Raw genomic sequence first — 128,109 nt, 5'->3', positions numbered from 1 at the left:
TCCCCCACACCCCCCCCCGCCGCTTCTTGCGATTTTAATTTTATATTTTTAACACCAGGGTGCGTGCAGCGGGGGGGGGGGGGGGGGGGGGGGGGGGTGTGGTCAGCTCCCCCAAAACGGGGTTTGAGCCCCAAGTCGATGTCAAGGCGGGGTGGGGGGGGGGCACCCAATGTCCTGCTACGGACCTGATTTTGGGTGAATTTGCCCCCAAAATGCTGGTTTGGGGGGGACACCCCCCCCCCCCAAGTGCCAGTCACTTTTAGGGTCAACAGACACCCAGCCCCCACCTTGGGATCCCCAATTCACCCCCCCCAGCTGGGAATCCCCCCCTCCTTTCCCAGCTGATCAGAGCTCCAAGCCCCAAAAAAGGCCTTTCCCCCCCATTTTTTTTTGGGGGGGGGGGTCTATCACACACAGCCCCCTTTGTCCACTGACGCCCCCGCCCCCACCTCCTCTCCGAGGGGCTCCTCTGCCCCCGGCCCCCGTGGAAAGGTGGGGAGGGGCCCTGGGGAGGGGACAAGGGGGGTGGGGGAGGACGCCGGCATTTTTGTGAGATGATGTCAAATCATTCGCCCCCGTTCGGGCCCCCCGAACCCGGCCTCTTCCTCCTCCTCCTCCTCCTCCTCCTCGCGGAGGCTGGGATGAAAAGGCGACTCTTTGGGGAGGCAGAGCCGCACAAAGAGCCCCTTTGAGCCGCCTCCGGGGGGGGTGAGGGCAATCGTGGCGATTTTGGTTGTTGGGTTTGTTGTTTTTTTTTTTGGGGGGGGGGGCACACCCTCGTGCCCCACATTTGGGAGAGGGCTGGGAGGGTGGGATTGGGGGTTAGCCTTAGGCTGGGGGTCGGGCATGTTCCATGTGGGGAACTCAAAACGAGGAGGTTTTGCCCAAAATGCAAGGGCTGGGGAGGAGCACCCCAAATCGCAACTGTTCAGCCCTCGCTTTTAGGAGCCGTCAGCCACCCCAAATATTTGGAGCAGCCCTCAAAAAAAAAAAAAAAAAAGGGTGACCACCTCCCGACCCCCACAGCACAACCTCATATGAGACATCAGAGAAGCCCCAGGGCTGGGAAGACCCCCAACGCTGGGGTACCAAGAGACCCCCCCCAAAAACCCTTCCTGGGCGGAGGCGAAGGGCTTCCCCCCCATTACCCCCCCCCCCAAAAAAAAAGTAAAAGTGGGCACAAAGCTGCGGACGCCAGTGCCAGGGCTCAGGCGGGGGCGGGGGGGCACTGGCAGGCGCGCGCCGCCGCTAATGAGAGGCGCGATTATCCCAAATTAATGAGGGTTGGAAAGAGGCCGGCGACATTTGCGAGGCGGGGGGGTGGGGGGGGGGAGGTTTCGAGGTGTCGCGGGGGGTCCGGATAAAACCATCCCGGCGCGGGAACGGCCGCTGCCCCTCGGTTTGGGGCAAATCCTGAGAGTTTGGGACAGGTGATGCAAAACTTGCTTTTTTGGGGGAGGGTCTAATGACGGGTGCGGCCCTGATGCTCCGTTATTGGGGTGCAAATAAAAAAGATGGGGGTTGTTTTTTTTGGGGAATGGCACCTGCAGCCCCGTCACCCCGTGCCGGGCCCCCCCCGGCCCCGTCCCTGTCCCCCGGCACTGGGGCCAAGCGCCCTCCAAAAGGCAGAATAAAGGCGAAATCCCACATTTTGGGGGTTCAGGGCCCCCGAAGGCAGAGGGGGGCCGTGGGGGGCAGGATGTGTCCCCGGAGGGGGGCAGCGGGCGTTTCGGGAGCTACAGGTACCCCCGCCCCCGCCCGCGCGAGGGTGAATAACCCGCCAGGAATAGAAACCCCCCCGGCCCCCGCCCCGGCATCTCCCGCGCCGCAGGATCCGGATCCGACCCCTCTCGGAGCGTGCCACCCCAACCGCCCCCGACCCCCACGGGTGGGGGCTCGGCGCTGTATCCCCATGGGGCTGGGTTTGGGGTGGGGGCTGGTTGAGATCTGGGGTCACCAGCTGCTGGCGGGGGGGGGGACCTGTCCCAATCTCCATCTCCTGGGGACCCCCCGGCTGCTCAGAGCCCCCCAAAGCCCACCCTTGCTGCAGCACCCCCCCTGCTTTATCCACCCCAAACCCAAAAAGTGAGCCCCCCCTCCTTTCCCAAAAAGCACCCCAAATCCAGGCAGGGCTGAGCTCCGGGATCGAGGACCCCCCAGGACCCCCGAAACCCCCCAGCTCCCAACCCTGAGGTGCAGGAGGAGGTTTCACCCCCTTTTTCTGCACTGGAGCCAGGGGGGGGGCGGGGGGGATAGTGAGGGATTCAGCATCCTTTGATGCTGGGCACCCCCCCACCCCCCAAAAAAAGCCACATATTTGGGGTGGCAGGGAGCCAGGGCCCCAAGCGGCGTCCTCCAGCCGGCACAAAGCCGCCCTCTGTGTCCCCGGGCCCGAGGATGCCGGAAAAAAAAAAAAAAAAAAAAAAGGAAAGAAAAAAAATTAAATAAATTAGGGAAAAAAAAATTAAAACCAACGTTTCTGACGGGGGCCGGCTCGAGGGTCCCGCGGCTTGAACGGAGACCAGGCTCGGGGTGGGATGGGGCTGCAGGGGGCAATTTGGGGGCTTTTGGGGGCTTTTGGGTTTTTTTTTTGGAAAGGGAGCGGAAAAAAAGCAGCAGGGCCGCGAGGCCTAATGAGGCGGCGGGGGCTGGAGGGATTAGCGGGGTGTGGGGGGGGGATTTGTGGGGGACCCTGGCTGGGCGGCGGGGGGCCGGGGCGCGTCGTTAGGAGAAATTACAATCAGGAGTGTCGTGGAGTGTGCAGCCCCCCCTCCCCGATGTGGCCGGTTTGGGGATCAAAAATTGCACTGCGGTGGCATTTGGGGGGGGACAGTGACCCCCTGCCCCCCAAAATTGTTGGCAGTTGGGAGGCAAGAGGGGAAACTGAGTCACGCCTCGCCCCATCCCGTGTCCCGCATCCCACCCGGCTCCGAGCTGCAGCTGAGGGGGAATTTGGCTGCTGGGGATGCAGGGGGGCTCCCAAATCTTTCCCCAAAGTGACTCCAGCGCCCCAGGAGATTAAAGATGAGGGACGTGAGAGGAACACCGGGATTAACTCCCCGCCGGGTCCCTAAATTCCAAGAATTGGACCCCAAGTCGAGCCCCCCCAGCCCCGAAGCCTTGAGCACCCCCACATCGTGAGGGGGGACCCCAGAGGCACCCAGAGCTCGGAGAGAAACTCCCCCCCAGCCACTTCTGGGGTGCGTGCTCCAGCGCACCCCCGGTCACCCGTTGCCGGTTTCGGGGTACGGGGGAGGTCGCAGCCCAGGGATGCCCACCGCCCGCCCCCAACCCCCCAAAGCCCGGCACAAGGGCGCCTGTGTCCGCGCCTGCCGTAAATCCGGGCGCTCGCCTCATTATTTCTGCGGAGCGTCGGCAGCGCGGCGGCCGGGCCGGACAAAGTTTACCCAACAATGCGGATGCCAATCGCAACACGCGGCCGCTCGCTGCGGCCCACAAAGGGCATTTTTGTCCCAAACGGTTTGGTTTTTTTTTCTCCCCCCCCCTTCCTTTTTTTTTTTTTTTCCCACCGCAGCCGTGACGGATTCAGCAGCAAGGGGGTGGGAGATGGACTGACCCTCGTCACCCTCTCCGCTTCCGCGCCCGGGTGGTGGCGGGGGGCCGCGCGTTGCCGGTGGGATTTGCGGCGATGGGTTGCGGTGGGACGGGAAGATCTCCGGGACGCACGGCACGCACCGTCCGCGCTTGGGCATCGAGATTCCCGGCAGCGCCTCCTCCCCGGTCCCTCAACCGGCGACGCGGTCACCGCGCCACCCCAGGCGTGGCTTTCGGACAGCCAGTGTCACCCAGCCGTCCCCGTGAGGGACCTCCTGGGGTCAGGACCTCCAGTTTGGGTCCTGCTCTTTGGCCAAGCGACTTGGGGTCAGCAGAGCCCCAAAAATGCCGAGGGCAGAGCTTAGGCTGTGGTTGGACGGTGAAAAGAGACCAGAAACAAGGTCAGCGCCTCTTGGGAGCCTCCATCACCAGTGGGTGGGTGGAAACCCACCGCTCGGGGACCCGTCCTCCGCACAGGGACGCTCCTCCACCCGGGAAGGCAAGGATCAGGCTGGGAAGCGCAGGGAGCAGTGGCCCGGGAAGGCAAGGATCAGGCTGGGAAGCGCAGGGAGCGGTGGCCCAAAGCACCAAGAGAAGGCCCTGGCCCACCCTCGCTCTCCACGGGGAGCCGGGGTTCATCTGTTTACCCAGGAAACCGAGCGGGGAGCCAGCCGTTCTCCACGGAGGCACCGTACCCAGGTGCGCCCGGCCGCCTTCTTGGCAAGGGGCTCGCTCCCCCCGTCCGGATCCACCTGGCCCGGGCCAACATCGGAGCGGCCCGGCGCCGGCCGGAGGCACCGCTGGAACCCGCTGCGGAAACCAGCGGGGTCCGGGGACGTCCCGCCAAGGCCGGCGGCAAGGGGGAGCCAGGAAAAAGGGGACAAGTGTGAATTTTCAGGAGATGCAACTCTTGTTTTCCTCCTGTTGGGAATCCGGGATGCCTGGGGTCGGGGGGAGGATGGGAAGGGGCCCGAGGGCAGGAGGGAGCACCTCGCCTGCGGGAGAACAGGCACAAACTCGGCTCCTTGCAGCAGTAACCGGCAAAGGCTTTCGGCCGTTTGCAGAGGCACAACCGCGCTCTCCTATGGGAGCGGATCAGGGAGCATCGCTCCGCAACTCCCCGGCACCGGGAGAAGCGCCGGCTCTCCGTCCCGCAGCCCCGCTCCTCGCACCCGGCAAGATTTTGCAAGAAGCCCCCAGCAAAGGCCCTCCCGGGGGGAAACGGAGGCGCGGGGCGACGCGAACGCCCCGTCGGGGCTCCTGGAGGCACCCCAGCTACAAAAGCTCGTTAGCGCAGGGAGCAGGGCAGGTAATTCCCGACTTCTAGGCACGGCTTTGGGGAGCCGATGAATGGAGCATTGAGCCCCGGGGCGGGAGACAGCGCGGCGGGTATTTACAGAGCCACGTGTGCGTTTGGGAGGAATGTCAGCGCCGCTAATGAGTGGCTCTTTGGAAACGCGGGCAAAAAATCTCGCTCATGTCTAGGAATAAGGGTAGGGGAAGGAGGAAAAAGTCAATATGACCTGAAAATCCCCAGACTGCGACGAGCAGGCGGGCTGGGCAAGGTGATTTATTCTATTAATAAGCCAGAAAGAAGGGCAGGAATAAATGCTGAATGCATTTTTGGTGGCCGCAGAGGGCCGGGAGCCCGCGGGCGGGGAGGGGGAGCAAGCCTTTCGGGGCACCCAGCGCGGGCCGGGCACAAGCCGCCTTTGACGGGGCCGTTTTCTCCCCGGCTTTTTCGGGAGCAGGGAGCCAAGGAAAACAAGGGACACGTTGATTTTGTCCGTGGGACATGGCAAGGGGCTCTTTCAGCCCAGAACTCCTGCTCAGAGCGGCGCGGCGGGGCTGGAAGCTCCCTCCCAGGGCCGGGAAGGGCCGAAGCCCTACAGCAGGTTACTGGGGCAGGAGCCCCATTCCCAACTCGCCACCTCCAGCACAATCAACGGCGCTAACACGCAGCGCGCGGCTACGAAGGGCTTTTAACTCCAGCTCCTCCACGAAACCGGGCTGAAAGAGCTCTGTAGGGCGAGCGCCCCAGGCTGCTGCGTGTTCTTCGTTCTCAGCGGAGGGCGACTGACACAAAACAGCTCCCCGAGCAAGGGCTGCCGGCTGACAGCGACGCCGCGGCCCCTGGGGTTCGGCTCACAGCGCGTTTTATTTAACTGTGAATCACCACACACGCACAGAAAGAGAAAAGACAGGCTATTTTTTTTTTTCTTCCTCAGATCTTTACTTGCAGTAAAAGATAGAAAAAGGTAGTAAATGAACCGGTATAAAACACACGGAGGGGAGGAGGGAGGGGTACAAACCAGCCTACAAAGAACACAACCCGCTGGGGAGCAAGGGGTGAAAGGGAGAAGTTTTGTACAAAACTACTGCTTACAGGTAGAGAAAAACGTATAAAATCCCTCTCCCTAGCTGGAGACGAAAGTACAAAAGTGGCCGTTCTCTCTTTTTACTTACACTTAAAAAGGTTCTGTACACCGGGGACCGGGAGCGGGCTCAGCGGCCCGGGACAGCTCCTCAAACGCTCGCCGCTTCCTCCCACAGCGCGCTCGAGAATGAATGAAACCAGCCGACAGCGCGAGCACGGCCCCACCCCAGCGCAGAGGAGCTCGGGGTAAAATGTTCAGAAGCAGCGGGGCATCCCCCTAAAAACATCCCGGCTGGGGAAGGGCTGAAGTGCTTCTGAATATTTCACTTGGTCCCCGCGCGGCTGACGGGGACGCAGCTCGTCCCCAAGGCTCCCGGGAGATCCCTTTGGAAGCACTTCTGGACTTGAGGGGGGCGCCGTGCCTCCACCCAACCTCTGACCTCGCGGCGGCCTCCGTCCCCGGGCCAAACATGTGCAAAACACCCGGAGAGAGGAGCGACTCGTTCCGCTCCGCTGGGCCCTCCCCGCGCAACGACAGAGGTGGCGAGAAGCTGCGGCCCCAGCTCCCGCGAGGAGGCAAAGCCAGGGCCAGGGGAAAAAAGAATAAAAAAGAAAAAAAAAAAAAAAAGAAAAAAACCCAACGCGCACGCAGACTTTGTTCTGTCTCACTCCCGAAAACGTTTGGAAATATATACAAAACAATTAAGGGGCGCACGGCCCTGCTCTGCAGCTTTGCACCCGAATTTCCGGAAGCAGCCGATGCTGAAGAACCGCGAGAGCCGTTCTTCGGGAGGAGAAGCGACTCTCAGAGCGGCACGTCACAAAAAAGGGCTTTTCAGAGATCACCCGGCTCCTGCCTGCCACCCTCGAGGGACGCCGGGCCCGCCTGCAGCCCCCGCCCCGCTCTCCGAAGCCAGGCTGTCCCGGGAGCCCAGGGTGCCAGGTCGTAACCTTAAGATCAGGGCTCAGGTTGGGATGGGTGCGAAAACGCCGGCGCCGAGGACAGAGGGGTAACACCGGCGGAGAGGACGCCTCAGAAACGTCCCTCTCCCAGCAAACCTCCCCACATCCACCCCAAACTGGTTTTTGCCCACCTGGTTTAAGAGTTCTCCCAGTGCGCAGCCGCCAGAGCCGTGTGAGCGCCTCCCCCGCCCCTGAAATCCAGCCCCTCCCCGCAGGTCAGGCCACCAGCTCAGCAAAGCAGCGAGCGCCGCAAAAAAGCGGAAAGAAAGAGTTCCTCGAACGGCCGAAGCTGCCCTCTCAAGTCTCAGCACCTAAAATTGCTGGTAAAAAGAGGTCTTGAAATACAAAAAAAAAGAAAAAAGAAAAAAAAAAAAGGCAAGTGTGCTTCTGAACATTTCTATTGCGCGTTGGTCCGTGAGCGGTGTTCTATCAAAAATATGGTACAGAGTTCGTCCGCCCGCGCCTGCCGCGGCTCGGGCCGCCCAGCAGGGCGAATCCGGGCGCTCCCGATACAATCCCGCCAGGAAGCGGCTTTCGGCACAGCGTCATCATAGCAGCTTGCGGTGAAGGATTTCCCAGGCCATTCGCTTTCGGAAGTAGGGCATGTGTTGCTTTGTGGGGGGAAGAGAGAGGAGAGAAAGAAAACGCGCATCAGCACCTCCTTCCGCTGCCGGAGCGCTTACGGAGCGGCTGCTCAGCTTTTTAAGCGGTGCCTTTCCTGGGGGAAATTTACTTTCCGATCACTGAAAATAGGATAGCGGCTGGAATCCAGGTAAAAACACAGCTCTTGATGATTTTCTCTAATAATTAGAAGTGGAATATTCACGCAGGGGATATTCCATGGAGGCTGAGACTTAAGTAACGCTGAAATCCCCCGGGATCCAGGCTACAACGCCCCGCTCTCGTCACCACGCTAACTGGGTCCCGGTATGGGTTTGTGAGCTTTCCCCAGCTCACTGGCGCGTCCCACGGATTTGAGCGCAACAGGAGGCCCGAGGACGGCTTGGGAGGAACGATTTCACACATTTTGCCGCTGCCCCTCGTGTCAGCTCCGCTCCAAGGAGCGGCAACGCAACTCCCAGGCGGGCGGGGGGCAGTTTAACCCCACAGAGGAGGCAGAGGGCATTTGGAAAAACCAGAATCTGCACAGACAAGCGCCGCGTGCTGTGTCTCCGTGAGCCCGAGGGGCACGCCGTGGGGGTTACCTGAGTGAAGTTGATGGGCTTGTCTTTGGTAATACAGTCGGCGTATTTGCAGGCAAACATCCCGCAGTCGCTGCCATTCATCTGCTGCGGGATCTCCTTTAACGAGAGGACACCAACCCACACGTCACTTCCTGAGGAGCCCGTTCCCACTTCCCAGCTTCTAAGGACGAAGAGCTCCAGGTGAAGGACCTCTCACAAACAAATCCTGACAGGGCAGGGCCGCACGGATGGCCAAACGCCAGCGCAAGGGGAGAGCAAGGAAAGCGGGTGGGCAGCGGGAATCGACGTGGCACTGGGGCAGCCCTGGCTCACAAAGCAGCCTGCCACTGAGGAGCTGGGATTCCTTCACCCCCTCGAGTCACCAGGAGAACGTATCCGTCGGGAAAACCAGCCAGGAAAGGTGCCTCAGGGCCAAGAACAAAAGCAAGGACCCAAAAGCCCCTTCTCTGACTGCCCAGACCTACCTGACTCTTCTTACTCAGCAAGGACCAGCCGTTCGTGTCGAACTCTTTCCTTTTCTTGTCCAGACTTTCCTGTTTCAAGTATTGCCTGCAGGAAGAAGAGAACAAGAAAGCTTACTGAGAGGCACGGGGGAAACCAGCCAGTACCCTGCACGTCCGTTTACCTAGGATGTCCTCTGCCGTGTTTGCAGAATTAACGCAGAATGGAAGGCCAATATTTTCGTCTCGATATTGGCCATTCGAAAAAAGGGCTCTACAGACCCGAGCTCTGAGGCAGCCAGAAGAAGGACCAAGCAGAGCCTAAAAACTCATCCAGAAAAGCACCTGCCAAGCAGAGTCAAAACCACAAACGAACCGGCGAGAACAAACCGAATTAATCAGAGTGACTCACGGCAGAGAACGGCTCAGCCGCCGCGGGGCTGCCTCAGCTCCCGCGAGCGGAGCGCAACGCTGGAGGGGAGGCTGGCGAGCTGGGCGCCATCCCTGACGGCGTCCCGTGAACCGTTTGTCGTTTGAGGATCTCACTTAGCACGAAAGGCAGACAGGAGCAAATTTCTCACAACCTTAACAGCATTCCAGCAGCTCGGGAACAATCGCCCTGTGTGTAAAGCGTCAAAAAAAACCCAACCCCACGCCACCAAGCTCCTTCTCCATGCTGGTGGTGGGTTCAGCTCGCTGGCAGATGTTCTCCTGGAGCTCTTCTCCCAGCCTTCCCTTCCATTTTTGATTTGATTTCTTCTTAGCACAGCAGAAGACAGATGGCAAGTGCTTTCAAGGAGAGGCAGACTAGAGAAGGTGACCCTGATTTTCTCAGATAAGGCTGAAGGGACAGAGGGGAGGCAGCCCCGGGCAGAGCCGCAGGACAGTCCCCTCCGAGACGCCTTTCCAGGGACCGAGTCAAGCAGGGAGCACAAGGGGGAGAAGGAGCCAGTCATGGCCGCGGTGGGACGTCAAATACCTTCCAGGAGCCTTCAGCAGAGGGAGAAGAGCCACAGAACCAGTCCCATTCCAGTCCCTAGAACTGGAGAACAAGGACAGCCCACGGGTACTGGCTCATCTGCTCTGCTCAAAGAGGCTTCCACCAGTTTGACCGAAATCATGCCACTGAAACAACAGAAAGGTGGGGTTTTTTTCCTGCCTCCTTGAAAAACTCCAGAAACTCCACCAAGATCACGCCCAAAGCACAGCCACGCAACTGCCACGCATTTTCCTCTGCGGATATGAACACCTTGAACCGTTCCCTTCACTGGGAAGTACGGAAAGGAGAGCTCAGGAAGGACACAGCCATAAAGGTGCCCAAGGAGACGAGGCAACGGGTCAGACATCGTTAACAGACATCGTTAACGGCCCTGATGAAGCCTCTGTCGGCTGCCGGCGTCATTAAGTGACGTTCAGCTTTGCAGACGCTCTCTGCTCCTCTTGGTGACCAAAGGACCGGGCAGATCTACAGAAACCAGCTCCTTCACTTCTGGCATCTTCTCAATGCAGCCCGAGGAGCCTTCTCGCTGTCGCGGCTGCGATCAGAAAAGTTTGGAAAGGAAAAGCGAGGGATTAGATGCTGCTGGCTCGAACGGAGAGGTCAAGAGAGCGCCTGGCGCGGAGAGGGAGGCGGGTTTGGCCGCCAACGCGGGGAGATGTGCCATCTTCGGGAAATCTGATCCACAAAGGCTTGGCTAAATCACATCTTGCTGTCAGTAAACGCCAGAACGTGATGGGAGAAGGGGGCGACGCGACCCGCAGACGAGCCCGAAAGACATAGGGTCAAACTTGCTGTCCTGGTGCCACTCAGGGAACGTTTCTCTCCCACAACTTTAAAGAACTATTCAAAGAAAACTCTCCTGAGCTGACGAGTCCCCGAAACACCCGGGGGCTGCTGAACCAAGTGCTGGACGTGGCAGCAGAACCACCCAGCAACCTCTGAACAAGATACAGCCCCATCCTCGCAATCGCGTCCCTAGAAAATCGCCAGAAGTAGGTTTTGCTGGATGGAAGAGCGTCGACGAGGGGAGTCTCCCTCCTGGCAGTCCCTCAAGACTCCATCAGGTCCAGACAAGCATTTTCTATCAACTCTCATTAACTGGACACACGCTTCCAGCCCAGTTCCCCAGCGCAGGGCCTGCTGGCTGCCAGTGGCTGCTGTAATTGCGCTCGGAAAGCGCTCTGCTTGGCTGCTCTGACTCGGCTGCCGTTTGGACAAGACAACATCAGCGGGGGGTAAATCTCAGGGGGGAAAAAAAAAAAAAAATCCTTTCACTGAGCATGAGAAGTCTCCATATCTCCGCTCCAAAAATAAAACCTAACGGACGGAGAAGCAGCCCCTCGCAACGAGTTCAAAACAAGGGCGAGCTGTGGCTGGAGGAAGGGGGCAGACTATCTGCACCACAACACAAACATTCATTAATTAAATGCCCTCATTTCAATTGCAACTAAAAAAATAATCCTGGCAATTACTGCCTACTTCAGAACCCACTCGAATCCTCAGCTAAAAAAAGAGCAGCGGCACACGGCCCGCTCTGCTCTGCACGTTGGAGACAGGGGGTGAAGCTGTGCGGATAAATAAAAGGACGCCTCGCGCGAGGAACGGCGACGAGCCTCCCAGCAACATCTCCGCGCGGGTCGGGTCTGCACATACGGAGCGGGGGCGGAGAGGAGCCGAGCGCGAGACTCGTCTGGCAGAGGGGGAAGAAAGCGGTGAAGTTTAAACGGTGCCGAAGCTTCGGCAGACAAAGCGAGCGGGTGGCTTCTGCACCTCCAGCTTCATCGCAAGCCGCAGCCGCAACGCTGACACACGCACAGCAGCCAGGAAATCTGGAGCTGGTTTTCAGAAGAGCGAGGAAATAACCCGCTGTGCACAGTTCTGCGACCGTCACACCTGTGTGGCTTCCTAAAAGCAGGCTCCAGCAACCTAGCCTGCACCAGAGATCAACGAGCATCAGCCACGTCGCGTACGAAATACAGCACCGGTGCTGCCTAGGAAACAGCCTGAGCCACCTGTTAGGAGGAGAGCGACAGAAAACACCTCGGGTTCATATCGCCAGGCAACGTCAGGAGGCAGAACTTCATTAATTAACTTTGTCAGGACCTCAAGGAGAAAAAGCCCGACAGAATTCTTACGCAAATCAAAATCCGTCACGCCTGAGATGGCCCATCAAATACTGTAGGCTTCTCATCTCACTCTCCTGAAGCTGAAAATGGATTTTTGCCCTCTACAGCGCTTACACACCCACACAAACCCGACCAGGTGCCTCGGGGAACTGCTGAAATCCGCTCCGCAGCGTACTGCTCAATGTCTGACAGCCCCAAGGAAAGGGCGTGTAAAGGTCAGCGTTTTAAGCGCTGCTGCTAGCAGGAGATAAGAAGATTTCGCAGGCGTGAGTCGCCCGGTGTGCTCTGTCCCCTCAGCTTTCCTCCAGCCTCCGCACACTAGAATCCAGTTTTTAACTCATTTTAACGGGTTGGTTCATGCCCGCGGCAAAACACAGACCGAGATACCAAGCCCCGCGTTTCCCAAGGAGAAGCCTCATCAAAACAGAGGCAGCTTTCTCACAACCCACTCCAGGTCTCACGCCCGAGTTGTGTGAAAGGCGAGATCTGAAACAAAGCACAGCAGCCACCAAACCACGAGCTCAGCCCTAGCCTGGCCGGCGGCCCCCGGGCTCCATCAGTTACCTTCCCTGGGCCTCAGCTTCCCTCCTCCGCAGAGCCTGGCTAACGGTACAACACTCACCACCTTTAGGAAGCTCTAAAGATTGAAAGCATGAAAGGGTCACTAACCATGAATAGGACCTCCGTCCCTTCTTCCCGGTGTGATCCTCCCACTGCATTCAACCAATAAAAGCCTCCTAAAAGGAAACAGAGGGAAAACAATTACGTCCAGGGCGACAGCGACCTGAAATCCCGGCTCTCTACCGCTCACCCTGTGCGGCCATAAACGACCTCGTTATCCTCTGGTTCTCTCTACCGCCAGTCTAGGGGCCTGCTCCCTCAGCCCAGACCTCTACGCCAACCACGGGCAGGACGCCTGGGTCCCCGCTCTCACCTCCCAGGCGTTTCACTTCACCAGATGTCCATGCCTTTTTCCTTGGAATCCAAGAAATTCAGGCTGAAGGGAAGCGATTTCACCCCGACCATCCCTGCCCCAAGGCCGGCCAGCTCCGCTCGTGTCTTGAACACAGAGGCAGGAGCCGCACAGCGAAACGGAGAGACGCCGCCCCGAGCCATTTCCAAAGATTTTATGCCTTTCCTTTCCCTTTCCTCCCTTCAGACCAACACCTCAGGACAGCGCGGAAAAGGGAAGCGGCTATTTTTACAGTTATTTAAACGAACCCGGCGCGCGCAGACTGCGAAGCACCTGAACTGGAAAACGAAGGTGCTAAACGGACTGGAAATGGCATTTGGCTGCTGTCTCTCTTTATCATCATTCACATTCCTCGACTGAATGAGTGACGCCTCCGCTGACAGGCTCAACCTCGCGCCAGAAGACACGGGATCGGATTCCCAAGCCAGCGTCAGAGCGAAGCCGAGACAAGAAACAGAACCGACGGCCGACCCAGGGTCAAGTCGGAGCGACAGAGGAGCTGGCAACCGCGCTTGGTAAATCACTTTGTGACCTGATTTGTATCGCGCCTGACGGCCCTACGTGCTGAGGGACCTTCAGAAGAGGGGGTTTTTCACCCTTGCCCAGAAAATAGCTCATTTTTATCACTTCCAAATATGGGAAAACACAGCACGGCCAGTTCTGGGTTTGACATGCGAGCACCTCTCTTCTACGAGAGCTCAGGAGCACAGGCAGCCAGCTCGGTTCCCTCCCGGAGCACCGCTCGGGATAGGAAAACCAAAGGCCTCCTCCGCGGTCGGAAGCCAGGAAGAACAACTCTCACCCAGCTCCGGTTTGGGGGCACGGCGTGGCGCGTATCGCCCTGCGGGAACTCCGCACAGAACAGACCCGTGCAAACCCTTCCGCGCGGCCTGACGCAGAGACGCTCCTGCGCCCTACACCCGCCACCGCGCTCTGCAGAACCTCCTGGAAACAAAGCTCAAGCTACCGAGCCGACCTCCGGCACGGGCAGGAAAGGCTCCCACCTGGAGGAAGGAGCCAGGAGGTGTCACTTCCTCAAGCAGCTGCAGGACAAGGGAAGGACCCCGGTCCCTCAGGCTCTGAGAAGCTGTTTTCCAAGAAGATGGAATGCCCAGGAAGACTGTAAGACTGGAAAAGCCTGATGTCCTTCACAGAACGGGTGTGAAACCTGCCTGTACCCACGGAGGTAACACCGCCCCACCGCCAGAGCTTTGGGAAGAGGCGAGGACGGGGCATCGGCACAGGGCTCTCCCGCAGAACAGCTCTGCAACCGGCGACCGCGTCAGCAACGCGTGGTGAAACATGAGGCGTGAAAACCAGGACGTTCCTCTGCCTCTTCCTTCCAGGGCCCAGAAAGGGACCGTCCCCACGGAAGGGACGGAGCTTCCAGAGCAAGATAAGAAGCCGTTTGATTTTTTAAACAGGCACAACTCAAAGAAGCGTTACTCACAACAGTATCCTGCAGGCTTCGCTGTTTATTCCACCCATGGAGTCGTAGTAGGTGATGGTTTTTTTCCTGAAGTCCACCACCTACACAAAGAGAGATTCATTAACAACGCACAAGACAAGGGGCTCAGCCCTTTGCTCTGCTGACAGAAAGAAGTCAGCTTAAACCATCTCAGAGCAAAGGATTTCAGGGGACTCCTAACACCCGGGTACAGCCCTCCCCAACCCCCCGCCGTGCTGCTGCGTTATTTAAGCACTGGAATCTCTAAATCAGGCTCTCCTCAGAGCACCCCGTGAAACACAAGAGCACTCTGTCACCCGCATTGTTAAAGCCGCGGACGGATAGGTTTACAGAGGCTTCGCTCCACCTGACGCGTGCATAACTAAATAGTTCAAGGCACAAGCCCCCCAGGTGGTTTTGCGGGACCCCGCGTCCCGTTTCCACACCACATCCCTCCGAGGAGCTCTGAGCTGAGGAGGCTGACGCAGGCTTAGAAGCCACGCGCGATCTGTTACCGCACAGGTGCCAAGAGACGGCACGGAACAAATCAGAGGGTACAGAGAAAGCCGTGCGGTATCTGTCATCTAAACCCGTCTAAAAGCATCCCGTGGCGATGTCTCTAAAGGCGAGCGTGTGGGAACGTGGAAACGAGATCTTTCTCCGGAGAATGAACTAGCCTAACGTGACCTTCACGGCTGTCTGTTTTCTCTTTCCAGACTAGAAACACACCAAAAAGTCGCACCTATCTTTTCTACTCCCTCTGGACTTTTGATTTTAGCCACAAACACAAATTTTCCCCCACACAAACACCGGACAACTGTGTAATTTGTGGGGTTTTAGCCTTAGCCAGCTGGGTTTATAGGACAACCCGCTCCAGCCACGCTCCGCTGGGAATAACTCAGTAACTACGGCGAGTGACTCACTGCCAGGCACCAGTGCACGCCCAGATGAATAGGCACCAAGAGGAGATCCACAGAGAAGATATCCACTTTTTTAGTCCACCGTTTCACAGCCTGGTACCCCGCCGTTTTTAATTTGGTAAAGAAGAAAGTATTGAACGCGTGAACTGCCGGCAAACCCTTCTCTTTGCTCCGCTCCATCAGCAAATTCATGTAGAAATTAATTATCTGGGAAAGAAAAAACATGCAGGACACGTTAGGGTGCTGACACTTCTGTGTAAGATGCTCTGCCCCTGCGCAAAATCAGGTAAGAAATTGGTTTTGCCTCCACCTGTCACTCTGACCAGTCTCCAGAAGGATTTACAACAGCTCAGCAGCCCTAAAACCCTCAAAAATCAGGAAAGATTTAGGAATGCAGCCTTATATATTCAATATTTCCTTTTTTCTTTTGGTCCTGATCATGCACATGGTCGGTGCCACCCCTCCCAACGTTATTATTCCTTCAAGCGCCCGGTCTACACAACGGTTTCTTCCCAGATGAACTGCTCCAGAGCGCGAGGCACAGCCCACGCTTACCATTCGCTCTCTGACTTCTGCCAGCACGGAGAAGGCAGGCAGGTTTGTTCCCTTCAACCTGCTTTAAATCACCAAAGAAAAACCATCTTGGTAGCCCGAGGCGGACTCCTCACCTCGTCGTTGAGCCAGTTCAGGTTATTGAGGGTCTGAATGTCTTTCCGAGTGATTGTTAACCGAAAAGCTTCGCTCAGGACCTCATCCTGGTTCCCACCTCGGAAGACGTTCTTTATTTCCTTCTCCATTTCCTACAGGGAGGACACAGACAGCACTGGAAGGGAGAGTTCCTGTCACGAAGGCTGGATTCAAACCCGGGTTTATTTGCTCCTCAAAGGATAAACTCGCTACGCGGCACAAGGGAACAGCTACCTGTCTCTATGCACAGATTTCAGGACATCAAGTTCGTGTTTGGCTGTTTTACGCACACAAGCGTCTGTTTGTCTACTCTAGATCCAAGCAGGCTCACCTCAGTGATTTCGGGGAACTCCTCTTCGCCATCAGCTGACTTGGCATCCTCTTTCTCTTCCGGGACCACCGTGACAGGGATTTCCTTCTCCAGCGGTACACGAAGATTTAAATCCACCAGATCCTGCACCGAATGTTCCTGTTCCTGCAGCCGCTGAAGGAGACACCTTCGGATCACGAGGTGTCCGAGGGAGTCACCTCGCTGGGGCTTGTGAGGGAGCAACGCGGGGCCAGGTGTTCCAGGAGATGCAAAAAGGGGGGCGGAGGGGGAGCGTTTATCCTGCCCACGACACCACCAAGAGCCCTGCCATGGGAAGGGGAAGCAACGCCAGACCCTGAAGGAACCAACTGTTGTCATTTTTGCCATTTCCAGCTCTGTGGTTTAACATTCGGACCTACAAAGACTGCTCTCTCGGTAACCCCTCTCCGTTACCTGGCTCTGCAGCTGTAAGGCCAGGGCTTTCTGCTCTTCGATTTGCCGCCATCTCTCCCGAGCTCGTGAATCGTAGACGCTGGTCCTGAAAAGCACAGTTTATGTGAAGAAATCAGTGTTTCACTTCCACAGGTGAACACTCACGGCAGGAAAAGAGAGCAGAGAACACGCACTTACAGTTCTTTGATCCACAGTTCCGCCTGGAAGAACGGGAGGCTAGAATGGGGGAGAAAGCAGAGGTGTAAGTGGTCTGCTTCAGGCGGAGAGTAAATAATCACGTGAAAAGCGATTGGTAAGTATTGTCTGAGGGCTGCCGTACTGCCAGAGCAATAATGAGAGCTACAGACAGATCTGCCAGCAACGTGCAGCCAAAAAAGAGGTTTGATGCACCACACAAGCTCCTGTAACTACAGCAAACTGCTGTTCCGTCAAGAGACATTCAGAAAGCCACGGTCACCTTCTACTCCGGGCTCTCCCCTCTCCACCGAATTACGAAAGCTATTGTAAGCCACCTCTCCCTCCAGCTACCACTTCACAGCCTCTTACCTTGGTGCTGGGGTTCTGGAATCCTTTACCTTCAGCAAAATGACGGAGTCTGACCCTAAAAAGAGTAAAGCTCATTGAATGTTGTCATCCTCCCAGTTACCACCCAATTCCACAGCCGCTGCAGGAGCCCAGACACAGAGGGGGAAGTGGGTTTGTCCCGTGTACTTAAGTCGATTGCCAGGTTTTGGGGTTTTGTTGGGTTTTTTTTTTTACCTTCAGACTGTGTATTAGATGCTGGTAGATCTTCTTGCTGCTGCTGGGCTGCGGAGTTACTGGAGTCGAAGACACTGGAGGGATAGCTGGGGGTGGAGTAGAGCGACGGTTTGTGTGGCGCCTGCTCCTGCGCTCCGAGGACGCTGGCCGCCGAACCGGCGGGCGCAAGGCTGTGAGCTTCAAACAGCTTTGAGTTCTTGCTGGGAGTTTCTTTCACTACGATTTTGCTGGAATTGGAACACCTGGAGCTAGGAAGAACAGAAAGTAAGTTCCCGGCGAAGACACGTGGCGCTGCCGGCTGGGGGAGAGCGTTGTACACACTCACAGGTGGAAGGGGAACAGCGAGGAGGGCTTGGAGGTGGAAAATTGCTTTCCTGTGACCATCTGAAGCAACTGCCTGTAGATCTCTCGCTCTTCCTCCCGAACAGTCTGCGGGGAAACAACCAGGTAAGTCCAGCCAACGCAATTTCAACAGAGACACCGTGAACCGCGAGCAGAAACGCACGGAAGCAGAGATGTTACGGGCGCAAGCACATCCATGGGCCTCGAAGAGTTCAACCGCCTCCTCAGAAAAAGCCACCCACTAACCGCCCTCCCAGCCTTTCCGCTACCTCTTCCGCCGTGCTGACGAACCGCCGGGGAGTCTTCTTGGGGCTGAGCAGGCTGCGGCGACACGGGCCGCTCCAGGAAGGACTCTGAGCGGGTTTGATGGGAAAAGCCGACGCATGGCAATGGTGGTTTGATTTTCCTACGAAACTGTTGGACGTCCCACTGCGAGGAGAGAGAAACACGCTTTTATGCGATCCCGCGCTTGTTTTAGTCTGTGACCTCATTCTCCCCCATCCCAAAGCCCAGCCAGGAACCAGGTCGCCCAACTGCGATCAGGGATTAGTGTTTTACTGGCCTTCTAGCTGGCTCTCTCCATCCCTGTGCGCCGAGGCGATGCCACCAGGTGGCACTGCGAGGCCGAGGAGCCGCAGCCTGGAAACCCCCGGTCAGAGCTTCCCGCCGGCTCCACCGGCTCCCGCTTCCACCCCCGCACCACAAAATGGCTGAACCCCCGCCCGCTCGGCGTTTTTGTTCATCGAGAGCGGGAGACGCGCTCCCTCCTGCGCTCACCTAGCAGCCCGTGAAAAAATACACTGGTTGATCTGGAGTTTCTCCCGTGGGAATTCATTTTCCCTGTTTGCAAAGGCGCGTTGGCTGCCGCGAGGATTTTCAGGAGCAATAAAAGCTGACCCGGTCCGGCCAGGTCTGCAGCAACAGGCGTTCGTATCAGCTGCAAAACCAGCTCCCGCACCCAGCACCACGCGCACTAACCAGTACGTTTCCATCACAAAACGACGACGTACCCCTTCTCCCCCAGTTTCCCAGTGGCGTAACGGCGTTCCCGTTCTCATCCCAGCACTCTTGGTACACCCAGGTCCGATCCGTGACGCCACCGGCTTCTGCGAGAGGCCGGTTACCCCACGCAGTGCCCTCTCAAAACCACCTCGCGCCCTTCGCGAGGGATCTTTGCCACAGGGAGGTTGAGAAACAGCAAAAGGCACCTACAGAGCGGGCCGAACTCGACCCGCGCGACTGTTTCCACCCTGAATTCACCAATTCAACACCACCGGTTTGCGCGGGTAAAACCCCCCGCGAAGCTCCCGTGCGGAGCGTTAAACACGGAGCGGAGCCGGACGCACCTGGGGTTCTTACGAGCTTCAAGGTAAGAGCCTCGGCTCACCCGCGGCTTCTGCGGCACGGAGCCCAGCGGGGAGAGCAAGCCCCTCCACTGCCCGTTGGCGCTGGAGCCAAAGGCTCGAGGCTCCCCCACCGCCCGGTAGCTCTCGGGGCAGCGGACTTCTGCAGGGGAGAAACGCGGCAGCGGTCAACAGAGAGCCACATCTTCCTCCCCAGGCTGCTCAGGGGAGGGGAGAGGCAAAGCCTGGCACTCCAGGGCAGAAAGCGATGTCCTACCTGGGCTGTAATTGAGAGCGCAGGACGCGTTTCCAGCGGGACAGGCGAAACCGCTGATCTTGTTGGGTAAAGACTGTGTGAAGAGACATCAGCGCTTTGTTAAAACAAAGCACAGCCCAATCCTGAACCCCGGGTGCGATGAAAGTGCCGCGGTACGCGAAGAGTGGCAGCTCCTCCCCAGCGACACCGCTACAAATCGGCGGTTACGGAAGCGGGCTGGTGTAATCGCACCGGCGCTGGGCTGACAGCGCAGCCGAAGCACACTCGCTCTCCTGTCCCCTCCCAACAATCCGCTCTGCCGGCTGCGACGGCAGTTTTAACGAGGGGAGACACGAACAAACGCCGTTTTCACCTTGTTACAGGGCAAAACATCAGCCTCGCAGCAGCGCTGGCAACTCGAGACAGGACCGCGGCGTCCAGATACGTGCACGCGCTTGCTGAGGCTGTAACGCGAGCACGCCTGCGCGCGGGTTTACCGTCCCCGGGCAGACTGCACAGGGGATTTCGCTTTTACACGCTCGGTGGTAACCCACAGTGCAAGCGGGGCCTTTCACTACTGACAGGGGACTGATAAGAAAAACGGAGACAGGCCTTTCAGCAGGGCCTGCTGGGACAGGGCGAGGGGTGATGGTTTCAAAATAGAGGGAGGCAGATTCAGATCAGATAGTAGGAAAAAATTTTTGCACTGAAGGTGGTGGAGCACTGTCCCAGGCTGCCCAGAGAGGCGGTGGATGCCCCATCCCTGGAAACATCCCAGGCCAGGTTGGACGGGGCTGTGAGCAACCGGATCCGGTTGGAGATGTCCCTGCTCCTGGCAGGGGGTTGGGCTGGGTGGGCTTTGGGTGGGTCCCTCCCCACCCAAACCGGTCTGTGATTCTATACGCACTGGGTGTTACCGAGATGGGGCTGTCAAAACCACCCAGGAGGTTCGGAACTCGAGGCTCAGGGGCTGCTGCGCAGAGACCCTGCCCACGGGCGCCTCCGAGCCCGGGGACCCCCACAGGAGGGGAAGAGGGAGCAGGGGAAGCCACCGGTCCCTCCCCAGGGCAGCGCGCAGGGGGCCGCGGGCGGGACGGGGCTGAGGCGGGCTGCGCACCTTGCCGCCCGGCTGGGAGAGCGGGTCCCGCAGGCCGGCCCGCGAGGGCAGGGGAAAGGCCTTGAACGCGGAGCCGTGGTTGGGCCGCGCCGCGTCCCGGGCCTCCATCCTCATGGGATCCGCGGCCGCATCTGAGGAAGAAGAGCCGCGGTCAGCCGGTCAGCCGCCGCCGGAGACGGCGGAGGAGAGGCGGCGGGGCAGTCTCGGTGCCGAGGGGGCGAACCGGCTCGGAGAGCGGCGGGCGGGCGCGGACGGCTCCGATTTTCCCTTCTGAAAACGAGAATAATGAGAAAAACGTCCGGGAAAGGCACGGCCCCGCCGGTCAGCGCCCGAGGCCGGGGCTGGACGGCGGCCCCGCGGGTCCCGCCGGGCAGAGCGAGCGGCTGGCCCTACCGGCCGAGGCCTCCCGGTGCTCGGCCCGGTACCGCCGTCCCGGAGCCGCCGGCCGGGGCAGGCCCAGGCTGAGGCCCCCCGCTCCAGGCCGGACCGGTCGCCTTACCGGAAGCGGAAGCGTCCCGAGGGAGCGCGCGCCTTTCCCGGGCTCGGTGGCGGCTGCCGGCAACGAGGCGGCCGGAAGCGGAACTCGACGCCGCGCGCGGCGCCGCCGGAAGTGACGTCGGAGAGAGGCGGCGAGGGACGGCGCCGTATGCGCATGCGCCTTGTGGAGAAGAGGGGGTGTGGAAGGGGAGGAGGGCGCCCCCTGGCGGCGCGGCGGTCCCGGGGGCGGCAGCCGGGGGGGGGCCCTGTGGGTGTCACCCTATGGGGGTGTCACCCTATGGGGAGGGATCGCTCTATGGGGGTGTCACCCACAGCGGGTCCCCTGTGGCCGGGGGACACTGTGGGGCACCCCCCGGGGTAGCATCACCCCACAGCGCGTCACCCTACGGGGGTATCGCCCTACGGGGGGCTCACGCCGTGGGGCCCTGTCACTCTGCGGGGTGTCCCCCCGGGGGCAGCCGGTCCCAGTCCCAGTACAGCCGGTCCCAGTACAGCCGGTCCCAGTACAGCTGATCCAAGTACAGCCGGTCCCAGTACAGCCAATCCCAGTACAGCTGATCCAAGTACAGCCGGTCCTAGTACAGCCAATCCCAGTACAGCCGGTCCCAGTACAGCCAGTCCCAGTACCAACGCTCTTTGCGAGCCTGACCCCGTCACAGGCGACCCCGTGACAGCTCGTCCCTCGGGCCTTCCCTGACAGCAGATCCCGTCCCGGGAGATCCCGTTCCAGCAGACACTCAGAGCTGATCCCTGCACCCGTCCCGTTACACCCGAACCTCTGACAGCCGGCGCCGCTACAGCCTGTCCCGCTACAGCCCGTCCCATTACGGCTGACCCCTACAGCCGATCCCGTTACAGCCGATCCCATTACGGCTGGTCCCATTATGACCGATCGCATTACTGTCAATCCCAATCCCGTCACGGCCGATCCTGTCACAGCCGATCCCGCTACAGCCTGTCCCGTTACAGCTGGTCCCTACAGCCGATCCCGTTACAGCCGATCCTGTTACAGCTGATCCCGTCACAGCCGATCCCATCACAGCCGATTCCATTACGGCCAATCCCGTCACGGCCAATCCCGTTACAGCCGATCCCGTCACGGCCGATCCCGTTACAGCCGATCCGTTACAGCCGATCCGTCACGGCCAATCCCGTTACAGCCGATCCGTTACAGCCAATCCCGTTACAGCCGATCCCGTTACAGCCGATCCGTCACAGCCGATCCGTTACAGCCGATCCCGTTACAGCCGATCCGTCACAGCCGATCCGTCACAGCCGATCCGTTACAGCCAATCCCGTTACAGCCGATCCCGTCACAGCCGATCCGTCACAGCCGATCCGTTACAGCCAATCCCGTTACAGCCGATCCGTTACAGCCGATCCCGTTACAGCCGATCCGTCACAGCCGATCCGTTACAGCCGATCCGTTACAGCCAATCCCGTTACAGCCGATCCGTCACAGCCGATCCGTCACAGCCGATCCCGTCGCAGCCCATCCCGCCACGGCCGATCCCGTCACGGCCGCTGGGGTGACAGCGGCTCCGGCGGCGGTGCCGCGCGGGCGATGGTGGCCGTCCCCGAGCTGTCCCCCGAGGCCTCCCGCCTCCTGCTCTCGGCCGCGCTCTCCCTCGCCGCCGTCCTCCTCTTCCTCACCTTCCTCCCCCCCGCCCCGAGGAGGGGGCACCGGCCAGGTCAGTGCCCGCCGGGACCAGCGGGGAGGGCGGACTGGGACCAGTAAGAGGACAGGCTGATACCAGTAAGGAGAGCAGGCCAGAGCACAGACTGGAACCAGCAGGGAATACGGGCTGGAACCAGTAAGGGCAGACTGGCACCAGTAAGGAGGGCAGACTGGCACCAGTATGAGCGTCCCCCCCATGCCCCCACCGTGCTGGGGAGGGGACACCCCCCGCCCCCCCCCCGCGGGGCCGTCCCTCCCTCCGGGGCCCATTTAGGGGCCGGCGGGGCGGCGGGTGCCAGTCTGCGGGTGCCAGCGGGACCGGGGGCACCTCACCGCCCTCCCCACTTTTTTTTTTTTTTAATTTTTCCCGATTTTCCTCTTTTTCCAGCCAAGAAGATGGAGCAGATGCCGACGGCGGACGGGCACGGCGAGAGCCTGGGTGCCGGCAAAGCCATCGCCGTCCTCACCTCCGGGGGGGACGCCCAGGGTAAGGGACACCCCGGTGACCCCCAAAGCTGGCAGCTGGGGGAGGGTCGAGCCCCATTTTGGGGAAAAACCAGGGGAAAACAGGACTTTGGCGGCCAGACCCTGCGGGCGGCTGAGCTGCTGGACTGGTTTGCTCCCAGTTGCGGTTGGAGGGTGACCTTGGGGGGCGGTGGGGTGAGGAAGCCGTGGGGTAGAGATAAGGGGAGTTTTGGGGTGCGGGGGGGTCTGGGTGCACGTGCCCCATGCCAAAATTTGGGGGGTTACAGGGACGGCGGCACAAAGCCAATGCCACAGAAGCACTGAGGTTGCCCAAAACCGCAGAGATTCAGCCCAAATCTCATCCCCGGTGGCCCCGGGGACGGGGGGCACCCCAGCTGGGAGGCGGGGGGAGGGGGTCTCATCCAGCCCGCGGGGGTCTCCTCTCGGCTTCCCCCCCCCAGCCCCCCCGGTGTCACGCGGCGGGACCGCGCCGCCGCTAAATGTCACCGGAGCAAAAATAACCCGGGCAGCTGCGGGGGGGGGGGGGGGGGGGGGGTTTGGGGGGGGCCAGCCCGGCGCTGCGGGGGAAACGGCGGCTTTGGGGGGTCCCGGGGGGGTCCCTGGGGTGACCCTCTCCTCCTCCCCCAGGCATGAACGCGGCCGTCCGCGCCGTGGTGCGCGTGGGCATCTACACCGGCGCCAAGGTCTACTTCGTGCACGAGGTCGGTGCCGGCACCCCCCAGCGTTCCCAGCCCCCCCCCGACCTTGCGAGGGGGTCGTTTCAACATCAGGTTGTGTCCCCCCCACCCCAATTCCAGGGCTACCAGGGGCTGGTGGACGGTGGGGACAACATCAAGGAGGCCACGTGGGAGAGCGTCTCCATGATGCTGCAGCTGGTGAGCGGCGGCTGAGCCCGGCCAGCTCGCCGCACCGACGGCGCGAGGGCGGACGCGGTGTAACCCTACGCCACGGCACCGGGGTCAAGCCCGAAAATAACCCGAAACTGGAGCTGGGATGGGGGGGGAGAGGGACAGACGGACAGGAGGGCGCTGGGGGTCCCGCAGGGGGGCACGGTCATCGGCAGCGCCCGCTGCCAGGACTTTCGGACGCGCGAGGGACGCCTGAAAGCCGCCCGCAACCTGGTGAAACGCGGCATCACCAATCTCTGCGTCATCGGCGGCGACGGCAGCCTCACCGGCGCTGACACCTTCCGGGCCGAGTGGAGCAGCCTCCTGGCCGAACTGGTCAAAGTGGGTACGTGCGTGTGCACCCCCCCGGCACCCCCCAGATGTCATCTGCGGCGTGAAAAGCAAAAATGGGGTTTGTACCAAAAGCAGGGGGTTTCGCACCAAAATCAGAGGGGGTCGTACAAAAAAAGGCGGGGTTTTTCCTCACGTCGGAGGTTCGTGCCGGTGTCCGGCCCCGAAGGGGACGTTTTGGGGGGGACGCAGAGGGCAAAGGGGGTGTCCCGCCCTGCGGCAGGGGGGATCACGGTGGAGGAGGCGAAGAAATCCAGCTACCTGAACATCGTGGGCATGGTGGGCTCCATCGACAACGACTTCTGCGGCACCGACATGACCATCGGCACCGACTCGGCGCTGCACCGCATCATGGAGATCGTGGACGCCATCACCACCACGGCCCAGAGGTGACGGGGCCGCCCCCCGCGTCGCCCGGCGCCGGGGGGAGCCCAGCTGTCCGCGCCCCGCTCCGCCCTGCCGTGGGGGTGAAACTCCTGTCTCCCGCAGCCACCAACGGACCTTCGTGCTGGAAGTGATGGGGCGCCACTGCGGGTGCGTTCCCCGCGCCGCCACCCGCCTCCGGCTCCCGGTACAGAAAGTGGGAAAAAAAACCCCAAAAACCCTAACCGGCCTCGGTTTTTTCCTCTTTTTTCCCCGCTTCCAGCTACCTGGCGCTCATCACCGCCCTGGCCTGCGGCGCCGACTGGGTCTTCATCCCCGAGTCCCCTCCCGAGGACGACTGGGAAGACCACCTGTGCCGGAGGCTGACGGAGGTAGGGCGGGCTCCGGCGGGCGCCTCGCGCCCCTCTCCGTCCCCGTCGTCACCCCCGACTCCCCGTCCAGACTCGCGTGGGCGGCTCGAGGCTGAACATCATCATCGTGGCCGAGGGCGCCATCGACAAGCACGGCAAGGCCATCACCTCCGACGACATCAAAACCGTGAGTGGGGAGGGGGATCCCCGGGTTTTGGGTTGTCCCCCCCCAGCCCTTTCCCGGCCCCCGCAGCGGGGCCGCATCCAGGTGCGTCCCTGTCTCGCAGCTGGTGGTGAAGCGCCTGGGCTACGACACGCGGGTCACCATCCTGGGCCACGTGCAGCGCGGCGGGACGCCCTCCGCCTTCGACCGCATCCTGGTAGGCGGCTCCCTCCCGCCCCGGCCCGGGGGGAGAGGGGGGTCCGGGGGGGTAACGTCCGCGTCCGTCCCCGCAGGGCAGCCGCATGGGCGTCGAAGCCGTCATGGCTCTGCTGGAGGGGACCCCCGACACCCCCGCCTGCGTCGTCAGCCTCTCGGGCAACCAGGCCGTGCGCCTGCCCCTGATGGAGTGCGTCCAGGTGGTGAGTGGGGGGGGGCAGGACGGGACCCCCAGGAGCTCCCCGGGGCTGCCCGCAGAGCGGCGCCACGCGAACGCGTCCGATGTAAAGCGAACCCGGCCGGCGCGGCGCCAAGCCGGCGAGCGCGACGCGGAGCCGCGCGGCGCGAGGCCAACCCGCCCCCCTTTGCTCCCCGCAGACCAAAGACGTGACGACGGCGATGAACGAGGGGCGCTTCGACGACGCCCTGAAGCTGAGGGGCCGGTGAGCGTCCGCGCCACGGCCCCGGCGGGGACGCGGGGCTGCAGCCGCCACGGGGGTCCCACACCCACCTTCTCCCCATTGCCAGGAGTTTCCAGAACAACTGGAACGTCTACAAGCTGCTGGCACACATCCGGCCCCCCTCCACCAAGGTACGGCAGCGAGGAGGGGGCGAGGGGACCCCCCGAGCCCCACAGCCCCCCAACACCGCCTCCTTGGTCCCCGCAGAGCGGCTACACGCTGGCCGTGCTCAACGTGGGCGCCCCGGCCGCCGGCATGAACGCGGCCGTCAGGTCAACGGTGCGGATCGGCCTCATCCACGGGCACCGCATGCTGGCGGTGCACGACGGTTTCGAAGGGCTGGCCTACGGGAAGGTGCGATCCCCGGGGGAAAACGGGGTGCACGGGGTGGGGCACGGCCCCCAAAAAGCAGCAGCCGTGGCCCCGTAAGGAACGGGGATCCCCCTTCCTCACCCTGGCCCCGCCGCGGCTCGTCTCGCCGTCATCCCCCGGCCCGGGGGGCGCTGGGTGACCCCAGTATTGCTCCAACACGGCCGCTGCACCCCAAAAACCCTTCTCCCGTCCCGCCCCCTAACTCCCTGCTTTCCCCCTCAGGTGGAAGAGATCAGCTGGGACAGGGTCGGCGGCTGGACTGGGTTGGGAGGGTCCAAACTGGGCACGAAGAGGTAACGCTACGGGGTAGAATCCCGCGGGGGGGTGCGCAGGTCGAGCCCCCCCAGCCCCGGGCGCGCTCAGCCGGGGGGGTCTCCCCGTCCCAGGACCTTGCCCAAGAAATACTTTGAGGAAATCAGCGCCACCATCAGCAACTTCGGCATCCACGGGCTGATCATCATCGGCGGCTTCGAGGTGAGCGGGCAAAGCGGCGGCGGCGGCAGGGAGCCGCGGGCACCGCGCCGGCACCGCGCCCGCGCCGACCCCGCGCCGCGCGCAGGCTTTCACAGGCAGCCTGGAGCTGATGGAGGGGAGGGCCCGGTTCGAGGAGCTCTGCATCCCGCTCTGCATCATCCCCGCCACCGTCTCCAACAACGTCCCCGGCTCCGACTTCAGCATCGGCGCCGACACCGCGCTCAACACCATCACCACGGTGCGGCCCCGCGCCCCTCGGCCCCCTCCCCGTTTCATCGCGGCAACGCCCGTTCGCCTAAATCCCCGTTTTGCACCCCAATTCTCCCGCCCCCGCAGACCTGCGACCGCATCAAGCAGTCGGCGGCCGGGACCAAGCGCCGCGTCTTCATCATCGAGACCATGGGCGGCTTCTGCGGCTACCTGGCCACCATGGCGGGGCTGGCGGCCGGCGCCGACGCCGCCTACATCTACGAGGAGCACTTCAACATCCGCGACCTGCAGGTTGGGGACCCCCTGCCCCGCACCCCGCGTCCCCCCGCATCGCCGCGGCCCCGGGGGCCGCCTTTATTCCCCGCTTCCGAGCCCCCCGGCGCCCGTTTTCGTGTCCCACGTAGATCAACGTGGAGCATTTAACTGAGAAGATGAAGACGACGGTGAAGAGGGGGCTGGTCCTCAGGCACGTCCCTGGGGTGGGGTGGGGTGGGGTGGGATGAGGGGGGCGGCTGAGCCCTGCTGCGCTCGTGTCACCTCCCACCTCCCTTCCCCCGGGGCAGGAACGAGCGGTGCAACGAGAACTACACCACCGACTTCATCTACAACCTCTACTCGGAGGAAGGGAAGGGCATCTTCGACTGCCGAAAAAACGTCCTGGGGCACATGCAGCAGGTGCGGACCCCTCCCCGGGCAACGGCAAGGCAGCCCCCACCCCGGGGTTGGGAGACCCTCGCCCGAGGCTTTACCCCCCGCCCCCGTTCACTCCGGTCGCAGGGCGGCACCCCGACTCCCTTCGACAGGAACTTCGGCACCAAAATGGGCGCCAAGGCGGTGGCCTGGATCACCGGGAAGATCAAGGAGTGCTCCCGGCACGGTGGGTGCCGCCCCGGGGGGTTTCTCGGCCTTCTTCCCACAGCCCCCCACCCTTCCCCGCAGCCGCAGGGCCAGGAGCGCCGAAAACAACCCCCAAATGCGCACACGTGCTCTGATACCTCAACGCAAAGGGCTCGCGGCTCCCCTGCAGATTTTGGGGGGGTGCTCTCCCCTCGGGGGGGGTCCAAACCCCTGAGCCCCCCCCCGCCTCCCCTCGCAGGTCGCATCTTCGCCAACACGGCCGACTCGGCTTGCCTGCTGGGCATGCGCAAGCGCAGCCTCGTCTTCCAGCCCATCACCGAGCTCAAGGAGCAGACGGACTTCGAGTAGGCGCCCCCCCCTTTTTTTTTTTGTTTAAACCACCCCCCCGGCCCCGAGACCGTGCCCCGGGAAGGATAAACACAGGCTGGGAAGGCTTCCCCGGGCGGCGCAGCGCTGCTTCCAGCCAGGATCATGGCGCCGCCTTCTTTCTCCCACCCAGGCACCGCATCCCGAAGGAGCAGTGGTGGCTGAAGCTTCGCCCCATCCTCAAAATCCTGGCCAAGTACAACATCGAGCTGGACACCTCGGAGAAAGCCCACCTGGAGCACATCACGCGCAAGAGGATCTCCTTCGAGTCCAACATCTAAGAGGCCACCGCCCGGCACGGCGTCCCCCCGCCCCGGAGCGCAGCCGGGGAACCTCCGAAAGCAGCGCTGCCCCCCGCTGTAGCTCGCACCCCCCGGGGGAGCCGGGCAGCGCTCCGCCCCCCGAGGGCACCTGCCGCCTCCACAAAAGAGTTCTCCCGAAGCGGAGGGTTTCCTCGGGGTAAATTTTGGGTTGGTTTAGGTGTTTTCCGGGCTTTTTAAAGAGAAAAGCGGTCCCCCACGCGTCGCGGCGGGACGTTGCGATGCTGAGAGCAAGCGGTGCGGGCAGAGTGCCTAGGGCACCGCTTTAGCGCTAAAAATTCAGAATTGAGACGCTTCAATAAACTCACCGCTCGCTCGTGGCGGCAGACGCATGGTACTCCGACCCTCCGGCGCCCACGCCTCGGGGACGGCAAACACGGCCCCCGCCGCGCGCGCCCCTGGCCGCGGCGGCTTCGTTCCCAGCCCAACGCGGAGGGGCACAACATCCATCGGCTCATTTCCCCCCCCAAGGTTCTCCCACAAAGCAATTGTCAAAGGTCACGCGCCTGACTTCGCCTTCCAGAGCACGGGGCAGCTCTCGCGGGACGAGGAGCGCGCGCGCAGAGCACGGCGCAGCTCGGTGCATCGCCGAGATCCCCAAAACAGCCCAGAGAAGGGCGGAGGCGCAGCAGCGGGCCGGCAGGAGCGAGGGGGAGCGGGGGGGCCGGGCTGCGGCCGGAGGCAGAACCCACGCGGAGCTCACCAGCGCGAGGGTCCGAGGAGGCGTCCCCGCGGGCGGGGTGACGTTACGGACCTCAGCGGCGCGACGCGGGCCGTACGCCGTGCCAAAACCAAGCACCGGACTGAAACCACCAGCGGCAGCACCCCCAAACCTCACCCTGACGCACCCTCCCCGTCCAGGGAAGACCCCGAAAGCGCGAGGCTGAGCCCCCGCGCCCCCTCACTGACCCCGGCCGCGAGCGAGCCGTTTACATCCGTGAACGCGTGACGGTGTGCGTGGGGACGCCGCTGCCGCTGGGAGCGAGCCGTGCCGAACACGGGACGGGCAACGCCCGCAGGGGTGCGCTGGGAGCGCGTCCCCCTCCCAAAATCTCTCTGCACACACAGACGAATAAAGCTCGCAACAAGCCAGCGAGCTGTAGGCGCAAAAGCAGAGCTAAGGGAGAGCTCGGGCGGGTTATGGCGCGGCAAAGGGGAGGGAAACCTCTGCACCTTAAAAACTCGGAGATAAGTAGGGAAAACACGCTTCCAGGCGTGGAAGGGACGCCCCCGTCTGCCCGAAGCACCGGGAGCCGCGGCCACCCAAGCCCTGCCCCGCGGCGGCGACACGACGTTTGGGCTCGCCGCGCGCGCTCGAGGCGGGCTTTTCCACCGGACGCCCCGCAGGACTCCTCCGGGGCCACCGCCACCCTCTTCTGACTTCCTGCCTCACGTCTCTCACAGAAGGAGGGCTCTCCCGCTCTCCCCGCACCCAGAAAGCCTTCCTTTCCCCAAGGTCTGCCCCAACACACAAAAAAAAAAACAAAGAAAGAAAAAGAGAAAAAAAACCAGGCTACTCCAACAGCTGGGATATAATCTGCCATTAAAGGGGACTGCTCATCTCACAAGGCCAAAGTCGAGGGGAGAGCGCGTGGGAGGAGCCGCCGAGAGGGCGCCGCGGGCCGAGAGACGACGGGAGGCTGACCGCGAGCGGCGCCGGTGGATCCCGCCGCCCTGCGCCGGCTCGGGCGGAAGAGCAGAGCAGGAGGAAACCCGAGACGGCGAGCGGGGAGCGGAATTCGGCACCCGCGAGTCCCAAACCAAGCGGTCAGCCCCATTCCCGGCGCTGCCACGAGGAAGCGGTGACGGAGGGAGCGCAACGTCGGCACGGAGGAGCTCCGGCGCCTCGTCTTTCGCTCAGCTGAGGAGCAGCACGTACTCCTTCAGGCAGGTGGGCAAGGGCAGCTGCTTCACCGCCTCCGGCAGGAACCGCACGCCCAGGCTGCGGCGAACGGCGTAACGCGACAGCGTCTGCAGGGTGCCGGGCGCCGAGCAGAGCAGGGTGAGCTTTTGGCAGAGCTGCTGATCCCTCGTCACCTCCCAGGGCATGCTGCCGTTTTTTCTCAGCTCAAAATGTCCGATGGCTCGGTGGAGAAGATCGAAGCAGGAATCCTCGCGCTCCGTCCCCAATCCCCGCACCAGCAGCGCCACCAACCGCGAGATGGGGGTCTGACCTTTCAAATTCACCACCCGAACCTCCGCCCCGAAGTCGAGCAGGACGCTGACGCTCTCCAGGTTCCCCTTCATGGCCGCCCAGCTGAGCGGCGTGTCGTTGTTGTAATCGCGCGCGTTCACCAGGGCGCCGTTCTCCAGCAGCGACCGCACGCACTCGGCGTTGTTCTTGAAGGCGGCCCAGTGCAGCGGGGTGTCCTTGTTGCCGTCCAGGGCGTTGGGGTTGGCCCCGTACTCCAGCAGGATTTCCACGCAGGTTTCGTCCTTTTCCGCCGCGTAGTGGAGGGCTGTTCGGTTGTAGCCATCCAGGGCGTTGACCTGGAGAAGGGGAGGGAAGGGACTTGGGGGTCACTGAGGCAGCCCAGCTCCCGTCGGCGTCAGGGGAAGCTCCGCCGGCACCGTGCGAAATCGTTTCCCCACCCCAAATTTCGCAGAGGGGAAAACGAGGCAGGGAGCGGGGGTACGACCTGCCGGCGGCCAGAAGGGAAGTGCCAAAAATCCGACAATTTAAAGGTTTCCGCTCTCCCTTCAGGCTTCCACTGCAAAACCCCCCTTCCTCCTTGGACGCCCAAAATCTCAGAAACAAACATTTTGCTCCCTACTGGGACAAGAAACCGGCACGGCTTAAGCCCACGGGCTCAACTCTCAGCTGTTTCTCCGCACGCGCCGCCACGACCCGCCCTCCTGGCCCCCTTTCGAAGGCACCGCGGCGTTTTGAAGGCGGCTTTGTTTTAGAAAAGCCTTTACCTCCGCTCCCTTCTGCAGCAGCAGCTCGACGCAGTCGGCGTCAGCCACCATACAGGCGCAGTGCAGCGGTTTCAGGGTGCCGTGCATGCAGTTCACGTCGGCGCCCTGCGAGAAGAACAGGAAACCGCCGCCGGGATTAGCGAACCCGCCCGTTCCCGGCCCTCTCCCACCCTCGAGCCCGCGGTGATGCGCCCTGATTTGCGTCGTTAGAAAAGGTTTGTTAACAGATCTCCGGCGTAACGCTGCTGCGCAAGCCCTGGGGTTTGTCTTCAGGCCGGGCGCTGCGGTTGCAGAGCTCCCCGCCGCGCAGAAGCTCTCGAAAGCCCGCGGCCCCGCTGCCAGCCTTGATTTTAATTAAGCCATCGTCACTACACGGCGCCTGAAGAAACCCGGGTGCCGCAGACGCCTGGCACAACCCGAGCAGAAGTTCGCCGCCTGCCTGCCGGCTCTCAGCTCCGGGACGCGGGGCTGGGGCTGGACCCGGGCGGGACGCGGCCCCGGGCTGGACCCGGGCGCTCCCCGGCTTTGAGAGGGCGGCTGCGGGGGGGTTCAGCGGAGCCCTCCCCGCCCGAAACTGCCCAGCAGCTGCCCGGATCCGCCGGGCCAGCCAGGGCTCTCCGCCGCCCCGCAAGAGTGCCCCGGGCGGAGGTGAAGCCCCCGGCCTCCCCCTGCGCGGGGCCACGGGCGGGCGCAGCCGCAGACCCCCACCCCCACGGGGGTCCCCGCGGCGGGGAGCGACGCCCGCAGCACGGCCCGCTGCCCCGCGGAGCCCCGCGTCCCTGGGGCCGGGCCGGGCCGGCCCTCACCCTGCCGATGAGATCCTCCACGTTGTCCCGCGGGAAGGAGCGGATGGCGGCGATGGTGCGGATGAGCCGCTCCGACAGCGAGTACTTGCTCTGGATGCTCTGCATGATGTACCACATCGTGCGGGCCGGCCGGCCCCCGCATGCCCCGCGCCGCCGGGCCGGGCCAGGCCCCGCCGGGCCCCCGGCGCGGCAAGGAGCGGTGGGGGCGGGAAGAGCTGCGCGGGCCGCACCGAGCGCCGCGGGGAGGAGCGGGGGGTCCCGAAGCGAGGGGGGGGGGGGGGAACGGTCCTGGGGTGCGGGGTCCGGTCCCAGCCCCGCCGCTCCAGGCCCGGCGGGAGGCGGAGACCGCCGCCACCCGGAAGTGATGGCAACGCGCAGCGGCGCATGCGCGGGGAAGACCACGGCCCCTTCCCCGCCCACCGCTCCGCCAATCCGGCTCCCCGCGTCCTCCGAGGCTCCGCCCTCCCGTCGGTTTTTCCGCCCCCGCCTTCATAGGTCCCGCCCTCTCTCTTCGCTCTCTTCCAATCGTCAGCCGCTCTCGCCCACAAGCCCCGCCCTTCCACGCGTCTCCACCAATCCGCCGTCTCCTTGCGCTTCCGCTGGCTTCCGGTGGCTCCAACCGGGGGAGGAGGGGGAGAAAACAAAAAACGCCAGACACAAACCCCCAAACCCGGCGTTGCCATGGCAACGGGCCCGGCGCACCCCCAGGAGCCGGCGCTGGTGCCCCCGGGGTGTCCTGGCGCTGGGTGCCCCCGGGGCGTCACCGCGGGGACGGGCCTGCGGCGTTCGCCCCGCTGCCGGGGCAGGGCCGGTGCCGGGTGTGATGAGTGCTCCGGCCTCAGCCGCCGCAGCGGGCTGTCCCCGGCGGCCGGCCGGCACCCCAGCCCTGTCCCCTGGGGACAAGCACCCCGCCCCGTGCCCCCCCCGAGGGCAGACTGCCGGCTCGCGCCGCCACCAGTTCAAACCAGTGACTCCCAGTCCGGCCGCTGGCTCCCCGCCGCCGCCAGCCGCCGGCCGCACCCTCGCTCGGCGCGGGAAGGGTTAAAACCACAGAGCTGAGCGGGGAGCGGGGGGGAGCTGGGGGTCCCTCCTGCCCGGGGGGGCACTGGGTGCCCCCATCTTCCTCCTGTCCCCCCCCCGTGGCTCCATCCAGCTGCCAACATCTGGTGGGAGGGTTTGGGGGGACGGGCGGACCCCGACTCTCAGCCCAGCGCCCCCCCCATGCAGATGCTGAATTGGGGTGCTGAGGGGGGCACTGACACCCCCGTTTTGTCCTGTCCCCCCCCTCCAGCTGTGAGCACCCTGTGGGGTGTTCTGGGTGTGTTCCCCCCCACGTTCCCCCCCAGCTGCCAACATCTGGTGCCAGCTAGGATGGGGGGGGGGAAAAGACCCCTCCGCCCCCCCAGCCACAAACCCCCAGCGCCAGCCAGACTCCCAGAAGGGCCCCGTCCCCCCGGACACACCGGCGCGGGGGGGACACCCCAAATCCCCCCAGACACAGCAGGGCAGGGGGGACACCCCAAAATCCCCCCCAGGCCCGTCCCGCTGCCAAGCCCAGGCCCGTGATGGCGGCTCCCCCCCCCCAAACCCCTTGGCCGTACCCCCCACGGGGGGGGGGTCTGCTCCCCACGGCGGGGTTGCGGGGGGAGCAAGCGGGGGGTGCGGGGCCGCAGCCCCGGCCCAGGGCTGCGCCAGGCGGCAGCGGCGGGCGGCGAGGGCGGCCGCGCAGCGAGGCCTCTTCCGCCCGCGGCCTCCCCGCTCCCCGCGCCCGCTGCCGCCCCTCGCTCCCCGCCGACGCCCCCCTGAGCCCCCCGGGACCCCCGGCCAGGCCGGCCGCAGCGGTGAGTCGGGGCCGGGACCCCCCCTTCAAAAATGACGGGGCACCCCCCGCCCCCCCCCCCCCCCCCTTTTCCCCTTCGCGGTGCCCCTCGAGATGGCGGCGATGCTGGGGGCTGAGCCGGGGGGAGCACAGCCCCCCTCCCCATCTTGGGGGGTTCCTCCATGGCGGGGGAACACGGGGGGGGGACGCTGTCGGGATGGGGAGGGGGATGCTTCAAGCCTCAACCCGCGGCCTTGGTGCCCCCCCCCCCAGCATCAGGAGGGGAAACTGAGGCAGGGAGGGGTTCGGGACCCGCCTTGGGGTGCAGCCGGGACCCCCCCGGGGTGCTCCCGTGTCACCCCCTCTCTGCCTGCTCCTTTCCCCCTCCCTGCGCAGGGTCCCCCCATCTGAGCGCGCTGGGACGGCGGCGATGGACACGGAGGGGGAAGCGTCCCCCCGGGACCCCCGGGACGGCGAGCTGCCGGAGGGGACCTCTGCAGGTGAGCCCCCCCAAAACGGCGCCCAGCCATGGTGAGGGGCTCGGCCGGGGTGTCCCCGTGCGGGGTGTCCCCATGTGGGGTGTCCCCCGTGTGGGGAGCGGGGTGGTGGGTCCTTTTCGGGGGTCCCCCACGGACCAGCCCCAACCCAGCAATGTGGGGATACCTCGACCCCGTGGCGTGGGGATCCCCAAATCCTGGGGGCTGTGGGGCCCGTGGTCCCCAAGGGTGTGGGTGTCCCATGCCCGTGGTGTGGGGGTGCCCCGATCCCGCAGCACGGGGGTACACCCCTCCTGGGGTGCAGGGGGTCCTATTGCTATGGCGCTGGGGTGCCCCGATCCCCAGGTACGGGGGTGCGCCCCTCCCTTGATCCCACAGGGAGGGGACGCTCCGGTCCCGGGGTGCAGGTGCCCTGGTCCTATGGCGTGGGGATACCGCGATCCCGGGGTGCGGGGGTGCTCCAGTCCCTCGCAGTGGGGACACCCCGGCACAGGGATACCCCGATCCCCGGGCATGGGGGTGTCCTGACCCCACGGCACGGGGGTGCTCCAGTCCCGGGGTGCGGGCATGTCCTGATTGCACGGTCTGGGGGTGCCCCAATTTGGGGGTTCAGAGGTGTCCCGTTCCTGTGGCACAGGTATGTTCCAGTCTCAGGGTGCAGGGGTACCCCATTCCTGTGGCATTGGAATACTCTGATTTGGGGGTGCAGGGATGTTCTGATCGGATGTCATGGGGATGCCCCAATCCTGGGGTGCAGGAATGTCCCAATTGCACGGTGCACGCGTGCCCCGATTTGGGGGTTCAGGGATGTCCCATTCCTGTGGCACAGGTATGTTCCAGTCCCAGGGTGCAGGGGTACCCCATTTCTGTGGCACTGGGATACCCTGATCTGGGGGTGCAGGGATGTCCTGATCCCACAACATGGGAGTGCCCTGATTTGGGGGTGCAAGGATGGCCCAATGCTGTGGCCTGGGGACACCTTAATCCTGGGGTGCAGGGATGCCCCAATCCTGGGGTGCAGGGGTGCTCTGATCCCAAAGCCTGGGGATGTCCCAGTCCCATGGATGGAGATGCTCTGATCTCGGGGTGCAGGGGTGCCCAGATCCCAAGGTGTGGGGATGCCCTGATCCTGGGGTACAAGAATGCCCCAATCTTGGGGTGCAGGGTGCCCTGATCCCACACCATGGGGATGCCCCAATCTGGGGTGCAGGGGTGCTCTGATCCCATGGCCTGGGGATGTCCCGATCCTGGGGTACAAGAATACCCCGAACTTGGGGTGCAGGGTGCCCTGATCCCACACCACGAGGTTTCCTCGTACCCCAAATCCAGCCCTGGTCTGCAGACAGAATTTGGGCTCTGGGGTCCCCTCGGTGGTGCCACCCACACGCTGTCCCTCCCCGGGGACACGCTGTCCCTGTCCCCTGCTGCGGGCCTGCCCCGTGCGTCGTGAACCCTGAACCCGGAGACTTGTCCCCGGGGTGGGACGGGGCGGATTTGGGGGGGACACAGCGGAGACTGAGCCGGGAGTTAAACCCGGGCTTGGGAGCAGGACAGGGGTGTCACTGCTGTCCCCAAAGTGGAGAGGGGAAGGGGCAGAGGGACAGAGGGATGGAGAAGGGGCAAAGGGGTGGGGAAGGGGAAGAGGGGCTGGAGAAGCTGGAAAAGGGATGGAGCGGGGGAAGAGGGGCTGGGGAAGGGGCAGAGGGGACAGGAAGGGCACAGAGGGGATGCAGCGCGGGGCCCACCCCCGTGCCCTGGGTGCCACCCGTCCCCATGCCGTCCCGCCGGTGCGCAGCTCTCCTCTGTCCCGCAGCCCGCCCCAGCCCGCCCGCCTCCGGCCACGACCCGCCCGGCCGCCCGGCGAGGCCGCCACGGAAAACGCCGGCACGTCGACCGGCCAAAACCTCGGCGAAGCCGGGGGGCCCGGGACCGTTGAAGGAGCTGCTGGGGTTGCGGGGGGGTCGCCTGCGCCCCACCATCTGCAGCGAGTGCGGGAAGGGTTTCAGCCGCAGCTCGGACCTGGCGCGGCACCAGATCACCCACACCGGCGAGAAGCCCTACACCTGCGGCGCCTGCGGCAAGGGCTTCAGCCAAAACTCCAACCTGGTCACCCACCAGCGCATCCACACCGGCGAGAAGCCCTACGCCTGCGGCGCCTGCGGCAAACGCTTCAGCGAGAGCTCGGCCCTCATCCAGCACCAGCGCACCCACACCGGCGAGAAACCCTACGGCTGCGGCGAGTGCGGGAAGCGCTTCAGCGTCAGCTCCAACCTCATCCGCCACCGCCGCACCCACAGCGACGAGAAGCCCTACATCTGCGGGGAGTGCGGGGACGGCTTTCGCCACAAGTCCCAGCTCCGTCGCCATCAGAAGCTTCACGCCGCGTGACGGGGATGGGGACGCTGGGATGGGGACGCCGGCATGGGGACTCCGGGATAGGGACCCCGGGATGGGGACACCGGGATGGGGATGGGGACGCTGGGATGGGGGACGCCGGCATGGGGGACAACAGGATGGGGACAGTTTTCGGGGTGCTTCCCCACCAAGGGGGACCGGCATCGCCCTGGCGAGGGCTGGGGAACCGCAGCGGCCGGGAACGGGAACGGGAACAGGGCCGGATGCTCCCGCGGCGGTGCCGAGGTTTGGCGCCTGCACCCCGAGCACCCCAAAAGCCGGGGAGGGTGGGGGCGCAGGGTGCGGGGTTGGGGCGCACGCGTCCGCCAAGGAGATCAATAAAAGGTCCCGGAGCAGCGGCGCTTGCTGAGCACCGTCCTGCCGTGCGGTTTTGGGGACACTGGCTGGCGTCACCCCCCAGGGGACAAGGTGGTGGCGATGGCGGCGGTGACACCGCGGTGGTGACGCCAGGGCCGCCATGGCAGGGGATTCATTTTCCCCGTTTTCCCGCTCGGAGCTGGAGCGAAGCCGGGTGCCACAGCGCCAGGTGCCCCGCGGGGACGAGCTCCCGCGCCGGCCGCCGCCACGCGCCCGCACGCGACGCCCGACCTCCCCGGGGCAGGGACAGGGACGGGGACCCCCCCGCGCTCCCCACCCCCGCGCCCCCAGACCCTCGCAGGGGCTACGGGCGCTCAGCGGGGAGGGGGCAGAGAAGCGGGTGCTGCGAGCACCCCAAAACCCAGCGCCCGCGGCCAGGGCCGAGCTGGGCGCCATCCCGCTGACGAAGGCGCCTCGTTGCATAATTTCCAACCATTTTTTTTTTTTTGCCGGGAGGGGGGGAAACGCGCGGGGTTGGAGCCGGAGCCGTTACACAAAGCCGGGGGGGTGGGGGGTAGGGAGGCTCTGGCTGCTTGTTTTCCCCACAATCCCCCCCCCAAAAATCCCCCAGCCTCACTAACCCCCCCCCCAAATCCTCCTCCCTGGGAACGTTGTTTTCCAAGCGGAGCGGGAAAAAAAAAAAAAACAAAACCAACCCCGCATCCACGATTTCCGTCAGCGGAGGGGCCGAGCCCCCCCCCCGTTCTCCCCACCGGGCCCCATCGCTGCGCTGTGCGCTTTGGGGGTGCGGTGGCTGGGGAGGGGGGATTCCCCCCCTTTTTCCCAAGGTTTTGCCCCCGTTTTCGCTCGGCGAGCGGAAAAACGCATCCGGCTCGCGGCGAGGCGGCAGCAGGGCCGGGGGAATGGGATGACGCTGGGACCTTCCTGTTCCCGGCCTCCCCCGAACGCCAGCCTCACGCTCGGGGGGCTCACGCCAACCTTCGAACCCCCCAAATCCTTCACCCCCACCCCGACCCCCCCCAAAAATCCCCCCCTTTCGCCATCCCCTTCCCAGACCCCATCGCGCCATCCCAGCCTTCGGCCTCGGAGGGAGGTGAGTGGAAGGCCGGCGGTGGCGGGGGGTGGGGTGACATCGAGGAGTCCTTGGGGTTGGCTTGGGGACCCCCCCCCAAAAAATGGGGCCCCCCTCCATCTTGGGTTGGGGCTGGGGGGAGCGGCTGGCGGGAGGCGGGGAGCGGTGGCGGGTGGGGGGCGGGGGGCGGTGGGGGAGGGGGGTCCCTGCTTTCCTTTGTGCCTCGCGGGCTCGGCGCTGCGGCTCCCCCACCCCGAAAAGAAATGGGGTGGGGAGGGGAAACTGAGGCACGGAGAGGGGATGGGGGGGTGTAAAGGTGGGGGGCTGGGGGCTGCATCCGCCTGTGCCCCCCCCCAAGGCGATGCTGCGGGACCCCTTTCCCCCGCAGACATGGGTGGGGGGCTCGCCTCGGCCCCCCCAGCCCCGTTTGCCCCCCCACACGGGGAGTGGCTCCGGCCCCTCTTTCTTATGCTCCCCCAATATTTTGGGGGGGGCAGTTTAAGTTCAAAGGACACACGGGGGGGCTGGGGGAGGGTCGCCGTGCCTCAGTTTCCCCCCGCCGCAGGGCACAGGGCTGGAAATTCGGCTTTTGCACCCCATTTCGACCCCAAAGAGGGGGTCCCCCCCGCCCCCTCCTCAAAAAAAAACCCTGAGCATCTGGGGTGGGGGGTGAAGGGGGGTCTCTGGGGGGCACTGGGCAGCTTTGGGGGGGTACTGGGAAACCTGGGGGCTGCACGGGGCATGCTGGGTGTGGTGGGGTGCAGGCATTTCTGGGGTGCCCCAGGCCACAGGTGCCCTCCAGGGCACCCCAAGGGGGGGCTGTGGGCACTTTCGGGGTGCACAGGGCACCCTGGGGGGGTGGGGGCAACTTTGGGGTACACTGAGCACCTTGGGGGGGCACAGGCACTGCTAGGGGACCCCGGGAGGGGGCTACAGGCACCTTAAGGGTGCAGCGGGCATCTTGGGGGGGGATGCAGGTGCTTTTGGGGTGCAACGAGCATCTTGGGGGGGTACAGCACCTCAGGAGGGAAGTACAGACGCTTTTGGGGTGCAGCAGGAACCTTGGGTGGGGGTTAGGCACTTTTGGGGTGCACAAGGGCCACCCTGGGAGGGGGGGTACAGGTGATGCTGGGGTGCACCAGGCAGCCTGTGGGGGAGGGGGACGAAGACACCTTTGGGGTGCAGTGGGCACCCCAGAAAGGGCACACGGGGACAATGGGCACCCTGGGAGGGATGCAGGCATTTTTGGGGGTGCACCAGGCACCTCAGGAGAGGGGCACACTTTTGGGGTGCGGTGGGCATTATGAGAGGGATGCAGGCACTTTTGAGGTGCAGCAGGCACCCTGGGATGCAAGCATTTTTGGGGGTGCAGCAGGCACCCCAGGAGGGGGCACAGGCACTTTCAGGGTGCAGCAGGCACCTTGGGGGGGGCTGTAAGCATTTTTTGGGGTGCAGCAGGCACCCCAGGAGGGGGCACAGGCACTTTTAGGGTGCAGCAGGCACCTTGGGGGGGCTGTAAGCATTTTTGGGGGTGCAGCAGGCACCCCAGGAGGGGGCACAGGCACTTCTGGGGTGCAGCAGGCACCTTGCGGGGGCTGTAAGCATTTTTTGGGGTGCAGCAGGCACCCCGGGACGGGGCACAGGCACTTTTAGGGTGCAGCAGGCACCTTGGGGGGGCTGTAAGCATTTTTTGGGGTGCAGCAGGCACCCCGGGACGGGGCACAGGCACTTCTGGGGTGCAGCGGACACCCTTGGGCGGGGCCGCAGGCATTTTGGGGCGGCTCCGGACACCCCGCGGACCGCCCCCCCCCGCCCCGGGGGTTCCCTGCGGTTCAGCCGCCCCCTCCATCGCCCCCCCCCCCGCGGGGGCCGGGCCCGGCGGAGCCGCCTCCCCCTCGGGCCGGGCGCGCGGCGGAAGCGGCGGAGGCGCCGCGCCGGGACCGGTGAGCGCGGGGCGCGGGGCGCGCGGTGGGGGGGGGCCCTCCCGGGGATGCTCGGGGCCTCGGACCCCCCTCCTCCCCAGCCCCGCGTCCGCCGGGAGGGTTCAGGGACCCCCCCCGTCACGGATCCAGCATCCCCCCGCCCCCACGGTGCCGCAGGACCCTCGAGTGGGGGGAGGGAGCAAAGCGGGGGGGGGCACCCCGGGATGGTGGGCGGGCTGCTCAGGGGCTGGGTGGAGGGGGGGTTTGCAGCCCCCTCACTCCGGGGGGGGGCTAATAAGGGGGAGGGACAAGCGCCCCCCCCCGAGGCTGTAACCACCCGTGTCCGTGTGCGTGTCCCCCCCAGATCTGAGGGGCCGAGTGCGGAGCAGCAGCCGGACCCCCCGACACCCCCCAGAGCCCAGGTAACACCGGGGGACGGGGACCCAGAGGGGCCTGGGGGGGCACAGAGGGGTTTGGGGGCACACAGAGGGTTTTGGGGTGGCACAGTACGACTTTGGGGCACCCTGAAGGGACCTGGGCTGGGACGAGGGGATTTGGGGGGGCACAGCGGGATTTTGGGGTGGCATGAAGGGACCTGGGGCAGCACAGAGGGATTCTGGGGCTTCCCAAGGGAATTCTGGGGCAGCACAGAGGGATTTGAGGTGGAACAAGGGGATTTTGGGGCACCCTGAAGGGACCTGGGCTGGGACGAGGGGATTTGGGGGGGCACAAAGAGCCCCAGGGTGGCACAAAGGGATGTGGAGCGGCGTAAGGGGATTTGGGGTGGCACGCAGGGATATTCGGGGTGGCACGCAGGGACCTGCCCCCCCAGCAGCTCCCCTAGACCCCCACGGCTCCGAACTGGGCTCCCGGCCGCGCCGGCGCAGCCCCGAGCGCACAGGAACCGGCCGTGGCGCAACAGGAAACGAGATGCAAATCGTCAGGAGGAATTCGGGATGGGTCTGGGGAGTCGTGGGGGGAACCCACGGGGGTGAGCGAGCTCAGGGCTCCCCCCCGTCCCGCAGGACGCCGGGGTCCCCCCGCCGGCCCCATGGAGCAGGAGGAGCCCTGCGTGGTGGAGCTGCACGACTCGGACGAGGGGGACATGGTGCGGAGGGTCTACATCGGTGAGGAGGGGGTGCGAGGCGGCTGGGGAGGGGGGAACGCGTCCCGGGGGGTGGCAGCCCCCTCCCTACCTCTCCCCCCTCCACAGCCGACGACGGCATTGTGAGCGACTGCGAGGACGAGGTCCTGCCCCACGAGATCATCCAAACCGTCATCCCCCACAGCCCCCTGGCCCCCAAAGCCAAGAAACGAGGGGGGCAGGCGGGCTCCGGCGCCGCCACGTCGGCGGGGGGCTACGGCGAGGAAGAGGAAGGGGAGGGTGTGGGGGGCCGGCACCGGGGGGGCCGCCAGCGCCCTTTTATCTGCAACGAGTGCGGGAAGAGCTTCAGCCACTGGTCGAAGCTGCTGCGGCACCAGCGGACTCACACCGGGGAGCGGCCCAGCACCTGCGGGGAGTGCGGCAAAAGCTTCAGCCAGAACTCCCACCTGGTCCAGCACCGGCGCACGCACACCGGGGAGAAGCCCTACCGCTGCGGGGACTGCGGCAAGAGCTTCAGCTGGAGCTCCAACCTCATCCAGCACCAGCGCATCCACACCGGGGAGAAGCCCTACACCTGCGGGCAGTGCGGGAAGAGCTTCACCCAGAGCAAGAACCTCATCAAGCACCAGCGCACGCACTCGGGCGCCCGGCCCCACCGCTGCGGGCAGTGCGGGCGCGGCTTCGCGCAGAGCACCAACCTGCTGAAGCACCAGCGCGTGCACGCGGCCCGCGGCCAGGCCTGCGCCTGCCCCGAGTGCGGGCAGAGCTGCGGCGACGGGGCCGAGCTGGAGCGGCACCGGGCGCAGGCTCACGGCCACGAGCCCTTCATCTGCGTGGAGTGCGGGGAGAGCTTCGCCAAGAGCGCCACGCTCAACCGCCACAAGCGCGTCCACAAGCCCCTCTTCGTCCGCTGAGCGCGGGGGGACGCACGGACTGCGCTGCGGGCTGGGGGACAGGGTGACGCCGAGATGGGGGACGCACGGACTGCGCTGCGGGCAGGGGGACAGGGTGACGCCGAGCCACGCCGGCCGCCACTGCGCTTCCTGTGGCCCCCAAGGGACCCCGGCCAGACCCCTGCGACCCGCGGGGGGCTGGGCGCTGTAATGGGTGCAGCACAGCGCGGGGGGGCACGCGGAGGGTAGGAGGCGGGGGGTGCCACCGGGCAGCCCCCGCGCCGGGGGGCGCAGCGTGGCTGGACGGGGACTCGGCTGGGGAATAAAACTCTTCTGGTTGCGGGATGTGGATAATTTTCTCTCCTGGGGTGGGGGGTAAAGCGCCCCACGGGGGGGTCAGGGAGCCCCAGAGTCCTCGCAGAGCTGGATTCCCGGGATAAGGCTGCCCCCAAATCATGCGCAGAGCCCCCACAAACCCCCACTTCGCCCGGTCTGCCATTTATTCCGCGCTGCAGCAGCGAGGGGCTGACTACAAAAAGGTGGGGGTGGGCTGGAGAAATGGGACAGGGAGAGCCAGGATGGGGGGGGGGCTGCACCGCGCCCCACAGCCCCCTCCGGTCTCCACTCCCGTCCCAGCGACGCTGTGGCGAGGATGAGGGGGGGCGGCCTGCGAGGCCGAAGGCTAGGCCTTGGTGGCGGCGCCCTGCGCGGCTCCCAGCGCCGTGAGCTGCTGGATCTTCTGGTTCATCATTTCCACCACGGCTGCGGGGAGAGAAGGGGGCCACGGAGTCAGGGGGGAAGCCGGGGGGGGTGCGGGGGGCCCCCCCGGCGCTTACCCTGCTTCATGGCGTGCTTCTCTTGCAGCGCCGGCTGGATTTTCTCCATCTGCTTGGTCAGGAAATCGATTTTCCGCTTGAAAAAGTCACGGGCGTCGTCCGCCGACTGAGGGGGGGGGGGTGAGCGGGGGTCCCCACAACACAAACACGGGGCGCAGGGGAGGCACCGAGCCCCCCCACCCCACCCCACACCTGACAGCATCCCCCACGTGCCCCCCTCACCTTCTCCACGTAGTAGCCGGTCCCAACGTCGATCAGGACGCGCTCGACGTCCGAGAGCTTCCCGGGAACGTACATCTGGGAGGGGGCTGTCAGGGAAAGCGGGGAGTGGGGCGGGGGGGCAGGGGAACTGGGAACCGAGGCCGGGGGTGACGCCGGCAGCGCCCATTCGGCACAAGCGGCCCTGAGGGGCGCGAATCCGGGGGGCACAGGGAGCAGGAAAGGATACGGAGCTTGTCAGCGGCACCAGCAGGTCCTTCCCTGGGGAAAAGCCAGCGGAGACGGGTGAGGGGGGGACACAGCTCAACCTCTGGGCAGGGCGGGGGAACACCTGGGCCCCCCACCCCAGGCTCCCTGCCCAGCACGGGGTGCCGCAGCTGGACTGGAAGAGCTGAACTGGTTTGCTCAGAGCAGGGGGGTGGGCACATCCCACCCTGGGATGCGATTCAGGGGGGAGAAAGGGCGCGATTCGGCGGGGGAGCGCAGCTTTGGAGGGGGAAGCACAATTTGGGGTGGGGGGAGGAAAGCCCAATCCCAGGAGCAGCCTGGCCCCGTGAGGCCGAGGAGCAGGGGTAGCGGCCGCGGGGGCTCGCCGAGGCCCCCCAGTCCGGGCTGGGGGTCCCACTCGCCTTGGTTGCCCTTGCTGAGCACGCCCAGGCAGTCCTTGGCCTCCACGTACTTGGTCTGCACCACCTTGAGCTGGGCGATGGAGGACGAGAGGAACTCCACCTCCTGGCAGGGGCTCCCGTCAGCAGGGAGGGCGCCCCCCGGCCGGGGGAGCCCCACCGAGGGGCGGGGGTGACCCCCAGCCGGCCTCGCACACGGCAACGCTGGGCACCGCGCCCCCCGGCTCCAGGCTTGTCACCCACCTCGGCCACCCAGCTCCTACCCTGCTGCTCCCCAGGGCCCAGTCTGGTCCAGCACGTCGCTCCCAGTCTCTCCAGCACGTGCCCCCCCAGTCCTCCCAGCCCAGCGTGCTCCCCTGCCCAGTCTGGTCCAGTGCATCTCTTCCCAGTCCAGGGTGGTCCAGTAAATTCCCCTCAATCCTCCCAGGCCAGTCTGGCCCAGTGCACCCCTCTCCAGCCCAGTGTGCCCCCTCATCCCAGTCCAGTCCATCACCCCTCAACCCAGTCTGGTCCAGTAAATTCCCCCGAGTTCTCCCAGCCCAGTCCGGCCCCACACACCCCCTTCCAGCCCAGTGTGGCCCAGTAAATCCTCCCCAGCCCTCCCAGCCCAGTCTGGTACAGTAAATCCCCCCCAGCCTGGTCTCACACATCCTTCCCAGCCCAGTACATCCCTCCCCAGTCCCCCCTCAAGCCAGAACATCCCCCTCAGTCCTCCCAGTCCAGTGTGGTCCAGTTCAGCCCCTCACAGCCCAGTCAGGCGCCATAAACCATCCCCCAGCCCCACGGCCCGGCCCCGCACAGCCCCGGGCGGGCCGGCCCGGCCCCGCACGCTCCCCCCGGCCCGGCCCCACCTGGTCCAGCTGCCCCTTGAGCAGCTCCAGCTGCGGCAGCGTCAGCTCCCCCACGTTCACCGCCTGCGCCATCTTGGGCCGCGGGGCCGCTCTGCCCTCCGCCCGCCCTCTCGCTGCTCCGCCGGACAGCGCCCCCTGGCGGCTGGCGGCGCGCCCAGGCGGGGAGGCAACAGCCCCCCCCCCCCCCAAATCGGGGGGCAGCCCCCCCCCTTGCAGGGCCCCAACAACCCCGCCTTTTCCCAGGGAAAAGGGCCCTCCTTCCCAAGGAAGGGGCATGCAAGGCGCCCCCACTGTCCCAGGCGCCCAGCCCATGGGGACAGAGCCCCTCCGCCACCTTCCCAGGACTCCTGGGGTCCCCCCAACCCCAAAAACCAAGGGGTGGGGGGGCACAGCAGCAAGGGCTGGGGGGCAGGAGCCTCAGAGACCTTCCCTGACGGGGACGTCCAGCCTTCAGGCCGGGGGACGGGTGGGGGGACACATGAGGGACATGGGGACACACACACACACGAGACGTGGGGTGGGGACAAGTCCAAAAGCAGCTTTATTGTCGCAGAACACGTAAATAAAACCAGATTTCGTTAAAATAAATTAAAACGGTTGCATAGACCCCCCCCCACCCCTCAGTTAAAATAACATCAAGTAGTTGCAAACAGACCCCCGCGCCCTCCCCACAGGACGGCCCACGCCCTCACTGCAGGCAGACAGGCAGCCCGTAGACGACGGGGGCCGCGCCGATGAGGTACTTGAATTTGGGGGCCTGGCGCGCCTGGGTGACGTAGGACAGGAGCGGGGCGCCCGAGCCCCCCCGCAGCCAGCCCTGCAGCAGCGCCTGGGCGTAGCGGTCGATGTCCCGGTCCGTCACATCCCACAGGTTCCCCAGGACGAGGGGGCTGGAAGGGAGGAGGGCGTTAGACCCACTCCCACCCCAAAAATAAACCCCAGCATGCAAAGCCACCCCCCAAAAACTCCAAGAGCCCCCCAGCGCTCACCAGCCGGCCATGATGTACTTGAGGACGATGCCGGAGCCCTCCAGGCTGCCGCGGACGGTGAGCGCGGCGCTGCTGCAGCCGAAGAGCAGGGCGACGGCGCGGCAATCCAGCCGCGCGATGGTCTGGCCGTCCAGCAAGCGGGCGCCCGCTCCGTGGCCCGCGTAGCTACGGGGAGAAGCCCCCCACGGGTGAGTGCCGGCTGCCCTCGTACACCCCCCTGCCAGGTGTCCCCCCCCAAGCAGCCCCAGCGATGCTCACATGTAGAGGTCATGCTCCAGGAGGGCAGCCTGCATCTGCTTCTGGCTCGGGACGGCTCCTGTCACCCCGCTCCAGCCCGGCTCGCTGCGGGAGAGACGGTGAGAAGGGGTGGGGGGCGCAGAGCACCCCCTCCCTAACCCCACAGCCACCCCAGACCCCGCTCACCTCTCAAACCAGCCCCGAAATCGCTCCTCAGTGCCCAGGAGGTTGCTGTGAGGGTTGAGGACGTAAAAGGTGCTGCTGGGGTTGACGCCTTGGCTCAGCACCGACCCTGCCTGCTGCTGGAAGCCAGGAGACAAGGGATGAGCGGGACCCAGCCCAGGGCAAGGTTTTGGGGAGGCGGGGGGGGTTCCCCAAACCGCAGGACTGGGGTACGCAGGGTGCCCCCCCACCCCGTTACCTTCTGGGCCAGGGAGTATCCGAGCAGGAAACGCAGGGAAGGGAGCCTGGTTACAGGCACAGGCGCCAGGCACGCCATGCTCTCCCAGGGCAGCTTCTGCAGGTGCTGAGAGGAAGAGGAAGAGGAAAGCGTGAGCGGGAGGGAGGCAGCAGAGCCCAGAGAAGGTGAAGGAGGAGCAGGGCTCTCACCTTGTCCAGCACCAGGACGAGGGAGCCACGGTCCTGCTTGGCGCAGGCTCTCCGCTTCTCCACCGCCTCCTGCAAGAGGAGCTGAGCCTCGCGGGGCTGTGCTGGGCAGAGGCCGAAGGCCAAGGCTTGCACATCCTCACGGGTGAGGAGGGCAGCGGCGTTCAGCACCACCTGCGGGGAGGAGGAGGAAGGGGTCAGCGGTGGCAGAGCAGGGGGGCTCAGCTCCTCAGAATTCCATTCCCAGCCCGGGTACCTTGAGCAGGGTGGGATCCAAGTCCCTGCAGCCGCACCGGCGGAGCTGGGGGTGCAAGCGTGCGGCTTCCTCGGCCAGCCCGGGCTCGGGGCCGCTGGGGATCAGGACACCCCTCCAGCAGCCCAGCACCTGCATCTCCAAGGTCTCGATGAGGCTCTGCAAGAGGTCAGAGAGTCACTGGGGGGCTCCAGACCTCCCAAATCTCCAAGATGTGCCCCACATTGGGGCGCAGGGGGGCTTTCCCCCCACCTTCATCCTGCTGTCCAGCTCGGAGCGGCGCAGCCACCAGTCTCGCTTGTCCGTGCAGGTGTTGGCTTCCTTCTGCTCCTTCTGGATGGCGTCGAAGTTGCTCAGCACTGAGCGCAGCGGGGCCTGGAGGAGAAAAGGAGCCGTGATCAGAGCTCCGATCGCGGCCAGGCTGCCCCACTCCCGCCCTGCCCTCACCTTGCCAAGCGCGGCGGGGATGCGTATGCTCACGGGAGCGGTGCCCTTCTCCAGCCGGGTCAGCAGCAGCGTGTCCCCTACGGAGCCAGGCTGGATGCTGGCGAGGGTCAACACGCACATGGTCACCCCTGAAAGTCACACCCGGACCTTAAGGCCAACCCCAAGGGCACCATCCACCGCCCAGCACACTCCTGTGTGATGAGCTGCCTGGTCTCTGTCCTCGCGGCAGCCCTTACCGCTGGGGATCTGCTGCAGCTGTGCCTGGAAGCCATCCTGCACCTCAGCGCACAGCCCCGTGGAGCTGAACACGAAGAGCCTCTCGAGCTCAGCGAGGTGGTGGCTGCGCTGGGCAGCGCTCTCCTCCTGCAAGGACAGTCCGCGGAGCTGCTCAGCCACGTCCCCCGCCGACTTCTTCTCTTTGCTGCAGAGGGAAAAGGCAGTTGGGGGGAATAAGCACCCCAAAATCCCCTTTGCTGGGGGCTCGGGTGGTGTCGGACGAGCCCCTTCTCCGCAATGCTCTGGGGATGAAGGCAGGGACTCACTAAATCTTCCTGTGGATGATGCTGAGCAGCTGATGGCGAGTGGTGACAGAGACCGACTCGCAGAGCAGGTACGCCGTGGAGAGGGGGTCCCGGTTCCCTGTGGCCAGGGCCAGGAGCTGGCAGAGCCGGCTGTAGAGCGCGCCGGGAGGGCAGTGGCTGATGCAGTTGAAAGCATCTCGGAGGAGCTCGACGACTGCGTCCAGCGAGGAGACATCTGGAAAGGACAAAAGCGACAAAACCCCGGAGTGGGATCAGCCACTGAGCACCCGGGCAATGCTCCAAACAGCAGCGAGGACAGAGGTGGTGTCCCCAGCATGGCCACCAACTCCCAGTCTAAGACCAGCATCCCACGGGCTGGAAGCTCGGAGAGCAGCCCCATGTTACCCTTGGCCAGCAGCCTGACGCCCATCCTGCCCCTCGCCCGCTTCCCCTCCACAGGAAACGGTGAGGAAATAGGACACACAAAAACCCCTTCGTGGATCAAGATAAAGACAGGGAGATCGCTCACCAGTTACCAGCCAGCCAAAACAAGTTCAATCTGGGGAAAATCAACTCGTTACTAATTAAAGTAGCTCTGAGTCGTATCCACCCAGCAGAAAGCCACGTCCTCCACGCTTGCCGGAATGGATGCGGCAACCCAGACAAAGCTCTGGCCGTAGCTCAAAGGAAGGGAGTGACTGGCGGCTCACGCTAGCGGGGCTCACTGACAGAGCTTTAAACTAGACTTGTACGGGGACAAGGACAATGTCACACCTTCCCGTGACACGCCGGGGTCAGAGGGGCGGGGTGACAGCGAGGGCCCGCAGCCCGCTGTGCTGAGATGTGCTGGCCACGCTGCAGCGCACTTGAAGTCTTACGGAGAGGTAATAGGAGCCGAGAGGGAAACAACAGTGAAACACCCCAAAAAATTAAGGGCTGCTCCTCTAAAGAAGGTGACACTGCCACCAGCTGAAGTGAATCCCACGACTGGTGCATGGCTATCAATGGCTGCAGGCTGTTCAGAAGGGACAGGTGAGGCAGGAGGGGAGGAGGCGTCGCTCTCTACATCAAGAAACAGACAAAGCGTGAAGAGCTGCCTCTGAACAGCCCACGAGCTGGTTGAAAGCTCACGGGTAAGAGTTAGAGACTGAGGCAGCAAAGTGGAACAGGAGAGACGTGGAGCTGGTGGAGAGGGTCCAGAGGAGGCCGCGCAGATGCTGAGAGGGCTGGAGCAGCTCTGCTGTGAGGCCGGGCTGGGAGAGCTGGGGCTGTTCAGCCTGGAGAAGAGGAGGCTCCGGGGAGAGCTGAGAGCGGCTCCCAGTGCCCAAAGGGGGCTGCAGGGAAGGTGGGGAGAGACTCTTCAGCAGGGCCTGCTGGGACAGGACGAGGGGTGATGGTTTTAAACCAAAAGAGGGGAGATTCAGACCGGGTATAAGAAATTTTTTACACTGAGGGTAGTGGAGCACTGGCCCAGGTCACCCAGCGAGGCGGTGGATGCCCCATCCCTGGAAACATTCCAGGCCAGGCTGGCCGGGGCTGTGAGCAACCGGATCCGGTTGGAGATGTCCCTGCTCCTCGCTCCTGGATGGCCTTTAGCGGTCCCTTCACACCCAAACTATTCTACAATTGTACAACTCTCTGTTTTTGCAGGGGTGCTACTGGCTTCACAGAGAGGCTCAGCTTTGGCTCTGGTCCTGCCCACAGTCCCCAGCACCAGAACCTCCCCACACACACCGCACTGGGGGCTCACCGGCCGCGGGCAGGGTGGAGAAGAGGGTCTCCTCTGGGTGCAGGGGGTCCTCGCTGCCCAGACGCTGTGCTGCCAGGACGTCCTCGCTAGCCTTCTGCTGCGGGACCTCGCACTCCCCATCTGCGCCCTTCTGCCCGCGCTGAGGCAGCTGCCTCCTGCCTGCGGGGAGGGACAGAGGTGCCTGGTCCCTGGACTGGTCGGGGACTGGTGGCAGCAGTGGGGACAGCCCCATGCAACTGCTAGGGGTGCACCAAGGCAAAACACCACCCCTCCCCAATCCCTGGGGTAGCCCAGCTCACCTGGGGCACCCTCCTCTTCCTCAGAGGCCCGCAAGACCTCAATGCTGATCTCAAGCTCTTCCACTGGTTTCTCCTCTTCCTCAACGGCCCTCAGAAGCTCCCGCTCCTCCTCTGTTCTCTTGCCGGGAGCCCTGCGAGTCGCCCGCTCCCTCTTCTCCTCCACAGCCCCGGCTCGGCGGGCGCTCGGCCGCCCTCTCCGGGGCTGGGCATTGCTGCTTCGGCCGCCCGTCCCCAGCGAGCTCACCTGCGACCCTGCAGATTTGGAGGGCAGAGGTTTCTGGGTGCAGGACGTCTTGCGGGTGGCAGCGGGGCTCAGCCTTGCTTTGGGATCCTCCATGTCACTGTCATCGCTGAATATCACCTAAAGGGACAGGGGTGTCAGGGCTGGGATCAGGCACGCCAGGCTGCCCCTCGGCCCCCTCCCCGCTCACCTTCAGGCGAGTTTTGACTCTCCCCAAGACTTTGGGTGCTCGCAGGAGCTGGGACTTGCCGGCCAGCGGGGAGGATTCGTTGAAAATGGTGAAGGGAGTCCTGGGGCCGGGGGCTGCGTGCGCCTTGGCGGCGAGACAGGCTTTCTGGTGCGGGGTGCAGAGCGTTGTCACTGGCCGGATGACAATGGGGGGCACCTCGCTGTCCGAGTCACCCAGAGCAAAGACGTCGGTGCTCGGCACAACTGGGGGCTTCTCTCTCTGGCTCTTCTTTACTCTGAGCTTGGGCGCAGCGGGGGCCAACGTCATCTTGTTTTTGCGCCTTTGGGGTTGAGCCTTGTTCATTTTGAGGGTCTGGGGCACGGCTGCCACTTTGGGCTCTGCCGGAGTCACCGCAGGCAGCTGAGAGGTCTGAGGCACGGCTGCCGCTCTGGGCTCTGCTGGAGTCACCATGGGCAGCTGAGAGGTCCAAAGGCCAGCAAAGATGGCGTGCGCAGAGTCACTGTCCTTGGAGGCCAGGCGGCAAACGATGGCCATGGCTTTGGCGAGCAGCAGGGTGGCCCTGGAGACCTCCAGGCTGGGCAGGTGGGGTCTGCGGGACGCTAGGAAGGTCAGTCCTGTCTCCAGCTCCTCCTGCAGCTCCTCCGCCAGCTGGGGGTTGGCCAGGCACTGAAGGGCCAACATGGCGTAGCCAGCGGCCACCAGATCGTCCAGCAGCTCCAGCGCAGGCAGGTCGCGGCCGACAGAGCCGTCCCACAGCTTGTCTCGCAGCACGGCGGCAAAGCGGGCGGCCACGGCGGCACAGCGCCGCAGCGTGGTGCGGATCAGCCCCAGCCCCTCGGCCGCGTTGCCCACTGCCAGCTCGGCCTGGGCACAGGAGAGGAGCCAGCACAGGCAGAGTGCCGAGAGGGTCAGGTCAGAGCAGAGGCAGCACGAGCAGGATGCCGGGTGGGTGAGGAAGGCCAATCTCTTCTTCCTCTCGGACTTCAGCTCTGGTGAGGCGGTCAGAGCATCCTTCTTCTCCAGCTTGCCCACCGTGGCCACAAACTCCAGCGCAGGGCCCTTCAGGAAACCCTCCTCTTCCCTGAAGGGCTCAGAGATGGGGTCCCGGGGCTTCTTGCCCTCGAGTTTGCCCTTCCTGGGCAGGATCTTTATCTGGTCCTTCTGATTCTTGATGCCTTTAAACTCTGCGGGTAGAGGGGAGGGTTATTTCTGCATCCTCCCTGCACAGCCCTACCGCAGCTTCCGCCGCAGCCAGCCTGAGGAGGGGTAAGGGAAGCCGGACCCCATGCTTCTGCTTTCCCCCGCTACGCCTTTCTTGGCTGGAGGAGTCACTCAACGAGCCAAAGCATGGCTTGGAGTTATCCTCCACCTCTGCACCCTCCTGGGTGACAGGGATCGGCTGCTCCAGCAGCATCTGCGCAAGGCAGATCCTTCACCGCAGCCCAAAAGCGGGCGCAAGAGGGGTCATCCCTGGCACTGCCTGGGCTTGGGGCTCACCGGTGTCAGACTCCAAAAGGGAGAACGCATGCTGGAGGTCGAAGCGGCTCAGCTCCAGCTCACTCTGCTGCAGCTCCAGCTGGGCCTTCAGCACCAGGAAGGAAATACACCTAAGGGAGGGAAAAAAAAAAAAAATAAAAAAACCCACAAAAAACCAAACCAAAACAAACAGCCCTCAGACCCCTGCCCCAACAGCCATCGCTCCATGCCCAGTGCAGTGCAGGAGGGAGGCAGGCAGGCAGCGAGGAACAAGCTCACGTCTGATCTGGCAAGCTGAATTCACGGGATAACGCAGCCCAAACCAAGCTGAGAAGGTGCCAAACCCTCCCAGCAAGGCCAGCTCCCCACCAAGGGACGCAGACACCAGTGTTCCCCGCGGCTGCAGGGCAGTTCATCCCTAACCAAGCATCCCCCAAGCTGAGGACCAGGCTGCGCCCCCCTCCATGGTCAACTCACCACCGAGGGGCTTGCAGTTTCACGGCCAGCTTGACGGCCTCCAAGCAGAAGGCTTTGGCTTTACACACCACCTCCAGCCTGCTGAGGAGAGCCACGAGCTCCTGCGAGCAGGCCAGCACGTCAGCCAGCACTTGCCACTTCAGCAGCAGGTTGTCCCCTGCGAGGGAGGACAGGAAGGTGACCGGAGCGGCTCTTCCTGCCGAGGCGGGCAAGGAGCCCGGCTCTGTTTGGAGGAGCGGTTGGGTTTTGGTCCACACGAGCGAATGGCTCACCGTAATCCACAAACTGGACGTCAGATGTCGTCGTCTGACAGCCCAGCACCTCGCTGCCCATCAGAAGGAGGATGATGCTGCGGAAGAGCTTGTGGGCATCGGTGAGAGCCGCCTCGGGCGTCTTCCACCCTGTGCGAGGGCAGTCGTGGGTGTCAGCACTGACCAAGACCCTCCCCGGGCTCAGGCCAGAGCAACTCCCCCAAACTCCCTCTCCTCCCTCCAAACGGGCTGGTTTGGAGAAGCCAGAGGGCAAATGTTTGCACGGAGCTTCGTCCATGAGCCCCGTCAGCCTGGTGCTCACCGGGAGGGTTTGAAACACCCCCCGAGAACTCACCTTGCACGAAGATCTGCTGCCGGAGCGCCAGCGAGAGGCGGGCAGCGGGGAGGCTCAGGTAGACGGCCACCAGCTGACGGACGTGGGCTCGCAGCAGGTACCAGACCTTCATGATTTTTTGCAGAGCTGGGTTCTGGAGCACCTCCAGCAACAGGGCGAGACCCTCTTCAATCTGCAGAGGGAGAAAAAGTCATCAGCCACGGTCCAGGGTGCCTCCATGCCGAAAGTGACGGGTACCGAGATAGCCAGAGCGAGCCGCTGCAGTCTCCTCTCGCCCTCTGACTCTACTTTTCGGGCAGAAAAGGGCTTTTAGGAGCGTTACCCGGTGGCTGACACAGCACAGCTGGCTGCGGAGCAGGAGGCAGGTTTGCTGCAGCAGCAGGAAGGAATCATCACTGCTGTCGGCTTTCTGCAGGCAGTACTCTATTTCCTCCAGGAAAAGCTGGAAAAGCCAAGGTGCCGGCATGAGGGCTGCGGCCTCGGGGATCGGCCGAGCTCGCCCCACGGCCCTTTCCCTCCCTGCCAGGCTTACCTGGGCATAGCTGGGGCACTCCAGCTGGAAGAGCAGCTTGGTGACCTGGCACAGGGCACTGGCCATGCCCAGGTTGTCCCCGAGCGCGCTGCACAGGGCTCTGACCAGGAGGTAGCTCTCCATGGCCTGCAAGGGCTGGGGGCAGCAAAAAACCCCACGGTCACACTCAGAGGGACTCTGGGCGCCTGGGGAGGCTGCTGGCCCACTGGCCAGCTCCCCTCCAGCGTTACCTTGGCCATCAGCTTGTAGAGAGCTGCCAGGAGACGCAGGGAGGCTACAGTCTGCTCGGGGCTGCGCACGGCCGGGACGCCCGGCATCACCAGGAGCTGCTTCCACAAGGCGAAGGCGTCGTCCAGGCTTTTGGAGAGAGCTGAAGGCACAGCGTGGGTCTGAGACACTCCGACCCCAAACCGGGCACTCCCGGTGAGCCTCTTCACAAGAGCCCACACCCGCCAGTGTCCTCACCGGTCTCTGTCACCAGGTTGAAGGAGATGCCGTCGTACAGGAACCTGTCCTCCAGCAGCCTGCCTTCATAGTTGAGATCGTTGGGCTCAAAGTCATCCAGGTTCTTTAGCCCCTGAGCTTTGGTCCTCCGGTCCCTCTCTATGCTCTGCAGTGAGGGAGAAGGCAGTGGTGCCGCACATTAAAAAACACCACGAGGTTTCCAGCGGGGTAAGGGCGGCTTTTGGAGGCCTCAGTGCAGAGCTGAGTGTTGCCAGCAAGGCTGAGGGTACCCAACAGGCGGCACGGAGCCTGTTTCGGGACCTGTTTCGGCATCCCGCAGCGCCCCACCGCCGCCCTCACCCACCTTTTCCAGCTTGGACTCCAGGGTGCAGATGTAGAGCCAGAGCAGAGCCTGCGCCCGGTCATCGAGGAGCCGGTCCTGGTTCTGGGCGTTCCTGGGCACCAACTCCAGCAGCCGCAAGGCTTCACAGACCGCGTCCAGGGAGGAGCTGCTGGAGAGAGGGGTTAGAAACAGCTTTCTGCCTCTGAACCCCCTGGAGTATTTTAGGGGAGGCACAGATACACCCCAGGACCCCAAACGGAGCAAACAGCCAGAGCAATAACACTCTGGATCCTTAAAACTCTCCCTGAGGGCCCTCAAATGCTCCTCCGGGATCTTCAGGGACACAGGGAGGCCATCTCAGCACACCAATGTCCACCCACCAGTCCGTCTGCCGGGCGTTGCTGTGGTAGCACAAGACCTGAGCCAGCTCCGTCAAGCCGACGGCTCGCTCGTGCAGGCGGCTGCTCTGCTCCGAGCAGATCTCCAGCAGGTCGCAGAGGACGTTATAGCGTTCCTGCCCCGTGTCGGCTCGGAGAGTCTTGTAGGCCTTCAACTCCGCAAAGAGGATGGTCACCAACGTCTCTGCATCCAGGCTGTGCCCCTCCAAAGCTTCCTTCAGGGTCCTGTGGGGAACGGGAGCTGCAGGGGGGGCTCTGCGCAGAGCGCAGTGGAGCCAGGAACATCTCGCAGGGAGAAACGTCCTCATTTGCCCAGCTGGGGAACCGCAGCTCTCAAGACACCCACCTCCCACGCGCCAGGCAGCCTTCCAGGTCTTACCGTAATCGCAATTCCTCAGCTCCCTGCTTTACAGCATCTGTTTTCACTCTGACCCAGAGGGACACGGGCTCTGCCAGCAGCTCCCTGATCTGGCCCCGCAGGGCGGTCAGCCACTGCACCACGCAGGCCAGGGCCCTCTCCAGCTGCCCCAGCTTGCGGTAGCTTTCCACCTGCAGCCTGAAGCATTTGTGCAGCTGCGGGGAGAGCACAGAGAACCGGCTTCAGCGTCCTGTCGAGCAAACTCCCTGCCTCCCACACTCCACACTGCAGGCCCCTTTCCGGCCTGGGCAAAGGGAAAACCTCGGAGGAGGGAACCGGGGTTGTTGCAGGAGCAAAAATTGGTTCCACCCCCTCCTTTGCTCCCCTGGCACTGGGATCAGCTTCGGTTCAGCCCCATTTCTGCTGGAAGCGAGAGGCAAGCGCTCACCTTCTCCGGGGGTATCTCTGGACACGCGTAGGCATCCGCTGTCTGCAGCCTCTTGCAGAGGGGCTCGCAGATGGAGCTGGCCTCCTTGTGAAGGTTCTGGTTGTAGAAGATGTAGGCCAGCTTGAACGTGCACGATGCTGCCGCGAGTGAAACCCAAACATTAAAGACGTGATGGAGAGAGAACGACCCCTCTCTCCTCGTCCAGCCAGGGACCCTCACCCTCTGCCCCGGCCCCACCAGCCAGCATGGCAGAGACCCCCCTCGCTGCCCCCCGGGAACACAGACACTGAGCTCTGCGATCGTGTTCAACCCAAGGAGCCGGGTTTGGTGCCACCCGCCAGGCCAACACTGACCAGTGACATCGAGGTACTTGGCTCTCTCGCTTTCAGGGAGCCCCTCCAGTGCCTCCAGCATCCACGTCACTGTCCTCCCACAGCCCGCCGTCAGCCGCTCCAGACCCGGCCAGCCCTGCAACGGCTGCGGGGAGAGAGACGGTGGCTGGCAAGAGGCCGCTGAGGACCCACAGCCCCTTCCAACCCCACCAAAGCACCACCGCCAAAGGGAGAAGCCATCCAGCATCGCGAGGGTCTCACCCACCACCAGTGCCGGGGACGGTCCCCTCCGCCACCGGTACCTGGGAGCACTGGAAGGCGTCGTAGGCCACGCTGACAGAGAGCTGGAGGCTGCAGTACAGCAGCTGCTTCACCATGAGCTTCTGCTTGGCACTGTCGGGAGGAACCTGCGGAGAGGAGGAAAGGAGAAAAGCAACGTTCGTGGGGCCCGGGCAGCGCCGTGCTGCTGCTCAGGATGGGGACACCAGAGAGCGACGCTCCGCTGATGGATGAAGGGGAGCACCGTGCCCGGAGCGGGGTTATGGACCCTCCAGCTGCTCACAGAGGCTCTGGTTGACCACGCTACACCATCGCCCCGCTCCCAGCCACAGCCTCACCCTCTCCAGCAGCCGGCGGAGGACACGGCAGTGCCCGTCGGTGAAGGCGCAGAGTTCGAGCACGTCCTCCCGGCCAAAGGCCTGCTGCTTGCTCCTCTTCGTGTACTCTCCGAGGGACGAGACGAGGAACTGGCAGCTCTCAGCCAGCACCCTGAGGAACCTCTCCGAGGCCTCCGCCGCCGTGCCGAGAGCCAGCGCGGCCTGGGAGAAGGGCGGCCCCGCACGGCAAGCGCTCTCGGCCAGCACCTGGCTCAGCTTGACCCCAGCCTCCAGGATGGACAGGGGGTCACCGAAAGATTTTGCACAGCTGCTGGCGGCCCCCAGGAAGTCCCTCGCATCCTTTATCGCCTCCTTGGCCTCCCTGTACCGGCCGCTCTTGCAGAGATGCCGGCACTGCTCCAGGGTGAGCTCGAAAAAGCAGAGGGATTGCTGGAGGGTGGGTGGCTCCGCCGCCTCCTTCCGCAGAGCCGCCAGCAAGCAGTCCCTGAGCTGCTGGCCAAGGAAAGCCGAGCACGGCGCTCGCTGGGCTTCGTACAAGGCAGCGGCGGCAGCTGCCTGCTGCGCCGTCTGCGAGGTGAAGAAGGGGGGCTGCAGTGGCGGCAAGTCCGCCTCATCCTCCTCCAGCAGCAGCAGGAAGCGCAGGGCTTGCAGACGGAGCGAGAGGACGGCTCTACCCTCCTCCTGCGGCTGCTGAGGCTCGCCCAGGGCGTCTGCTGCTCTCCAGAGCACGCTGAAGCTGCTGTAGGTGACGGCTGTGAAGTCCTTGGAGGAGGCCTGACCGGGGCTGCAGGTCAGCAGCTGGGCACGGAGCAGCTCGGCCACCCTCCGGCAGGCATCGGCGCTCCCCCGGCCAGCCGCGTTCTTCAGCAGGTGGTAGAGGATCTTCTCCAGGTAGAGGGGAGCGGGCTGCGGCGCAGTGCTCAGGTAGCCGCGGCACGCCTCCTCAGCCACGGCCACCAGGCCAGCGGCATCTGCCGGGCAGCCCCCGGGCTCGCCCATCCGCTCGACGCAAATCCGGAGGATTCTGTCGCACGCTCGGCTTTTTCGTAGCCGGGAGGCCTGGCTGCTGTTGGAGGCATCTCGCGGGGAGGATGAGAGGCATTCCTGGGGAGGGGAGGGTGTCAGACCCCCGGCACCCAGCCCAGGGCCCTCTGGGGAGGGTTCTCCCTGCTGCGGTGCTGGCAGCGGAGCCCCCCCAGTCCCCGGCTCACCCTCAGCTCGGTGAGCAGCGCGCGTGTCCGCTCGCAGCGGTCCATCTGGGCGCAAAGGCAGCACCTCTGCGGTGCTTCACACGGGACACCGGCACTGCGACTGGGTGGGGTGAGCAGGGAAAGGTGTGGGACCCCCCCAGCTCCCAGCCCCTCCAGTGCTTGTGGGCAACTCCCAGCCCCGCTCCTCAGGCCCCCTAGTACTCACAGCCCCCCACCACACCATTCACCAGCACCCTGGGAGCCCCCAGCCCCAGTCCCCACAGGCCCACAGCCCCACCCGCCAGCCTCTTGGAGGATCGCAGCCCAGCCCCACTCCCTGGCCCCCCAGGGCCCACAGCCCCCCCCAGCCCCACTCCCTGGCCCCCCAGGGCCCACAGCCCCCCCCAGCCCCACTCCCTGGCCCCCCAGGGCCCACAGCCCCCCCCAGCCCCACTCCCTGGCTCCCCAGGGCCCACAGCCCCCCCCAGCCCCACTCCCTGGCTCCCCAGGGCCCACAGCCCCCCCGCCCCAGCCCCACTCCCTGGTCCCCTTAGGGGATCAAAGCCCCCTCCAGCCCCACTCCCCAACCCTTTAGGGGACCACAACCCCCCTACCCCCACTCCCCAGCAACCGCCAGCGCCATGGGCCCCACAGCTCCACTCCCCGGGCCCCTTAGGGGATCCCGGCCCCACTCCCCGGCACCCCCGGGCCCCCCCGTCCCCCTCCCCAGGCCCTGCAGGTCCCCCCCGCCCCCCAGCCTCACCCCCGCGCCGTCGCCGCAGCCGCCGTTGAGTGCCCGTCCCGCCTCGCGCCCCGTTCAAATACCCTCCGCAGCCAATCAGCGCGGGGCTCCGCCGGGCCGCCCGCGCGCGGCACGCCGGGAGTTGTAGTCCCCGCCGGTGAGGGCGCGCATGCGCACGGCGCTCTCCGGGGCAAGGGAAGGGTGGCGGGGCAAGGACCCCCGTGCGATGGCGGCGATGGTGCAGGGACCCTTGTGCAATGGGGAGGGGTCGGTGCACAGGGATCTCTGTGCAACTGGGTTGGTGTACAGGGACCCCTGTGCAACGCTGGTGGCTGTGCAGGACCCCCGTACGACGGTGGTGATCGTGCAGGACTCTTGTGCAACGGTGGTGGCTGTGCAGGACTCTTGTGCAACGGTGGTGGCTGTGCAGGACCCCCGTACGACGGTGGTGGCTGTGCAGGACTCTTGTGCAACGGTGGTGGCTGTGCAGGACCTCTGTACGACGGTGGTGATCGTGCAGGATCCCTGTGCGACGGTGGTGATCGTGCAGGACTCTTGTGCAACGGTGGTGGCTGTGCAGGACTCTTGTGCAACGGTGGTGGCTGTGCAGGACCCCCGTACGACGGTGGTGGCTGTGCAGGACTCTTGTGCAACGGTGGTGGCTGTGCAGGACCCTCGTGCGAGGGTGGTGACTGCGCAGGACTCTTGTGCAACGGTGGTGGCTGTGCAGGACCTCTGTACGACGGTGGTGATCGTGCAGGATCCCCGTGCGACGGTGGTGATCGTGCAGGACTCTTGCACAATGGTGGTGGCTGTGCAGGCCCCTCGTGCGACGGCAGTGGCTGCGCAGGCCCCGCTGTGGCCAGGCCACAGCTGGTTTTCTCGGCAGCAGCCTTGGGCTGGGGAGCAAAACAGGCGGGGGCCGACACCGCGGGGGTGTTTTGGCTGCTGCCGAGCGGCCTCAAGGCCGCTCCCGCTTCCCACGTGGCTTCCACGGTGCACGAGGATCCCCGCTGCAACGGGCACGGGCGTGCAAAGCCCCCGTGCACCAGGGCTATAAAAAAGCTGGGTTCACTGCCATGTTCTCCCTGATGAGCCTTGTTTCACACGAGCAGCTCCGCGCCGGCAGCGGAAGGAGCGGGAGCCTCTGGCCGCAGGAGCTGAGCCAGCCACAAATTTCCGATAAAACCACGGCTGCATGCGCGGAGCTCGCCGGATCCGGCAGCCGGGAGCGGGACGGGGGAGATAGCCACGGAAACAATTCACAGAGTCCCGGACTGGTTTGGGTGGGGAGGGCCCTTCAAAGCCCACCCAGCCCAACCCCCCTGCACGGAGCAGGGACATCTCCAACCAGATCAGGTCGCCGAGAGCCCTGTGCAACCTGTGCAACACACAACGGGTGTGCAAGGGCCCCCATGCGACTGGCACGATGTGCAGGCACTCCCGTGCAACAGTGGGCTGGTGGTGTGGCTGCAGGTAGCGTGCAACGGGCTGCTGGTGCATGGGGGACCAGCGTACAACAGGTTTATGGTGTACAAGGACGCCTGTGCAACAGAGAGCGGGTGTGCAAGGACGCCTGTGCAACGGGGAGCGGGTGTGCAAGGACGCCTGTGCAACGGGGAGTGGGTGTGCAAGGACGCTTGTGCCACAGGTGTGCAGAGACCAGCGTGCAAGGAGGCTGCTGGCGTGCAGCGAGGTGCCGGGATCCCTGCCCAACGCAGCGCTGGCGTGCAGGGAAGCGTGCAAGGGGGTGGGCGTGGCAGGCGGCGTGCAAGGGGGAGGGACGGCCACGTGCTGGTGTGACGGAGACGCCGGTGCCCGCAGAAACTCCCCCGCGCACCACGGAAAATGGTGCAACACAAACCCCAGCGCGCACAGAACCCCGCCCCGCGCACCGGGGACGATCGTGCAAGCGCAGTTCCGCACAGCGCTGCTCGGGACAAGGATCCGGCGTGCAACGCACACGTGCCCACCGCCGGGCAGGGGGGCAAATCCGGAGCAGGTTCCCCCCAAAAACGTGCGGAGCGAGGCGGGGATCTGCAGAAACACCTTTTATTTTTTATTTAAAAAAAAAAAAAGAGTGCCCTGTGTGCTTCCGACCCCCACGCCACCATGGCGGCCTTGGGGACGAGGACGTTTTGGGGGTCACTCACCCCGCAGCAGCGGCTTGGGGTGTCCCCAGGTCCCCTCGGGGCGGTGGGGGTGACACCGCGGCGGGACCCCCCCGTCACAGCTCGGGCCCGGCGTCGCCGTCGGCCTGTCCCGGCGGCGCGGGCAGGCGCAGCTCGGCGTCGTGGCGGCTGAGGGCGAAGAGGCGGCCGACGGCCAGCAGCGCCAGCAGGGCGACGGCCGCGCAGACGCCGAACATGCTCCTGGTGCCCGTCTGCCGGTCGCTGTCGTGGAGAACCAGCAGACCCAGACAGGCCAGTAAGTTCAAGGGCAGGCGAAACCAGTTCAGCACCCCCAGGCGATCCTTCTCCGGCACCACTTTCCGTCGGAGGAAGCCCATGGCCGGGAAGTAGAGCCCGCAGGAGAGTTCGATGAGGAGGAAGGCGAGGAAGGACTCGGCGGGGTTCTCCTGGCCGGGGCTGGTGGAGAAGGTGAGCATGAAGAGGGAGAAGAAGAGGAGGAGGACGGCGAGGGAGAGGAGGTGGACGGGCTGAAGGCGGTACCGCGCCGAGACGGCCAGGCGGTAGAGCGAGGAGCCCAGCGCGCTGGCGGCCATGAAGCCGGAGAAAACCACGCCCAAGGGAGCGCCGTGGGGATCCAGGACGGGGGTCCAGAGGAAGATGAAGATGTAGATGACGCTTTCAAACAAAGCCTGGATGGCGCCCAGGAGAAGGACGCGCCGGTCGGAGAGGAGGCACTTCAAACCGTCGCCGCAGGTTTTGGAGAAAGCTCGTTTCTTCCCGTAGTTTTCATCCCAATTTTTTACGGCGAAGACCCCCGACAGCACCAGGAGGGGGATGGAGACCATAAACGGGGCCACCGGGCCCAACCCCAACCACTCGGCGAAAAAATCGGCCACCCCCCCGGCTCCCACGGCGATGACGTTGTTCCAAAAAGCCGCTTGGGAAAACGTGACGGCGATCCACTCGGCTGGAAAATCGTAGCGCTCCACGTGCTCGTGGACGTACCACGCCTCGAAGGCGGAGAAGAGCAACGCCGTGGACAACCCCCCTAAAATCCTCCCCACCACCAGCACCAAGTAATCCCGGGAGAGTTTAACCAAGCAACAAATCGAATAGGTCAAGGAAAAAAGGACGCAGGATTTTTTCCGCCCCAAGCGATCCACTAAAGACGAGGAAACCAACCCGAAAAGGACACTGGAGGCGAAACCGCAGACGTAGAGGATGGCGATCTGTCCCTCCAAGAAGCGGTAGTGCTGGTAGAGTTTGTAGAGGTAGGGCCCCTGCAGCCAGTCGGCGGCCAGTGCCGGCAGGTAGCCGCGGAGGTAGCCGCGCTGGAAGCGTCGGAAAGCCGGGTTGACGTGGTGGGGGGCGGCGGGGGGGCGGGAGCGGCGGGAGGCTAGCTCCAGCGCCAGGCAGGCGGCCAGGAGCAGGGCGCAGGCGGAGTAGGAGGCGAGGAGCATGGCGGCGGGGAGATCATCGGCATCGCCGGGGTCCGGGGGGCTGGGGGGGCTGCGCGGTCCTGGGCAGGGAGCGGGGGTCAGCAGGTGGGTGGGGGTGGCCCCCAATCGGCTCACACCCCCCATAGCCCCCCCCAACTCCATACGGTCCCCATAGGCCCCCAACACCCCCCAAAGCCCCCTCCACAACCCCACACCCCCCCAGCCCTATACAGCCCCTATAGCCCCCCACACCCCCCCAGCCCCACACAGTCTACATAGGCCCCCCACACCCCTGACAGCCCCCTCCCCAACCCCATGTGGTCCCTATAAGCCCCGCTCTCCCCTCAGCACTGTCCGGTCCCCATCAGCCCCTCCACAGCCCCACCACCCCCATACGGTCCCCATAGCCCCCCCCAACTCCATACGGTCCCCATAGGCCCCCAACAGCCCCCATAGCCCCCCCCAACTCCATACGGTCCCCATAGGCCCCCAACACTCCCCACAGCTCCCTCCACGACCCCCCCCACCCCCCTACAGTCCCTATAGGCCCCACACAACCCTCACAGCCCCCACCAACCCCATACAGCCCCTATAACCCCCCCACAGCCCCCCAGCCCCATACGGTCCCCATAGCCCCACACACCCTTCCCAAACCCATACGGTCCCCACAAACCCCCTCCACCCCCTCCTCAGCCCCATACAGTCCCCACAGGCCCCACACCGCCCCCCCCAGCCCCATACCGCCCCCATAGCCCACCCCCCCGCCCTCATATGGTCCCCACACACCCCCCCAACCCCATACGGCCCCCACAGCCCCACACATCCCCCCAGCCCTATACAGTCGCCATAGCCCCACGCACCCCCCCTCAGCCCCATAGGACCCTCACAGCCCCCCTTCTCGGCCCCATACGGTCCCCACGGCCCCATACGGTCCCTACAGCCCCCCATCGGCCCCATATGGTTCCCATACGGCCCCCACAGACCCCCAAACCCCCCGCACCCCCCACCCCCCGGCCTCACCTGCCCCTCAGCGAGCGGAGCGGCCCCGGCCCGCGGCACCTCCCCGCTTCCGCCCGCCGCCGGCCGCCATCTTGGCGCGCGCGTCCGGCCGGGGCCGCGCTCGGCCCTTCCGTGCCCGGGGGGCGGGGGGGGGGGCGGGGGCACCGGTCTGACCCCAAAATGGGGGGGGGGGCGAGGGAGGGGCACACTCTGGCCCCGCAGCCTGCGCCTTCAGGGCCCCGTGAGCGTGCTGGGGGGCCGTGGCGGAGGACATGGTTGGGCCACCTGTCCCGCTGAGGTTGGGCCTGTCCCGGGTCCGGCTGCGGCGGCGGGGCTGGAAATCGTGGAATTTCAGAATCGGACTGGTTTGGGTGGGGAGGGACCTTCAAAGCCCACCCAGCCCAACCGCCCTGCCAGGAGCAGGGACATCTCCAACCGGATCCGGTTGCTCACAGCCCCGTCCAACCTGGCCTGGAATGTTTCCAGGGATGGGGCATCCACCGCCTCTCTGGGCAGCCTGGGCCAGTGCTCCACCACCCTCACTGTAAAAAATTTCTTCCTTATATCCAGTCTGAATCTCCCCTCTTTTGGTTTAAAACCATCACCCCTCGTCCTGTCAATGACGCTATCAAAATCCCGTGATGCTCCCTATCAGGACCTGACCCCCACCCTGACAGGGATGAACCTCCCAGTAGTAAAAAAAATCATTAAAGCTTTAAGAGATATCCTACAGAAAAATTCAGAGTAACGGCCATCAAACCCTGATCCCCGCACGCCGAGGAAGCACCTCGGGTTTTAGAGTGGAAAAAGGGATGGAGAACGTGGTGGGAAACGTTCCTTGGCTGGTCGCTAACCACGAGAGGGACCCCGAACCACGCGTCACCCCAGGAGTAGTGGGGGTGACTGTATTGTGCTTGCTTTTCGTTTTGAAATTATATATTAGAATTTGGAGAATGACGACAGAAAACCTCCAGACAATCATCTGGCTGCGTTAGCAGGTGTGCTAAAGGGAAAAAAAAAGAGGGAGGACTGTCGGGGAAGGTGGGAGAGCTGAGCTCCGTGACGGTGACGAGATCGCGAGGCTTTAACAGCACAGGAATGAATATATATAAAATTTTGGAGGCTGTTAAAATGTTTTACAAGGGTTTTGGGGCTTTGCTTAACCGCTGAAAGGTGAGCTTGGTGATAAAGCCGAACTTCGAGCTCGCTGTTGGGCCCTGCTGGTGCGCGAGGGGCAGGAACCGGAGGTGTGAGGGTGGAACCGCCCGGGGGCTTTGGTGTCGGGGGTCCCTCTCCGGGGGCAGCCGGCTGGAGCTGGCGGGATTTGCGCACCAAACAGAACAAATCCCACTTTTGTTTGGGAAGCCTTGAGAAGGGGAGCCTGGGGGTGGAATTTCTTTGGGACGCAGCCCAGGGGTCCATCCCCAGTGTCCACTCACCCGGCTGGGGGGGTCTCGCTGCCCCTGTTACCTCAGGCTGGGGGGGCTGCTGGAGCCACTCGGGGTGACTTTAGCGTGAGTTCTCCCTCCCCAAAACCGAGGTGTCCCCCAACTCGAGGTTGGCCCCATCCCCATCCCCACATGCTACCCCCTGCCCCACGGGTGGCACCGAGGAGACCTCCCCTCCGCGGGCCGCAGCTTTCCGAGAGAACGATGGCATTCAGCGCCATGAGGAGGCCGCAGGGGGGCGGGGGGGTGGTTCATATACCATTAAAAGATGCATTGAAAACTCTGCTCGTGCCTGAAGGAGAAGCCGACACGGACGCGCTGTGAGCTGAGCTGTTTATTGGGGTAAATCGGGGAGGGGGCGACACAGAGATCCCCCGCCCCAAGGTGGGCACGGAGGGGTGGGGAGGACCCCCACAGCCCCCGTGCTGCGCAGGGGGGCAGAGCCGGGGTATATACAAGCAGGGGCTGGTACCTGCGGGGGGCAGGGAGCCATTCCCAGGGGGTCGCAGGGCCCGGGGCGGGGGGACAGGGACGCCTGGCACGGGGACGTCCCCAGGGTGCTCTCACTTCTGCAGCCGCTTGATGCGGGCGTCTATGTCCGCAAAGTTGTCCTCTACAATGGCCAGGTTCTCCTTCATCGTCTTCTGGACCTGCGAGGAGAGGGAAGTGGGGACAGGCGTCAGCACCGGGGGTCGGGATGGGGGGACCCCACTCCACGCCAGCTGGGGGTGATGGCACCCACCTCCGCCAGCAGCACAGTGTTGTCCTTGAGCGCACCCGCTATCTCCTGCTGCGTCGTGTCCAAGTGCACGAGGACCTGCCCGAACTGCGTGGCTGGGAGCGGGGAGAAGGCTCAGTGCTGGGGAACCCCCCCCACCGCCCGGTCACATCACGCCGCTGCCCCAGCGTCCCCCCCCGCCCCTCACCTTGCTCGTGGAGGTCCCTGAGGGTCACCAGCCTCTGCACAACGTCAGGCAGGGTGCTGGCCACGGGGTCCCAGCGCTGCATCATCTCGTAGATCTGGTGGATCTGGGGGACGGGGCAGGGCAAGGAGCGGTGGGGGGGTCAGCCCAGCCTGGAGGGGGGGCTCCGTACGTCCCCTGCCACGCCAGGGGGGCCTTTGGGGGCCCTCCCCACCAGGTCCTACCTTGCTCTGGGTGTCGGCGTCTTGCACGGTTGCCTTGTGCTTGGCGATTTCATTCACCTTCCCCAGGACGCTCTGCGGAGGGGTGAGGCGGGGCGGGGAGCAGCTGTGAGACCCCAAATCCAGCAGCACCCACCCCCAGTTTCGCGGCCTTGGCCGGTGCCGTCCCGTGGCTCTGCCCCGGCACCGTGACAGCCACCATCCGTCCCCTCTCCTCACCTGCAGCCGGGCCTCCACTTGGTCCAGCATGGCCACATCCAGGACGCTCACCTTGGCCTGCAGAACCTGCACGGTCTCCTGGGGACGGCCAGCAGGGTGAGGGGGGGCGCGGCAGCAGCCTGCGGCCGCCCCCCGCCAGCACTATGGGCACCGGGATGGGGGGAAGGGACCCCCACCCCCTGCCCGACTCACCACCAGGCTGGCGCCCTTCAGCCCCACCAGCAGCGGGTTCTGTGGGGGAGGAAAGTGCGTCAGTGGGGCAGGACGGGGGGGCTGCAGAGCTGGGGGGCAGGAGCCCCCCACTCCTCACCTGGCTGTCGGGCTCACACCGCACCGTCGCCTCCAGCTGCGCCAGCCGCTTCTCCAGCTCTGCGATCTGCAGGGAGATGAGGGGGTGAGGCGGCAGGACACCCCATTTTGGGGTCAGGCATTGTCCCCTCCATTCCCGCGCTCACCTTGGCCGTCTGGGCAAACTGGTCCTGCTCCGGCCTCCAGTACAGCTCGAAGGTGACGGCGTCGCTGGTGGGCGCGGGGGCTTTGGCTGGGCTCTTTGCCGGCGCCGTCTTGCTGCACTTCGCCACCTCCAGCTGCTGCAGCAGGCGCCTGGGCAGGGGGAAACGGTGGGCAGGGGGTCCCGCCTCACCCCGTGGGGATGCTGGCGTCCTCTCCCCGCTCCCCGAGCTGCAGTTCCGGGGTTCTGGAACCCCACTCACTTGGCCAGGGCGCCATCAGGGTCTGCGAAGTCGATGGCTGCGGCGGGGCCCAGCAGCTTCTCCAGGTGACTGGAAACCAGCTGCTGCTTCAGGCCCTCGACCTGCCGGGCCAGGGCCATGGGCGTCAGCTCCTCCTCCGCCGCCGCCTCCTTCACCGTGCTCTGTGGGAAGAAGGGAAGGTGGCCGTGTCACTCCCGCCGGGACAGCCACCCACCCGTCCCCAGCGTGGTGGTGACGCTCACCTGGATCTGCTCCACCTCCCTAACCAGCTCCTGCACCTCGTGCTGCAGCCGCTGGTACCGCTGCTGGGGCGTCTCCTTGGCGCCAAGACCCTCGCCGAGCTGCGGAGAGAAGAACAGGGCGGGTGGGGGGTGAGATGGGGGCTCGGGGCCTGCCCGCGGCACAGGCACCCACGGCGGGGAGCAGTGGCTGGGATGCTAGCACCCAACTCCCCTCGGTGCCCGCCTACGCCCACGCAGGGAGAACAAGCGAGGCCCCGGGAGCAGCCTCGCGTTTAGAGGAACCCAGTCTTCCAGCGGGACCTGAGAGAGACCCGCCGGAGGGACAGGACAGCGCGGCAGAAGCAGCCCAGGAGGCTCCGCCGGCGATGTCCCCCTCCAAGTGACGCTGAGGGGGAGAGGGGCTCCGCTGGCGCTCACCTTCACCGCCATGGAGGGGCTCGGTGGGGACGCGGAGGTAGAAGGCAGCCTCGGGCCGCAGAGACCATGGGGTGGGGGAGTTCGGGGTGTCGAGGGCAGGGAGGAGGGGGCTCGGTCCCGGGCTGCGGGAGAGCGGACTCCGGCCTCTTCAAGAATCCCTCGGGATCAGGCAACGGAGGGAAGAGGGGGCCAAGAAAGCTGGGGGATCACCTCCTCCCAGCTCCAGAGCGCTCCGTCCCAGCGAGTGAGCGGTTTGGCAAAAAGCAGCCAGGAGGCTGGGTGGGACAGCGACGGGGGGCGCAAATTAGTGTCTCTGAGGCTCGTCCTAACAGAAGAACTCGCAGGGTAAAACGCGGCAGGCACGCTGGCTACAGCGGTTCCCGAAGCAACGCACCCTGCCTCCCTCAGCACCCGCCACGGCGAGCGGAGCGAACAGAACGGAGGGTGGAGCGAGTGGAGCCGCCGCGGCCAAACCGCGCGACACTCCCTGCAGGGACGGGACCGCCGCGGTCCCCGGGGCTGGTGGGCCCTGGAGTAGCTAATGAAGGAGAAACAAGAAGGATGCCAGTTGCTGAGCCAAGGATTGTGGGGAAATCGTGTCCTTTGGAAGAATTTGGCTCAGGATAATGCCGTTATCACATTATCACTCCATCCCAAAAGCCACCCCCTCCGAGGCGCGACCGCCGCTCACTGGGCACGCGTTCCGAACTCCTTCTGGTTTATTCCCTTAAAAGCAAAGCGAGGAAAATTTACACCAATCCCAACAAAGGTGTGGATGATGAGAGTCACTCAAGCTCCACCTAGAAGTACAAACCAGTATAAAAACGGCTCAAGAGAAGGGGGATATTGGGAAAGACCTCCATCGGAACGCCGGGGAGCAGTCGCATTGGGCGAGAGCTCTGTGTCACGCGCCCTTAGATACCAACATCTTTCTCGCTGCTAAAACTTGTTTTATATATTGTTTGAAGTTTGTTTTTGCAGTCAGTGTCTTATCACCAGCTATATCTTGGCACCTTTATCCTGTCACAAACAATATGTTACAAAATTTGTCTACCTGCAAGTTTCCGGAAACGCCAGTAATTGACACAGGGGACAGAGGGATTTGTCTCGGTGTTGCTTCCCGTGAGTCCCTGAGCCGACCGCGCTCCGACCCTGTGGGCTGTCCAGAGGGATTTGTCCCAGGATGCTGTCAGCGTAAGCCTGACAGGCCGGCCAAATGGCAAAGGGTTCGAGCAAACCCCCTTCTCCCTAAACGGAGCGTGGCAGGCAGGTCGGGCACAAGGGTCTCATCCTTCCCGGGAAACCAGTGGGCCGGCCAAATTGCAAAGGGTTGGCGGTGCCCCCTCCTGTCCTCTAGTGACACACGATTGCCTCCCATCGCGACGCGCCGCCGGGGCGAAGCCAGGCACAAAGGAAGGAGGCAGAGGCTGGAGCAGGCAGGGAACCTGCGAGGAGAGCGACGCTGCCCGAGCAGCCGGGATGGGGTCAGGGCAGCCAAAGCCCAGCTGGAACTCAGCCTGGCCAAGGCTGAGGCACTGAAGGCCGCTTTTGCCTCCGTCTCTACCGGCCTTCGGGAATCCCAGGGGATGGAGGCTGGGGAAAGGCCGGAGCGAGGCAGATGTACCCTTGGCGGAAGAGGACCGGGTCCGGGAATACATAAGGCAAGCGGACATACGGAAGCACACGGGCACAGATGGGATGCGCCCGCGAGGGCTGAGGGATCTGGCCTTGCAGGGCCGCTCTCGGCAATCTTTGATGGGTCATGGTGACTGGGAGAGGTGCCAGGGCACTGGGGAAAAGCAAATGCCACCCCTCCTCTTCAAGCAGGTCCAGGAGGACGCAGGGAGCCATGGGGCAGTCAGCTCCACCGTCTTCCCTGGGAAGGTGATGGAGCAGCTATTCCTGGAAACCACTTCCAGGCACGCGGAAGACAGAACAATCGTCAAGAGAAATCGGCACGGCTTCACCAAGGGGACGTCACGCTTCACCAACTCAATACTGGCCCAGCAGACGAGGAGTGGGTGTCATCTACCTGGATTCAGGAAAGCCTCTGACAGTCTCTCCTACAAGAAGCTCCAAGAGGAGCTGCTGAATTCTGGGCCGGAGGAGCTGGCAGCGAGGGGGACTGAAACCGCCCGACCAGCAAAGCCAGGAGGGCGGAGGTCATCGGCCCAACGTCTAGCCGGAGACCAGCAACAACCAGTGTACCCCAGCGGTCAGCGCTGGCTGCGATCCTCTTGAACATCCTCGTTAGTGATCTGGACGATGGGGCAGGGCGACCAGGAACCTCCTGGAGCTCAACAAGGGGAAGCGCAAAGTCCTGCTCCTGGGGAGGAACAACCCCTGGCACCAGTCTATACTGGGGGCGACCAGCTGGACAGCAGCTCTGCGGAAAAGGCTCCGGGGGTCCTGGTGGACACCAAAGCTGAATGTGATCCAGCAAAGGCGGCTAACGGCGCCCCGGGCAGCGTTAGGAGCGTTGTGGTGGCGGGAGGAGATCCGGCTCCTCTCAGGGGTGCCCGCTGCCAGGACCCGAGGCCACGGGCACAAACTGAAGTGCGGGAGGTTCCCCCTGAACATCAGGAAACACTTTTCTTTGCCGCAAGGGTGACCAAGCACTGGCACAGGCTGCCCGGAGAGATGGTGGAGTCCCCATGCTTGCAGCTGCCTGGACACGGGCCTTCTCGAGCAGGGGGGGTTGGACCAAACGACCCCCACAGGTCCCTTCCCACCTCCACCCTTCCGTGATTCTGCGGGATTGGTGGCCCTGGGGACGTCACCGCGGGGGCAGCGGGGACAAGGGACCGCGCGCCGGGGTGGCTCACATCCCCACGCGCTCTGCACTCACCATTTCATACTCGCCGGACTCGTAGCCCGTTGTCCTGGTCTTGCTGATGCTGTCGGAGAAATCTGGAAGGGGAAGAGCAGGGTGTCACCCCAAAACCCCCTGGGGTCAGTTCAGCACCCCAGGGTCCCCCCAGACCCCCTTCCCCGAACCCCCCAGCTCACCCACTCCCTTGGTGCCCAGGCGCTTGTCCCTGAACTTCTCGTAAGCGGCGTTGGGGTTGATGATGAGGTGCTCCACGCTGGTGCTGGTGAGCTCCTCCTGTACGCAAACGCTCGCCGTTAGGGACGAGGCTTTGTCGGCAGAGCTGCCGCCTCCCGGCAGCGCCGGCACGGGGGACGGACAGTGACAGGGGCGAAGGCTGCCCCGTCCTCCCCAGGACAGGGGCACAGGAATTGACACGCAGGGATGGAACCCACCAAAGGGTCTGGCCAGGGCAGCGAGAGCCAGCCAGGCCACCGCCCGTCCCCACGGCCTGCTGCGGGGACGTCACACCCCCGGCCTGGCCAGGGGGGCAGGACAAGCCCCTCGAGGGCCTGGCAGCGAGCGTACACCAAGGCTGGAAACCTCACGCCAGCCCCTCGACCAACATCAGGAAATCTGCTGCCGAGCCCACGTGTGTCGCGGGCAGCCCCCCAGGCTGGAAATGCCCCACGGCTGCGTTTCGGGACACCCGGGAGGCACTGGGGGGGTGCTGCGGGACTTCAACCCCTCCAAGGCTTTGCCCGGAGCCTGGCAGGGCGAGAGCAGAGGGTGAGTCTGGGCTCTCCTTGCCCCCCGTCGCGGTCTGGGGGGCCCTGACCCAGCAGGACCCAAAGGACCCCGCCTCCCCAACCTGCTGCCCTGGCCACAGCAGCCCCTCTCCAGCCCCTGCGCCCGGGGGAGCCCTGCAGTGCTTCTGGGAGCCCTGCAGCATTTTTGGGGAGCCCTGCAGTGTTTTCGGGGAGCTCTGGTGCGTTTTCAGAGAGCCCTGGCGCGCTGCGGATGGACAAGAAGGGGTGAGAGCAGCAGGAGCAGCGCTAGCAGCGTTAAGGGGAGGGGGGGCCGTCCGGCTGCGGGGCGGCGGCGGTGGGCGCCCGCGAGCAGAGCGCAGGGTTACGGCGCCGGGGGACGGGCTCTTACCAGCTCCTTGCGTTTCCCAGAGGTGAGAAAGTCAGAGCAAGGTTAGGAGAGGGGGGAGAGAGAGACAAAAACGGCGTTAGAAGGTTTGTCCCATGCAAGGCCCGCCGTCACCCACGTCCCTGCGCCCAGGCTGCTGCCGGGGTGGCCCCGCTGGCCCCCCCACCGCGAGGGCTCGGGAGCCGTGCGGGACGCGGGGGTCGCCAGCGCGGAGGCGAGGGCAGCAGCGGGGGCAGCGGCGGGCTGGACCCCTCAGCTGGGGATGTGCTGGTCGCGGCCACCGCCCAGAGCAGCCGAGCTGCCCAGGGAAGACGGGGGAGTCCGGGGGCAACGCAGCCGAGCCCCTGCTCTCATAACCCCACTCCAGCCCCAAATCTCGTCCCTGGATGTGAGCAGGGCCCGGAGCAGGATGGGCCCCCGCAGACGCCAACGCCTGGCAGGTCCCTGGGGCTCCGGGAGGCAGGAGGGAGGCACCGGCTGCGGTCCGAGGGGCAAAACCCCGATGCCGGTCCCTGGAGGGGCACAGGCTGTCCCAAACCTAGCAGCCAGCCCCGAGCTGTGCGGGCGGCAGGGAGGGGGACTCGGCGCGGCCCCTCTCGCCTGCCCGAGTCCTGCGCAGGCCGCGTCGCTGCAGGACACGAGGCTGCCGGGGCAGGAGCGCAGTGGGGCTGAGACTGGTCATGGGGGGCTACAGGGACCTCGGGGGTCCCGAAGGACAAGGAGGGGAGGGCGTGCAGGCAGGCAGGGAGGATGCAGAGGGAGAGCAGGGAGGCGGCAGCAGCACCACGTCGCGCCCTGGGACCCGCAGCCGCTGCCCGCTGCCTCCCCTCCGCCACACTGCGGGGCGACCCGCGGCCGGGACCGGGCGACGCAGCGACAGGCAGCGGCTACGGGACCCCCATGCGCATCTACTGCATGCAAAAACAAAAAACCCACCCCCCAAACGGCATGCGACACCAAGAGCGGCGATCGGGCTTACTTGTGCAAACTAGTGTCCAGGCAAGGTGGGGAGCAGGGGGGGGAGAGCGGTGGGAAAACTCAGGTCAGTCCAGCGCGCCAGAGCCAAGGAACACAGCGAAGCTGTGCGAGGGGCTCCCGGGAGAGGGGGTGCCAGCATCAAAACCCCAGCAACCCCTCCCCTCCGGCCTGCGGCACGCGAGGGGACGCACTGGGGAAGTCACCGGCGCGGCACTGCTGTACTCTCAGGTGCCGTTCTGGTGTGACCGTGGCCCGACAGCGGCAGTTTTGGGGAGAAACAACCCGATTCAGCCTGTCCTGCCGCCCCGGCTCTCACAAGGGATCTCTTTGCCCCTCAGCATTGGAGGCCGGGTGCCTGGCGAGCCCCTGCCATGCGTGCAGTGCACGGTGCCACGCCAGCCCCCGCGTGAGGGGTGCCGCGCTGACCCCGCGTCCCCCACAAACGCTGGCTGCACCGCGGGGAGAAGCGGGGTCTCAGCTCCGCGCTGCCGAAGCCTGTCTCTCCCCTCACCGGCTCGGGGCAACCGGGAGCGCGTGCTGGCGCCCCAGGCGGGGAACCCTCGCTCCCCAGCCCCCCCAAAGCCCTGGGAGGCTGAGGGACGGGGCACGTGGGCACTGAGACATGTCATCGTGGGGGGGGACGTGGCACCACGGGGGCGCGTGAGGGACAGGAGCCGTTTCCCCGCCACGGAGCCGGACCCGCTGTGCCGGACGCTGAGGGATGGGGGGCACGGGCACCCTCCCTCGCCCCCGCCCCGCGGCACGGCCCCGGCCAGGCCCTACCGCCTCGAACTCGGCCTGGTCGTCCTCGGGCAGGTCGCTGGTCTCGTAGACGTCGGGCTCGTTCCAGGCCTGGGGCACAGACGGGCTGCGGTGGGACCCCAGCTCCCCTCGGCCGTTTGCCATCGGTGACGACCAAACACCCCACGGCTCCCCCAAAAAGCTCCAGGCACCGCCTCCGCCCCCAGACCCCCGTGACAGCTACCTGCCCCCACCCCCCACAAAGAGCCCACGATCTCCTCGGAGCCCCCCCAACCCCTCAGACCCCCCCCAAATCCCCCTGATCCCCTCCTTCTCCCCCAGGCCCCCCGATCCCCTCAGATCCCTTCAGTCCCCTCAGCCCCCCCTCCCAGATCCCCCAATCCCCTCAGACCCCCTCAGCCCCCCGCTCCGGCCCCCCTCGCCCCTTGGCCCGGTCCCGCACTCACGATGCCGGGCAGGTCGGCGTACTTGGGGTTGGCCATGGCCGGTAACGGGGGGAGGGGGCCGGTAACGGGGGGAGGGGGCCGGTAACGGGGGGGGAGTACCGGGAACCGGGAGGCTCCGAGCGGGGCCGGGGCGGGCGGGGCGGGGCCGATCTCGCGAGAGCAGCGGGCGGGGCGGGCGGGAAGATGGCGGGCGGGGGCGTGGCCTGGGAGGAGAGGGCGTGGTCTAGACTGTGTGGGCGGAGCAGAGGGCGAGGCGGGCGTGGCCTGCGCGGGATGGGCGGGGGCGCGCGGAGGAGACACAGGGGCACGAGTGGGTGGGGACACGGGGGCGTACATAGGGGGGTACGCGGGGGGAGGCGCGGGGGGTGCACACGAGGGGGTGCGTGTTTTGAGGAGATCTCGGGGGGGGCGGTGCCCCCTGATTGCGCATCCCTGTCCCCGCCCGCCCCCCCCGAGCCTGCGCAGGGCCACCAAGGACACGAGCGTGGCCGGTGTCAGTGCCGGGGTGGGGGGGGCAGCCATGAGTCAGGACTGCTGGCTTCCCGCGTGGGGGAGGGGAGCTGAGCGGGGGGGGAAGGGGCGGCCGGCCCAGCGCCGACACCCCCCAGCCAGGGCAGGATCCTGCCCCCCCGCAATGAATCAGCAGTCTGAGGGGGGGGACAGTTCCCAGGGCCGGGCGTGTCCCCCCTCCCCCCCCATCTCCGTCCACCTTAAGAGCCGCGGGCAGCTCCACCTTAACGCGGAGGGAGGGGGGCGTGTGCTTGCGGGGGGGCGGCCTCTCCCCCCACCCCCCCCATCACCCGGTACCGGGGCTGCAGTGGCGACAGCAGCGCGGTCACTGGAGCGGGGGGCAGCACGAGCTGCGGAGCATCCCCCGCCCGGCACCGCCCTCCCTCCGCATCCTGCATCCCTGGGCAGCATCCCTGGGTACCACTTAGCATCCTTGAGCAGCATCCTGCATCCCTGGGTACCACCCGGCATCCCTGGGTATCACTCAGCATCCTTGGGCAGCATCCTGCATCCCTGAGCAGCATCCTTGGGTACCGCTCAGCATCCTTGGGCAGCATCCTGCATCCTTGGGTACTATCCCTGAGTACCACTCGGCACCACTCGACATCCCTGGGCAGCATCTTGCATCCCTGAGCAGCATCCTCCATCCTTGGGTACCACCCAGCATCCCTGAGTACCACTCAGTACTCCTGGGCAGCATCCTGCATCCCTGAGCAGCGCCCTTGGGTACCAGCCAGCATCCTTGGGCAGCATCCTGCATCCTTGGGTACCACCCGGCACCTTGGGCAGCATCCTGCATCCCTGAGCAGCATCCCTGGGTACCACCCAGCATCCCTGGCCTGCACCCCTGGGCACCACTTGTCCCTTAGGTTGTAACCCGCCTCCCCGGGTCCCACCCGCGTCCCCAGGTGCTGTCCCGCACCCTCGGCTCCCAGCCCCCCCCAGACTCCTTGCGGACGCCCCCCCAGCCCGCGCCGCCATGGCCGAGCCCAGCAGCGAGTGCAGCATCAAGGTCCTGTGCCGGTTCCGGCCCCTCAACCAGGCCGAGATCCTGCGGGGGGACAAGTTCCTGCCCGTCTTCCAGGGGGACGACAGCGTGGTGGTGGGGGTGAGTGTGGGGGGGCCGCGGGGAGCACCCGCCGGCCTCGGGGAGGGGGTTGGCGGCGGTGAGGGGGCAGCCAGAGGGAGGGGGGAGAGGTAAATTGAGGGGGAACTGGCCTGGGGGGGTGACAGCTGGGGGAGGGGTGACAGCTGGGGGAGGGGTGACAGTCAGCTTGGGGGGGTGCAGGGACTGTTTGGGGCGGGGGGAGGGGATCGCCCTGGGTGTGGCCGGTGCCCAAACAGGCCCAGCGCCCCCCACCGGGGCGTTTCCTCTGCCCCCCCAACGCCTGCATACCCGTCCCCCTCCCCACCATTCCTTTTTTAAGATTCCCAGCACTTCCAGTTCCCCCCAGTCTGCCCCAGTGCGAGGGGAGAGGGGGTGTTGTTTACAATAAGCAAAGACGCCCTGCCCCCCCCGGGGGGGGAGGGGGCCACGGTCGCTCCCCGTGGGCAGCACTGGAGGTGGGGGGGGAGTATTGCTGCAGATCCTGCTCCCCCCCCCACTGCGGCCCGGCCCTTTGTTAAGGGGTGAAATTGGGGGGGGGGGGGGAAGCTCAGGGATGGCGACCAAGCCCCCCAGTATAACCCCCCCCGCCCCAACGCCTCTCCATAATGCCCCCCCCATAGCTGCCCCCCCTTTGTGCGAGGCCGGGTACGGGGTGGGGGGGGCCTCACCTGCACCCCGGCCTTGACGTGGGGGGGCCCAGGGAAGGTGGGGGAGGGTCCTTGGGGTGGGGGGCAGAGGGGTCCCCGGCGGGTGCAGTGGGGCGGGGACGGGGGGTGCTGTGCCGGCTCCGTGGGTGCTGTTGTGTCGCTGTGCGGTTGTGCCGGCGCAATGCGGGGTGTTGCGGGGGGGAGGGCGCAATAGGGGCTGTGTGGGGTGGTTGTGCGTGGGGGGGGTGCGTGGCGGGGGGGTGGGTGACCGTCGGCGGGCGGGGCAGCTGTGCCTGCGCCGTGCTGCGGCGGTTGCGGGGGACTGGGGGGGACTAGGGGGGCAGGCTGGTGTCGCCGGCTGTCCCCGCGTCCGTGTGTCCCCGCGTCCGTGTGTCCGTGTGTCCCCGTGTCCCCGCGTCCGTGTGTCCCCGTGTCCGTGTGTCCCCATGTCCGTGTGTCCGTGTGTCCCCGTGTCCCCGCGTCCGTGTGTCCCCGTGTCCGTGTGTCCGTGTGTCCCCGCGTCCCCGCGGTGGCTGCGGCCGTTCAGCACCGGGGCCTGGACAGCTCCCGGCCGGCGCGGGCGGGGGACAATGGGGGGGAGGGCTGGGGAGGGTCTGGGGGGGTCTGGGGGGTGGTCTGTGGGGGTCTAGGGGGGCCTTGGGGCCTCGGGGAGGTCTATGGGGGGACTGGGGATGTCGGGGGATTCTGGGGGGGTCTATGGGGGGCTAGGATGGTCTGTGGGGGGTTTGTGGGGGTCAATGGGAAGGCTGGAGGGGTCTGGGGGGTCTATGGGGGGTCTGAGGGGGTCTGGGGGGGTATAGAGCTCTATGGAAGTCTGTGGGGGTGGGTTGGGTCTGGGGGCGTCTATGGGGGGGCTGAGGGTCTATGGGGGTCCGGGGGAGTTTGTAGGGGTGTATGGGGGGCTGGGGGGTCTGTAGGGGTCTACGGGGGGGCGGGGGATGTCTCGGGGGGTCTGGGGGAGGCTATGGGGGCGCTGGGGGTGTCTGGGGGTGTGTAGAGGGGCTGATGGTCCATGGGGGTCTAAGGGGGCCTAAGGGGGTGTAAGGGAGGGGCTGGGGGTGTATGGGGGTCTGCGAGGGTCTGTGGGGCGCTGGGGGTGTATGGGGGGGTTGGGTGTGTACGGGGGTCTCTGGGAGTCTATAGGGGGGCTGAGACCTCTATGGGGGTGGGGGGGGGCTATGAGCGTCTATAGGGGATTGTGGGCCTATGGGAGCCTATGTGGGTCTATGAGGGTCTGCGGGGCTGTATGGGAGATGGGGGGGTCTATGGGGGTGTACAGACCCCCCATGCCCCCCCCAGGGCAAACCCTACGTCTTCGACCGCGTCTTCCCCCCCAACACCACCCAGGAGCAGGTCTACCACGCCTGCGCCATGCAGATCGTCAAGGGTGAGGGGGGACCTGGGGGGGCACGGGTGAGGGTCCCGGGTGAGGGGGGGTCTAGGGGGGCATGGGTGGGGGTCCTGGGTGAGAGGTGGGGGTTTAGGGGGCCTGGGTGAGGGGGTTCCTGGGTAGGAGCCCTGGGTGAAGGTCCCTAGATGGGGGTCCCTGGGTGGGGGGTCCCTGGGTGCAGGTCCTGGGTTGGGGGTTCCCTGGATGGGGGTCCCTGGGTGGAGGTCCTGGGTGGGGGGTCCCTGGGTGGGGGTCTCTGGGGGGGGTCCCTGGGTGGGGGTCTTTGAGTGGAGGTCTCTGGGGGGGTCCCTGGGGGGGGTCCCTGGGTGTGGGAGGTCCTGGATGGAGGGGCCTAGGTAGGGTCCCTGGGTGGGTGTCCCTGGGTGGGGGGGTGCCTGTCAGGTCCTTCTCGTTGTCGGGGGGTCCTTGGGGTGATCTCAGGTGGAGGGGGTCAGGGAGCCCTCGGGGCGTGGGCTGTCAGGGGTCCCTCAGGGTGGGGGGTCTGTGAGGTCCCTGGGCGGGGGTCCGGGGGGGTTCACCACCGCCCCCCCCGCAGACGTGCTGGCCGGGTACAACGGCACCATCTTCGCCTACGGGCAGACGTCGTCGGGCAAGACCCACACCATGGAGGTGAGGGGGGGCTGGGGGGACACGGCACCCTGTGGGGGCCTAGCACCCCTGGGTGCTCACCCACCCCCTCCCCCCACCCCCAGGGCAAGCTGCACGACCCCCAGCAGATGGGCATCATCCCCCGCATCGCCCGCGACATCTTCAACCACATCTACGCCATGGACGAGAACCTCGAGTTCCACATCAAGGTGGGGACTGGGAGCACTGGGAGCACTGGGAGCACTGGGAGGCCGGGTCCTGACCCCCCCCACCCCACCCTGACGCCCCTGATCCCCTCCTGCCAGGTTTCTTATTTTGAAATTTATCTGGACAAGATCCGGGACCTGCTGGACAGTGAGTGTGGGGAGCACTGGGAGATACTGGGTGGGTACTGGGATGTGCTGGGAGTCAGTGGATGGGTACTGGGGAGTCAGTGGAATGGTATGGGGGAGCACTGGGAGTCAGCGGAATGGTATGGGGGAGCACTGGGAGTCAGCGGAAGGGTGTGGGTGAGCACTGGGAGTCAATGGACAGGTACTGGGGAGCACTGGGAGTCAGCGAAGGATGTGGGGAAGAATTGGGAGGCACTGGATGGGTACTGGGAAGCACTGGGAGGCACTGGGTGGGCACTGGGGGGGCACTGGGAGTCAGTGGAAGGATGCAGGAGAGCACTGGGAGGCACTGGACAGCACTGGGAAGCACTGGGAGGCACTGGGAGACACTGGGTGGCACTGGGAGGCAGTGGGTGGATACTGGGGAGCACTGGGTGGATACTGGGGAGCACTGGGCAGCACTGGATGGCACTAGGAGGCACTGAATGGGTACTGGGGAGCATGGGGAGGCACTGGGAGGCACTGGGTGGCACTGGGTGGCACTGGGAGGCAGTGGGTGGATACTGGGGAGCACTGGACAGCACTGGGAGGCACTGGACAGTACTGGGGAGCACTGGGAGGCACTGAATGGCACTGGATGGGTACTGGGTGGCACTAGGCAGCTCTGGGAGGCACCGGGCGGCACTGGGCGGCACTGGGAGCTCCCAGGCGAGGTTGGGGAGCCGCCACCCCCCCGCCCTGTCCCCCCCCAGTGACCAAGACCAACCTGTCGGTGCATGAGGACAAGAACCGCGTGCCCTACGTCAAGGTGAGGGGCGGGGGGGCCCGGGGTGGGGGACCCCGGCGTGGGGACCCCCCCATCCCCCCACCCACGCGCCCACCCCCGCTCCCCCCAGGGCTGCACCGAGCGCTTCGTCTCCAGCCCCGAGGAGATCCTGGACGTGATCGACGAGGGGAAATCCAACCGGCACGTGGCCGTCACCAGTGAGCGCCCCCGCGGGACAGGGGCGCGGGGCGCTGGGGGGTCCCCCGGGCACTGGGGGGGAACTGGGGCGCTGGGGGGAGAACTGGAGTGCTATAGGGTCCCTGGGGTGCTTGGGGGGGGAACTGGGGTGCTGGGGGGGGAACTGGGGTGCTATGGGGGTCCCTGGGGTGCTGGGGTGGGGAACTGGGGCGCTGGGGGGGGAACTGGAGTGCTATAGGGTCCCTGGAGTGCTGGGGGGGGGAACTGGGGTGCTGAGGGGGGAACTGGAGTGCTATGGGGGTCTCTGGGGTGCTGGGGGGGAACTGGGGTGCTGGGGGGGGGGAACTGGGGTGCTATGGGGGTCCCTGGTGTGCTGGGGTGGGGAACTGTGGTGCTGGGGGGGGTCCTTGGGGTGCTGGGGGGGGGAACTGGGGTGCTATGGGGGTCCCTGGGGTGCTCGGGGGGGTCCCTGGGGGTACCACAGGGGTCCCTGAAGCATCATTGGGTCCTCCGGACATCGTGGGGCTCCCTGGGGTGCCATAGGGTCTCTGGGGCACCATGGGGGTGCCTGCAGCATCATGGGGCCCTTGGAGCACTGTGGGGGTCCCTGGGGTGCTGGAGGGGTCATAGGGGCACCACGAGGGTCCCTAGGGTACAGTGGTGGTCCTTGGGGTGCAGTGGGGGGTCCCTGGGGCACAGTGGGGGTTCCTGGAGTGCTGTGGGGGTCCCTGGGGCACCATGAGGCTCTCTGGGGCACCATGGGGGTCCCTGCAGCATCGTGGTGCCCTTGGAGCACTGTGGCAGTCCCTGGGGTGCTGAAGGGGTCGTTGGGGTGCCGGGGGGTGCCGGGGCGCTGCGGGGGTGCCGGGGGTCCGGGAGGCGCAGGCGTGCAGCCTCTCACCGTGCCCGCAGACATGAACGAGCACAGCTCGCGCAGCCACAGCATCTTCCTCATCAACATCAAGCAGGAGAACGTGGAGACGGAGCAGAAGCTCAGCGGGAAGCTCTACCTGGTCGACCTGGCCGGGAGCGAGAAGGTCGGGGGGCCCGGGGGGCTTGGGCTGGGGGGCGCCGGGGTGGGGGGCTTGGGGGGGGCCTCTGGGCTGCGGTAATGCGGATTGAGAGGAGATCACTGGAGGAACTTGGGTGGACAATGTCCTCATGAGGGACCTTGGGGGGTCTGTGGGGCATGCGGGGTAGGGGTCTTCAGGGTGGGGTGGGGGTCTTGGAGGGTGTGGGGTGGGGTAATGGGGGATTGGGGGGGGTCTCTGGGGGAACTCAAGTGGGTGATGTCCTCATGAGGGACCCTGGGGGGGGGTCCAGGGCTGTTGGGTGTGGGGGTTAGGGGTCTTCAGGGAAGGGTGGGGGTCTTGGGGAGGTCCCTGGGCAAGGGTAATGGGGGACTGGGGGGGGGGTCTCTGGGGGAAGTTGGGTGTGTGATGTCCTCAAAGGGACTTTGTTGGGGGTCTGTGGAGCATGGGGGTAGGGGTCTTCAGGGTGGTGTCTTGCAGGGGTCCCTGGGGTGGGATATTGGGGGATTGGGGGAAGATCACTGGGGGAACTTGGGTGGACGATGTCCTCATGAGGGAGCTTGGGGGGGTCCGTGGGCTGAGGGGTGTGGGGTTAGGGGTCTTCAGGGGGGGGTGGGGTCTTTGGGTGAAGGGTCTCTGCATGGGGGGTCTCTGGGGCTCTGCTGGCTGGCGGCACCCTCGCCTTTGGGGGTTTTGGGAGGGGGGGCTCCTGGGGTGGGGGGTGGCCCCATGGCGGGTGGGGGTCTCTGAGCCTCCCGGCCCCCCAGGTCAGCAAGACGGGGGCCGAGGGGGCTGTGCTGGACGAGGCCAAGAACATCAACAAGTCGCTGTCGGCGCTGGGCAACGTCATCTCGGCGCTGGCCGAGGGCACGGTGAGAGCGCGCCCGGCCCCCCGCGGCCCCCGCCCCGCTCTGGGGACCGCCCTGCGCTGAGCCCCTGCCCCCCGCCCCGCAGAAGGCCTACGTGCCCTACCGCGACAGCAAGATGACGCGGATCCTGCAGGACTCGCTGGGGGGCAACTGCCGCACCACCATGTTCATCTGCTGCTCCCCCTCCAGCTACAACGACGCCGAGACCAAGTCCACCCTCATGTTCGGGCAGAGGTAGGGTGGGGGGCCGGGGGGTCCATGGGTGCCTCCGCAGCCCTCTGTGCCCCGGCTGTACCCATCGCAGCCAGGGTGTCCCAGCTGCACCCCAACTGCGCCCCGAGCACCCCAACTGCACCTCAGCTGCATCCATCGCACCCATTGCACCCCAACTGCACTCCAACAGCACCCGTTGCACCCTTTGCACCCCAACTGCCCCTCAATACCCATTGCACCCCAACAGCACCCCAGCTGCACCCCAACTGCACCCAATGCACCTTTTGTGCCCCAGCTGCACCCTTTGCACCCAGCGTGTCCCAGCTGCACCCCAACAGCACCCATTGCACCCTAATTGCACCCCAACCACACCCGATGCACTCTTTGCACCCCAACTGCACCTCAACACCCATTACACCCCAACAGCACGCCAACTGCATTTCAACTGCACCCATTGCATCCATTGCACCCCAACCGCACCCCCGCTGCACCCATTGCTCCCGTTGTGTCCCAGCTGGATCCCAGCTGTGCCTCAGCTGCACCCCAACTGCATCCATCGCACCCATTGTGTCTCAGCTGCACCCCAACAGCACCTGCTGCACCTGTTGCACCCTAACTGCACTCATTGCACCCCAACTGCATCTCAATTGCGCCCCATGCACCCGTTGCATCCCAACTGCACCCATTGCACCTCAACAGCACTCATTGCACCCCAACAGAACCCCAACTGCATCTCAGCTGCACCCCAACAGCACCCCAACAGCATCTTAACAGCATTCCAACAGCAGCTCATGCACCTGCTGCACCCCAGCAGCACCAATTGCGCTGCAACTCCACCCCATGCACCCGTTGCACCCCAGCTGCACCCATTGCACCCCAACTGCATCCCATGTACCCATAGGGACCCAACTTCACCCCAAGAGCACCCCAAGGCACCCACTGCACCCCAACAGCACCCCTGCCCCATGACAGCACCCCTACACCCAAGTCAGGCCCCTGTGTCCCCCCACCAGTGTGGGGGTTGCATTGGGGGGTTCCCAAAACCGGGAGGAGCAGCTGGGGGAAGGTGGCCCCTGAGATGGGGCCATGGGCATCTCACCGGGGGGTGCTGGGGCGGGGGGACGCTGCCTGGAAAAGGGGGCGCAGGGGCGGGGGGTCCCAGTTGAGGGTCCCGCCCCACCCCGCCCAGGGCCAAGACCATCAAGAACACGGCGTCGGTGAACCTGGAGCTGACGGCCGAGCAGTGGAAGAAGAAATTCGAGAAGGAGAAGGAGAAGAACAGGGCGCTGAAGGAAACCATCGCCAAACTGGAGGCCGAGCTGGGCCGCTGGCGCAGCGGTGAGGGGGGACCCCGGGGACCCCAAAGCCCACCCCGCCCCGCCCCACCGCCGCCGGACACTGAGGCCTTGTCCCCAGGGGAGGCCGTGCCCGAAACGGAGCAGCTGAGCGGGGCGGAGGCGGAGGGCGGGACGGGCGAGGGGCCGGGGTCGGGAGTGGCGGGCGAGACCCCCAGCGAGACCCCCAACACCAACGGCTCCTCCATCGTCATCCGCATCTCGGAGGAGGAGCGGCGCAAGTACGAGGAGGAGATCCGCAAGCTCTACAAGCAGCTGGATGACAAGGTGGGACCCCCGAGCCCTCGCGGACCCCCAGAGACCCCCAGAGACCCCTCTAGACCTGCTGGGATCCCCAAAGACCCCGAGAGAGACCCAAAGACCCCTCTAGACCTGCCAGGATCCCCAGAGATCCCCAGAACTCCCCAAAAACCACTCTAGACCTGCCGAGACCCCAGATCCCCTGCTGAGGACCCCCGAAGACCCCTCTAGACCTGCCAGGACCACCCAGATCCCCTCCTGGGACCCCCAAAGACCTCTCTAGACCTACCAGGACCCCCCCAGGCTCCCACCCGGGATCCCCAAAGACCCCTGTAGACCTGCCGGAACCCCCAAAGACCCCCAAGGACCTCTCTAGGCCTGCCGGGACCCCCCAGACCCCTCCCTGGGACCCCCCAAAGATCACTCTAGACCTGCTGGGACTCCCCAGGACCCCCAAAGACTCCCCAGGACTCTTGAGAACCTCCCAGTTCCCCCAGCATCCCCCAGGATGCTCAGCAGCCCAGGACCCCCAGGCAGCCTCCAGGACCCCCCCCCCCCACCCCCCAGACCCCCCTGGGGCCGGCTGGTGCAGACCCCCCCATTGACCCCCCAGGATGAGGAGATCAACCAGCAGAGCCAGATCATGGAGAAGCTCAAGCAGCAGATGCTGGACCAGGAGGAGGTGAGGAGACCCCCCCACCCCTCGTGTCCCCCTGTCTCTGTCCCCATAACCCCACCCTGCTGGGACCCCAGACTGCTCACCCCATCCAGACCCCCTGGGACCCACCTGGCACCCCTCTGGGACCCCCACCCTGACCCCTGGGACCCCTCTGGGACCCCCACTCTCACCCTGGGACCCCTCTGGGACCCCCACCCTGACCCCTGGGACCCCTTGGGGCCCCACTCTCACCCTGGGACCCCTGTGAGACTCCCACCCTCACCCCCGGGACCCCCGTGGGACCCCCCTGAGCACGGCCCCCTGGGCCCCCCAGGTGCTGGCGGCGGCGCGGGGTGGCGGGGAGGCGGCGCGGCGGGAGCTGGCGGCGCTGCGCACGGAGCACGGGGCGGCCCGCGCCGAGGTGGCGGAGGTGCTGGCGGCGCTGGAGGAGCTGGCGCGCAGCTACGACCGCAAGGCGCAGGAGGCCGAGGACACCGGCCGCCACAACCGCCGCCTGGCCGACGAGCTGGCCCGCACCGAGGTGAGCCCCCGCCGGGACCCCCGCCCCCCGCCCGACCCTACCAGGAACCGCAGCGGGCCTCCAGCTGGGAACCCCACTGGGACACTACTGGGAACCCTCATGGGCACCCAACTGGGATCCCTACTGGGACCCTACTGGGAACCCCATGGCCATCCAACTGGGATCCCCACCAGGACCCTACTGGGAACTGCAACAAGCGTCCAACTGGGAACCCCACTGGGAACCGCAATGGGTGCCCAACTGGGATCCCTACTGGGAACCCTATTAGACCCCACTGGGAACCCCAAAGTGGCTCTTCAACTGGGAACTCCACTGAGACCCAACTGGGAACCCCCACTGGCAGCTCAGCTGGGATGTCTACTGGGCCCAGCTGGGATCTCTACTGGGATCCCCACTAGACCTCACTGGGATTGACAAACTGGCTCCTCAACTGGGAACCTCACTGGGAAACCTGCTGGTGACCCTCAGTGTCCCACTGGGATCCCACTGGGAGCCCCTTGACTGGCAAATGGGACCCAAACTGGGAATCAGCTGGGATGCCCGTCAGCACCCTAGCTGGGGTCCCCAGAGCCAGGGCCCCTCCAACCGGAACCCCCACACCAGGGCCCTGGGACCACACTGGGATCCGGCAATTAGGACCCCCAGGTCCAAACCAGCCCCAAACTGGGACCTCCAGCCCCTGAACCAGCAACCCCCAGAGCCCGGTCCCCCCAGGTCCAAACTGGGACTCCCAGACCCAAACTGGGATGCTCTGGGACAAGGATCCCTCAAAACAGGAGCCTCAGACCTGGGAGCCCCCTAAAGCCCAAACCAGACCCCAAAGCAGGGAGAACCCCCCAAACCAGACCCCGAAGGGGGATACACCCCCCTCCAACCCAGACCCCGAACTGGGAGACTCCCCTCGCACTGGGATGCCAGCCTGGGCGCTCCCAGGGGCCCAGGAGCGGGTGGAGAGGGCGGGCTGGCGGGGTGCCGGGGCGGGGGGCGCTGGGGGTCCCAGCCCGCGCCGCCCCCGCAGGCGACGACGCTGTCGCTGGAGACGGAGCTGCAGCGCGTGCGGGAGCTGGGCGGGCAGCAGCGGCGGCGGGCGGCCGAGGTGCTCAACGGGCTGATGCGCGACCTCAGCGAGTTCAGCCTCATCGTGGGCAGCGGCGAGATCAAACTGGTGAGGGGGGCACCACGGGGGCGCCGTGCTGTGCCGCGCCCATGGCGTGTCCATGGCGTGCTGTACCCGTGTGCGTGTCCACGCCGTGCTCGTGTTGTACCCCTGCCCATGACGTGCCCACGCTATGCTGTGCCCACGGGCCTGACGTGCCTGTGCCGTGCCCGTGCTGTGCCCATTCCGTGTCATACCCATGTGCATGTCGTGCCCATGCCGTGCCCATGCCGTGCCATACCTGTGTGCATGTCATGCCTGTTCCACACTGTGCCCATACCGTGCCATACACATGTCCATGCCATGCCCACGCCCCGCTGTGCCCATGGTACCCACGTGCATGACGTGCTCGTGCCACAGCCATGCGTGTGCCGTTCCTGCGCTGCGCTGCACCACACTGCTGTGCCCACGCTGTACTCACAGGCGTGGTGTGCTGTGCCCATGCCACGCCATGCCCATGCCCATGCCATGCATCTGCAGTGCCCGTGCCATGCCATACCCATGTGCATGCCATGCCCGTGCCATGCCCATTCCATGCCATACCTGTGCGCATGCCATGCCCATACTCGTGTGTGTGCCATGCCTGTGCCATGCCCATTCCGTGCCATACCCGTGTGCGTGTCCATGCTGTGCCCGTGCCATACCCATGTCCATGACATGCCTGTGCCGTGCTGTGCCCGTGGTAGCCATGGGCATGATGTGCCCGTGCCACACTGTGCCTGTGCCGTACCCGTGCGTGTGCCATTCCTGTGGCGTGCCGTGTTGTACTCACACCGCCATGCCCACGCTGTGCTGACACGTGTGGTGTGCTGTGCCGATGCCATCCCCTACCCGTGCCATACCCATGTCCATGTCATGCCCATGTCATGCCCGTGCCGTGCTGTACCCGTGTGTGTGCCATGCCCGTGTGTGCTGTGCCCGTGCCACACTATGCCCATGCCGTGCCCGTTCCGTGCCCGTGCCATGCCATACCCCTGTGCACGCGGTACCAGTGCTGTGCCATGATGACCACGCTGTGTCCATGCCGTGCCATACCCATGTGCGGTACCCCCTGCCCATCCCGCGCCACGCCACGCCGTCCCCGCGCTGACCCACCTGCCGTGCCCGCGCGCAGCCGGTGGAGGTGAGCGGGGCCATCGAGGAGGAGTTCACCGTCGCCCGGCTCTACATCAGCAAGATCAAGTCGGAGGTGAAGTCGGTGGTGAAGCGGTGCCGGCAGCTGGAGAACCTGCAGGTCGAGTGCCACCGCAAGATGGAGGTGACCGGGCGCGAGCTCTCCTCCTGCCAGCTCCTCATCTCCCAGGTGGGCTGGGGACAGGGACAGACGGGGACAGACCCTGGGCTGCCACCCCCGGGCACCTCCCAGCAGCGATGCCACTGCCGCGGTGACTGGTGGGTTTGGTGAGCCCAGGGGTTGGTGACTCTGAGGTTTGGTGGCCCCAGGGTTTGGTGACCTTGAGGTTTGGTTACTCTGCCTTTTGGTGGCCCTGGGGTTTGATGACCCTGAGATTTGGTAGCTCTAGAGTTCGGTGGTCCCAAAGTAGGTGACTCCAGGGTTTGGTGGCCCCAAAGTTTGGTGACCTTGAGGTTTAGTTACTCTGCCTTTTGGTGGCAATAGAGTTTGGTGGCCACAAGGTTTGGTGACCCCAGGTTTTGGTGATGCTCTGGTTTGATGGCCCTGAGGTTTGGTGGCACCAAAGTAGGTGAATCCGGTGTTTGGTGACCCTGAAGTTTTTTGGCCCCAAGGTTTAGTGACTCCAGGGTTTGGTGGCCCCAAAGTTTGGTGACCTTGAGGTTTTGTGGCCCCAGGGTCTGGCGGCCCCAGGGTTTGGTGTCGGGGTGGCCCTGGGGGTGGCGGCCGTGTGCCCCCCGGCCGGGGGCAGTGGCTGAGGCTGGTCCCGCAGCACGAGGCGAAGATCCGCTCGCTGACGGAGTACATGCAGGCGGTGGAGCTGAAGAAGCGGCACCTGGAGGAGTCACACGATGCCCTGAGCGAGGAGCTGGCCCGGCTGCAGGCCCAGGGTGCGGGGGGCTCAGGGGGCTCGGGGGGAAGCTGGGGGTCTGGGGGGGGTCCCAGTGGGACCCTGGGGACCCTGGCTCGTCCCCCCAATGTGAGCTGCGGCCCGCAGAGACGGCGCAGGGGGTGGCCCGGAAAGAGCGGGAGCAGGATGAGACCCAGGAGAGCGAGGAGGTCAAGGTGAGAGGTTGCTGGGGGGGGGGGCCCACGGGGGCCAGTTGGGGGGGTCCTTATGGCATGTGGGGTGTCCTAGAAGGAGGGTGGGGGTGCTGGGGAGGACAGGGGCGTGGCGGGGGCCCCTAGGATGTGCTGGGGTCCCAGGGTGTGGGAGGCCCTGGGGTGTCCCGGGCTGCTGGGGGATGTGGAGGGTCCCTGGAGGGTGTTGGGGTCCCCGAGGGGTGTTGGGGTCCCGGGCTGCTGGAGGATGTGGAGGGTCCCTGGAGGGTGTTGGGGTCCCCGAGGGGTGTTGGGGTCCCGGGCTGCTGGAGGATGTGGAGGGTCCCTGGAGGGTGTTGGGGTCCCCGAGGGGTGTTGGGGTCCCGGGCTGCTGGGGGATGTGGAGGGTCCCTGGAGGGTGTTGGGGTCCCCGAGGGGTGTTGGGGTCCCGGGCTGCTGGAGGATGTGGAGGGTCCCTGGAGGGTGTTGGGGTCCCCGAGGGGTGTTGGGGTCCCGGGCTGCTGGAGGATGTGGAGGGTCCCTGGAGGGTGTTGGGGTCCCCGAGGGGTGTTGGGGTCCCGGGCTGCTGGAGGATGTGGAGGGTCCCTGGAGGGTGTTGGGGTCCCCGAGGGGTGTTGGGGTCCCGGGCTGCTGGAGGATGTGGAGGGTCCCTGGAGGGTGTTGGGGTCCCCGAGGGGTGTTGGGGTCCCGGGCTGCTGGAGGATGTGGAGGGTCCCTGGAGGGTGTTGGGGTCCCCGAGGGGTGTTGGGGTCCCGGGCTGCTGGGGGATGTGGAGGGTCCCTGGAGGGTGTTGGGGTCCCCGAGGGGTGTTGGGGTCCTGGGCTGCTGGGGGATGTGGAGGGTCCCCGCAGGGAGTCGGGGTGTGGAGGTGTGGGGGTGTGGGGTGGTCTCCGGGGGAGTTGGGGTCCCCGGGGGCGTGTTGGGGTGCAGGGGGGTCCCGGCGCCCGGCTGACGGCAGGGGCGCAGCAGGCGCTGGAGCTGCAGCTGGAGAGCCAGCGCGAGGCCCAGCACAAGCAGCTGGCCCGGCTGCGGGACGAGGTCAACGAGCGGCAGAAAACCATCGACGAGCTGCGGGAGTGAGCGACCCCGACCCGGCCCCGGCCCAGCCCCGACCCCAACCCCGGCCCCGACCCAGCTCCGGCCCCGACCCAGCCCCGACCCCAACCCCGGCCCCGACCCAGCTCCGGCCCCGACCCCGACCCTGACCCAGCCCTGATCCTGGCCCTAACCCCGACCCCGACCCCGGCCCTGACCCCCTCCCCAACCGCGTTCCCATCTCCAGCTTTGACCCTGACCCTGCTCCCATCCCTGACTCCAACCCCGATCCATCCCCAACTCTGAAGCCGTTCTTGTCCCTGTCCGCGACCCTGACCTTGACCCCAGCCCTGACCTTGACCCTGTCCCTATCTCCGGCCCCATCCTTGTCCCCATCCCCAGCCCTGACCCCCCACCCTTGACCCCATCCTCATCCCTGACCCCAACCCTGACCTTGACCCTGACCCTGGCCGCGTTCTTGACCCCGACCCCGTCTCTCACCCCACCCCTGACCCCATCCCTGACCCTGACCCTGGGTGCCCCCAGCACCCAGCCCAGCCCCGTCCCTCTCCCCACCCTCTCCCTGGGCTCCTCCCCGGTCGGATGCAGGGGAGGATGGGCAGAGGTTGCCCCCCCCGGGTCTGTCCGTCCCTCCGACCCCTGACCCCCACCCGTCCGACCGCTGACCCCCACCCCCCGCAGCCTGAACCAGAAGCTGGAGCTGGAGCTGGAGAAGCTGCGCGCGGAGCACGAGGCGCTGCGGGGCGAGGAGCGGGCCAAGGCCGCCCGGCTGCAGGAGCTCACGTGAGACCCCCGCACACCCCCGGGGGTCCCCCAAATCCCACACCGCCCCCGCCAACATCCCCGGGACCCCCAAAGCCACAGCAGCACCCTCCACACCCAGGAGTCCTGGGACCCCCCCAGAGACGTCCCCTTGACACCTCCAGGACCTCCCATCACCCCTGGGACCCCCATCATCACCCCTGAGACCCTTGACACTCCCAGGAGCTCTGGGGGCCCCCCATCACCCCTGGGATCCCCAACCTCCCCAGGACCCTTGGGGAACCCCTCCAGGACCCCCAACATTACCAGGACCCCTACCCCCCAGGGACAACCCCCAGGACCCTGCACCACCTTGGGGTCCCCTTTCAACCTCCCCTCCCCCAAAAAAGACCCCTGAGGCCCCTCCAAGCACCCAGGAGCCCTCAGCATCCCCCCCCCCCGAGCATCCTTGTGCCCCCCTTGAGCCCCCCACAACCCCCCAAACTCCCCCCTCATCCTTGGGGTGACCCCCCCCAAACCTTGAGGTGACCCCCCCAACTTTGGGGTGCCCCCCCAGATTCCTCCACGAGCGTCACGAGCAGTCCAAGCAGGATCTCAAGGGGCTGGAGGAGACCGTGGTAGGTGGGGGGGAGCGGGGAGGGTCTGGAGGGGTCTGGGGGGGCTTGGGGGTCACCGTGCACCCCCTCACCCCCGGCCTGCCCCCCCCGCCGCCCCCCCAGGCCCGTGAACTCCAGACCCTCCACAACCTGCGCAAGCTGTTTGTTCAAGACGTCACAACTCGAGTCAAGAAAGTGAGGGGGGGGGGGCAGAATTGGGGAGGGCGCAGCAAAACTGGGGAGGGGGCGCAAAGGGGGGGGAATGGGGAGGGGGCAAAAGTGGGGTAGGGGGTCAGAGATGGGGGGAATGGGGGCTGTGAGGGGAGGAAGGGGGTGCTGGGGGGAAAAGGGAGGAGGGGCTGGCCTGGGGAGGGGGCCCTGGTCCAGGTGAGGGGGTCCCAGTTGAGGCGGGGGAGGGGTCTCAGCCCAGGTGGGGGGGGTGCCAACCCATTTGGGGGTGTCATTGGGTGCAGGAGGGGGTCTCCACAGCTTGGAGGGGTCCCAGTCCAGTTGGTGAGGGAGGTCCCAGCCTGGGCATTGGGGTGGGGGGGCTGGCCTGGGTCTGCGGGGGGTCTGAGTGCAGTTGGGGGGGGTCTCAGTGCAGGTGGGGGGGTCTCCGGCCAGCATCACGGGTGGGTGTGACCTTGGGTGGGGGGGTGAGCGTGGATGGGGGGTGCCGGGGCAGAGTGGGGGTGCAAGGGCAGGGCAGGGGGTGCCAGCCCGGTGGGGGGGGTTCCTCCACGCCCCCCCGCCCCCCCAGAGCGCAGAGCTGGAGCCCGAGGACAGCGGGGGGCTGCACTCCCAGAAGCAGAAGATTTCCTTTCTTGAGAACAACCTGGAGCAGCTTACAAAGGTTCACAAACAGGTGGGTGGGGGGCCGGGGGGGGCGGGGGGGCTCCCACCCCCCCACTGCACCCCCACCCCCTCCCGGGCCCCTCCCGCCCCCCTATACCGCAAGCCCCCCTTGCTTTCCTGGTGCCCCCCCCAAGCGCCATGCTGCATCCTGCCGCCCCCCCGCTCAGTTTTGAGTCCCCCCCTCAAAGCCCCCCCGCGGGGGGGCCACACGCTGATGGCCGCTCTGTTGCCCCCCCCGCTGCCTCCTCCCTAGCTGGATCTCTGGGTATCCAAGGTACCGCGACCCCCCACACACCTCGCCCCCACGCCACCCCCACGGGCAGGACACGCGTGGGGGGGCCCCCACACCCCCCCCGGGGAGGATAGGAGACAGACCCCCCCGGAGTCCGCTCTGCCCCGGCCACCCGGAGCCCCCCCAGTTTTGGGGGGGCGGGCACTGCCCTGCCCTCGGCACTTTCCTGCCCCTCCCCGCCCGCCGCCCCCCCGCCTGGCTGAGGTGCGCCCCCCTCCACCCCTCAGCTCCGCCCGCAGTCACGGCCCCACTGCTGCACGTGGGGGCACTGGTGGGGGCCGGGACCCCCCCGAGGCACTGACTCCCCCCGGCACCGGGAACCCCCGGCACTGGGACCGCCTCGAGGCACTGGTGGGGGACTGGGACTACCCCGGCACCGGGACCCCCCCGAGGCACTGAGACCCCCCCGGCACTGCTGGATCCCCCCCCCCCGAGGCACTGGGGCCCCCCCGCACTGGTGGGGGGGTGAGGGCGGCCGGGCTGGGTGCTGCGGGGCACCCTGGGGCTGCCGGTGCCCGGTGCTGGGTGCGGGTGGGGGGGTGCGGGTGGGTGCTGGGCGCCAACGGGTGCCCCAAGTGGGTGGGTGCTGGGTGCGGGTGCCAGGTGCTGGGTTTCGGGTGCGGGTGGGGGCCCGGCGCGGGTCCCCAGTGCCGATGGGTGCGGGTGGGGGTGCGGGTGTGGATGCCCCATGCCAAGGGGTCCCCAGTGCCGATGGGTGCCCCATGCCAACGGGTGGTGCGAGGTCCGGGGGTGGGGGATCCCCGGGGGGTTCCCGGGTGCGGGGGCTGACGCGGGCGCGCAGCTGGTGCGTGACAATGCAGACCTGCGCTGCCAGCTGCGGGGCGGGGGTGCGGGGTGCGAGGTCCGGGGGTGGGGTGGGGGATCCCCGGGGGGTTCCCGGGTGCGGGGGCTGACGCGGACGCGCAGCTGGTGCGTGACAATGCAGACCTGCGCTACCAGCTGCGGGGCGGGGGTGCGGGGGGGGGGGTCCGGGGGTGGGGTGGGGGATCCCCGGGGGGTTCCCGGGTGCGGGGGCTGACGCGGGCGCGCAGCTGGTGCGTGACAATGCAGACCTGCGCTGCCAGCTGCGGGGCGGGGGTGCGGGGGGGGGGTGGGGGATCCCCGGGGGGTTCCCGGGTGCGGGGGCTGACGCGGGCGCGCAGCTGGTGCGTGACAATGCAGACCTGCGCTACCAGCTGCGGGGCGGGGGTGCGGGGGGGGGTGGGGGATCCCCGGGGGGTTCCCGGGTGCGGGGGCTGACGCGGGCGCGCAGCTGGTGCGTGACAATGCAGACCTGCGCTGTGAGCTTCCGAAGCTGGAGAAGCGGCTGCGCGCTACGGCTGGGCGCGTGCAGGCCCTGGAGGCCGCGCTGAGGGAGGCGAAGGAGGGCGCGCGCCTGGACAAGCGCCGCTACCAGCAGGAGGTGGAGCGCATCCGCGAGGCCGTGCGCGCGCGGGGGGGGCCGCGCCGCCCGCACAGCGCCCACATCGGTACGGGGGAGGGGGGGCGGCATGGGGGGGGGGCGATGGGGGCACTGGGGGAGGGGGTTCAGGGAGGAACATGAGGGGCACGGTGGGGGACTTGGGGGAGGCTTTGGGGGGACGTGACGGGGGTATGGGGGGGCTGGGGGGTCGTGGGGGGGGACATGAGGGGGCTCAGGGGGTTATGGGGGGCATGGGAGGGAGAGGGGGGGTATGAGGGCGCATGAAGGGCACATGGGGGGGACACATGAGGGGCTATGGGGACCCAGAGGGGGCTGAGGGGAGCATGGGAGAGGGCAGAGGGAGGGCTTGGGGGGGCTGGGGGGCACGGGAGGCATGGAAGGGGGCAGAGGAGGGGCTGGAGGGGCATGGGAGGGGACATGGAGGCAGTATGGGGGGACATGGGAGGTCTGGGGGGGCATGGAGGGGGCAGCATGAGGGGCTGGGGGCTGCAATAGGGGCCATGACGGGCATGGAGGGGGCCTGGGGGGGCCATGGGTGAGGCTCGAGGGGGCATGGGGAGGCCAGAGAGGCTGAGGGGGGACATGGGGGGGCAGGGGGCTGGGAGGGACATGAGGGGGGCATTGGGGGGCAGGAGGCCTGGGGGGGCATTGGAGGGGTTCAGGGGGGTTGGGGTGAGGGGCATGGGGGCTGTGATGGGGGGCTCAAAGGCCATGGGGGGGACGGGGGGGTCATAAGGTCTCCCAGAGAGACCAGTGCCCCTCAGCCGCCCCCCCCCGGACCCCCCCTACAGCCAAACCCGTGCGGCCCGGGCAGCCGCCGGCAGCATCGCCCACCGGACTCAGCTACACCAACAGCCTCTTCCAGGGGTACCCCGGGGGGGGCCCCCTGCCCGCCCCCCCAGGCCTGTGAGTGGGGGGGCGGGGGGATCCTAAGGGGCGCTGGGGGGGGCACGGGGGGGATCCTGGCGGGGGCAGGGGTGTCCTGGGGTGGGATGGGGGGGTGCAAAGGGGTCTTGGGGGCGGCATGGGGGGGGATCCTGAGGGGAGTCAGGGGGTCGGGGAGGGCAAAGGGGGTGTTGGGGGGTCCTAGGGGGTGCAGGAGGCACGGGGGAATCCGGGGGGGGGCAAGGGGTTGCTGAGGGTCCTGAGGGGGCAGAGGGGTCACGGGGGGATCCTGGGAAGGGGGAGGGGGTGCAGGGGGCATAGGAGGATTGTGGGGGTGTTGCAGGGGGGTCTTGGGGGGTCAGGGGGCATGGGAGGTCCTGGGGGCAGAGAATAGGGGGGCACAGAAGGAGGGGCAGGGGCGGAGGGGGCACAGGGGACAGAGCATCTTCATGTGCCCCCCCCCAGCTTTGCCAGCGGCCCCCCCACGCTCTCCAGCAGCCCCCCAGATGCCTACCAGCAGCTCAACGTGGATAATGGTGAGGGGGGGGGCGCTGGGGGGGGGTAGGGGGGTCCCCCGTTGTGGGATGGGGACATGGGCTGGGGGGGTTCCCATAAACCCCCCCTGGAGCTGCTGCTCTTTCTCGTAGGAAATGTGACAGACATCAACGATAACAGGTGAGAGGGGGCGGGGGAGGGGCGGGGGTCTCGGGGGGGCCAGGCCCGCACTGACCCCCGTGCCCCCCCAGGAGTGACCTGTCCTGCGCCTGCGAGGCCGAGGAGCAATCCAAGCTCTTCCCCCTGCGCCAGGAGACGGCGGCCAGCTAATGCCCCCCCCAGGTACTGGGACCCCCCCAATTCCTCAGCTGCCCCCCGTGTCCGTTGAGGGACCCCCACATCGCCCTCCATTCACTTTGGGACCCCAAATCCCATGTGCCCTCTCCATATCCCATATTCTGCGTGTCCCCCTCCCCTCCTCAGAACCCCCCCATTCCTTGGGTGCCCCGAGACCCCACACCCCCCTCAGACCCCCCCATCGTTGGCTACCCCTACACCCCCCTCAGGCCCCAGCCCCCATCCCTTGGGTGCCCATGAGACGCCGTATCCCCCTCCCCAATTCCTTAGGTGACCCCACAGCCCCCCAGACCCCCTCCATCCCTTTGGTGCCCCCAAGACCCTGCATTCCCCGCCACCTCCCAATCCCTTGGGTGCCCCTGCACCTCCACCAGACCCCCCCCCATGTCCCTTGGGTGCCCCCAGGACCCTGCATCCCCCCAATTTCTTAGGTGCCCCCCAACCCTCCCCGGTCCCTTGGGTCCCCACACCCCCTGGGCACCCCCACCCAGAGCCCTGCAGGCCCCATTCCCCCCACCCCCGTCCCTCAGGGACCCCCGGTGGGCGTGGTGGGGTTGGGGATGGGGGGTGTCCGTGCCCCCCCAACCCTGTGTCCCCCCCCAGGTCCCACCGGACCCCATCTCGCTCGCATGTCCCGGTGTCACCTCCGTGTCCTGTGTGCTCGCCGCCACGCTCGCCCCGTCCTGCCCCACGGTGTGGGGGGGGGATGTGGGGGGGCTGCCTGCTCCCCCTCAGGACCCCCCCCATCTTGGACCGCTCCCCCCCATCCTCCTGGAGGGGCCCGGCCGGGGCTGGGGGTGCTGCCCGGGGTCTGCTTTGAGATGCCTTAAGCTGATACCTGGAGGAATGTCTGGGACCCCCCCCAGCCCCTTAAGTGTGGGGCAGCCCCACAAGTGAGGATCACCCCCCTCAAGTGGGGGTCAGCCCCCTGGATGGGCTTCAGCCCCCCCCGAATCCCCTCACTTGGCACCTTGGCTGTGCCCCCCCCCCAGTTTCTCCCAGGACCTGCTGTGCCCCCCCCTCATGGCCCCCCCATACTTGGGGGGGGTCCCTCGGGGCTCAGCCCCTCCCATGCTCCCCAGTCCCCCACCCCCCCGCTCAGGCCTCCCGCCCCCCCCAGCGCTGCATGTCCTGCCCCCGCGCCCTGGAGTGGCTCAATAAAGGCCAGAGATGCTGAGAGGAGTTGGGGGGCTGGGGGCATCGGGGGGTTGGGCAGCATTGGAGGGGATCGGGGAGGTTGGGGGATGGGGGGTGGGGTGCTGCAGCCCCAGTTTCCCCAGCTGGAGCGGGACCCGTCCCGCGCACGCCTATAGAGACACAGCACCCTGTGGGGAGCGCACGTCCCCTATAGCGATCCCGCGTCCCGTATGGGGGGCACACCCCCCTTATAGCGGGCAGAGGTCCCCTCTAGGGAGCACACACGTTCCCTATAGCAACCCCACGTCCCCTGCAGCGGTCACGTCTCCTATAGCAGGAGCACATGCCCTACAGGGAGTACATGTCCCCTGCAGTGATGACATATGCCCTATAGCGATCATATGTCCTCTATAGAGGTCCCATGCCCCCTATAGCGAGCACACCCCCCCTATAAGGAGCACACACCTTCCTTATAGCGATCCCACGTCTCCTATAGGCATCCCGTGTCCCCTGTAGCGGTCATACGTCCCCTATAGCGGTCCCCCATCCCCTCTAGGGAGCACACACATTCCTCACAGCAATTCCACATCCCCTCTGGGGAGCACACACAAGTCCCCTGTAGCAATCATACCTGCTCTGTAGGGGTCACACGTCCCCTGTAGCGATCACATCCCCTAGAGCAGTCCCGCGCCCGCTGTAGTGGGCACACATGTCCCCTGTGGGCATCCCGCATCCCCTACAGGGAGTACACAGGTCAGCTATAGGCATCACACATTGCCTATAGAGATCGTATGTCCCCTGTAGTGATCCCACGTCCCCTATAGCCGTCTGGCACCCCCTATGGGGACCACACCTCCCCCATAGCGATCATACGTGCCCTCTAGGCATCCCCCGTCCCTTGTAGGGAGCACCCATGTCTCTATAGTGATGCCGTGTCCCTCAGAGTGATTTCACATCCCCTATAGGCAACCCACGTCCCGTATAGGGCACACACACGTCCCGTACAGTGATCTGACATCCCATGTAGGGCGGAGGGAGAGCAGCGGAGAACGGAGGGAGAGCAGCCCTGAGAAGGACGTGGGGGTGTGAAACCTGACCGTGAGGCGGCCACGTGCGCCCGCAGCCAAGAAACCACCCGCACCCTGGGCTGCACCCCCAGCAGGCGAGGGAGGGGATCCTGGTGAGACCCCCCTGCAGCGCTGCGTCCAGCTCTGGAGCCCCCAACATCAGAAGGACATGGACCAGTGGAGAGGGTCCAGAGGAGGCCCCGCAGATGCTCAGGGGCTGGAGCAGCTCTGCTGTGAGGCCAGGCTGGGAGAGCTGGGGCTGTTCAGCCTGGAGCAGAGGAGGCTCCGGGGAGACCTGAGAGCGGCTCCCAGTGCCCAAAGGGGGCTGCAGGAAAGGTGGGGAGAGACTCTTCAGCAGGGCCTGCTGGGACAGGACGAGGGGGGGATGGTTTTAAAATAGAAGGAGGCAGATTCAGACTGGATATAAGGAAGAAATGTTTTACACTGAGGGTGGTGGAGCACTGTCCCAGGCTGCCCAGAGAGGCGGTGGATGCCCCATCCCTGGAAACATTCCAGGCCAGGTTGGCCGGGGCTGTGAGCAACCGGATCCGGTTGGAGATGTCCCTGCTCCTGGCAGGGGGTTGGGCTGGGTGGGCTTTGAAGGTCCCTTCCCACCCAAACCAGTCCGTGATTCTGTGATCTGGAGCCTTTTTTCTTGTACTATCTCTCCCTGTCCCCTCGGAGGGTGGGGGACTGACAGAGAGACTGCCCGCTGCCGCCCCTCGGGAAGGGAGCGCCGCTGCCGCCCACGTGCGCGGAACCGCAGCCAGTGCCGCCCCGCTGCCGCCGCCGCCGCCCGCCGGGTGCTCGCTGCCGCCCCTGCTGCCGCTGCTGCCGGCCCTGCTCCTGCCCCGCTTCCGCTGCCGCCCCTGCTGCCGCCGCTGCTGCCCCGCTTCCGCTGCCGCCGCCGCCCGCGGCCCGGTACTGCAGCCCGGCGTCCGCGCGCCACTTCTGCCCCTCCGGCGCGCCGTCGGCGCATGCGCGGGGCCCGGCAGCAGCATGGCGGTGCGCGGGGCGCGGGTCCCGGGTCCCGGCGGCGGCGGCGGCGGCGGGTGAGGGCCGGGGGCACCGGCGAGGCCAGCGGGCCCCTTGGGCGGGTGCGGGGCTGTTTCCTGCCCGCTGGACGCCCGGGGCTGGCGGGACGGGGAGCTTCAAACCGCCCTCCGCGGCAGCGTCCCGCTGTGCTGGAGCCGGGTGAGGGCGGCCTCGGGGAGTGACCCGAGAGCTGAGAGAGGGGAAGGAGGGGGACAGCCCCCCGTCACACACGCCGCGCTCCTCCTCTTACCGAAACCCGGAATAAAACTCCTTCGCAGCAAGGAGAAGTGAAGAAGCAGGCACTCCTTTATTGCAGCGCTGGGCGCACGGGGGTCGCTCCAGCCAGCGTGTGCGCCTGCTCGATCACCAGCGCGGTTAAACACGCACCTGTTACACATACTGTTATAAAGGAGTTGCGTCCCAAAACAGGATTCCAATTACAGTTTCCAATTTATTGATCAGAAACAAGCAAACAGCGCTGGGTGCGCCGGGAGCCTCCGCTCCCCCAAGACGCGCACCCCTTAGTTCACAGTTACGGTATTGACACCTCTCCCGGGCCCCACACCGTGCCTGGCTCATTTTTGGGAGCTCACAATCTACACTCCGTTGGTTACTCACACCGTTCGTGACAGGTGCTGACTGGCTAAGAGCGTGTCTCCGGCCTCTATACACGTGTTAATTGGCTAAAAGTACCGAAGCGGCTGGTCCCATATTCGGGGTTGTTCACGTGCCCGTGGCCATCAGCCCCAGCCCAGTTTTTCCGCCTTTTGCTCGCTCCACTGTTCAGTGTCCTTCTTATGACCTTGCAGCAGGTAAAACCTCTCATTATGTTAAACTGCCAAGGCAGGAGTGAATCCCACCAAACACATCTCAATAACTCAAATACACTTACATCAAAACTTACATACAGTTTACAAAAAAATGGGCTTAAAACTATGTACATATCTTCCTGTTTCCCCTGAGCCTGTGGCTGTATTAGAACAAACAGGATGATTAAAGATTCCACGTACAGAGAGGGTCACATTTCACCATGCAACCCTAGTATTGCCTCACGTGAACACGAATCAGGTGAACATATCTCACGCATATTCACTAGATTTCTGAGAAATGTTATACATAAACATTAATCTTCCTAGAAATCATTATCATATTCCCCACCCACTTGCGCATGCTCAGTCTTTTGAGTCGGGGGTCTTTTGGTGGTCTTGGGGTCATCGGAGTGCCCCCTCCTCGAATTCGCTGGTTTAACCCCTCCTTAAAATCTCCATCTGTGGTCTGCAGAACAAGGTTGCGCTGTCCTTGATTTTTCTGGCTCCAAAGTGAGGGCTCAGGGCCCATCTTCACAGCTGGGGCTTGAGGCCCAGCTTTGTTCTGCCACCTTTCTTAATTATCCCAGACGTGCTGGGCTGACTGCTAACGAACGATGTTGTAACAGCTCTGAGACTCCCCATTCCCTCTAAGGAAAATAGATTTCATATAAAATTTAACCTGTGTGACTATAGTTCTATAGTTAGCAAGAATCGCCTCATATCGATATTTAATTATCAAAAATAATATTATTCTAAAATTATATTGATTAAGCATTTTACGTCATGTGACACTCCCCATATTGCCAGAGCTCCCCCCGAGCCTCCCCCGGCCCCGCTGGCGCTGCAGCTGCCCCCAGCTCCAGCGCCTCTGACGCGCGGATCAAACTCTACCACTCGGAGAGAGTTCTAAAGCAGGCATGTTTGTTTGGCGCTGGGTGTGTGGGGATCGCTCCTCCACTACGTACATTTACCAAAAATGTATCCGGTGCAGGTACACATCCATAGGATTGCACAATACGGCCACATGTATGCATGAGCGAGGCGGGGTTATTAAAAAACACTTGTGCGAGCATTTCAGATCTGTCTCTGGTGGTTGTTCACTTCTCCAGGGGTCTGATCTTCCTCGAGATGAGCCTCAGTCGCTCACCCACGCTCTCCTTTCACGTGGGGATTTCAGCAGTTTCCGACTTTTGACCGAATCTGTGGTGGAACTGACATTCCATCCTTTCCAGACATATCAGTCCTTGACAAATACCAGTTTCTTGACACATACCAGTCCCTGATGAGCTTAAGTGAGTTTCAAGGCAAACGGGATTGTTGGACATTGTCTAGCAGACAGTCAGTCTCCTAAATCAAGCAATATTTAGCAGACAGTTAATTCCCTGTATCACCTCCCCTGACACCTGTCCCGTAGCCACAGGCATTCCTCAAGCCCTGTCCTGAAGACCGCAAGCCAGCCCTCGAATGCGTTGGATTCTCCCGTAACGGGAGCCGTTGGCAGCAGCACGGAAAACAGCGAGACTGCCGAGGGGCTTTGCTCTTGGTTCTCCCTGAGAACGGCCGCAGCATGAGCAGCACCTGAGCTCCAGCACGGCAGTGGGAGCGCTGGGCTGGGGAGCTCCCACCTCTCCGTTCCCCACCCTTTGCCTTCCAGGCCTTGCGTGCCTTTCCTGTTCTGGGAAGCAAGCTGGCAGCAGCAGTCCCCGCCTCGGGAAGCCCACCCACCAGCACAGCCCAGTTCTCCCCCTGTCCCTCCCTGCTCCCAGGCCCCGGCACCAACCTCTACGTGCCCCCCTCAGCCGGGCAGGACAGACCCTCAAAGTCCTGAGGGGGCCAGTCTCGGGTCCCAGGGCCTTGGCGTCCCCGTGCAGTGCTACTTCCTTGTATGGCATGGCTGGGCTCCGAGCCTTGCAGCACGAGCCTACCACCTCCCCGCAAGCCCCTGCTGCACGTGCGCTGCTTTTGGCTGGAGAGGGAGCCAGACTTTGAGCTGAGACCCATCCCCCCAAAACGGGGCCTTTGGGAGCCACGAGGCCCTTCCTCAGAAGCCTCTGGCGGCTGCCCCACCCTGCTCCATGCTTCACTGGCTGTGTGAGGCCGTGGGCCAGTTACCCCCCCATCCTGATGCCACAGGCAGGAGCAGCCCACTTCGTACCTGCTCGTCTGGCAGTGGCTTGGCCCCGCTGCGTCCTCTGCCAGCTGTTGGTTGGCCTTGTTCTCCCAGGAGCCATCTGAGGCTTCTTGGTGTTGTCTCTTGGGAGCCTTTCTCCTCGCCACCTCTGGGCTAAGGAGGTCTCCCCACTCAGCTCTCCCCCCTCAGCCCCAGTGCTGCGGCCTGCCCAGGCAAAACCAGCTGCAGCAGCAACCGCGCGCCACCTCGCCAGCTCCCTGACCCCCACACGCTGTTAGACAGCTTCCAGAGACAGAGCTCTAATGCTCCCCATCCCTAGAACACTCTGGATGGGAGCAGAGGACAGCGAGTAGCTGTGGCCACAATCATGGCCACGGCCCTGGGGTGGGTTGACGAGCGTCCTCGCACCCTGCTCCCCCCGCTCCCCGCTCTCTAGGTCAGTCAGGAGACGAGCTCAGGCCCTGCCAGCAGCGGTCGGCCCCAGCTGCGTGCCTGGTGCTCACCGCTGCATCAGGCGCCCGGCTTCCCGCTGCTTTGCTTCCCGTCCTCACCAGGATGAGCAAATGGCAAAGGCGGGAGGGAAGCACGGGAGCCCTCGCTGTCAGGAAAATGAGTGCCGGTGGCACAAGGTTGGCAGACACTGCTGTGCAGACCCAGTTCCAGCTCAGGAACCGTCTCTTACTTCGGGGTCTTCCCTTCTGCTGCAGACACAGGCCTCCGCTCCTGGAAGGCAGAAGTGCTCTCTTATTAGAGAGCAGAGCTGCCGCGGCTTCCCAGGAGAGGCTGTCCTGGGATGATGTGGCAAAAGCTGCTGCTTCTATGGGTCACCCTGCGTGGAAGCAGAAGAGCCCAGGATTTCTCCAGGCACTGTCAGCAAGGCTCCCTTGCAGGAGGTGGGCGGCCCACAAGAGTCACCCAGCTCTGTCCAGCCCTTTGCCCACGCGGTCCACGCTGGCAGGGAGGTCCTGCGGTGACCAGCAGCTGCCGTTCACATCACCCAGAGAGAGTTATTCCATGGGGAGGCATCACCCCAGGCTTGAGGGGACAGCGCAGCTGTTATCTTGAGGTGTGCTCGGTGCCCCAGAACTATTCCCCGCTTCCCCTCACAGCTTCCGTGAGCACTGAGAGCAGGCTGCGTGGGCTGGGTGAGGTCCATCGGTCCCCCTGCATAGGCCCTCTGGCAATCCTCAGTTCGGGCTCGGAAATGCACACGCCCTTCTCTTGCAGACTTGCACACTGAGCAAGCCAGAGCAGCAGCATGGCTGGCAGGCTACTGGTCTTACTGGTCCTCCAAAAGCCAGTCCCAGTCAAGCACATGCTCAGGAAGCACTTGGGCACTGGCCAAAAAGGAAAGCTGGCATCCAGCACAGCCAGGCTGCCGCTTTTGGGTGTTTGTTCCTGCAAACTCACCACGAGCCACTGGGAGCCACAAGAAGAGGCCTTTCAAGAATGTCGTCTTCTGCAGGGCCATCATTTGCCTGGAGAAGAAGGAGTCCTGTGGCTGTCAATAAGCCAAGTCTTGAGCAAACCCCTTCACACATGGATTTTGTTTTCAGGCCCAAAGGCCACTGTTTGGAAGCCTGCTGCTGAGAGAGAGCTGACAGAGCAGCGCCCAGGAGGAAGAGGGTTTCTGTCCATGCCCGTGGTTCAACACTGCCGGCAGCTCTTCCCCAGAGGAAGGGCTCCAGGAGCAGCTTCTGAAAGGGAATGAAAATAAACCTGGGAAGTCAAGAGGTGGAGCAGTCTTTCTGGTGTGGGCCTTGCTGTCTCTTTGCCTGGAGAAGCAGGCGTCTTCCCACCTGTGACCACTCAGGTCTCTCCAGCGGTGTTTTTCCATGCGGCTGGGAAGCGCAGGATTTTTGTCTGGCTTCCCTCCCAGAGGCGTCTGTCCTGGTTTAATTTAGTGAGGGAGGATAGGACATATCATGCTATACAGCTATGAACTATGATACTGTAAATACATTGGCCTGTGACCAGCCAAGAACACTGATCTGACTTTCCAAGCACTTGTTGCCTTAGGAGAAGAAATGACTCAAATTAGGGAAGCGAGTCTGGCTCGCTCTCCAGTGTTAAGCCTGGGCCCCTCTTCCCTCCAGGGCCGCCTGCCATGGCACTTTACTCACCAGATCCCTGAAAAGGCCAAAGTCTGCCCTCCTGAAACCCAGGGCAGAGACCTTGCTGCGCACCCTCCTCACTGCCCCGAGGATCCTGAACTCCACCATCTCATGGTCGCTGCAGCCAAGGCTGTCCTTTAGTTTCACATCCCCCACCAGCCCCTCCCTGTTGGTGAGCACAAGGTCGAGCATGGCACCCCTCCTTGTCGGCCCCTCTCGCCTGCAGGAGGAAGTTGTCGTCCACGCATTCCAGGAACCTCCTGGACTGCCTGTGCCCTGCCGTGTTGTCTCTCCAGCAGACGTCAGGGTGGTTGAAGTCCCCCATGAGGACCAGGGCTTGTGACTGCGAGGCTGCTCCTATCTGCCCTTGGAGGGCTTTGTCCGTTCTGTCCTCCTGGCCAGGCGGCCCATAGCACACCCCCACTGTAATGTCCCCTGTCCCTGCCCTCCCCCATCAGCTCTGTCAGCTCCTCCTCCCTCCCCAGGCGGAGCTCCATGCACTCCAGCCGGTTGCTGACATAGAGAGTGACACCCTCTCCTTGTCTCCCCTGCGTGTCCTTCCTAAAAGGCTTGTATCCCTCCATGCCGACGCTCCAGTCGTACGAGTCGTCCCACCACGTCTCCGTGATGCCAATGAGGTCGTAGCCCTGCTCGTGTGCACGCATCTCCAGCTCTTCCTGTTTGTTCCCCATGCTGCGTGTGGTGGCGCAGAGGCACTGAAGCTGGGCCCCGATGAAGCTGACTGTCTGTCTGCAGCAATGGGAGCTCCTTTGGCCTGCAGTTCAGGTTCTCTTGTACTTACCTGCGATCCTTCCCCGGGTTCTGGGCACTCGGGGCTGGCACTGGCGCCATGCTGACAGCGGTGGGCTGGACTGTGCTCCCCCTCCCCCAGCAACACCAGTTTAAAGCCCTCCTGAGGAGCCAGGCAAGCCTTTGGCCAAGGATGCTCTTTCCCTTCTCAGTTGGGTGCACCCCGTCCGTCCCCAGTAGACCAGGCTTCTCAAAGCCAGTCCCGTGGTGTACGTAGCCGAAGCCCTGGCTGTGGCACCACTCCTGTAGCCATGTGTTGACCTGCCAGATTTGACTGGCCCTTTCAGGCCCCTGCCCTTTGACCGGGAGGACTGATGAGAAGGCCACCTGCACCCCAGAGCCCTTAAGTGTTGCTCCCAGGGCCCTGAAGTCCTTCCTGATGCTCCTCAGGCTGCTGCTGGCTGTTCACTGGCACCCACGTGAAACACCAGCAGCGGATAACAGTCCGTGGGCTGTACGAGGTCTGGTAGTCTCTTAGGGACACCCCTGACATGAGCCCCTGGCAGACAGCACACCTCTCTGGAGAGCGCGCCGCGTTGGCAGATGGGTGCCTCCGTACCTGTCAGAAGAGAGTCGCCCACTGCTACCACCTGTGGCCTTCTCTGGGTTGGACTGGTCATTACGTGAGCAGGTGGGGCTGACCAGCAAGGACGCAAAGGCTTCGGTGGCAGCGCGGCTGGGCTGTGGGGCGGCGTGGGGGGCCGGGGTGGTGTGGGGGCAGCAGGGCAGGCGGGGGGCAGCATCCTGTCCACCAGCTCTGTCTGCTGATGCGGTGGATGTTCCCGCTCAGGATCCCGCACCATCAGCGTGGGATGGGTGCTGGGTGTTTTCCTCATCTTTGGAGCCCTAAACCAGCTTCCTAGATCGCCTGTGGGCCACTCCAAAAGAAGTTTCCTAAAATGAAATGCATGGGAATGCCTAAGGGTGGGGAAAAATATGTGAAAAGGTGATAAATAAGGTGCTGGCACATTATTTTATTATTATTTGATTTTTTTCCTAGTATATTTTTCCCCAGTGCACTGTACATAGAAATACCAACATTATTTTTGTTTTGCAGATACTGAAATATATTTATGTTACTGTAAGAGATGATCCAGTTTGGAAATTCTCTGTGTTGTAAATAAAACTGAGGCAGGGGAGGAAGGAGGGGAATGCACTAAGCAAATCCGTGATATTTATCGCTTTGAATCTCCGGTGTCTTTTGCAGGGTGGACGGGTGTCGGAGGGGTCCTTGGGGCTTTTTCAGGGGAGCTTTGGAGGTGATGGGGGAGTGGGCAGCACTGATTTGGAGGAAATCTATCTCCCTGAGGTTTGGGTCAGGAGCCAGGAAAGATTTGGAATGAGTAGGATTGAGTATTTATGTTTTTAATTAAAAAAAAAAATATTGCTTAAACTCTTCTTTTTTTTTTTTTTTTTAAATTCTTTATTTCTCTGTGCAAATAATTGCAATGAGCTGTGTGTTGCCGGAGGGAGGGGACAGCAGTGTCACACGCGTCACCCGTGCCAGACCCCGGGATGTGCAAGGAGGTCAGAAATGGGACTGGGGGGATGAAGGTGCTGGCACAAGACAGAAATCGCCCCTTTCAGACTGAGCCGTTCCTCCTCTCTGTGTTTTTGTTTGGGTTTTTTTCAGACCACTTGCAATACAATTAGTTAGAATTAATTTAAATCCAAAGAGGTTCTAGTTTCATATAGTTTTTTTTTTTATTTATTTCAAGATCCCCTCTGGCACAGGCTCAGGCAGGCCCTCTTACCTAAAACTCACGGAATTCAGAGAAAAATCTTGAGCCAAGCTGGGGTTAGAGGCCCAGTGCCTGGAAATCCCCTGGGACCAGCAACATGCGGGATCCCGATGGGAGGCTTGGAAGGGTTGGAGATGTCAGGAACCAGCTGCCGAATTTAACAAAGGTTTTATTACAATTTAGGGAAAGCTGCCGGATCTGCAGCGCTGCGGGAGTGGTTACAGAGAAAATAAAGCCAGAGGAATCCAGGTTTGAAGGGTAGGCTGATGCACGGGTGCAAATTATGGGAGGAGGTGACTGGGAAACACCGAATGGGTTAACGCGCGTGGTGGATAAATCCTCCCCTGGAGCATACAATTGCTGCTGGCGGTGGAGGGGGTCCAGCATCCCCAGGCTGATGCTGCTGGAAAGCTGATACCATGATTTGCCATTTAATTGTACCTTAAAAATAAAAACCAGACACCAAATAGCTTCTCAGAATAGGAACTCCCCACAAAACCAGTTTAGGAGCTTGGAAACAGTGGCATTGATTTTCTCCTTTGCAAAGGAGCAACTGCTTTGCTCCAACGGGACCAAACCATGCTAATATTCCCTATAAATGCCAATGATGATCCCAGCATGTTAACGCTGAGATGAAATGTCAACCGTCAGAATAAAGTGCAGTGAGAACAAAACAGCCTCTTCCCCTCCTAAATTATTAACTCCCTCCCAAAATGGCTTCATATTCCTTGTTTTATTTTGTTACAAGTAAGCACCACGGAATCCACATGGGCCAGTGTTGTAGTTCAGCCCTGACTGGGATGAGACCATGCAAAAATGACAAGTGGCATCAGGGAGCTACACTCTGCCTTTGCACTAACACCACTGATTGGTGGCTACGTTTTGAAATTACTCCTTGATTCGGTTTTAATTGGCCACGTTTGTTGTTTGGGATGACTTACGCCAGTGGTTGGAACGTGTCTAGGAAGGGGATGCTGCGGGGCTCCTCCTTCAGGTACCTCTTTGTGGAGCTGCTGAAAATAAGAAAATGTGGAGAGAAAACTTCTAAAAACAAATAATCAATTGGGACTGGAGGCTCGTGGTGTGGTGTGAGGTTATTTCCAGCACGGTCCCATTCCCCTCTCCCCTTTTCACCTGTACCGCTTGGTGTTGATGAGCCAGTGCACAAAGTCCTTGGCCTTCATCTTGTCCAGGTAGCGAGTGAAGTCGCTGGTGAAGGTGCCTTCTGAGTGCCGCTTGATATTGGACGCGAAGCTTTGGGCGCTTTGCGCTCTGTACAATTGCCATCTGCTCAGGAGAGATGGATGGGGGAAGAAGAGGTGGTTTAACGCACATCGTGGCATCCTGCATCTGCCCTGCACGAGGTCCCCAGGTCCCCTGTGTCCTCTAAAGTGCTTCACCGTGTGGAGCATCCTCCAGAAAAGTGCAATAATACATAAAAATAACGGGGTCTGCCAAGCCCGGCCAGGGTTGTTCCTGACATCAGATACCTGCAGTATCCTATCCTGGATTATTTGCCCAGCTGCGGTGGGTTTGTGCCTCCACCCTGGTCCCTGCCTGCTGCTCCTGGGAGGGGGCGCGGTGCTGCCCCGAGGTTTAGATCCAGGATGGAAAGCTGATGTTGAGGTGCATGGCAGAAGGTTCCCAAAGGGTTTTCTTCCCACACGGCCGCCGGCATGTAGCGGGGCTCAGTACCATGCCCAAAGCACTGCCCCATCCTGGCTCTTGCCCTGTTGCATCCCCTTGCAGCCCATCTCTGGTGTGACACAGACAAGAAATCCTGGCAATGTCCCTGTGTGGGCTGGTAGGGAGCCAGGAGGGAGCTTGTCAGGATAAATACAACAGAAACAGGCACCGTAATAGCGAGGCTGCCCCGGTGCTGGGAGAGCCGGCAGCCGAGGGAACGGAGAGGTGAGCCGCTCCGACAGACCCTGCCCATACCTGGACGTGTCATCCAAGTCCTTGGGGCCCATCTGCCACCCTGCTGTGATCAGCACAGCAAACACCAGCCCGGAGAGGTACAGCCACCGGCCGATCTGCATTTGTCTTTCTGGAGAAGGCAGAAGTTGAGATAGAGATGTCCAGGGCTGCAGTCACCATTGATCCTCCCTGCCCCTGCGGGAGCCCTGGCAGCGCACACGGCACAGATCCGGCACAAGACAACCTCCTTCCCTGGTATCTTGGCAGTGTTTGATGGGTGCGTGTGAAAATCCCATCCTCACAATCACCTATTGGCGTGTCTACTGCTGCTTAGGTGCAGGCACGCAGCCACGAGAATGAGTTTGTACCATCTAAATATACGATTCATTGCAATAAACTTTATCCTGAACCTCCCTTTTTCTATCTAGGAGCAATCTTTCTATCTTAAGCTTATCACCAGAGCGCTGGAGAACTTTCCCAGCCGTTAGTGGCTCAGAAAAGCGGCTTTCAGAAGCACTGATTAATTAGACTTTTACATTTCTTATCTTTGCTGGATGCCTTAGCAGTTCAGGTGGAGTAAAATGCCAACCTCCACCCTTTCTCTCCCAAAAGTCAGACTTCAGTTGCCTACCGCCAAGCACTTCCATCACTCTGGTTTAATTTCTTCATGGGTTGGTGGTAAAGAAGGGAGAAAAAGTCACTTACCTTCTGCAAAGACAATCGTTCCTCTGAAAGCAAGACTCTATTTTCCTCCTTCAAACTGGTTGTGACTAAATTCTTCTCCTTACCAGTGCTTTTAAGCTTGTTAGCAGGATGCTGAAAGCTGATGGGTAGGTCATCGGTGCTCCTGGTTTTATTTGGATAGGTCATTATGAATCATTACAGGATTTTTTAAGTGGGGCTGTTGCAAAAAAAATATAGTTGCCATATTTTTCAGCCTACGCCCTCAGCAATAGGTTTTTTTTTGTTGCTATTGTTGTTGCTGTTTCTCTTTCCTTTTCTATTTTTTCCACTTCTTGGACCAAAGGAGTGACCTATCAGTTTCTTTCTTTCAGGTGAGGTGGCCCCTTATTGCCACAGTGCATCTTGCACGGAGAAATTATTTCTCTGCCCACGGGGCTGCCCTTTCAAATACCTTTGGTTTGAGTTAAAAAACATTAAGAAAAAGCAAGAGCAAAAAACTAAAAGAAGCATTTGGGTACCCAAGCACTTGCTGCTGCTTCCTGCAGTGCAAAATCCGGGTCACAGTTCATCAGCTGGACGGACACTACTTTTGGTGCAAGCCTGGTTTCGTCCCCCAAGGCCAGATCTGAAATTGTGGCCATTCACCATGATTTCTTCTGGTTTTGGGGATGATGGGAGGCACCGTGGGTGGCTGCAGATCTGGGTCAGCGTTTTTCCCCATGGGACATCCAGGCTCAGCCTGGGAGCTGGGGGAACATCTGGCACTCATCAGGCCAAGGAGGAGACTTTCAGAGGTGTCTCCTGGGAACTGGGCTCATTTTTTAAATCCTTGAGTCCAGCAAAGGAAAAAAGGCTTGAGAAGAGCAAAACTGAGCCCTGAAGAACCGGATCTGGCCCTGGAGGAGAGGATGATAACAGGTCCAGGTGGACACAGAGCAAAGCCCTCAGCTTCCCGTAGATGCTGGGAGGTCGGATCACCTTTGGAGGGCTGCTTGTCCAGAGGGCTGATGGCAGGCTGCTTGTGTGGGACAGTTTTGAGATATTTGGGGACTTCTTGGCGAATTAATGTCTACAGTTCGGTGCTTGGGGGACTAAACGTGCCTTTTAGCAGAGGTATGGGCAATGGGCTGATAAAAGCAAGTCTTAGGAAGCTGGGCCATGTTTCTCCCCCACCAAACACCAGTCATCAGAAAAGACGAGGGTTCCAAGTCCTGATTTCTCTGCCACTTACGATCCTTTCCCCCTGGGACCTTTCCTCTGGAGGCTGGGCAATTATTATTATTCTACCAAAGAGATTTCTGTAATTATTGTCACTGTCAAAATATGACTGGTGTTCAGAGGACACTCATCTTGAAGAGCCTTTTAATTAGGGACAACAATGGCCTTATGCGAAAGCCTGACATCAGAAGAGGAAGGTAGGAGATTAATTAGCTCAACCTATGGAGGAGAGGTCCAGATCTCCTACCCATCACCTGGATGAGATATTTATTAATGCCACCAAATTAGCTCATGATGACACTGTTTGCAATGTCCCCCTCACCCAGGAAGACACACGAGCTGTCCGCAGTGGTGGGGGCTCAGAAGAGCAATTCAGCTCAGCCAGCACAGTGCTCGTTGCGTTGCTTCTTAGTTTTCTTAATCATGGCTCAGAGTGTCAGAGGGGGTTGGACAAATGTCCTACAGGACACTTTCTCCACTGTCCATGAGTGATTTTCACCAGCGTGATTTCACCAGCGTGTCAGGACGTGGTTGGTGTCCCCTTTCCAAGTTTCCTCTGTGGTCTTCTCCTTTCCACCTGGGTTGAGTTGCGGGTGGCTCTCCCACCCTAGAGGACTGCACCATGAGGGCATGAACCTGTGTTTCAAAATGCACATGCAGATCGGGATTTTGTCCCGGTTTGTGACTTGGAGAGGTTCTAATGGACAGCAGGTGGCAGCCTTCCTCTGCCTGCCCTTCAGCTTCCTTGCAGCCTCCTCCTCGGTGCTTGCGGCTCCCAAAACACACGGTGTGTCCCTGCACGGAACGAAGTGATGTGATGTTGTCCTGGTTCTGGCCAGGATAGAGTTAATATTTACCTGAGCTGGGTGGAGAACTGAAGCTGGTAGCCCCTATGGCTGGGATAGTTAACTAATTAGCTAACAGCTGGGGTTAATTTACCCAAATTAGCCAAAGGGCTATTCCATCCCATCTGACATCATGCTCAGTATATAAGTGAGGAGGGTGCTGAAGGGAGGCGCTCCTAGTTGGAAGAGACTGGATGTGGAGATCTGTTGTGAGCTATTATACTGTATTTGTGTTCCATCACTCTATTGTTTTCTTGTCATTACTGTTAAATTTACTTTTTGTTTAATCTCAACCCGCGTGTTTGGTTTTTTTTTTTTGTTTGTCAAATCTCCTCCTATTCTCTCGGAGAGTGGGGGGAGTGAGAGAGAGACTGCGTAGTCTGGTCCCCGTTGGGGCTGAACTACGACAGATGTCCCTCTCTTCGGGGATGGAAGACCCCAGGCTGAGGGATGTTGCCAGGCTGGGTTGGTTTTGGTTCAAATCCTTGCTCTGTGTGCATCTTTGGAGGAGAACCTTTGAGGACACATGAATATCCTGCACTGATGGAGCATGGACCAAAGAAGTTGGTAGAGGAAAACTCCTGGACTGTACTCCATGTCCACCAACTCTTAGACAAACGCATCCATACCCCATCCAACCTTTGCTGCATTTTCCCATTAGGTCCCCCAAGGACTGATTTGCCTGGCTCTGCCAGTCTTGGTTTCTGCAAGCACGGGGTGAGACAGGAGAGGCCAGGCTGCTCTGATGGGGATGGTGGGACATGGCCTTGCTGGGCTGTCCAAGATCAGCCTGGAAACAAGAGGAGTTTATGCTTAAGCCTGCTCTTAAAGAGCACAAACCTGCAGGGCCTCGTTGTGCCCCCAGCCAGCTCCTGCGCTGGGGCTCGATTTCCCTGCCTGGTGCGATGGGGTCAGGCTGGCATGCCTCGATGCCTCTGTGCAACAGCAACCACAGAGTCACCACAGATACATCAAACTGCTCCAGTACTACTGTCCTGCAGCTGCAGGTGCAGTCAAACCAAGTGATGGTTGGTTTTGGAGTGATTTACTGCAGGCAAGGAGGAATAAAGGCTTTGACTTCACCTTCTTGGATGCTCTGCAAAGAGACCTTCGTCTCCCACAGACGTGCATTTCAGGTCCAACCCAGCACAAGAGAGCAGGGGATGGAAAAGCCTTCCCCTGTGTGTCCCCCGCAACCGCAGCTGGGGGGGGATCTGCACTCTCCACTCTTGTTTTCTCCGTGGCTGAAGGTGTTTGTGGCCCTCCTCCTCCTCACTGCAACTGGAGGCAATTTTATACCTGCGTGTCAGAGAGTGCTGCCTTTCTGTCAGCGGCCACTGCCAAGGCATAGCTGGGCAGAGAAAGCCCTTCTCAGGTGAGCGCTTTAACCCGAACACCTCCTTCGGGGTGATGCCGAGTGCATGGTTTCGGTTTCAGCATCTTCGGGGCTTTTTTTCCTGCCTTTTGCTTCACAGGTGTTTAAGAGCAAAAGGAGGGCCATTGAAGAATGACATTCTGCATTCCCAGCAAGGTATTTTGGCAGCTCTGAAAGAACACAGATTGTTTTCCTGCCTCTTTTCCCCTTGGTGCGTGCTTTTTCAGGCAGGAAACAGTATCTGCCTTTGATGCTGCAGAGCTGGAGGCCCACATCCTCCTGGCCTGTGCTCACAGCTTGGTGGCAGGGAGGAAGAGTGTGCAGGTGGGAGGAGAAACCATCTTACACCGCAGCTGGGCTGGGAGATGGGTGAGCTGACAGGGAATTGTAGGCAAAATGCGTTGGGGTTGAGCATGGGGCTCTCAGGTTTGGGATCTGGTTACTGGGGACCGCGCGAAGGTCAGGTTAGAGGCTCCGTCCTTTCGCCTGGGTTAACTTTGGCTAAAACCCCAGCAATCAGCTCAGCAGGTGGAGCAGGACATGGGGCACCTGGCTGAGCCCTCACTGCCCATAAAGCCTGGTGCTCAGCCCCTCTGTGGTCTCCAGCTCCACAAGCTTGCTGGTTTTCCTGCTGCCTGTGTGCTCTCAGCACGATGCTCTGCAGTGGAAGGGGGGTGCTTCCCTTTTGCTTTTGGAGGAGAGCAGTTGCTGTGAGCTGTGCAAGGTCCTGTTAGGTGATTTTGGGCAAGCTGTGGGTGCAGGGAGCAGGCTTCGTCGCTTGGGATGCCCAGCACCAAGCGAATGCCAGTTTATGCTGGGGCCCTGCGGGAGCTGAACTGGGGCAGCTCTGGGCAAGTGAAGCTGTGAGCGTGTGGGGAGCTCCTGGGGAAATTTGGCTCAACACCTCAGTGGTTATGGGCCTGCAGCCTGCCAAAATCCTGGTTTAGGGTTAGGGTGCTTTTTTTTTTTTAATTACTCCTCCTTGCTTGAGACAAAGGGAGGGGGTGATTAATGCTTTCCTTCCACTAAATGTCCTCTTGGCTTTGAAATGTGGAAGACTTTGTCAGGTTTACTCTTTTACCTGTCTCTCCGTCCTGGCCATGCTGCTATAAAAATCTTACAGCTACTGATGAGACAACTTACCACTGGGCATGGGCTAGAAAGTCCTCAGTAGAGCCTGGAGCAAACGTGGCAGAAGTTTTGATATCACCCTCTTGATTTCTGTGGGTCCTCAGCAGTCTTGTGTGTGCTTAAATAACCCTTGACTCATTAGCTTTGCAAAAAATCCTGTATCAGAGACCTTCTTTGGCTGTTTGTAGTGGCTTTTGGTTTGGCAGTGATCGTTGGTAGCAGGCTGATGAAACCCGATTGTGCTATAAATCAAAACTGCTTTGCATCCAAATGCAACAATTAATCTTGGGTGTGTTAGTGCAATTAGATGACAAATTGTGCCTCAAGATTCACTTGCTTGTTTATATAGAGAAGCCGTGTTTGCTCAGCCAGGAATGTTTGGCTGTGGTTTTCAGTCTACCCCAGGGGACATCGAGTGATAAACCCAGGGAGTCGCAGCCTGCTGCAGCTGCAGAATTTGGACACTTTGGCTTCAGCTCCTTCACCTGGAGACCAAAAGTTTGTCTGCCCACTTACACCAACTTTTTTTTTTTGCTAATTTGGCTTGTCTAAGCCCTCCTTTTTTCCAAGATGCTAGTGCAGAATTTATTCTTGCAGTGCTCCAGTCTAGTGCAGGAGGACTGGAGCCCCACCAGATGGGAGCAAACATGGCTTTCAGGCCCGCACCTCCCGTGCTGGGAAGAGACGCTCCTGGCACTCCTGGGTATCAGATTTGAGTGCTCTGCTCCAGTTTTGAGGCCATCAGGCTGGTGCTAAACAGCAGTGGCAGAAGCTGAAAACCCTGCAGCCAATCTGCTGCTGGATGTTTGCTCCTGAAGATCTTGCCGTGGGACGTCTCACTTACAGATAATCTCGGTGCGTGCCTTGACGTGAGCGGATGCGCTGTGCAGTGGGGAAGAGTCCTATTAACGCAACACGGCGTTGTTTGGCTTGAACCACAGAAAAGTTGTGGTGGCTGCTGGAGCCAAGGTGTGTTCTTCAGATGCATTGCTGTTTCTGTGACAAAAAAAAAGAGTATTTGAGGCTTGAATGATACAGAAGGGATGAGTAGACTTTAGCACAGGCTCTCATTCTTGCAGGGATGCAGCCTGCAGAGAGGGAGAGCTGAATTCTGCTGGTTCGTGATGTTCAGCTGCAGTTTTTAGCTCAAAACCCAAAGCAAAATTCTAACACAGACAACGTGGCAAAAATCCAGGCCAAAGACGTTGAGATGAAAAGCCTCTTGATGTCACCAGTGCCAGTAGGTGCATATTTACACATGACTTAAACGAAGGGTTTATCCACTGATTAACTGTTCTGGCGGGATTTCTTTGTGAAACACCCACAGATGTTGTCTTATCTACTGGGAAAAAAACCAAGCTCGTAGCATTTTATATCCTTTTTCCTGATGATGATGATCAGTGATGATAACAGCTATCATAATTCCTATGGACTCTGGTCTCGAAGTGGAGGGCACCGGCTCTCAGCGAGAGAGCAATTAGCTGTCTGGATATGTAGCCTAAAAAAATAAGGAATTTTTTCTTAAAGAGTGGAGAAACGACTCATTTTCTCTAGCCTCATGCTGCTTTGCCAGGACAACAGCTGCTGTCACCAAATAAATACAGCTCCTGGGAATGAGGGAAAAATCCCCTCCGCTAAAAGTTGAAAGAATTGTTGAGGAAGGAGAATTGATTTTTCTTTATTTGTGACTTTTTTTTTTTAAAGGCGAATTACGAAGGACATTTTAAGTTTATTTTCATCCCTTTTTTCTAGGGTGCTGTCGTAGTTCAGCCCCAATCGGGACCAGACTACGCAGTCTCTCTCTCGCTCCCCCCACCCTCCAAGAGAATAGGGGGAGATGATATAAGAAAAACGGCTCGAGGTTTGAGATAAGGACGGGGAGAAATCCTTAAAGTTACCGTTACAGGCAAAACAGACTCGACTTGGGGAAAACTATTCATTTATTTCTAAAATTAGCAGGAGAATGAGACAGGGAACAAGATAACCTCCCCCCACCCCTCCCTCTTCCCGGGCTTAACATTATCTCTACTACCTTCCCCTCCCGAGCGGCACGGGGGCGGAAGAGGGAATGGGGGTCGCAGTCAGTTCATCACGCGTTGTTTTACGCCGCTGTATCATCGTCAGGGGAAGAACTCCTCGCATTCCTCCTCTGCTCCAGCGTGGGGTCCCTCCCACGGGCCACAGTCCTTCGTGAAACTGCTCCGGCGTGGGTCATCTCTTCCACGGGGGTGCAGTCCCTCTAGAACAGCTGTCCCAGCGGGCCCTCCACGGGCCACAGCCTCCTTCAGGCCTCCACCTGCTCTGGCGTGGGGTCCTCCACGGGCTGCAGGTGGATCTCTGCCCCTCCGTGGACCTCCATGGGCTGCAGGGGGACAACCTGCTCCACCATGGTCGTCACCACGAGTTGCAGAGGAATCTTGGCCAGGAGCCATATTACTCCTCCCCCTCCTCCTTCACTGACCTTGGCGTCTGCAGCCGTTCCTCACAACAGGCTGGCAGACGCCTCTCAGGATCCTTTTTACATCTTATTCACTTCTCATCTCCTCTCCACTTCTTGCAGCCAGGCCGGGCCGAGTTGGGCCCAGTCGGCTGCCCGGCAGGAGGCCAGAGGGTGAGGCCTGCAAGGCCCACGAGGCTCGCGCTTCCCCCTCTCTGCCCCCCGCTCAGCTGCTTCACATCTCTTCTCCTTCCTTTTTTTTTTTCTGTTTTCCCCTACTTAAATTCGTTATCGCAGAGGCGTTATCACGGGACATTCTGCTACCAATTGGCTTGGCCTTGGCCAGCAGCAGGTCCGCTCTAGGCCCGGCCGAGTCCACTGAACAAAGGGGAGCGACTTCTAGCAGTTTCCTACAGAAGCTGCCACCTTAGGCCCCCCCTCACCAGAACAGGTGCACAAGAGGGCATTGTATCAACCTACAGCTGCACCTTGCTTTTGGGCAAAGAACTCTTGCTGCCTTGCCAAACAGGAGTAATGTCAAGCCAGTGGAGAAGGGCCTGTGTTCTGGAGGACACACAACAGAGGATTTGTTTTGTTTTGTTGGCTAGTGGTTATTTTTTTTTTAGGGATTCTTTCTGAGCTGAACTGGTTTCCATTTCTTGGACCCAGCTCTGCGGTTTTGCTGCATGGGAAGGGTCCTCCCTTGCTCCTCCCTTGTGCCTCCTGATGCTGGTTGGAGGCAATGAACTTGGGGACCTCTTGTTTTGGAGTAAACCAGCCCAAATCCTGAGTGTGTGTCTCCCCTGGGTAGGAGCTTGGGCAGTTCAGAGGTCTCCACTGGGCTGTGATTTAATGAAGCTGTTTAATCTCCTCCTTGCTTGCCAAATCCTTGCATCCTTCTTGCTCTCAGGGGCTGTGCCTAGGAACTCCTGGCTCTGAACTGACCTTTCCCAACAAAGCACCTTTGTCAGGCAGACCTCAGGGCTGCGGGGTTGCTTTTTTATTTTCCCTTCTTTACTTTTTTTATTGATGGCACCACCCAGCAGCACAAGGTTGCATTATACGAGCCGCCGTTGGACTTTGCTTGTTTGCAGAAGGGTGATTAAGAACCAACGGGCAGTGGCGGGCTGTATCCTGGAAAGCGGAGGCTGAAAGTTTGAGCAAGAGGAACCTTGGCAGCAGAAATGCAGCCCCGATCCAGCTGGCAGTGAGCCTGCGGTCCCCATGAGCCAGGGAAGGAGGGAACCTTGTTTTCACATGGGGTGCCATGGCTGATTTTTGGGGGAGGGTGGGTTGGAGCAGGAGTGGGTTTTTTCCCCTGAGGTGGACCTTTTCTGGTGAGGTTTTTCCTGGTCCCATGTCCATTGTCCATGGAGCATCCCAGCAGAAGGCAGCAAGAGATGTCTGGGCACCCATCGCTTCCCATGGGTGCTGTTCCAGAGCACCCATGCTTGGCGATGGGGCAGGCTGGTCCCAGTCCCCTTTTGGTCCCCCACCTTGGGGCACCTGCTAATAACTTCCAACTCTGGGCTTTCAAGAGGTATTTTGAGGCTGTAGGAGGATGTTGAGGTGTGAACCAAGACACCGTGCAGAAGTATTCCAGCCCTCCCCAGTCTCTGGACTCCACCTACCCTTCTTCTCTTTAATTGCACCGGGTTTGGGGGCAGCACTCATGTTTTTCTGTATTTCCATGTTTTACAGTGCTGCATCTTCCCTGGACTGCCCATGCACACAGCGGGGTCTTGGTGCGCTGCAGCGATGCTGAAGCAAGGACAGAGCAGGGTGCTGGTGGCTTCACACCCACGTTGGCATGGCAGCTCATCCCAGTGCTGCCTGTTGCTGCCGAAGGCCGACCCAATGTGCGTTCCACCTGAAATCACGCACGATACGAGCCAACGAGCAAAATACAAATTATGGCGGCTGATCTTTGGGCAGAGGCTGCGTTACCCGACTGGGCTGATGCTTTTCCACAACAGGAAGGGTGTCTGATGACCCTCAGTGGCTGCGTGAGCTGTTTCCTGGCTCGGAAAGAGCTGGTACCGCTGCTGCTATGGGCTGGGCTGAGGCTGAGTAGGAGGGGAAGGACTCAGTGCCTGCGCTCCAGAGGAGGTGAGTGCTGGCACAGTCTGTGCTGTGACTAATGCCACCACCCATGCCAGCCTCTGTCTTGTCTCTGTGTAGAGATTTCTCCTCTGCTGGCAGCATCAGCCCTGCACGATGCACTGGAAACTCCTTTTGTTTGCAAGCCTTGCACATCTCCAGGTGCGGTGTGCAGCTATGTGCAGAGTGAGGATGTGTCTAGGGTGGCTTCTTTGGCTCAAAGAGCCCCCGAGTTGGTCCCTGGATGCCTGGGACTTTCCAGCAACCAGTGCAGATCCTCCTTGCTGCCCTGAGCTCCTCAGGCTTCCCGGAGCACTAGGTGGGCTGCAGTACCCTCTGCAGAGCTCTTCCACCTTCCTTGTTGTTCGCACGAGTTTCTTTCATTTCTCATCCTGTTTCCAACACGCAGGAGCAGGCATTGCTCTGCTTTGCTCTCCGGGTGAAAACAGCCTCATGCTTGGCATATGAAGTCAGAAGCTGCAGAAGCTTTAAGGAAAGCACTCAGGGTTGCAAAACAGCCTGAGCTGGTAGGAGGGATGTGCTCCCAAACCCTGAAGCGTTACCCCTTCCTGCTGAGGGGCAGAGCTGATGGAGAGAGACAGGGCTGACCCTGTGCAAGGGACTGAACCAGAGAGGCACTTGGAAAAAACTTTGTTTAATTGGCATGTTGCCCCTGGACCTTGTCTTCTCCTTGAGCGCCTGGCTCCTTCCCCTGTCTCCCCAATGGTCCAGCAAGCTTGTGTTTCAGGGACTTCATACGCAAAGCTGCTAGAGAGCTTCCTTTAAAGCCCTTCGATATGTAAAAAGTTTCTGGATTGTTACAAGTTGTGAAAAAAAGTTGAGTTTTTCCTCCCTACCAGACAAAAAAAAAGAAGCGATGTGGTAATTACCTGCTAATAGAGAAGATACTTGAGAATGAGAAATAGTCTGAAATACTCAGTGCACAGAAACTGCTGGTAGGCATGTTTAAGAAATAATTGCATCCATCCCCCCTTCTCAATTATGGCAAATGTGTACAAGAATAGAATGCTGAGGTGCTTTGGTGTGATAGTTCCACCTGGTGATACACCTCTAAAATAAGAGGAAAAAATAGCTGGCAATAAAAGCAGCGATGGGGTTCACTTTTATAACCGAAGCGGCGCTGGATCCATAAGGAAGCATGGGTGGCAGTGTGGGTGTGCGGGACGGAGGTGTGCTGAGATACGGCTTCCAACGTGGAAACTCCTCTTTCGGGGGAGAAGCTGGGAACACGAGCGTGGCGTAACTGTGCCTTCGTCGTTGTGCGCTACAGGTAAATCTGGTTTGGATGCGCAAGGACTGCATCAGCCCTTGCTGGGTCTGCTGAAATTGAGGTGTTTTTCACAATAAATGGCCATCTCTGCTGAAAAGCTGGTGGTCAGCAGTAACCAGCTCACTAAAAATGGGGCTGAAGAAGCTTGTGTGTTTAAAATAAATTCTCTGTTTGTTTTTAAGTGCTGCTGTTCCCATTTCTGGGCAGGTGAGAACAGGCAGGAGGACCTCGGGGCTTCCCAGCCATGACCCAGGTTCTGCCCCGTGACTGTCCCAGTGAAGGTGAGGACGTGGCCCTTGCTGGATGCCAGGGTTTGGTCTGGATTGAAGGTGGCCTCTCTCCCCAGATTAAACACGACACAGCCCAGCAAGAAGCTGGTAGGGAAGACATGGCAGAGCTCATGCTGAGCACGAGCCCCCTGCATGGTGTGAGGATGCTGCTGGCTCCATCGATGTGCTCACCGGGTTCCAGCCCGCATCTGCCCCACAGTTTAGGGTCTGCCCCTGCCTGAGCATTGGGGAAGGGGGTTAATTGCTTGTGCCCCCCCTTCCTGCCCAGCGCAGCCCTGCACGGGGCCATCCTGCCCGTGTTTTTGAGCCAGGCCCTGGATGCTTTTTGTGCTGACACAAAGCTGCTGCCACAGGATCCTCTGATTCATCCCTTTGGAGGGCTTACACCCAGGCTGGGCTTCTCCTTCCAGTTGTTGATGGTGCTGGTGTAGGCTAGGCCCCTCCATGGGGGGCTGCGGTGGCCCCCAGTTCCCCCTTAAGATGGGATGTGGGTTACGCAGGGACTCCTGAATGCCTCCTCCAGTGCCAGGGTGGATGGGCTTTAGAGCAGCAGAGTGAGGGGCGATGCCCGGGTGCATCCTCAGGGTCTGAGGTGCAATGGAAGGAGATGTGGGATGCAGCTTTTGGGGGTGCTCACCTGCCCAGCCCTGTGTTTCGCTGTGGGTTGTTCTGAGCGGGGATCCCGAGCTGCTTTAACGTTTCCCTGGAGCTGCTGTCTGTAGAGTCTCTCATGCCACGTGTGAGCACGCTGCCCTTTCCCAGTGAGGAAGGGGCTTAATTTCCCTCTGCCTTATGAAAGGGGAAACTGAGGCAGTGAAGGACTGTAGATCTCAGCCCGTGCCTGAGGAGTGAGGTGGGAGGGTTAAGACAGCGTGCGGGGTTGCATTTTTAGCTTCCCAGCTCTGCTGCTGACCTGCTACCCAAACCAAGGGCTGTTCTACCTCCTCCTCTCCTCTTGCTTGTCACCAGCCTCTTCTGCTGAGAACTTGAGGGGTGGAGGACAATGAGGATGAAGGATCTGCTGCTACCCAGGGTCTCGCAGTGCCGCAGATTGCAGATCTGCTTTGGCACGCTAAAATAGAGGCGATGCTGCCTCTCCTGCCATGCGAAGGTGGCACAACCTGTCCAAGATCAGGCTCCGTCTGGGATCAGGGAGCTCCCAGGTGAGTGTCTCCCACCTCCCTGGGGCTCTGTGCCCAGCAAGAACCTCTTCCATGTGGCAAGAAGAGGGGCTGGATTTAGGGAGTGGGTGGGAGGGACAGCTGGGACAATGCCAGCGTGCAGTGTCCCCGTGCCCATGTCAGGAGCGAGATGCTTTGGCAGAGGGTTGTAGCAGAACTGGAAGAGCAGGGCTGCAGCAGAAGGTCAGGGTGAAGGTGTGGGTTTGGCACCTGGCAAGGGGGCTGGGGAGTGTTGCAGGTCAGTTTTTGAGGGCACCTGCGGAGCTGTCTGGGAGAACTGGTATGGCAGAAAGCTGTGCCTGAGTCAAACTGGCCAAGTGTGTGAAGGAGGATTGCGGCCGGCTCCTCTCCTCATGCCAGGCTCAGAGATGGGCTCCTGTCGTGGTTTTGTTAGTGAGGGGGGGCCACCTTAGGCTCCCCCTCACTAACAAAACCACGACATCTCCAAACAGTCCTGGACCTGGCACCCTGCTGTGGGCACCTCCTGCTCTCACCCCACTTCAACACTCGTTCCTATTCCTCCTTCTCAAGATTAATGACTTTACCACCTCCCGAGCCACCTGTGGTGCCAGCCGCCACAGGATCTGGGGTCCAAGCACTTGCTCCTACCACGGCTCTGTAGGATGGTTTGCACCCAGCTTAACCCATTTTCGCTCCTAAAATTTGATACCTGAGCAGATTTGCACCCATGACACTTTAAAAATTTTCTTTATTCACAATAAATAATAGACTATATTACAAAGATCTCAACACAAAATCAAAAAATCATGTTCTTTCTGCAGCCATGAATAAATGGGACCCACCAGCACCAGCTAATGCGTGAAAGAGCGCCTGCGAGCAGCACGGGCCCCGTGGCGGGGAGGAAGCGGGGGATTGTGCTGCGCCCACCTGCCCAAAGCGGTCATTCTTTGCTGGTCCCGACACAGTGTTTCCATCCCCTGGGCCATTGGACGCAGGGATGAAATCTTGCGTGTGCCAGGACGTGCAGTCCCAGGCCTCTGAAACGGTGCAAAGCTTGCACCTAGGAGGGCAGGGGTGCAGCTCAGCGGGTCCAAAACCACAGCGGAGGGGCGGCCCTGGGCGGGGCTCCAGTGCTGGGCTTAGCTGGCCGCAGTTAAGCAAGGTTCTAGCGCTCGCGCTCATTTAGAGGGATTATATACACAGAACTGCAATGCTCCTTCCTTCCTTAGTCACCAGTGATCTTTGCGTTACGGGAGTTTTGTCTGAGAGTCTGCGGTAGCTGGATGTGTTCATTGCCCGGCTTTGGTGCACACATGAGCCCATGTGTGGGGCTTCCTCCTCTCATTTTGCTTTTGTTTGTCCAGGTGTTCTTACGGGGGGGTTAGCTCCATGGACTTCTTTCTCTCCTCTCTCCGGTCTTCCCATTCCTCCTCCGATTCATAGGTGCCCTTGATGATGGCAACCCTGTCCGACATGTTCATGCAGTACGGAACAAGGATGTAGAAGTAGAGCAGAGCAGCCAAGCAAGCCCCAAGGATGGGTCCAACCCAGAACACCTGGAAAGCAACAAGGGAGAGGGTGAGAGCAGGTCTTGGAGGCTGGTGCGCTAGATCCAGCCATCACACCAGCATGCCTCGATGCCCCACGCCTCCTAGCCCCTGGAGAGATGCAAATACCCTTCCAGCAGACTTCTTGGGCTGAAATCCCCTCAGCCTTTGCTTGCTGAAGACATCAAGCTGTTTATGAGTGCGGAGATGTGGTATGCTGGAAAGGAGGCACCACGCCTGTGCTGCAAGGCCGAGTTGGAGCTTGCAGGCTGTGCTGGGTGAGCGGAAAGCCCAAGCTAGGCTTCTCTGTGGGCTTTTTTTGATCTCAGATGATGTCCTAGCTCAGAGTGCTCCATTGCATGGGGGCTTAACGCTCATCCCCTTGCTGCTCCATGCCATGTGATAACACGTTCCCCATGCATTGAGGGAGACAACCTCCCCCGTTCTCCAGCCCCTCTCATCCTTTCAGGCCTAGGATGGGCTCTGAAATGCCCAGCCCTGCAATTCCCGTGTCAGTCGCTGCCCTTTCCCCCCTCATTGCCAGCACCTGGCCCTGGCAGCCCCTCGGCCAGCCTGTCCCGGCACGCTGACGATGCTCACCCAATGTGCTGGGCTGAACCTCCTCACAATAACTGCAGGCCCAAAGGACCGGGCTGGGTTCATGGAGCAGCCAGTGAAGTAGATCTGTCAGTGCAGAAAGGAGACAAGGTTAAGATGCATCATCTTGCTTAGCAGATACGATCAACTTTTCAGAAGCAGTAACTGAAATCAGCCTCCAGCGCTGTTTCTCTTGCAGGGAGGTGGGGCCTCATCATCATGGAGAAGAAGCCGCTGTATGTCCCATGTTGGCTCTCCCAGTGCAGCTCTGTCTGGGACCAACTGCATAAGAGTATTTTGGGGAGCCTCGTCCTCCTGCCCAGACACTCACCCCCACCAAGTGGCCTACGGCGACAGAGAGGCCAATGGATAGTGCTGGGGAGCCCACATTGCCGTTCCTCCGGTTGTCTGTGGATGCGAAGATGCATGCAGCCAGCTGGAAGGTGAGGATGATCTCCACCACGAGGGCCTGGCCTGGAGTTGTGTTGTTGTTGAGCTGCAGACCATCAAGAGTGACAATAATTAACTATCCCCAACGCCTGACATACCCGGGGGGTCTCTGAGGTGCTTTGCTGGTAGTTTTGGGTTGGCAAAGCCATACATGAGAAGCCCATCCAAATCCCCCACCCCGCCTGGGCCACAAGGTGCTGTGCTGGCCACTGCTCAGGTTCATTGCGCCTTTCCTTGAAAGGGAAGAAATTATCATTCTTGCTGTACAATGCTTCAAAATCTGTCTCTCCCCCGAGCCCCTCCCTTCCTGAGACTCTCCACGTCTCTCCACTTGCTTGTCTCTGCAACAGTCAGTTCTTTCCCACCAAATTCAACACCCACTTGTCCATTTTTCCTGCATTTCTTTCCCTCTTGCTCATTGCGAGCTGTCATATCCTGACTCTTCTCTTCTCCGCTTTGTGGAGCACCTCCCCGAGAGGCTGGGAGCAGCCACCACAGAGGGGCACAGGATGAAGGGTGAGGGTGGGGATCAAGCCTGGGGAGCAATCGCAGGGTAAGATGGGCTATTGTTGTCCCAGTACAGCTGCGCCAGCCACTGGGACCGTCAGATGGACCTGACCCCACTGAGCCTGGGAAGGGCAAAGCGACCCAAGCCATTGCAGCCTGTGTTTGAGCAAAAGTTGGCTGTTTTGGGACAGGTGGGAATAAGATGCACTGCTGCACCTCATCCTAGTGATCGAACCCTCTGTAACGTGCTTGTGCTGCTCCGAGGAGTCCAGACCTGGCCGTGGTTGGAGTGGTAGCTCCACCACTCCCATCTCAGGTAGTTTCCCGGCACTGCCCTAGGGGTTTGAGACATGCTTCTCATCCCTGCTTTTCTCAGAGGTTCCCACCATCTCCCCTCTTCCTCCAAGAGCAGCCCCTGCCCCTCGCAGCCTCTCCGCACCCTCCCACATGTTGCTCCTTCTTCAGCTCTTCTCCACCACCTCTCTCCATCCACCTCTGTTTCCTAGCACCCCCAACGCACTGGTTACAATAGGCTTCTGCTCCCCCTGCCTGTACTGGTTTGATTGGGCCCTGCTCCCTGCCCTCCCCCTCTCTGTCCTGGCATAGCTCCTATCCCAGCACTAATCTCCAGGTGGAGAGGCTGCAGTCAAGAACATCTCAATGGTGTGAGTGACTCACCCAGGCCCTTAGGATAAAGGAAGCGCTTATTAAAGGAGGAAGAAAACATGCCACTCGTTGCCCCACACAATAAAGCTGTCATGTCAATACTTTGCTGGCTACGCCGGTGTTTGCTCCGATCCCATCCCCATCCCTCTACGCATGCAGGACGATGTGCTGAGACCAACCATCCTCACGGATTTAGCTCTCCGGGTTGCTGCTGGCACCAGCTCCTGGCTCACAAGGAAAGGAAAGCCCTCATGGCAGGGTGAACCATCTGCAGGTAGGGACACTTACCGCGTTGATGGCCAGGTTGCCACGGGTATTGTCCGGCGTCACGCCATAGAGGATGCCAGCCCCAGCAATGGCCCCGACCAGCTGGGCAATCACGTAGAAGAGCGTCCGGAGGAAGGAGATCTGGTTCCCCACAAAGAAGGCGATGGTCACTGCCGGGTTGATGTGGGCACCACTGATGTGGCCGAACGCCTGCACCAGCGTGCCGATGGCCAGTCCGAACGCCAGCGAGATCTGAAGGATGCTGGGGAGGGCAGATGGCCACTTCAGGGCTGAGCCGAGGCCGATGAAGACGAAGATGAGCGTTGAGATGAATTCAACAAAGACAGATCGAGCAAAGGCCAGGGTTAATATTTCCTTCTTCATGGTGGGAGCGGGTGGAGGGCAGTTGGGAAGGAAGAAAGTTTAGGTTCCCTCTGTCTCTGCGCTCTTTCTGTCTGCAGCCAGCGGTAGGGCCATACCTATCTATATATGCAAGAGCAGCAGGAGCTGTATTACAGGGCAGTGGGTGGAGCCAGGGAATTAGCCAGTCCTCCCAAATTATCATGTGAAACTGGAAAAGTTTCCATCTGAAAATAACTTCGGAGCCTCTTGATGAACCAGTGACTCAGATATTGGTGGCATTTCTTTCTCCTTCCCTCTGCAAACAAAGAGCCCCTATAGGGTGTCTCTGTGGTCATTAGATAACGATGTTGCATAACGATGCCGTGCTCCCTCCTCTGCTTTTCCCTTTTACTACCTATCATCAGGCGCTGGGTATTTCGTTAGCAGGGGTGTAGTTAATATCCCCTTTCTCCATGTGCTTGCAGGAGGGAGAGGACCGAACCTTTGTTTGAAAAGCCCTGTAGCCGGCGTGGAGCTGGAGGAGCTCTCCCGGGGCAGGGCTCCGGGCGCATTCGATTTACACGGGGTGTTGAAACGTAAAGCAAAGTTAAGCACCTGGAGCTGCTCCCAGGCTGTCAAGACAGATCAGCCCCAGGAAATAAGTGCCTCGCAATCGTCTTGGGAGCAGGGCAGGGTTTGGGGGATGCTTTGCCTAGCCAGGGAGCCGTGGAAAAGCCTTGAGACACCTGGACGGAGGCGGAATTGGACAGTTTGGCTCAGACAAAGAGGGTCTGGAAAGCCTGGCTGTGGACCTCTTCGCTGCTTTTCTGCTTTGCTGCTCCTTACAGAGCATCAGGTGTGGGTTTCACTGGCGTGTGGGTTGCGGTCGAGGGGTGCTCGCCGCCCGTACCCAGGGAGGGCATGTCCTACCCCTGTCATCCTGGGCCCTTTTCTTTTCTTTCTGCTTTTTAGGCTCTTGTTCAATAAGGTCAATGACTTTGCTAGTGGGAATGCCAGCGTAAAGCCACAGGCCACGTTTGCATGTCTCCTTCCATGTTCCCGTGGTGCTGCCCTCCATCCTAAATCTGTCTGGCTGCAAATCCTTGCCTGGCAGGGAGTGGAGCGGGGAGGGTCTCAGCACTCTGCAAGAGGGAGGTGTTGGGGACTGAGGTTTTGGGGTGGAAAAGGCTCCAGTGACACTTAACAATGAATTCTTGGTTCTCTCATAGTCCTTGTGCCAGGGCTCACTTTTTTTTTTAAATGGGTTTGGGTGCCAGTTCTGTTCTCTTTGCTTGGCTGATTGCATCTCACCTTTCTTAAGTGATGCCACCCCTCCGTGCCTAACGCAGCGAGCCCGGGCTGGGGTTACGCACAGCTGCCACGCGCCTCTGCAGAAGTGGCCGCACTCTAGCACGTGGTGAGCAAAGCTCTACGTGCAGATTGGTAAAGTAATTTAAATCCTTCTTTAAATTTAAAAAGGGCTAAAAAGTTGCATTCACTGCTGCCTTCTGCTGGGTGCAGTCAGACCTGCACATGCTCTGTGGGGTCCAAAGCCAGGAGGGCCCTTCCGAGGAAGAAAAGGAGACTTCTTCCTCCAGAGCCCCCAAATGAGCTTTTCTCCTCTAGCTGTACCCAAAGTCCTGACCTCAGCAAACAGCCCCAGGGAGTCTCGAGGGACTGAGGATCCAGTACAGCATCAACTCCTGATGACGGTTTTTTTCCTGGTTCTGCTGATCCTGGGGAAGACTGCAGAGTTGAAGACCAGATCTGTTATCCTAGAAACACCTGGTCCGCTGGCATGTTTTGGTGAAAGTTTTGCAAGCTGGTATTTCAAGACACCCTGGCCAGATTCCAGCTGGAGTAATTGCTTGCCACTTCCCTTCAGCCCTGCCTGTTGCTCCAGCTGGATAAAATTGTTCCCATCCTCCAAACCCTTTCGTAATGCGCCCGCCGCAGATCTCCCTCGGAGGTGGCCGTGTTTTGCTGGCAGTTCCTCTGCCACACACCTTGCTTTAGCTCACAAGCAGCGTGGAGCCAACGGATTCTCTCCCAGCTTCCCAACTGCGGATAATAACCTCCTAGGAAAATCCTCTGTGTGACTAGGAGATAGAATCAAATATGGCTGAAAATGATGGGGAAAGCTTCTGTAGAGAAGCAAGATGTTTCTTTAACACCATGCCATGCTAACCCTGTTTCCCCGAGGCTGTTCTCTAGCCTTTCCTCGCTGTGGCGTTCCTCTTGGCCTCTCTGATGTCTAACCCTGCTGAGCAGGCGTTGGGCAGGTTCCTTTTTCTCTTCCCGGCTGCATGCCCTCCAAGGAGCTGGTATGAATGGAAAGTGCCTTTGATGTGTCAAATTTAATTGAATTGGGCAAGATGTTGAGGAGGCATTACACAGGGCCCTGCTGACAGACAGACACCTACGTACTGGGGTCACGCACGCTTTGTTTCACCCCTAGGCTTTTGGAGGAAAGGAGATGAGGAGGCTTTTTGCAAGGACAACAGGTTTAGCTGTCTCCTGCTCCTCCTCTTCCTCCTCCTCACTGGCATCAGCAGACAAAAACACAAACAAAAATCCCCCACATCTACCACTCAACAGCAGGGCCACGTGCCTTCGGGACAATGTGCTGGAGGGGGACAAGGACCCAAGCCCACTGCTGGATTGGGGTGCAAGGTGTCCGGGTGGGAGGAAGGCAGCTAGTGCCTCATCCTCGCCAGGAGGCCCTCCTGAGGCTCTGCCTCACCCATGGAGGCGTGTGTGTCATTAACTGAATACGTGTGTCGTCCTCAGTTTGCTGATTTCATTTTCTGAGCCCGCACAGGGCTGCTATTAATTTGTCATTTCCATGGCAGCCCAGATTTCTGAGGAGTTCAGCTCCATGCTAGACCTCAAAGCCTGGCGGGTGGTATTGCAGTCGCCAAATTCAAACTATAAGTGCCGCTGAGACCCAGATCAGCCTGGTTTTTGTTTTTTTCCCCGCTTTACCTGCCTCTGGGTCTTGACCAAGGGCCTTAAAACTGGCACAATAATACAAGCAGGAATGATAATAGTAACAGGAGAAAACTTCTGCTGGAATCTGTGATTAGCTGGGATTACTTGGCTGGAGGAGAAAGTTTGGTTTGGTTTGGTTTTAAGAGAAAAGGTGGGGTTTTTTGCTGGCTCAGCTTTGGGAGTTTGCAGTAAGGCAAAAAGGAAAAAAATAATATGCACTCGGAATTAAAAGTAGAGCAAGAAGTAGCAAACGTTCCCCTCCTCATCCTCAGTTTCTAGGGCTGCTTCTTGCTGTGGTGGCAGGGAAAGTGGTGGGATTAGCGCAAAGCCTCACCACTTTCCAGTTCAAGGTGATGTCTCTGTTCAGGTGTTTCAGATGGGGCTCCCCAGGATTTATCTAATCTATCCCATCATCTGTTTGTGCTCTCTTTAAAGAGAAGGGATTACTCTGCTGGCCTGAGGCTGATGGTGTTTCCACCTTCTCCTGCCCCGGAACAATGAGAATTTGCCTCCCCTAGTAACCTGGCACAGCTTTGGAGCAAAAAAACTGTGAGCCCAAGTCTGCTTTGGGGATGTCCTCATGTCCCTTGCTGCTGTCCCACAACTTTGTCTTGAGAAGCTGGTCCTGAAGCTGCCCTCAGCGGCTGCTGCATTCAGCTGGGTGGTCATGGTGACCTTGTCACCTGCAGACAGGGATAATGCTGTCTGTTTAAATGCTGAAGACTGTTAATGCTTAATAACAGCATTGTTCTGCTCTTTACGTAGAAATTACTTGACGGTCTCCAAGGCGTACAAGTGGACGCGAATGCTTTGAGGCTAGTCTGCAATGGAAATGCCAGCATCCTTAATAATAAATTTGCATCAAAATCATGTGCATCAGGGAAAGCAGAGGGCTGGTTAGAAGAAAGACCTGTACGAGATCACACAGTGAGAAAACTGGGCTTGAAACCCTGGTGTCCTGATTTTCAGGTCTAGCCCTTTTCACCAAAGCCACCTGCACCAGTGACACGAAGAGACTGTGTTTCTGCTCATCTAGACAAATACTTTGAATTCTTACGGGCCAGCAGCCATTTATCGGTGTCCTTGGGATTCAAGTTTGGGGTGGTGGTGTTTTTCCCCTTGAAATGTGTTTTCTGTGTCTTCTTCACCCATACAGTCTCCTTTCAAGGCTGCAAGGAGCATGCTTGGGAACAAATGCTGAAATGATGTGGGGAGAGAGCTGCCGCTGGGAAAGCGATTGCCCCTCTTCGCCTTGGCAATGCTGTCCTGCTGGGATGGGAAGTCACGGAGCAGGCTGGAGAGCAGGGGCCAGTGCTGGGGTGGAGGCATTAAGGTAGAGGGGAACTGAAAGCACAACTGGACTCCGAAGCATCTATAAATGCCTTAAATAATGTAAAAGAGAGGAGTCTGGAAATTCTTAAAAGCTGAAATTCTCACATGATTACCTGGCTTCAGGAGCCAGGACTTTGGAAAGCCAAATATTGGTGATAATAAGTGGATAGCTCATTAACTCGGTGAACTGGAAATCAATTTTTCACACCATTCTGCCTGTGAGACCCAGAGCAAATGGATCAAGAAATTTCTCAACCTAAAAAGTCAGGATATCCTGATTTAAAGAGACTAATGGTGGCAGCATCCCCTGCTGCCTCAGAGCTGGAGCAGAAGACTTTTGCACTGGGTCATCTCTGGAGAAATGTGTGATTTTTCTATAGGTTGTTGGTGTTCCTGGAAAATCAGGCTGAAGATCGAAGCAGAGCCTCTGATCTCACACACGGACCCTTTGGGAGAGCCTTGTGAGATGGGACTCGCTGCACGCCTTGAAGGTATAGGAACTAGCTGG

General features: G+C 62.6%; 11 protein-coding genes across 17 annotated transcripts; 3 read left to right on the top strand and 8 right to left on the bottom strand.

Moving 5' to 3' along the window:
- Positions 1-7,373: 7,373 nt before the first annotated feature.
- On the bottom strand, positions 7,374-20,864 carry SENP1 (SUMO specific peptidase 1). Of its 3 annotated transcripts, none has more exons than XM_086768709.1 (17): positions 20,773-20,864; positions 20,274-20,543; positions 19,178-19,250; positions 18,904-19,063; positions 17,827-17,986; positions 17,541-17,644; positions 17,216-17,463; positions 17,003-17,057; positions 16,634-16,672; positions 16,457-16,541; positions 16,025-16,177; positions 15,675-15,806; positions 15,010-15,213; positions 14,090-14,169; positions 8,565-8,649; positions 8,101-8,196; positions 7,374-7,506 (listed from the first exon to the last, which is right to left on the bottom strand). In XM_086768709.1, exons 2-17 carry the CDS (start codon positions 20,385-20,387, stop codon positions 7,444-7,446), a joined length of 1,851 nt encoding a protein of 616 aa, XP_086624835.1. In that variant the 5' UTR covers positions 20,388-20,543; positions 20,773-20,864; the 3' UTR covers positions 7,374-7,443. The 3 variants fall into 3 exon arrangements, 2 of the variants coding, with proteins under 2 accessions (XP_086624835.1, XP_086624836.1); XM_086768710.1 differs by having other exon boundaries at positions 17,216-17,457; XR_015261272.1 differs by lacking the exon at positions 7,374-7,506 and adding an exon at positions 12,336-12,403 and having other exon boundaries at positions 8,135-8,196.
- Positions 20,865-22,320: 1,456 nt separating this feature from the next.
- Positions 22,321-28,684, top strand: PFKM (phosphofructokinase, muscle). Its single transcript, XM_086768702.1, has 23 exons — positions 22,321-22,462; positions 22,838-22,936; positions 23,563-23,636; positions 23,733-23,810; positions 23,979-24,168; positions 24,397-24,562; positions 24,663-24,707; positions 24,820-24,928; positions 24,999-25,094; positions 25,195-25,287; positions 25,364-25,489; positions 25,665-25,729; positions 25,815-25,878; positions 25,955-26,101; positions 26,342-26,412; positions 26,506-26,593; positions 26,679-26,831; positions 26,930-27,094; positions 27,208-27,269; positions 27,367-27,478; positions 27,581-27,680; positions 27,900-28,005; positions 28,161-28,684. Exons 1-23 carry the CDS (start codon positions 22,336-22,338, stop codon positions 28,306-28,308), a joined length of 2,484 nt encoding a protein of 827 aa, XP_086624828.1. The 5' UTR covers positions 22,321-22,335; the 3' UTR covers positions 28,309-28,684.
- A 1,177-nt stretch (positions 28,685-29,861) lies between these two features.
- On the bottom strand, positions 29,862-32,431 carry ASB8 (ankyrin repeat and SOCS box containing 8). Its single transcript, XM_086768744.1, has 3 exons — positions 32,073-32,431; positions 31,267-31,371; positions 29,862-30,837 (listed from the first exon to the last, which is right to left on the bottom strand). The coding sequence occupies exons 1-3, from the start codon at positions 32,187-32,189 to the stop codon at positions 30,205-30,207; spliced, it is 855 nt and encodes a 284-aa protein (XP_086624870.1). The 5' UTR covers positions 32,190-32,431; the 3' UTR covers positions 29,862-30,204.
- A 1,740-nt stretch (positions 32,432-34,171) lies between these two features.
- Positions 34,172-42,458, top strand: LOC147597027 (uncharacterized). Its single transcript, XM_086768752.1, has 4 exons — positions 34,172-34,391; positions 36,202-36,772; positions 38,211-38,214; positions 41,532-42,458. Exons 1-4 carry the CDS (start codon positions 34,322-34,324, stop codon positions 42,132-42,134), a joined length of 1,248 nt encoding a protein of 415 aa, XP_086624878.1. The 5' UTR covers positions 34,172-34,321; the 3' UTR covers positions 42,135-42,458.
- A 137-nt stretch (positions 42,459-42,595) lies between these two features.
- PFDN5 (prefoldin subunit 5) lies at positions 42,596-44,766 on the bottom strand. Of its 2 annotated transcripts, none has more exons than XM_086768750.1 (6): positions 44,646-44,766; positions 43,798-43,900; positions 43,398-43,429; positions 43,172-43,246; positions 42,950-43,055; positions 42,596-42,875 (listed from the first exon to the last, which is right to left on the bottom strand). In XM_086768750.1, exons 1-6 carry the CDS (start codon positions 44,715-44,717, stop codon positions 42,796-42,798), a joined length of 468 nt encoding a protein of 155 aa, XP_086624876.1. In that variant the 5' UTR covers positions 44,718-44,766; the 3' UTR covers positions 42,596-42,795. The 2 variants fall into 2 exon arrangements, with proteins under 2 accessions (XP_086624876.1, XP_086624877.1); XM_086768751.1 differs by having other exon boundaries at positions 43,798-43,867; positions 44,646-44,744.
- Positions 44,767-45,228: 462 nt separating this feature from the next.
- Positions 45,229-57,524, bottom strand: ESPL1 (extra spindle pole bodies like 1, separase). 3 transcript variants are annotated; one of them, XM_086768682.1, is made up of 30 exons: positions 57,421-57,524; positions 56,210-57,313; positions 55,895-55,999; positions 55,614-55,737; positions 55,261-55,397; positions 54,834-55,027; positions 54,437-54,679; positions 54,078-54,225; positions 53,735-53,879; positions 53,500-53,639; positions 53,270-53,404; positions 53,060-53,179; positions 52,738-52,909; positions 52,404-52,532; positions 52,132-52,288; positions 51,676-51,785; positions 50,179-51,362; positions 49,748-50,108; positions 49,449-49,607; positions 47,720-47,933; positions 47,414-47,598; positions 47,178-47,305; positions 46,983-47,105; positions 46,734-46,889; positions 46,481-46,651; positions 46,293-46,397; positions 46,058-46,173; positions 45,893-45,976; positions 45,635-45,799; positions 45,229-45,535 (listed from the first exon to the last, which is right to left on the bottom strand). In XM_086768682.1, exons 1-30 carry the CDS (start codon positions 57,463-57,465, stop codon positions 45,334-45,336), a joined length of 6,561 nt encoding a protein of 2,186 aa, XP_086624808.1. In that variant the 5' UTR covers positions 57,466-57,524; the 3' UTR covers positions 45,229-45,333. The 3 variants fall into 3 exon arrangements, with proteins under 3 accessions (XP_086624808.1, XP_086624810.1, XP_086624809.1); XM_086768684.1 differs by having other exon boundaries at positions 46,058-46,170; XM_086768683.1 differs by having other exon boundaries at positions 54,078-54,222.
- Positions 57,525-60,177: 2,653 nt separating this feature from the next.
- SLC61A1 (solute carrier family 61 member 1) lies at positions 60,178-61,776 on the bottom strand. Its single transcript, XM_086768734.1, has one exon. The coding sequence runs from the start codon at positions 61,731-61,733 to the stop codon at positions 60,369-60,371; it is 1,365 nt and encodes a 454-aa protein (XP_086624860.1). The 5' UTR covers positions 61,734-61,776; the 3' UTR covers positions 60,178-60,368.
- Positions 61,777-64,480: 2,704 nt separating this feature from the next.
- DCTN2 (dynactin subunit 2) lies at positions 64,481-73,173 on the bottom strand. The gene is made up of 14 exons (XM_086768741.1): positions 73,045-73,173; positions 72,620-72,688; positions 69,904-70,000; positions 69,743-69,804; positions 66,478-66,576; positions 66,236-66,396; positions 65,978-66,125; positions 65,833-65,898; positions 65,715-65,753; positions 65,523-65,600; positions 65,307-65,378; positions 65,086-65,188; positions 64,902-64,993; positions 64,481-64,809 (listed from the first exon to the last, which is right to left on the bottom strand). The coding sequence occupies exons 1-14, from the start codon at positions 73,078-73,080 to the stop codon at positions 64,723-64,725; spliced, it is 1,209 nt and encodes a 402-aa protein (XP_086624867.1). The 5' UTR covers positions 73,081-73,173; the 3' UTR covers positions 64,481-64,722.
- Positions 73,174-73,818: 645 nt separating this feature from the next.
- KIF5A (kinesin family member 5A) lies at positions 73,819-94,567 on the top strand. Of its 2 annotated transcripts, none has more exons than XM_086768686.1 (29): positions 73,819-74,662; positions 76,630-76,717; positions 77,277-77,350; positions 77,434-77,538; positions 77,635-77,683; positions 78,414-78,469; positions 78,558-78,645; positions 79,538-79,662; positions 80,424-80,528; positions 80,611-80,759; positions 81,928-82,076; positions 82,155-82,360; positions 82,947-83,015; positions 83,326-83,532; positions 84,551-84,697; positions 85,803-85,991; positions 86,593-86,710; positions 86,818-86,885; positions 87,849-87,958; positions 88,620-88,721; positions 89,257-89,317; positions 89,420-89,491; positions 90,057-90,161; positions 91,717-91,933; positions 92,679-92,793; positions 93,238-93,308; positions 93,420-93,447; positions 93,519-93,609; positions 94,228-94,567. In XM_086768686.1, exons 1-28 carry the CDS (start codon positions 74,534-74,536, stop codon positions 93,595-93,597), a joined length of 3,081 nt encoding a protein of 1,026 aa, XP_086624812.1. In that variant the 5' UTR covers positions 73,819-74,533; the 3' UTR covers positions 93,598-93,609; positions 94,228-94,567. The 2 variants fall into 2 exon arrangements, with proteins under 2 accessions (XP_086624812.1, XP_086624813.1); XM_086768687.1 differs by having other exon boundaries at positions 73,821-74,662; positions 87,852-87,958.
- Positions 94,568-105,406: 10,839 nt separating this feature from the next.
- Positions 105,407-106,511, bottom strand: LOC104476627 (exendin-3-like). Its single transcript, XM_086768651.1, has 3 exons — positions 106,411-106,511; positions 105,604-105,756; positions 105,407-105,482 (listed from the first exon to the last, which is right to left on the bottom strand). Exons 1-3 carry the CDS (start codon positions 106,509-106,511, stop codon positions 105,407-105,409), a joined length of 330 nt encoding a protein of 109 aa, XP_086624777.1.
- Positions 106,512-120,272: 13,761 nt separating this feature from the next.
- AQP5 (aquaporin 5) lies at positions 120,273-123,320 on the bottom strand. The gene is made up of 4 exons (XM_010127775.2): positions 122,958-123,320; positions 121,378-121,542; positions 121,050-121,133; positions 120,273-120,458 (listed from the first exon to the last, which is right to left on the bottom strand). Exons 1-4 carry the CDS (start codon positions 123,318-123,320, stop codon positions 120,273-120,275), a joined length of 798 nt encoding a protein of 265 aa, XP_010126077.2.
- Positions 123,321-128,109: the final 4,789 nt, after the last annotated feature.

The sequence above is a fragment of the Chlamydotis macqueenii genome, chromosome 29 (assembly GCF_036417535.1).
Source record: "Chlamydotis macqueenii isolate bChlMac1 chromosome 29, bChlMac1.mat, whole genome shotgun sequence".
Classification (NCBI taxonomy): domain Eukaryota; kingdom Metazoa; phylum Chordata; class Aves; order Otidiformes; family Otididae; genus Chlamydotis; species Chlamydotis macqueenii.
The sequence above is the reverse complement of the archived record's forward strand: the minus strand, read 5'-3'. Positions and strand labels throughout refer to the sequence as shown.

Excerpts from the sequence above, each read along its gene's own strand:
- SENP1 (XM_086768709.1), bottom strand. The coding sequence starts at position 20,387 with ATGAGGATGGAGGCCCGGGACGCGGCGCGGCCCAACCACGGCTCCGCG. Across the intron at positions 17,645-17,826 it reads TCGTCAGCACGGCGGAAGAG|ACTGTTCGGGAGGAAGAGCG; the intron begins GTAGCGGAAAGG and ends GTTTCCCCGCAG. Across the intron at positions 7,507-8,100 it reads AGCCCATCAACTTCACTCAG|CAACACATGCCCTACTTCCG; the intron begins GTAACCCCCACG and ends CCCCCCACAAAG.
- PFKM (XM_086768702.1), top strand. The coding sequence starts at position 22,336 with ATGGTGGCCGTCCCCGAGCTGTCCCCCGAGGCCTCCCGCCTCCTGCTC. Across the intron at positions 24,563-24,662 it reads ATCACCACCACGGCCCAGAG|CCACCAACGGACCTTCGTGC; the intron begins GTGACGGGGCCG and ends TGTCTCCCGCAG. Across the intron at positions 26,832-26,929 it reads CGCTCAACACCATCACCACG|ACCTGCGACCGCATCAAGCA; the intron begins GTGCGGCCCCGC and ends CCGCCCCCGCAG.
- ASB8 (XM_086768744.1), bottom strand. The coding sequence starts at position 32,189 with ATGTGGTACATCATGCAGAGCATCCAGAGCAAGTACTCGCTGTCGGAG. Across the intron at positions 31,372-32,072 it reads TGGAGGATCTCATCGGCAGG|GGCGCCGACGTGAACTGCAT; the intron begins GTGAGGGCCGGC and ends TTCTTCTCGCAG. Across the intron at positions 30,838-31,266 it reads TGCTGCAGAAGGGAGCGGAG|GTCAACGCCCTGGATGGCTA; the intron begins GTAAAGGCTTTT and ends CCCCTTCTCCAG.
- LOC147597027 (XM_086768752.1), top strand. The coding sequence starts at position 34,322 with ATGGACACGGAGGGGGAAGCGTCCCCCCGGGACCCCCGGGACGGCGAG. Across the intron at positions 34,392-36,201 it reads GCCGGAGGGGACCTCTGCAG|CCCGCCCCAGCCCGCCCGCC; the intron begins GTGAGCCCCCCC and ends TCTGTCCCGCAG.
- PFDN5 (XM_086768750.1), bottom strand. The coding sequence starts at position 44,717 with ATGGCGCAGGCGGTGAACGTGGGGGAGCTGACGCTGCCGCAGCTGGAG. Across the intron at positions 43,901-44,645 it reads TCAAGGGGCAGCTGGACCAG|GAGGTGGAGTTCCTCTCGTC; the intron begins GTGGGGCCGGGC and ends AGCCCCTGCCAG. Across the intron at positions 43,056-43,171 it reads CCGGCTACTACGTGGAGAAG|TCGGCGGACGACGCCCGTGA; the intron begins GTGAGGGGGGCA and ends CCCCCCCCTCAG.
- ESPL1 (XM_086768682.1), bottom strand. The coding sequence starts at position 57,465 with ATGGACCGCTGCGAGCGGACACGCGCGCTGCTCACCGAGCTGAGG. Across the intron at positions 57,314-57,420 it reads CGCTGCTCACCGAGCTGAGG|GAATGCCTCTCATCCTCCCC; the intron begins GTGAGCCGGGGA and ends TCCCCTCCCCAG. Across the intron at positions 52,289-52,403 it reads CGTCCAGTTTGTGGATTACG|GGGACAACCTGCTGCTGAAG; the intron begins GTGAGCCATTCG and ends CCTCCCTCGCAG.
- SLC61A1 (XM_086768734.1), bottom strand. The coding sequence starts at position 61,733 with ATGCTCCTCGCCTCCTACTCCGCCTGCGCCCTGCTCCTGGCCGCCTGC.
- DCTN2 (XM_086768741.1), bottom strand. The coding sequence starts at position 73,080 with ATGGCCAACCCCAAGTACGCCGACCTGCCCGGCATC. Across the intron at positions 72,689-73,044 it reads ACGCCGACCTGCCCGGCATC|GCCTGGAACGAGCCCGACGT; the intron begins GTGAGTGCGGGA and ends TCTGTGCCCCAG. Across the intron at positions 66,126-66,235 it reads CCTGATGGCGCCCTGGCCAA|GCGCCTGCTGCAGCAGCTGG; the intron begins GTGAGTGGGGTT and ends CCCCCTGCCCAG.
- KIF5A (XM_086768686.1), top strand. The coding sequence starts at position 74,534 with ATGGCCGAGCCCAGCAGCGAGTGCAGCATCAAGGTCCTGTGCCGGTTC. Across the intron at positions 80,760-81,927 it reads ACCCTCATGTTCGGGCAGAG|GGCCAAGACCATCAAGAACA; the intron begins GTAGGGTGGGGG and ends CACCCCGCCCAG. Across the intron at positions 90,162-91,716 it reads TTACAAAGGTTCACAAACAG|CTGGTGCGTGACAATGCAGA; the intron begins GTGGGTGGGGGG and ends GCGGGCGCGCAG.
- LOC104476627 (XM_086768651.1), bottom strand. The coding sequence starts at position 106,511 with ATGCAGATCGGCCGGTGGCTGTACCTCTCCGGGCTGGTGTTTGCTGTG. Across the intron at positions 105,757-106,410 it reads GACTTGGATGACACGTCCAG|ATGGCAATTGTACAGAGCGC; the intron begins GTATGGGCAGGG and ends TCTCCTGAGCAG. Across the intron at positions 105,483-105,603 it reads ATCAACACCAAGCGGTACAG|CAGCTCCACAAAGAGGTACC; the intron begins GTGAAAAGGGGA and ends TCTTATTTTCAG.
- AQP5 (XM_010127775.2), bottom strand. The coding sequence starts at position 123,320 with ATGAAGAAGGAAATATTAACCCTGGCCTTTGCTCGATCTGTCTTTGTT. Across the intron at positions 121,543-122,957 it reads GCAACCTGGCCATCAACGCG|CTCAACAACAACACAACTCC; the intron begins GTAAGTGTCCCT and ends GATGGTCTGCAG. Across the intron at positions 120,459-121,049 it reads GGTTCAGCCCAGCACATTGG|GTGTTCTGGGTTGGACCCAT; the intron begins GTGAGCATCGTC and ends GTTGCTTTCCAG.